The 138,079-nt window shown below is 47.9% G+C and overlaps 8 protein-coding genes and 1 pseudogene across 26 annotated transcripts; 5 read left to right on the top strand and 4 right to left on the bottom strand.

The window, feature by feature from the left end:
* Nucleotides 1-51: 51 nt before the first annotated feature.
* On the top strand, nt 52-13,003 carry SUMO2 (small ubiquitin like modifier 2). 2 transcript variants are annotated; one of them, XM_064582404.1, is made up of 4 exons: nt 52-235; nt 1,847-1,978; nt 8,546-8,617; nt 12,345-13,003. In XM_064582404.1, the coding sequence occupies exons 1-4, from the start codon at nt 215-217 to the stop codon at nt 12,405-12,407; spliced, it is 288 nt and encodes a 95-aa protein (XP_064438474.1). In that variant the 5' UTR covers nt 52-214; the 3' UTR covers nt 12,408-13,003. The 2 variants fall into 2 exon arrangements, with proteins under 2 accessions (XP_064438474.1, XP_064438475.1); XM_064582405.1 differs by lacking the exon at nt 8,546-8,617 and having other exon boundaries at nt 71-235.
* A 9,453-nt stretch (nt 13,004-22,456) lies between these two features.
* JPT1 (Jupiter microtubule associated homolog 1) lies at nt 22,457-41,912 on the top strand. Of its 2 annotated transcripts, XM_064582403.1 has the most exons (5): nt 22,457-22,650; nt 31,013-31,155; nt 31,513-31,610; nt 32,656-32,674; nt 40,884-41,912. In XM_064582403.1, the coding sequence occupies exons 1-5, from the start codon at nt 22,595-22,597 to the stop codon at nt 41,030-41,032; spliced, it is 465 nt and encodes a 154-aa protein (XP_064438473.1). In that variant the 5' UTR covers nt 22,457-22,594; the 3' UTR covers nt 41,033-41,912. The 2 variants fall into 2 exon arrangements, with proteins under 2 accessions (XP_064438473.1, XP_064438472.1); XM_064582402.1 differs by lacking the exon at nt 32,656-32,674.
* Nucleotides 41,913-43,853: 1,941 nt separating this feature from the next.
* Nucleotides 43,854-47,973, top strand: NT5C (5', 3'-nucleotidase, cytosolic). 3 transcript variants are annotated; one of them, XM_045888490.3, is made up of 5 exons: nt 43,854-44,631; nt 45,554-45,699; nt 45,774-45,834; nt 45,999-46,132; nt 46,252-47,973. In XM_045888490.3, exons 1-4 carry the CDS (start codon nt 44,320-44,322, stop codon nt 46,110-46,112), a joined length of 633 nt encoding a protein of 210 aa, XP_045744446.1. In that variant the 5' UTR covers nt 43,854-44,319; the 3' UTR covers nt 46,113-46,132; nt 46,252-47,973. The 3 variants fall into 3 exon arrangements, with proteins under 3 accessions (XP_045744446.1, XP_045744444.2, XP_045744445.2); XM_045888488.3 differs by having other exon boundaries at nt 43,859-44,631; nt 46,018-46,132; XM_045888489.3 differs by having other exon boundaries at nt 43,862-44,631; nt 45,599-45,699; nt 46,018-46,132.
* Nucleotides 46,038-66,817, bottom strand: ARMC7 (armadillo repeat containing 7). 2 transcript variants are annotated; one of them, XR_010408426.1, is made up of 4 exons: nt 64,849-66,817; nt 64,611-64,754; nt 48,534-49,034; nt 46,038-46,174 (listed from the first exon to the last, which is right to left on the bottom strand). XR_010408426.1 is itself a non-coding variant. In XM_045888497.3 (3 exons), exons 1-3 carry the CDS (start codon nt 64,937-64,939, stop codon nt 48,673-48,675), a joined length of 597 nt encoding a protein of 198 aa, XP_045744453.1. In that variant the 5' UTR covers nt 64,940-66,817; the 3' UTR covers nt 47,762-48,672. The 2 variants fall into 2 exon arrangements, 1 of the variants encoding a protein (XP_045744453.1); XM_045888497.3 differs by lacking the exon at nt 46,038-46,174 and having other exon boundaries at nt 47,762-49,034.
* Nucleotides 66,818-67,175: 358 nt separating this feature from the next.
* On the bottom strand, nt 67,176-82,418 carry SLC16A5 (solute carrier family 16 member 5). Of its 12 annotated transcripts, none has more exons than XM_054510710.2 (6): nt 81,045-81,182; nt 77,939-78,405; nt 77,451-77,686; nt 74,404-74,547; nt 69,762-70,571; nt 67,176-68,760 (listed from the first exon to the last, which is right to left on the bottom strand). In XM_054510710.2, exons 3-6 carry the CDS (start codon nt 77,647-77,649, stop codon nt 68,510-68,512), a joined length of 1,404 nt encoding a protein of 467 aa, XP_054366685.1. In that variant the 5' UTR covers nt 77,650-77,686; nt 77,939-78,405; nt 81,045-81,182; the 3' UTR covers nt 67,176-68,509. The 12 variants fall into 12 exon arrangements, with proteins under 12 accessions (XP_054366685.1, XP_064438465.1, XP_045744451.1 ...); XM_064582395.1 differs by having other exon boundaries at nt 78,154-78,405; XM_045888495.3 differs by lacking the exons at nt 77,451-77,686; nt 77,939-78,405 and adding an exon at nt 82,286-82,418 and having other exon boundaries at nt 81,045-81,229.
* Nucleotides 72,256-72,571, top strand: LOC123853787 (protein BEX2-like; annotated as a pseudogene).
* Nucleotides 82,419-102,090: 19,672 nt separating the features above from the next.
* LOC123841084 (E3 ubiquitin/ISG15 ligase TRIM25-like) lies at nt 102,091-117,245 on the bottom strand. 2 transcript variants are annotated; one of them, XM_064583177.1, is made up of 7 exons: nt 107,943-117,245; nt 106,979-107,646; nt 105,394-105,489; nt 104,950-105,183; nt 103,626-103,788; nt 103,355-103,417; nt 102,091-102,712 (listed from the first exon to the last, which is right to left on the bottom strand). In XM_064583177.1, exons 1-7 carry the CDS (start codon nt 107,956-107,958, stop codon nt 102,138-102,140), a joined length of 1,815 nt encoding a protein of 604 aa, XP_064439247.1. In that variant the 5' UTR covers nt 107,959-117,245; the 3' UTR covers nt 102,091-102,137. The 2 variants fall into 2 exon arrangements, with proteins under 2 accessions (XP_064439247.1, XP_045726723.1); XM_045870767.3 differs by lacking the exon at nt 107,943-117,245 and having other exon boundaries at nt 106,979-107,936.
* A 140-nt stretch (nt 117,246-117,385) lies between these two features.
* KCTD2 (potassium channel tetramerization domain containing 2) lies at nt 117,386-133,090 on the bottom strand. Its single transcript, XM_045888499.3, has 6 exons — nt 132,682-133,090; nt 130,999-131,107; nt 128,937-129,028; nt 123,602-123,697; nt 120,997-121,122; nt 117,386-120,234 (listed from the first exon to the last, which is right to left on the bottom strand). Exons 1-6 carry the CDS (start codon nt 133,018-133,020, stop codon nt 120,205-120,207), a joined length of 792 nt encoding a protein of 263 aa, XP_045744455.1. The 5' UTR covers nt 133,021-133,090; the 3' UTR covers nt 117,386-120,204.
* ATP5PD (ATP synthase peripheral stalk subunit d) lies at nt 132,268-137,670 on the top strand. Of its 2 annotated transcripts, none has more exons than XM_064583179.1 (6): nt 132,268-132,391; nt 135,011-135,141; nt 135,621-135,717; nt 136,622-136,693; nt 137,193-137,255; nt 137,402-137,670. In XM_064583179.1, the coding sequence occupies exons 2-6, from the start codon at nt 135,020-135,022 to the stop codon at nt 137,531-137,533; spliced, it is 486 nt and encodes a 161-aa protein (XP_064439249.1). In that variant the 5' UTR covers nt 132,268-132,391; nt 135,011-135,019; the 3' UTR covers nt 137,534-137,670. The 2 variants fall into 2 exon arrangements, with proteins under 2 accessions (XP_064439249.1, XP_064439248.1); XM_064583178.1 differs by lacking the exon at nt 132,268-132,391 and adding an exon at nt 133,186-133,342.
* Nucleotides 137,671-138,079: the final 409 nt, after the last annotated feature.

The following is a 138,079-nucleotide window of genomic DNA, read 5'->3' as shown; positions in this document are numbered from 1 at the left end:
CTCCCGCGAGGCGGCAACCAATAGGAAGCCCCGGCGACTCGTGCTCGCGCACGCAGGGTGGGGGGAGGGAGCGCACGACGTGCGCGCGCCCTCTCCCTCCTCCACCGCTGCCGCCTCCTTCTTCTGCCGCTCCTGGTGCTGCTTGTGTGCTCGTTCGGTGCGGACCTGGTACCTCTTTTGTGAAGCGGCAGCTGAGGAGACTCCGGCGCTCGCCATGGCCGACGAAAAGCCCAAGGTGAGCTCGGCGCTGGCTTCCTCGGCTCGCCGCGCGGTCGGGGTCACGGCGCGGGCCGGGGTCCGGCCCGAGCCCGCCGCGGGCTCCCCGCGCCTTCCTGGGCCCCCCACGGGGCCGGCCGCGGTTGAGGCCCGGGCGCTCCGCGCCATTTTCCTCCCTCCCCTCTTCCTCCCTCCCGCGCCGGAGGAGGCCCCGCCGCCCTCCCCCGCCCCCGACCGCCTCGGAGTGCGCGCCGGGCGCGAGTAGGGCGGGCGAATCGCGGACGCCCGCGGGCCCACCGGCCGCGAGCGGAGCTCCTCCGGCCCGGCCGGCCGGGCGCGCGTGCGGAGGGGCGTTAGGGCGCGCGGTGTCCCCACCCTCCGCGGACCCCGCGCCTGGCCGCGGCGGGTGTTGCCGCCTCCGCGGTGGCGGGGAGTTCCCTCCACCCCGGGCTTCCCCCCTCAGGGATGGGGGGCTGCGGGCATCTGGGGACCCCTGCCCCGCGCCGCGCTGGCCTGGAGAGGGCTCGAGGAGAATCAATGGGCTGCCGATGGGTTCCCCGTCGGGCCGTAGTGAGGGGCCGGGGGTTCGGGGATTCCCGGGGAGTATTTCCCACTTTCCCGGCTTCGGGGTCCCCAGGGGGCTGGGCAGGGGCTTTTGCCTGGGTGCCAGATCACCCCTAACCTGCGGAGACCGTGCGGTTTCGAGAAGTTGGAGGCAGAGGTGCGAGCAGAAAGACTTGGTAGGGCTTAACTTTTTAACGCGGGTTTTGAGGCACCGGGAGGCTCTTCCCGTGAGGACTGAGGCACACGCTTCTAATCCTGGCACACGGGACTTTCGTAGGGTTTGTTCTGTGACACCCCCTCCCCTTTCCTTTCTGAAGTGACTTGGGGGCTACAGAATTACATCAGCCTTTGATTTTGGTGAACTTCAGGTTGGGTGGAAATCTACAAGGAAGACTTGGAAGAAAACTGCATTTGACCCATGACAACAAAGGGGAGGGGAGAATAAGAGCTCTTAACTGAAAATAAACAAAAGTGAGGCTGCTAATAGAGGCGAACATGAATAGTGGTTCTAAGTTACTACCGCTGCTTCAGAGAGAATCGAGGGATATTCCCCAGTTAGGTTTTTTTTAAATGTAGTTGAGATATAAGTTATTAAATTGAGTTTAGTAACTTTTTAACAAGACGGTTGTAATGAGTTTTCGGTTGCAAGTTCTAGATTTTTATCCTTGCATTCTGTACTTAAAGCGCTTTATAAAGAGAAAGGATGGTTATTTTTAATCTTTTTAAGGGAAATGACAAATTTTGAGGGATAAAATAGGCCATTTTAGGAAATTCAGATGCAGGAGTGCCTTTCAGTGAATTGAGTGGGACCCATCGATAAAAGTCAATGGTTTTCGCTGATGGTATTGCATGTAGGCTACTTTTCCGTTTCTGCGACAGCTATTTAATATCGCTCCAGGATTTTTCATCTTTCAGATTGATTTCAGCGGCTGAAAACAGCTGTATACTCTTTTATCATACAGAATGAGAAACCTGTTGATTTCTGAAGCAAGTTGGGCTGCTGCTACTTTAAAAGGTGTTTGTTTTTCACATTTTCCAAATTATACTTTTATTTTTCTTTCAACAGGAAGGAGTCAAGACTGAGAACAACGATCATATTAATTTGAAGGTGGCGGGGCAGGATGGTTCTGTGGTGCAGTTTAAGATTAAGAGGCATACACCACTTAGTAAACTAATGAAAGCCTATTGTGAACGACAGGTGAGGAACTGACATACGCACTTAAAATAAAACTTATTAAGAAAAACCTTATTTTTTTGAGAACAGAAGCTAGGCTGGCATAATATTATAATTATCTTTTGGTTGAATGAATGCACTTATATACTTGACATATCAGTTATATCCTACACTTGGTATGTTGATGCTTCATGAAAGTCCTTAGGATGGTTTGGTTAATATTCTATATGATTCTAGTCCTATGCCAGAATTCATCAAATTATAGCCACAACACAGAATTTGTTCCTCAGGGGATGAGATTTTACTTTTATAAAAGAATAAGAATGATCTTGATAAAATTTCTTGTTAGGCTCTTTTTTTTTTTAAATCCATTTAAAATTTGTGTCACATCAAAACATTTTGAGCATTTAAACAAATTTGGAAATTAAATTGTGAGTTTAACAACTGCAATTTTCCTGAAGCATGTAAAATTGTAATATTTTCTTAAATAATGGTAGATGTCAAGAAATTTAACCTCCTGAGTCAGGCAGAAACATTCCTATGTTATAGGGACATTTGCATTTTACTCAGAAATTAGTAAATGGACAGCAAGAAGAGGAAGTAGAGATGAATAGATGCTGGGAGGTGAGTGCAGAGTTTAAGACAAAGAAGCTTCCTTTTGTGAGGTTGAATCTGTAACAATACAGAGGCAACTTTAAAGATGACTTTTGCAAGTATATCAAAAACTCTGATACCTTTATTAGTTAATTCAATAATAACCTGGCAGAAGTATTTTTTTTATTCAACTTTGAATGTATAACATATAAAAGTTGGGGAAGTCATTCTTTTAGACAAAAACAAGTTGTCTGCATTGCAAATTGTCCTAAAAATAGGCTCCAAATAGAGTAAGACTTAAACCTATAGAAGTTGGGAGATTGAGTTTGAGCTGATATTTGGACTTCCTGCATGAGCTCTAAGGGCATTTGGAAGAAACTGAGGATAAACTTCATTTTGAGATTGAAACTTTGTTTTATGCCTAATTTATTTATAATAGAATACTGTGCTTATATGATTTTTATCTTCATACGTAAACTAATCTTAAAGTTCTTTTTTTTTTTTTTTAAAGATTTCATTTATTTATTTGACAGACAGATAGAGCAGGAACACAAGCAGGGGGAGAGGGAGAAGCAGGCTTCCCGCAGAGGAGGGAGCCCGATGTGGGGCTCCATCCCAGGGCCCTGGGACCATGACCTGAGCCAAAGGCAGATGCTTAATGACTGAGCCACCCAGGCGCCCCTATAGTTCTTTAAAAGATAATGAATTTCAGTGTACTCTTATTTGAAGAATTTTGGTGAAATCCCTCTACACACTAATAAATATGTACTTCCTACTTGTGCTAAAGAATTTTTACTCTAGCGTCTTCCATATTTGAACACTAGTGCCCCTTCAGGTTACAGGGGAATTTTAAAAGGTAATCTTGTAGAACTTTTACATAGCATACCTTACAAAGTAGAAACTCATGCTTAGATTTAGTGGTTTTTTTTTTTTTTTTTTAATATTTATTTATTTGACAGAGAGACATAGCGAGAGCAGGAACACAAGCAGGGGGAATGGGAGAGGGAGAAGCAGGCTTCCCGAGGAGCAGGGAGCCCGATGTGGGGCTCGATCCCAGGACCCCGGGATCATGACCTGAGCCGAAGCCACCCAGGCGCCCTAGATTTAGTGGTTTTCAACAAAATTCTCTGCCTATCTTTTCTCGTTACTAAGTTTTAGATTTTAGATGGTCATACATTTTTTAAATGGTCCTATTTTTCAAAACTTAATATGGAAACTCAACTGTAATTCAAAGTTGAAAAACTTCATTGAATACCCACGTGCTTACTACCTAGTTTAACCATTAAGATTTTATTATACATATCTATTGATAACTTCTATTAATCCTAGACTGTTCATATTTAAGACTTCTGTATTTCTTGTAGGGGACCCAAAGGAACTTTTTACTTATCTGATATTTATCAGATGCCTACCATGTGCTGGGGCTTTATACCGTATGCCAGAAAAACAAAGACACATAGCACATCCCATATTGCAGATTGTCTTTATGAGATTGTTCTGTAAGATTGAGTTAGTAGGTCAATCAAGAATTCGGTGATTTTCCTGGTATGTTAAAATTTAGTGTATTGGGGCGCCTGGGTGGCTCAGTCGTTGAACATCTGCCTTCAGCTCAGGTCATGATCCCAGGGTCCTGGGATGGAGCCCTGCATCGGGCTCCCTGCTTGGCAGGTGGCCTGCTTCTCCCTCTCCCACTCCCCCTGCTTGTGTTCCTGCTCTCACTGTCTCTCTCTCTGTCAAAAAAAAATTTTTTTTAGTGCATTACTCATGTAAATAAAGTTTTTCTTAAATTTTTTCAGTTAGGTTTAAGTTGACTAAACTTGGGGCCATCTTAATTTGCACTAGGGGAAAAAGTATTGGTAATCCATAAAAAATATAATTCCACTGCATATCACTTGGAATGCAAATAGAATTTGAAGATAAGATTCAGGAAAATTTGGAAAGATTAGTTCCCATTTTCTTTTTAAATTGGGAATAACCTCAGAGTTTTGATTGAAACAAGATCCCTGTTTACTTTTCAAATGTTTACTTCTCTCATTCTAAGGAAGAGGGAGTTGAAGTGTCACCTAATTGGGCTGATCCCTGCTTTTTAAGTGTAGGTATAACGCCTTTAAAAATTCTAAAAAATTTTTTCTCTTTTTAAGATTTTATTTATTTATTTGACAGAGACACAGTGAGAGAGGGAACACAAGCAGGGGGAGTGGGAGAGGGAGAAGCAGGCCTCCCACCAAGCAGGGAGCCCGATGCGGGGCTCGATCCCAGGACCCTGGGATCATGACCTGAGCCGAAGGCAGACGCTTAACAACTAAGCCACCCAGGCGCCCCAAAAGTCTAAAATATTTATCCAATCTAATTTGCATAGTTAAAGGTGGTTTTTTGTGTTTTTTTTGACAGTTCAGGATTCTTGACTAAGGATTTCTTATCAAGATTAATTGAATGCTCATATTTACTTTCTAATGAACTCAGTTGGCATTGGATCTTTGGAGGGGTTCCAGTAGATGTCTAATAGGCATCTCAAATTGAATGTGCAAAAGACTCTTGATTGTACTCCTAGAAATCTTTTTCTCTGGTGTCCCCTCTCAATAAATAGCACTAGGTTACATTTAGTTGGGAGGTCAGAATCTTGGGATCATCTTTGATGCTTTAGAACTCCTATAAAATCCATCAACAAATTCTGTTCTCTACTTAAACCTGTACTGTTCAAAACAGTAGCCACAAGCCACGTGTGACTGTTTATCTCCTGAAACATGGCTAGTCCAAATTAATATGTGCTGGAAAGTGTACAATATATGCCAGATTTTGAAAACTCATAGTGGGAAAAGTAAAATATCTTAATTTTTCAAATGTTAATTATATGTTAAAACAAAAAGATTTTTAATATATTGATTTACAACATTTAAAATTTTACCTGCTTTTAACGTGGCAATTAGAAAAATTAAAATTATATATGTAGCTCACATATTTCTCTTGGATAGTGCTGAACCCTCAACCATTTTATTCCACTCTTGGTTGATTACTAACTTCAGAGACTTTCCTGATTAATTCAGAGTGCTTCTGCTCCCATCACTCGGTCCTCTCACTGTTTTTTGTATTGATCACTGTATTTGTCTCTCCATTAAAATGTAAGCTACATGAGCATAGGGCCTTTTTGTTCACTATTTCTCTAGAACTTAAACCACTACCTGACATATAGAGTGTGTTCAATAAATGCTTATAAAGTGATAGAGAACGTTCAAACTGCCTCCAGAGGTTGGTTTGTAAATAAATTTTCTATTCACATGTAGAATTGAGTTTGCCCACTTTGTCAGCTGTATAGCTTTTGGCTGAGGGCATACTATTCCACTCTAGTGTGCATTTACTATAACAGATTCTTTCATGGAATGTTAAGTGCCTTCAGAGAGCCCAGGCTGATTCATTGGTTTAGTCCCGTTCATTTTTGTGAAATGAAGAAATAGGGATCCAAAGAGATAACCTCACAGAGCTCTTCTGTGGTACAACTCTGAAGGTAAAGCTCAGGGATAAAATTTACTCAGAAGTGGAACCCAAATACTGGTTTAATGTAAATTCATTGTTTGAATTTACAGGATTCATGGAATCTGAAAGGCAAGTCTCCTGAATTTGGGACTTTTGATCTGTAGCAAAATAAAACATTTTATTGTTAAGGAAAAGCATGCAAACAGGTAGTAATAAAGGAATATGATGCGTGTTCTGGTCTTGTGTTTTTTTCCCCTCTTGTTTTGAATGGCCATGCCATTGACCTTAGGACCTTTCTAGTGGATATAGTAGAGGAAGAACCCAGCATTTGGCTTAGTATTTTGTTACAGCAATGGGTCTTCGATGGAGTGTTTGCAAATGTATAGTTAGTAGTTAATGGCTTGGCATTTAATTCATGGTTGCTTTGCATAATCACAAATTAAATTTGGATGTCATGAGGAATGAATTAAGGTTGTGGATGTCTCCTATCTGGTCTGGGAATTGCTTGTATTCCTCAAGACAAAGGCTAGTCTGAAAGTGTTACGTGTCAGACTAGAGTTTTAAAGGAAGGTAATAGGATCTTCATGTTAAAGGTAGTTTTAAAGACAGACTTAATGAATCCATGTTAAATAAAGGAATACAGGTGTCATATAAGTATTGAACACTTTGTTTCAATATTCTAGTCCTAGGAACTCAGTTAAGTTGACACAGGGATTTGTGTAACAGTAATTATAGCTGGTGATTTGAGTATGATACAGGAGTGATTTTTTTGTAGGATGCTTCCTTAAAAGCTCTTTTTCCAGTTAATATATTCACAGCATGTCTCCAAAGATACTTTATTTTCCTCTCTTGTCTTCATTTGGCTGCAGTTACCAGCTTTGCTACTTTGTTCCTTTCCCCTTTTCCCCACCCAGGTAGGTAATGATTAGTAAAACTTCCGAATCTGTTTTGCAGAAGGGGCATACTTAGGCTCATTTATCTCCTTAAATATAAAAATTTCTTGAAGCTAAACTCTAGTAATGTAATTTTAAAATTTCCTTTTTGTAATAAAGTTGCTCCTCAACTTAGTAGCTTTAGATTTATTTTTAAATAAAATGAAGCATGGTAAGGTAGATACTGCATTTCATCCATTTTATTCCATCAGTAACATACCCATGAGCACCTGCTGTGTGCAAGGAATGCAGTATAACCACGACAGTCTTAGGTTCTTGTCCCTCCTGGAGCGTGCTTTTTAGTGAGAGGTTGACAAATAATCATTGCTGGTCTAGGTAAGTACTGAGAAGGAATTTTAAAAGCAGGTGGTTCTTTTGAGGTATTCCACAGTTTTAAGCTTGTGTGCTTATGGATGGTTTTAGGACAGTTATGGTGGAAATGTTGATTACCGAAGGGTAAGAACTTGTTGAATTCTTGTGGTGTGCCTAACATTGTGCTGGGTTTTGACATAGGTTTCTCTTGCTTGGTGAAAGGAATTGTTTGGATAGAAATGAAGGTTAAGTAGCTTTAAGGCAAAATTTTAATTATTACATTTATTTAGGTGACTTACAGTTTTCATTATTAAGGGTGGGTTTTTCCCCCCTTTTTGGAGAGCTCTTTAAACACAGAAGAATGTTGCTGTGCAAATATGTTACTTTAAATTTCAGTATCTTTCTAACTCATTTAAATGCAGTTTGACTGGGGCACCTGGGTGGCTCAGTTGTTAAGCGTCTGCCTTTGGCTCAGGTCATGATCCCAGGGTCCTGGGATCAAGTCCCACATCGGGCTTTCTACTTCACGGAAAGCCTGCTTCTCCCTCTGCCTCTGCCTGTCTCTCATGAATAAATAAAATCTTAAAAAAAAAAAATAGTTTGAAGCTATAATCTATTCAAGCTTGGAGTAGCTGTGGTCTCAAAGTAATACAGCTTTTTTAAACGACCTTTTTTTTTTTCAAGATTTTTTTATTTGAGAGAGTGGGAGTGTGAGTTGAGGGAGGGGCACCGGGAGAGGGAGAGAGAATCTCAAGTAGACTCTGCTGAGCACAGAGCCTGACTTGGGGCTCCATCTCACGACCCTGAGATCGTGATCTGAGCCAAAATCAAGAGTTGGCTGCTTAACCAACTGAGCCACCCAGGTGCCCCTAAAAAGACCTTTTTTAAAAAAATCATTTTGGGGGCACCCGGGTGGTCGGTGGTCAGTTGTTTAAGCGTCTGCCTTTGGCTTAGGTCATGATCCTGGAATTCTGGGATCAAGCCCCAAGTCAGCCTGCTCAGTGGGGAGTCTGCTTTTCTCTCTCCCTCTGTTCCTCCCCCAGCTTGTTCTCTCTCTCTCTCTGAAATAAATAAAATCTTTTTAAAAAATCATTTTTCCAAAGAAGTTCAAACATAGTTCAAAGAAAGTGTGAAAGTCATGCCAAATCTTTTTATCCACACAGAAATGTTAACATGTTGATGATTGTTTATTTAGGTTTCTTTTAATATATTTATGGCTAAGTATGCATATAATTTTAGTTCTGTTTCTTTGCATTCTTACTGCTTTTAAACTCTCTTGTAGGGTTTGTCAATGAGGCAGATCAGATTCCGATTTGATGGGCAGCCAATCAATGAAACAGACACACCTGCACAGGTAAAAATCTCTTTGTGCTAACTAGAAAAGTCAGTGTTTTGTAATTTTCTCAACAGCCTTGTTTTTATTTGTAAACTTTTAGACATTGGAATACAGTTTTTCACCCAAGTGCAAAACTCTAAAATATGAATATTAGTATTTCTTCAGGATATGTCAGTGGTTTTTAAATATCCAGTTATCGTTTTGTAAAGCTGACAGGTCATTTAATTTAATCCATTCTTTCCTATTGCCAGCATTATTTGGAGAAAATAATTCAGAATGCTGTTTTTGTTGCTATAGCTCTTGATCATACTCCGGGTTCCCCCACAAGTGATTGGTTGGCTGTTGATCCTGAGTCTTTTTACTTCTCATGCTGAAATCGCTTTTAGTTGTCCTTGTGAACTAAAGGGATCTTGGGGCTCTAACTGGAAGTATCTTGATGGTTTTGCTCGATCAGTAGGGTTCTTGATACTATGTGGCTTTCCAAAGCCTCTGCAAAAGGTGATGCTGTGTCTGATCCCTTTCTCTCTTCACATGTCACTTTGTAAGATATCAGCTGGGCGGTCTTCTATGGCAGAAGCTCTTTGTCTTTGTTTCTTTTTACCCTCTCGGGTTCCACTCAAGACTTCTAGTTTAGGGAAAAAATATTTTGATAGAAGTTTAAGTTGGAGCCTTTCTACTTTTAAATTTATCAGTCCATAAAAACTAGAAAGTGGTAAATATGGTAGGAGTGAAGCAGCCTACCCTGGTTGTGGTTTTGTTGATAACCTTCAAAAATTTGAAATATTGGGGCGCCTGGGTGGCTCAGCCGTTAAGCGTCTGCTTTCGGCTCAGGTCATGATCCCGGGGTCCTGGGTTCCAGCCCCGTATTGGGCTCCCTGCTTGGCGGGAGGCCTGCTTCTCCCTCTCTCACTCCCCCTGCTTGTGTTCCCTCTCTCGCTGTGTCTCTCTCTGTCAAATAAATAAAATCTTTAAAAAAAAAAATTTTTTTTTTGAAATGTCTGGTTTGTAATTGAGGGAAGAATATTTTGAAGTAATTTCCTGTGATGAGTCTCTAAGAAGCAGTTATAGTAGGTAGCCACAAGGAGGAGCTGAATTCCCTTGGTGAATGAGAGACAGGAAAAACTCTTCTATCCTTTGAAGGCATTGCAAGTTTCACTATAAATGTAACATGCTGGGGGTTTTATTTTAGTAGATAGGCTGAAGACATGTTTTGATGGTTTAAGAAGAATAAAAACCTATTCTGCTAAGCTTGGATGTTTAGGATGTATTTGCTGTCTTTTGATGCTCTCACCCACCACCAAAAAGAAGTTCGTGTCTCTACGTTGCTGGCTGCAGATATTAAACTGTGACGAGGATTTGTTCAGAACTGCATTATAAAATCTTTACATTGAATGTGGAATCAAATTCCTTTGAGAATTTGAAATTGAATTTAACTGTAGAATGAAATTGATTCATTTTAGAATTATTCTCCCAATGTTTATTAAATAGAAGTAAAAATTAGAACATCTTAATGACCAGTTTTAATAGTAATATAATTAAGTGCCCACCGTTCTTTAAATATTCTCTTCGACTCATTTAATTCTTACAACTGAATGCTATTTCAATTTACAAAAGAGGGAATTGAGACTTAGTCATTAACATTTTAATGCCACAGTCCTACTTTTAGTGTATTTTAACTTCGTTAGAAATGATTCCCTTTCTTGTCTTTAGGTATCCAGGGTTCTTGATTTTTGTTTTTGTTTTTCTCCCCCCAAATTACCAGTTTTTAGAATGTGTTTTTTGAGGGTAATTATCAGCATAATAAACTGTGGGGTTTTGTTTGTTTTGTTGTTTTTTAAGATTTTATTTTTTATTTGACAGAGACACAGCGAGAGAGGGAACACAAGCAGGGGGAGTGGGAGAGGGAGAAGCAGGCTTCCCGCGGAGCAGGGAGCCCGATGTGGGGCTCGATCCCAGGACTCTGGGATCGACCTGAGCCGAAGGCAGACACTTAACAACTGAGCCACCCAGGCGCCCTCAGCATAATAAACTGTTACAAAGGTTATTTATTTCATAGGATTGCCATATGTACCAAGATTTTTCTACTGTGGTAGAAAGGATGGTTCTTTTATGTATAATGTGTGGGTAGTGAGCCTTGCAAACTTAGTTTGTGAGTTACAGTTTAAAATTTAAAGTAGTTTTTTAATAAATCTGTCCTTACACATATTCCTTCCCTTACTGCACAGAGCTAACTGCAATGCTTCCTGCACGTGCCAGGATGCATTCATGTTATGCCTGCGTGCGCATACACAAACACACTTTTAGAAATATAAATATAGTCATATTGTAAGCACTTTCACCATCTCGTTAGTTTTTTTGGTTTTGGTTTTTTTTTTTTTAAGATTTTATGTATGTATTTATTTTATTTATTTTTTTTTAAGATTTTTTTAATTTATTTATTTGAGAGAGAGAGAATGAGAGAGAACACATAAGAGGGGGGAGGGTCAGAGGGAGAAGCAGACTCCCCGCTGAGCAGGGAGCCCGATGCGGGACTCGATCCAGGGACTCCAGGATCATGACCTGAGCCGAAGGCAGTCGCTTAACCAACTGAGCCACCCAGGCGCCCTGTATTTATTTATTGAGCATGAGCAGAGGGAAGGGGAGAGGGAAAAGGGGGAAGAGAGGATCCCAGGCAGACTGCTGAGCCTGGAGACCAACTCAGGGCTGGACTCACCACCTTGAGGTCATGACTCAAGCTGAAATCAAGAGTCGGACGCCCAACTGACTGAGCCACCCAGGTACTCTGCTACCTAGTTTTTAAGTTTGTTTTTAGCCTAATATTATATCTTAGGGATAGTTCCATTTCTAAACATGTAAATCTGTGTGGTATTTCATGTTAAGAGTGTACCACATTTCTTTGAGTTTTTATTGATATTTAGGTTATTTCCAGTCTTTTGCTCATTTAAACAACATTGCAGTGAGACCCTTTACACATATTCTTATTTCCATTTATTTTGTTTTTTATGTCTTTTTTTTTTAAGATTTTATTTATTTATTTGACAGAGACAGACAGCGAGAGCAGGAACACAAGCGGCGGGGGCAGTAGGAGAGGGAGAAGCAGGCTTCCCACTGAGCAGGGAGCCTAATTCAGGGCTCGATCCCAGGACCCTGCTATCATGACCCGAGCCAAAGGCAGACGCTTAATGACTGAGCCACCCAGGCGCCCTTTTATATAATTCTTTATTTTTATCATTATGATAAGTGATAAATTTATCATTTTTATAACATTTTTATTTTCAATAATTAAAAGGGAGGCAGTTTAACTCGTGCACATATTCAGCTTTTTCACTTAAAATTCTTATTTTTTAAGATTTTATTTATTTGAGAGGGGGGTGGCACAAGCAGGGAAGAGGGACAAAAGGAGAGGGAGAAGCAGATTCCCTGCTGAGCAGAGAGCCCAATGTGGACCTTGATCCCAGGATACTGGGATCATGATCCAAGCCGAAGGCAGATGCTTAACCAACTGAGCCACCCAGGTGCTCCCCAGCTTTTTCACTTAAAAACTAAGTTTTCTATAATCTTCATATAAGGAAGACCAAGTGAAAAGTTAATTTAAGACTGGTGCTACATTAAGCTATGGGATGTCCACAATATGAACACTGAAATTGGGTGGAACTTGTGCAGTTTTCGGGGTACTTGAGAGTTACAGATCTTAAGAGCTGATAATCAGTGGCCTTCCATTTGTTTTTCTTCTCTCGTATGCCAGTTGGAAATGGAGGATGAAGATACAATTGATGTGTTCCAGCAGCAGACAGGAGGTGTCTACTAAAAAGGGAACCTGCTACTTTACTCCAGAACTCTGTTCCTCCAGACCAAGAAGACATTCTCAATTAGAAAGCCGCAATTTGGTTCCACCACATCCTGACTACTACAGTATAGTTTTCTCTATTCTTTCATTTTCCCCTTCCCCATTCCTTTATTGTACATAAAGTAACTGTGTATGTGCACAAGCATATTGCATTTTTTTTTTTAACTAAATGGCCAATGGTATGTTTTGATCGACATCAAATGGAGATGGGATGGGGGAAAATACTGCTTCTGTGAAAATACCCCCTCTCTCCATTAGTGGCATGCTCAGTCAGCTCTTATCTTTATATTCCAGTAAGTTATTTTGCTCTCACTGTTTAACAAAAAAAGAACAACATAAAAATCCTTGCATACCTTGTTCGATTGGAGAATTTTAATGTTTTTCATTTATCATTGTAAAACCAAGGACAATTTTATAACTTTTTTGTACGTAGCTGTTACATGTAGGGCAATCTGTCTTTAAGTAGGGATAAATTACTCTAAAAGAAATGAATCCTAGATAGTTTTCCCTTCAAGTCAAGCGTCTTGTTGTTTAAATAAACTTCTTGTTTAAAATGAGCTGTTTTCTTTATTCTGAAGAATATTGAGAAGCTTAGAAAAAACCATGAAATGAGTAGGCTGCTAGAAGTAACATTTCAAGGAAGAAATAAAGCTACACTGCATTCCTGACAGACTGATACAAAACAAAGAATAACAAAGTTTATAAATGACTAGTAACTGATGTTTCAGCCTCTTTGTTTAAAAAGCTTAGGCAGTTCCAAATACGCAACTTTACTAGCAAAAATTGGGTCATAATGTTGTGGATTTACTCCCAAGTATTCTCTGTAACCACTACCTGGCAGAATGGGTTAGTACATGCAGCTAAGAGAAAGTTGAGTTTGCTAACTCTGCTGATAAATCACTCAACCATTCTAGCCTCCTTTGATGAATAAATATTCCCTAACCCAAAATAGAGTCTTCGTTCCTTGAGGATGTTGAAGGACAGAAAATACTTATCCACATATCTCCACTCTAACAGCCTTAAATATGCAGGGCACCACAGTTTTTAAATTCAAATGTGTGGGGAAGGGTAACAGCTCTAAAACTAGTAAACAGAATATTAGAGCTGGAGAGATTTAGATTACCTAATTCTAACCCGTTTTAGAGACTAACCCGTTTTAGAGATGAGGAAGCTGAGTTCCGGAGGGTTGTTACTTGTCACACAGAGGATTATGAAGCTAGGACTAGAGAATAGGTATGATCCCTGTTAATGCAGTTCTTCCATATTGGTTCTCAAGAAACTGAATTTCCACTCCTCTTAACTCACCAATGTGGCCTTTTGGGATTAAGTCCCCATGTACTATCATGCCTTGTCATTCACTTAGTTCATTCTGTTGCAATATGGTCTTTTTTTTTTTTTACATCCCCTATTTTTATGGTGAACGAGCTTCCCCAGACAGGTTTTCTGTAGGTTTTTTTAAGTTTTATTTATTTAATCTCTACACCCAATGTGGGGCTCGAACTCATGACCTAAGATCAAGAGTTGCATGCTCTTCTGACAGCTAACCAGGCATGCCTGTTCCATAGTTTTTCCACGCTATATAAGAGTTAATATTGAACCAACGACTTTTATTCCTGTATGTAACCAATCTCCGTTTACAATTTATATTGTGAAACTGTGGGAAGCCTGCCCCCAAAAAATCTTAGGTAAGTGTGTATCTTGAGTTGTTGCACTAGGTACTGTTGAATGGTGGAATTTGGTGGTGCCCTAAAAATTAGGATTGAAATTCAAGCCAGAGAACTTTATTATATAAAGGATCTTGAATTGGGTTCTTGTTTAATTAGGAATTACTAATGTCTGAGCTTTTGCCATGTTGGGGGGAATATAAACTTGGTAGTAGAAAAACTGGATGGAATTTTAAAAGCCTGAGGGAAAAGCGTGGAAAGGGCACTGTTTGGTAATATGGTGGTGTAGCTTATTGATAGTTGGGTCAGTGTATAACTACCACTGTTAAATAAACTTCTTCATTGTTCTCCCCCTATTTCACATACGTTGCTATCATAAAGACCTTTTCTATGCAAAATTTATGGAGTTTTTTTTTTTTTTTTTTTAAGTAATCTCTATACCCAGTGTGGGGCTTGAACTCATGACTCCAAGATCAAGAATTGCCCCCTCTCCCAACTAAGCCAGCCAGGCATCCCTAAGGAGCACTTTATTATTTATTTAAAAATTTTTTTAAAGATTATATTTATTTGACAGCACGAACAGGGGGAGCGGGAGCAGGAGAGGGAGAAGCAGGCTCCCCGCTGAGCAGTAAGCCCAATGCGGGGGCTCGATCCCAGGACCCTGGGATCATGACCTGAGCCGGAGGCAGAGGCTTAACCAGCTGAGCCACCCAGGTGCCCCTAAGGTGCACTTTTAAAAGAACACTTTGAAAATAAGTGAATTGTTGAAAATACTGAAAGTAATATTTGCATTTTAATTTTTTGCCTTTGGAGGGGAGGTTCAAATGATGGGAGTTACACTGCCATTTTGAGTAATTATTGGAACAATTTAGCTAATCTCTTTCTGGCTGCTCTCACATTAATACCCCACATATTTATATCCTGAAAGCAGCAAATAGTATCTAAGTGAACATTGTTTTGTACAAGGAAATGAGAGAATTTTTACTCCAAAGCACCCCTCCTATTCATCCACACTGCTTGAGGCCAAAACAAAAGGTATTAGCAACTTTTCAGAAATAGGAGTGTCAAGTCGTTTGGTTCATTTTTTTGCTTGTTCGTGTTTTTGTGGAAATTATTTTAACCTGATGATCAGTTTATTTTTTTATTTTGTATTTATTTAAATTCGATTAGCCAACATATAGTACATCATTAGTTTTTGAGGTAGCTAGCGTTCAATGATTCATTAGTTGCGCTGTAACACCCAGTTTATATTCTCCCAAAAGGGGATGATGTGGAGTGGAAGATGGTGAGGAGTAGCATAGTTTGAGGAGAAATGGGAGACTATGGTCATAGCATGTAGTTCTGGAGGAGATTGTGCCAGCAGGAGGTCAATAGAAGGTGGAATCCCTGGATATGAGGGAAGTCTGTTGGGAGTCTTCCCAAAGTCCTTGTGGGGGTTATGGTGTATTGGAGAGGGCCAGCTGTGCTGCTGAGGCTTATTTTTGAATTAAGATACTGCTGCTTTTAAATCCGACTAACAGTGATTCTGGATTGTGGTTTTGCATTAGAATCCCCTGGTGAGTTTTAAAAACATACCAATGCCTGAGTCCTATCCCTAGAAATGTATTTTGAAAGCAATGGAATGAGAAGCAATTCTGGGATGCATCATCACTACTCTTAAGAGTTAATAAGCACCTTATGGATGGTGAAGATTACATGAGATAATAAATGTTTCAGCCACCTAGCACAATGCCTCCCACGGATGGAACTCTTTAAATAAAAGTTATTATTTTCAGCATGCAGTAAAGGCTCTGCCATAGGATGCTGAGACTTCAACAGAATTCCATAATCTGTGACGATGCCTCGTACTTAACATATATGAAAAAGGCCAAGAATTTTCTATTCATTTCTAAAACAATTCAATCTTTGTCTTGTTAGGCTTTTTAATAAACGTTTAATGCTAAATTGTGCCCTAATGAGTCTTTAAGGAAAAACAGTCCTCAGGATTTTAATGATTCTCCAATATTCTAAAAACCAGAAGACCCATCCACAACATGCTTCAACATTCTGATTATGTAGGTGGTAATCTGAGGGGTGATCCTCCATGTAGTAGGACACATATGATGTGCTTTATAGTGAGACTTTAGTCTGTAAGGTGGTTAGCTAAAGAAAAGAGTTCCTCAGAGTGGAACATAATTAGAATAGAGCATATAAACAGGTTAGGAATTTAATCTATTTGGAATGTGGAGTGTTATTTCCCTGTAAGCAGTGACATGTGACTATGTATGAGATCATTTTAAGATTTCCTATACCCCTGGGGCCTTTATGAAACCTTTTAAAGTCTCAGAATTGTCATGTAGTGTTTGCTTTCTTGCAATTCATTTTTTTTTTTTTTAAAGATTTTATTTATTTATTCGACAGAGAGAGACACAGCGAGAGAGGAAATACAAGCAGGGGGAGTGGGAGAGGGAGGAGCAGGCTTCCCGAGGAGCAGGGAGCCCGATGCGGGGCTCGATCCCAGGACCCTGGGACCATGACCTGAGCCGAAGGCAGACGCTTAACGACCGAGCCACCCAGGCGCCCCGCAATTCGTATTTTTAAGGCATATAATGTGTAACTTCGCCACAAGTTACAGAATTTGGAATATTAAGGGAAGAATTTTCTCACATTTTTCAGGGCATGCTGTTTAAAATTATTTGATGTTTGTAATTTTAGCAATTTTTGCAAAGGAGGCCAAATTCATTTCTAGGAGAGCAGGACAGGTGGGTTAGGGGCGTTTTTTGCTTGTTTATTAAATATAGAAATAGCATGGGATTGGGGAAAGCAAACAAACTTAATCCACGTCATTTTATTCAGCTCAGTCTGAGAGAAGGGGAAAAGAATGGAGAGATAGGAATCATGCTCTCCCTCCACAATCCAGTGATTAAAAAGGATGTGAGAGTGGCATGTCAGACCTAGTAGGGAGTATGTGCCATTTTGTTTACCTTTGGCAAAGAGAAGGCAAAACATGACCACCATTTTCCTTATCTCAGGTGGTTGGTTGGTTTTACGGCAAATGAGTTTCAAGAAAAAATAAATGCCTTCAGTTGTCTCTCTGTGCCATTGATTTGCCTTTCTTTGTGTGAGGATACAGCTAAGAAAAGAATGGACAGATGCATACTAAATTTGGCTTAGGAGTGATGGATACAGAATGTATGTGTAAATATGTATGGTTAAGTCACACAGAAGTGACATGGGGCACCCTGCAATCCTGGGGTTGAAAAGCTTGTTAGAAATACTTGTCAGTAAGTCATTTATTAATTCAGTTACTTAGTGAAGTTCAAAAGCACAAGAGCAGCATTTTAACAGTAGAAGGAATAGAAAATATTAAAATGTATTGGGCCGCCTGGCTGGCTCAGTCTGTGGAACACGCAACTCTTGATCTCAGGGTCATGATTTCGAGCCTCACGTTGGGCATAGAGATTATGTAAGAAAACAAAAAAGAAAGAAAATGCATTAAACTATGGTTGAACATAAACAGTTACTGTCCTTGTAGGTCAGAAATAGTCAAATGTCTGCAATTTCATGTGGGTTCAACCTAGTATGTGTGTTCTGGATCAGAATGAGAGACACTAAGAAATTGGTTCAAACCCGATTGCATAATCCAGGTAGAGTAAATCCCAATAATAAGGCCCTGGAGATTGCCCATAACCTCTGGCATTCTGGAATAAATTGGGGCAGGTTGAAATTATGGGAGATTCAGAAAAAAGTTGGTAACATTCAAGGCAAAAAACAGATGCTTGAGAGCTAAGAGACGCTATGTCAGTGCATATTTTTGTGTTTCGTTTAAATTTAGTTATTACCTTAGTAGGCTTCAAGAGATGAACAACTTCCAGATTATTCTGAGTAAGTTGTACATTGCATTCTTGAATGAAACTCTCCACATACCCAGCAACAAATTTAAAAACCAACAGGATTTCTGTCCGTGTTAAAGGAAAATTATTAAGGCTTTAAACATTTTTTGACCTTTTTTATTTTTTATTTTATTTTTTTTAAAGATTTTATTTATTTATCTGAGAGAGGGAATGGGAGACAGAGAGCATGAGAGGGGAAGGGTCAGAGGGAGAAGCAGACTCCCCGCCGAGCAGGGAGCCCGATGCGGGACTCGATCCCGGGACTCCAGGATCATGACCTGAGCCGAAGGCAGTCGCTCAACCAACTGAGCCACCCAGGCGCCCCGACCTTTTTTAAATAGTAATTTCTTGCCACCTGCTTCAGAAAATACATTGTGTTCTGAGGAAATTCTGAGAATACTGGGTTTACAAAAACCTGTTGGGAATGCTGATTACTAGGCTTTCTGAATTGAATTACAAATAGAAGACTAGTACTTGGAATATAGTAGGGAAGCATGGGACTAAGTGAAATCAGGGGGCACTTACTGCTTAAAGACATGAGAAGTTATGCGGAGTATGGATAACTGCTCATGCTCCCCTTCACTGTATTTAAAAAGCAGGTGAAAAATGGAACATACATATAGGGCAGTGGTTTTGAAATTGCCCGGAACCATGGGGTTGTGCAAAAGAGGACAGTAGAGAGACGGCCAGCCAGGGACGGGGAAGCGGAAAGGGCCAGGATTCCGGACCCTCCGCTTGGTTTCAATCACAGCTGCTCTGTTCATCTAGTTTATATATTTGGATCCTGCTTCCTAAACGTTTGAAAAACATTGCTATAGGGGTGCCTGGGGGGCTCAGTCGTTAAGTGTCTGCCTTCGGCTCAGGTCATGGTCCCAGGGTCCTGGGATCGAGCCCTGCATTGGGCTCCCTGCTCTGCGGGAAGCCTGCTTCTCCCTCTCCCACTAACCCTGCTTGTGTTCCCGCTCTCGCTGTGTCTATCTCTGTCAAATGAATAAATAAAATCTTTAAAAAAAAAACAAAAAACATTGCTATAGTCATGAAATAGCTGTTGGACCATTCTTTCTCATAAGATTTCATCTGTCTAATATTTCATTAGGTTTTTAGGTCAACCTAAGTGTTCAGAACAAATTTTGTATTGATTTAGAGTCCTCAATATGTATTTTACAAATCAATGATGGGCCTTCATCATTTTGAGAGCAGGCATCCTTTTGAATCTTTTGATCCTGATCTGATCTGTGTTGATCTTTTGAACAGACTCTAATTTTATTAATGTCCCATTTTCAGTTGAGTTGGTCGTCTGGAGCAAAGGTCATTATCATATCTGTTTTACCCCAAATCTCTAACTTGTAGCAAAAAGTGGAGTATAGTGATTTTAGTCAAAACTGTTGTAGGACATGAACAAGTAAACAGGAAGGCTTGTTATTCTGGAAATTTCTGGCAATTTTACTTTAAGGCAGGATTCTTTTTTTTTTTTTTTTTAAGATTTTATTTGAGAAAGAGCGAGTGAGCATGAGTTGGGGGGAGGGGCAGAGGAGACTCCCCACTGAGCAGGGAGCCCGATGTAGGGCTTCCATCCCAGGACCCTGGGATCGTGACCTGAGCCGCAAAGGCAGACGCCCAAGCGACTGAGCCACCCAGGCACCCCTATTTTATTTTTGAGTTAGCTCTATTGGGGCTTGAACTCATGACTCTGAGATCCAGAATACTTGCCATACCGACTGAGTTGGCCAGATACCCCTGGCAATTTTACATTAAAATACAATGCTCGGAAACAGGCCTGCCTAAAATGGCTTTAATTAGGTATCTGTTTTACATAATTTATTCTTCTTTATAAATCATTAGATTAAAAGGATTCCCTGGGACTGATCCTTTACCTTTGAAGCAAAGGTTCTCAGCCCAAGCCACATGTGACCTGTTTAGCTTCTTAAAGATATCCCTGGTTAGACTCTACCCGCCCTGACCCCTCAACCGAAATTCCAATTCAGTATATCTCAGATAGGGCTGGCATTCATTTGTATTCCTTATAAGCTCATAGCTTATTCTGATGTGCAGCCAGGATGGGGCAGCTCTAATAAGAAGCTTTAGTTTACCAAGTACAACTTTTTTTTTTTCTTCTTAAGATTTTATTTCTTTAAGTAATCACACCCAATGTGGGACTGGAACTCAAACCTGAGATCAAGGGTCACATGCTGTACTGACTGAGCCAGCCAGGCGCCCCTACCAAGTACAACATTCTTAAAATTATCTCATTTCAACCAATTTAAAATAGGTGTTATTAACCCCATTTACAGATAAGGAAACTGGGCTCAAGAGCATAAATGGAAAAAAAAAAAAAAGCATAAATGACCCAAACGTGTCTTTCATGGAAGAAATGTTTTTTTGTTGTTGTTGTTTTGTTTTTTTTAATTTTTTATTTATTTGCGAGAGAGAGAGAGAATGAGAGACAGAGAGCATGAGAGGGAGGAGGGTCAGAAGCAGACTCCCTACTGAGCAGGGAGCCTGATGTGGGACTCGATCCCGGGACTCCAGGATCATGACCTGAGCCGAAGGCAGTCGCTTAACCAACTGAGCCACCCAGGCGCCCGGGAGAAGTGTTTTTTATGGGAGCAGAACCAGAACCTAGGCTTTTCGATTTCCAGTTTAGTGCTGTATTGCCATACCAACCTGTCTTTTATAATACAGGGGAGGGAGGAAATCGGGCAAGTCAAGTATGAACTCAAAGGTTTAGGCCAAAAGGGACCCACCTTGGGGTGCCTGGTTGGCTCAGTCCATAGAGCAAGGGACTCTTGATCTCAGGGTTGTAAGTTCAAGCCCCATGTTGGGTGTGGAGCCTACTTAGGGACCCACCGGGAGATTTGTCCAAACCCCTCATTTAACACATAAAAGACAATTTCAGATTATTAAAAAAATTTTTTTTTAAATTTATTTGACAGAGAGAGAGCGCGCGCACAGCAGGGGGAGTGACAGGCAGAAGGAGAGGGAGAAGCAGGCTTCCCGCGGAGCAGGGAGCCCGACGCGGGGCTTGATTCCAGGAGCTGGGATCATGACCTGAGCTGAAGGCAGACGCTTAACCGACTGAACCACCCAGGCGCCCCCATATTATTAAAACGTTTGTGATAGGGGCGCCTGGGTGGCTCAGTCGTTGGGCGTCTGCCTTCAGCTCAGGTCATGATCCCAGGTTCCTGGGATTGAGCCCCGCATCGGGCTCCCTGCTCCGCGGGAGGCCTGCTTCTCCCTCTCCCACTCCCCCTGCTTGTGTTCCCTCTTTCGCTGTGTCTCTCTCTGTCAAATAAATAAATAAAATCTTTAAAAAAAAAAAAAAGTTTTGGGAAAAAATAAATGATTAAAAATAAAAGTTTTGGAAATTTAGGCCCAGCCTGTAAGAATGGGAAGATTTTAATCCAAACAAGTGGTCAGCACATAAAGACATCATCCATGCCTTTTAGAAGAGAACTTCTCTCTGGCTTTTCATGAAAACCCAGGAGAGTGGTTAACCAAGGATACAAGCTTCCAACTGCCAGGAAAGAGGAGGCTACACAAGGAGGAATGTTGATTAATTTTTATGGAAATATTGAAAAAGGTCTGCCTTGAGGAAACATGCACGACATGGGAAGGCCTCCATCCTTGTTTGCTCAAGGCTTTCCTATTAGGATCTTGTAAACAGCCATTCTTGAGCCCTCCAAGTGTTGTCTGCATTTGTTGCAGGGATAGATTTACCCAGACAGGTGGAAGAGTCATGACTTAAGGGTTATAAACAGCTGCAGAGGCCAGGGCTGCTCCACAGTCTTGGTAGCAAGGGATGTGACTGTTCCCCACCACCGAGCATTAACCAGCCTTAGAACAGGCCCTCAAATCGGAACGACTGTAATTTTGGTCTAGTACATGCACCACCCCTGACAGCTAAATAATAACACTAAAATGTGAAGAATTTCGACTCGTTTTAAAAGGGATCATCTTGGCTTGCTTTCTGTTGCTGACTCATAGTGCTGCTGTTTCGAGACGGTCATGTTTCCGAATGGGACACACAGTAGGTATTCAATGAATGTCAATTTGTGGCAGTAATTTTCATCCCTTGAGGAGCATGCCTTACTATATCTCTCCATGAGTAAGGCAACGGTAAGTGAATGGTAAAGACAAATCTGTCCTCGGCTTGTGGGTTCCAACTCGCCCAGGGCGAGCTTCTCCCTCGGTCAGGTAACTTTCTTAAGTGACAGCGAGCACAACTTGTGCCCAGTGCGGGGCCGGTTTGTCCTTTGTCCAATCATCACCGAGATTTGGGGGTGGGGGAGGGGGAACTTCCAAAGACCTACCCTGACCAGGAAGGGGGCGGGTTTAGGCTGAGCTGGGGCCACCGCAGCCCATCAAGGTGCCCGCACGATGCTTGGCACTCCAGGGAGCCAATAGGAACAAAAAAGCTGTTTGAATTGGCCAATACCGGCAGGGTGGGGGCGGGTGTCTTCGAGCTTTATAAAGGCTGCGGCCGGTGAAGCAGGCGGTGGCGGAGGCTCCTGCAGCGGTCGCTGGTGGTCGGGTGGGGAGCTCTTCTGCGCCCCTCGGACCTGACCCTTTCAGCGCTCGGCTCCCGCTCCAGCCTACCTCGCTCTTCGGCACCATGACCACCACCACCACCTTCAAGGGAGTCGATCCCAACAGCAGGAATAGCTCCCGGTGAGGCTGCGGGGCCGCACCCGCCCCGTGCGGAGCTCGGGAGGGTGGGGGCGGGAGGGCCGCTGCCCGGCGGGGCCGCGGGGGCCGGGCGGCCGGTCGTTGGCGGTGACGTGCCCGGGGCGCCGCGCTCGTGCCCGGCCGGGCGGCGGGGCTCGGCCGTCGGCTCCGTCTTTGTGCGGTCCCGCAAGCCCCGCGCGCCGGCCCCGCCCGATTCCCGCTCCTCTCCCATTCATTCCTCCCCCGGAACGAGGGGTCGGCCGGGGAGGGCCGGGGCCGCTCGCCCTCGCAGTGCGGCGGGCTTTCGGTAGTCGGGCCATGCGGAGAGGGTTCGCTTCCCTCCCTTTGCGGCGCGGCTGGCCCGGCCGCAGGGCGGTGGTCTTGGCCCCCAGGTGCCCGGGCAGCCCCCGGGGCGCCCTGGTCAGGCCCCATTGTCCCACCCCCGGCCACGCGCTTCTGCCTCTGGCCCGGGGCAGGTGGCGGCCCCGCGCCCGGCGCGGCAGTCACCTCTTGCGGCCGCAGCGATCGAGTCTTGCGGGCTCCTACGCACTGGGGCCCGCCCGGCAGGTGTTATCGGTGGTCGGTCGGGGCTGGTCATCGCGACCCCCACGCCCGTCGGGACGCAGCCGTCAGCCCTCTGCGAAGTGCTTCCCCTCTGCTAACAAAGGAAAGACCCCTGCTCCTTCCCCTCCCGCGCCCACCCCCGAACACGAAAGGGGGGTGAGCCAGTCCGAGTGGGTTTTCTGCGCTCAAACCTTCGGACCTTGGTCTTTGCTTCCCACCTCTTCCCCTTCCCCCTTTGACGTTTGCCAAACGAGTTCTTCGCTGGCCCGGGTTCCCGAGCTGGAGGAGGGTTCCTGTTCTTGGGCGGGGCCGGAGACATCCATTGTCTCTTCCGTACTATCTCCACCTGGGAAGCCGGGGCCTTTCTGGCCAGTCTGGCTACCGCATTTGGGGACGGGGGCACTGGGTGTTTGGACTGGAACCGTTTTCCAAGCCCTTGCCTGACTTGGTGAAAGGGTTTGTAACCGGTGGAAGGTGTCCACATTGTCTCGGCTAATTGCACACTGTTCTTTTAAGGTGGATACAGGCATTTCTGGGATCCTGCTCAAGGCTTGTAGGAAGCTTAGGTCCACTTTTTCTGGGCATCTATTCTTCACTGATCAAGACCGGCTGTCGTGTGCGGCCAGCCTTGGGGTCCTGGGCAAGTGGCACAAAGGGAGCCATTTTGTGGGGCTAAGAAGACGGCTGTGAAATAGTGCCTCACGGGGGTTGGAGAACTTGGGGACAAAAAGCTGGCCTCAGCAGTGAGTCTTAGGCGGGAGGTTGGACATGACATCCCTTTTCAACTCATTCCTTTCCCTTACACAATGTAGAAAAGAGTGGGAAAGATTTATAAAACTAAATTGGTGGGTCCTGGCAGGTTGGGGACCTTGAGTAGGACAGACCTATGAAAATACTGGTCACTCCCTCTTCTGTTGTCATCCTTGCAATGAGATCATTTTTTTCAGAGGACACTGGAACACACTGAACCTTGGTTTTTCTTTTTGTGCCATGCGGTCAACTTTCTGCTGGTTAGACTGTAGTGACTGGAATGTGAAAATTGACACATTATGTAAAAAACCAGGTTTTATCTTTTGGGGTTAAGTGTTGTTTAGTGCTTCATAAAGAATTTCAGTAACCGGGTCAAATTAATTCCTCATGCTAGTTTTTTGATATGTGTATTGGCAATGTGAGACTGGAATGGTTTTTGGTTCTGCAGAATAAATGTTTTCATTCACCTTTTGTCATCAATTTCCCTCCAATATTGTGATCTCAGGACTGGAGCTTTGTCCTTGTATTTACTTCTTACCTCTCCTTCCTCTGTAAGCTCACCCGAATTCTTCACTTGTTTCTGCAGTAACATTCTTCTGGCTCCATAAGCACATTATACATTTAGTCTGGTAGGGGATGATCTGCAAAGATCACATGCGAACTCTGGGGTTTAAAGAAAGAAGAAAAAAAAAAGTAATTTAAAAAAAAATTGCTATCCGTAGTACTCGCGCACATTTTTGTTGAGTCTCAAATATGTAATCCTGGTTTAGTTCAGAAAGAATAGGAGGATCTTAAAAAATAAAACTGAAATAATTTGTCTTATGATCCAAATCCTTTGTTTGGGGATGTCTCACTGTTACAAATGGGCTTTACAACACTGACGTCATCGGAGTAGGTATTCCCTGCTATTGCGGGAGGAACACAGACCTTTAAAAAGTTGGGTGGTCAGAGCTTTGACTTTCTTTTTAAGCTGGTGTTTGGGTACTAGTATCTCCCCCCCCCCCCTTTTTTAACGCCAAAAAATACTTCCCAGCCTGCTAGGGTTCTGGAGATTTTCATCTTGCTAAAATAATTCATGAGAGTTTAATTATGATGGAAAGGAAAATCATTCTAATCTCCAAGGAGTGAAGGGGATGACAATGAAGCAAGTTAATTTTGATTTTATTTCAGGTGTCTTTGTTGATTTGGGGAACGAGGGATAAAAACCTGGTTGCTTCAAACTTTAACATAAAAGAAAGCCTATTAAGAATTTATAACTCACCTTTAATTATGATTTAAACAGTTTAATTAAGCAAACCTACAATTAATCATCTTTTTTTTTTTTAAAGATTTTATTTATTTATTTGACAGAGACAGAGATAGCGAGAGCAGGAACACAAGCAGCGGGAGTGGGAGAGGGAGAGCAGGCTTCCCACCGAGGAGGGAACCCGATGTGGGACTCGATCCCAGGACCCTGGGATCATGGCCTGAGCCGAAGGCAGACGCTTAACGACTGAGCCACCCAGGCGCCCTACAATTAATCATCTTTATAAAATGCCTGGACACACTTTTTTTTCCTTAAGATTTATTTATTTGAGCGAGAGCGAGAGAGCAAGTGAGTGGGAGGAGGGGCAGACAGAGAGGGAGAGAGAATCTCAAGCCGGCTCCCTGCTGAGCGTGGAGCCAGATATGGGGCTCTCAGTCCCACAACCCATGAGATCATGATCTGAGCTGAAACAAAGAGTCAGACGCTTAACCAACTGAGCCATTAAAAGTGAGGCTGTTGAACCAGATAGAACAGAGCCCAGCAAACTATCACCCAAGGGCCAAATGCAGTGGATGCCTGATTTTTATATTCATAAATGGTTGTAAAAAAAAGATTCATTTCTTGACTTGTGGAAACTACATGAAAATCAAATGCAGTGTCTGTAAATAAAGTTTTATTTGAACAGAGCTGCGCTCGTTTGTTTTCATGTTGTCTGGGGCTGCCTTTGTTACGCGGCAGAGCCAAATAACTGCAAGAGACCGCATGACCCACAGGCCAAAAGCATTTGCTCTCGGGCACTTTACACCAGAAGGAGAGGATCCGCCACCCTTTCCTCCGTGTACTGCCTGATATTCTTTGAGCCTCTGGAGAGTTCTGTACTTACTGATCGACTTTATGGAGGATGTGGAGGTTTAAGAGATGGGCTAGGTTTTGAAGAGCCCTTGAGGAAAGGGTAGAGGGTGCTCTAGGCCTGAGTAAGAATGGGAGTAAAGACCCCAAAGTGGAGATGAACCAACTATTCAGGGAAAGGTGAAGAAAGTGGCTGGACTGGATTGATGAAGAAGGTAAGAACTAGATAAGGTGGAGAGGCCCGTTGATAGTCAGTCATGTTTCCTTCAGTCCTGCCTGGGCTTAACCAAGGCTTCTGCTGGCTTGTGGGTAGCAGGGACAAGGTAGGTGGTAGGGAGGCCAGGCCAGGGTGTCAGCTGTACCCGAGGGAGCAGAGGACCAGGATTTCTGTTGCAAGATGCAAGGGGACATGGGTACCCACGAATGATCACATGCCGTGGCCAGTGGGAAAACTAGTATTGTCAAAAGAAACATTGTCAGGGAATTCTGGGACCCAGAAGCTGCCTTTAAAAGAATTTTAGATTGGGGCTCCTGGCTGGCTCAGTTGGTGAAGCATGCAACTCCTGATCTCGGAGTTGTGAGTTCAAGCCCCACGTTGGGTGTAGAGATTACTTTTTAAAAAAATCTTAAAAAAAAAAAAAAGAATTTTAGATTAATGGCAATATAGAAAAATACGAAGTATGAAAAAGGACATTGAAATTCACCTGAAACCCCTTCTGAGAGCACAAACCCTGGATAACATTGTGTGTATATATTCTCAGGCATTTATGTCTAGTTCCGATGATAGCAGCTAGTAGCCATGATGGCTATGTTCTAGGTTCTGTTCTGAGCACAGTCTATAGGATATCCTTAGAATAGTCTTACAAGACAACTGCCATGAACCTCTTCTAAAAGAGAATACCAAAGCATAGAGAGAGGTTAAGCAGTTTTCCCAAGGTCACACAGCTAGGTAAGTGTATCTCTTTAAAGGTTTTTTTTCTTTTTTTTTAAGATTTTATTTATTTATTTGAGAGAGAGAGAATGAGAGACAGAGAGCACGAGAGGGAAGAGGGTCAGAGGGAGAAGCAGGCCTCCCGCGGAGCAGGGAGCCCGATGCGGGGCTCGATCCTGGGACTCCAGGATCATGAGCTGAGCCGAAGGCAGTCGCTTAACCAACTGAGCCACCCACGCGCCCAGTGTATCTCTTTATATACACAGCATTTTATGTAAAACATAATTGGCCTTATGTTTGTTTTCCAACGTTTTTCATTTATTGTGTTTTGAATAACTTCTCACATCTACTAATGAAGGTAAATCTGACCCTAATATATACAGCTTTCTGTTGTATGGACATGCTTTGATAACTAAGCCCCTATTAAGGGCCAGTTAGGGTAGTCCCAATTTTATTTACAGATTAACATTTTTATAGGAGTACCCTTGTACATATATATCTGGTTATCTGATTAGGATAATTTTTGGAAGTAGAAATGCTGGTTCATATAAAAAGCAAACAGTTGACACATACTATCAAAATATCCTTTAGAAAGTCTGTACAAGGGGCGCCTGGGTGGCTCAGTGGTTAAGCGTCTGCCTTCGGCTCAGGCCATGATTCCAGGGTCCTGGGATCGAGCCCCACATCGGGCTCCCTGCTCCGCGGGAAGCCTGCTTCTCTCTCTCCCACTCCTCCTGCTTGTGTTCCTGCTCTTGCTGTGTCTCTCTCTGTCAAATAAGTAAATAAAATCTTTAAAAAAAAAAAAAAGTCTGTACAAATTTGGGGTGCCAGAGTGGCTCAGATGGTTAAGCGTCTGCCTTCGGCTCAGGTCATGATCTCCAGGTCCTGGGATCGAGCCCTGCGTTGGGTTCCCAGCTCAGCGGAGTCTGCTTTTCCCTCTCCCTCTGCCATTCCCCCTGCTTGTGCTCTCTCTGTCTCTATTTCTCTCTCTCAAATAAATAAAAATCTTTTCTAAAAATTCATTTTAATTTATTTTTTAAAGATTTTATTTATTTATTTGACAGAGAGACACAGTGAGAGAGGGAACACAAGCAGAGGGAGTGGGAGACAGAGAAGCAGGCTTCCCACCGAGCAGGGAGCCTGATGCTGGGCTCAATCCCAGGACCCTGGGATCATGACCTGAGTGGAAGGCAGACGCCCAACGACTGAGCCACCCAGGTGTCCCGCTATCCATATTTTTAAATTGCCTGTTAGTACCTTTTGTCCATTTTTGTTTCGTGATTCTTATACTTTTTTAAAGTAATCTCTACACCCAACGTGGGGCTCGAACTCATGACCCCGAGATTGACAGTCGCAAGATCTACTGACTGAGCCAAACAGGCACCCCTCTTCTCCTTTTTTTTTGTTTAAAGATTTATTTTAGAAAGAGAAAGTGCACGTGTGATTGGGGGGAGGGGCAGAGGGAGAGGGTTGGAATCCTCCAGCAGACTCCTTGCTGAGCGGATCCCAGGACCCTGAGATCACGGCCTGAGCTGAAATCAGGAGTCAGACACTTAACCATTGGAGCTGCCCAAGTGTGCCCAGTGGCAGTCTTTTTGAGAGAAAACTCAGAATTCTGAGGAGAAACTGACAAACTCTTCATTGTAGTAGGAATTGTCAATAGATTCTCTCATTAAGTGGAAAAACATACTTAAAAATCAGTAGATTTGAACAACTCACAGCTAGCAGGCTTGATCCTAGTAGACCAATAGAACATTGGCAAATACACATTCTTTTCAAACATATATAAAGTTGACCACATATTAGGCCTTAAAAGCACCTTTCCTCAAATTTCAAAGGATTCATGTCATACAGGCAGTTGTCTGTGTTATAATTAAAAGCTAGAAATTAATAAACCAAAAAGACCCCTATGTTTGGAAACTTATAAATGTACTTTTAAATAATGTATGGGCCAAAGAAGAAAATAATGGAAGTGAGAAAACATTTAAAATGCAACAATAGATTTAAAAAAAAATCAAGACTTGGAATGCCCTTAGAGGGGCACTTAGAAGGGAATTTACACCATAAATGTTTAATTTTTCCTTTCTAATGTAAGGAGCATCATTTGCAAATGACATTTGTTATTTATTTGGGAACTTGGATGAGATGGACATCCTCCTAGAAAAATATTTCTCAAACTGATTCAAGAAGAAGTAGAAGACCAGACTACTCCTGTCCCCAATAACAGAATAGAATTAGTAGTTAGAAAATCTTCCCGTAAAACCATGTCCATTTTCTCTTTCCGAGCAGTGACAGGACAAGTTAGATTGAGTTTTTCCAGGGAGGGAACACACTGATCAACCCGAGGCAGGACGCTCTGGAAATGCACCAGTGCTGGGTTTCCTTGCCGAACCGAAAGCTATAGAGGGTGTCCAGTGGTGCCTGGTTATCGAACACGCTGGGAGACTTCCTCCTTGTGGTTAGTCCCTCATGTTTGCTGGTGAGAATGCAGTGTGCCTTAGAGGTGTATAAACAGGGCTTGCTGGTGACGCCCAGACAGGAGGAGACTATCATAAGCTTTCCTTGGGTTTCCAAATTGATCAACTTAACTTTTACATGTTTATTCTCCCACTTTTAGTTTTGTTGGAAATAAAAATGGAAATGCGTTCTGAATACATAAATAACAAGATGCACTTCTAAACTTATTTGTAAATATATCCAGCTAAGCCCATTAGGCAAGGTCTGTTAGGTCTTTTGCTGTCTTCTTTTTTTTTTTTAAGATTTTATTTATTTATTTGCGAGAGAGAGAATGAGAGACAGAGAGCACAAGAGGGAGGAGGGTCAGAGGGAGAAGCAGACTCCCCGCCGAGCAGGGAGCCCGATGTGGGATTCGATCCTGGGACTCCAGGATCATGACCTGAGCCGAAGGCAGTCGCTTAACTGACTGAGCCACCCAGGCACCCCCTTTTGCTGTCTTCTCAAAGGGGACATCAACCCGGTTGTTTCAGCTGCCTTGTGCGTCAGACAACCTTACTACAAATATTCAGTTTTTTTTATTGAGAATAGTTGACATACAATATTATATTAGTCTCAGGTGTACAACATATAGTATTGGACAATTCTATACATTATGAGATGCCCACCACGATAAGTGTTGTCCACCATGTGTCACCATACAAATTTATTCAATATTATTATTTTCCCTTTGCTGTACTTTTCAGTCCTGTGACTTATTTATTTTATAACTGGAAATTGGTACCTCTTAATCCCCGTCACCTGGTTCACCCATCCCCCTGCCCCCCCCCCTCCCCCCGGCCACCACCAGTTTGTTCTCTGTGTTTGTGAGTCTATTTCTGGGTTTTTTGTTTGTTCATTTGGTTTGTTTTTTGGGTTCCATGTAGAAGTGAAATCATGTAGTATTTGTTTCTGTCTGACTTATTTCATTTGGCTTCATACTCTCTACATCCATCCATGTTGTCTCAAATGGCAAGGTTTCATTCTTGTTTATGGCTGAGTAATATCCCATTGTATCTATACACCACATCTTCTTTATCTGTTCCTTTATCAGTGGACACTTGGGCTGCTTCCATATCTTGCCTGTTGTAAATAATGCTGCAGTAAACTTAGGGGTGCATATATCTTTCCAAATTAGTGTTTTTGTTTTCTTCGGGTAGATGTCCAGAGTGGAATTACTGGGTCATATGATATTTCTATTATTAATTTTTTCAGGACCCTCCATACCGTTTTCCACAGTGGCTGCACCAATTTACATTCCCACCAACAATGTACAAGGGTTCCTTTCTCCACATCCTTGTCAACAGTTGTTTCTTGTCTCTCTGCTACTAGCCATTCTGACTGGTGTGATCCAGTGCTGAATTTATACCACGGTGAATCAATTCCTTTTTCCCATTAGCAGCTCTCACTTGTGGGGGGTGGGGTAGGAGGAATGAATGGGTGAGGGAAATGAAATGAAAGTTATTTGAAAACATTTATGCCTGGAAATGTTTTGGTATGATCTGAAATGGATGTTTTGCCATTATGCCAAGGGTTTTGCGGCCTCCAGGCGGTGGATCCAATTTTTCATTAGGCTTTGATGAACCAGCAGAACAGCCTGTGAGGAGGAACAAAATGGCATCTAGCATCTTTGGGACACCTGAGGAAAATCCTCCTTCATGGGCCAAGTCGGCAGGTACTGCTTATATCTGTGATCACTGGTAAAAGGTCCAGACCCAGCATGAATAACTAAAGTTGGTTTTGTGTGATGAGCAAAATCCAGCTCAACCTTAGTGAGATCAACAACAGTTAAAGCTTGTCAGTGGAGGAAAGACTGGGACCAAGAAGTGGGAACTCCTGAGTCTTGAGGGGTCAGAATAAGGACTGAGGTCAAATTGGGTTATTTGGTAGAATTTTTAAGCTCTCAGTTAACCCTCCTAACCCTGTTTGCTCATTTTGTAATATGAGACTAACATGAACATCACTCACGAAATTAGTGTTTTTGCTTTAGTTCTTTCTGTCATGTTCCTCACGAAAGTATGTTTTAATTCAGGTGCCAAGTCTAGTGGTGGCAGAGAGGATTCTGAGTCATCTGGACCCCAGAGAAGGAACTCTTCTGAAGCAAATGCTGGAGACTTCTTAGATCTGAAGGTGAGTGTGACAACATGGGGGGAAAAAGGGCTTTGAGGTTAATACAGTTTAGAAATTCACTTCTCTCCTATTGTATGAAGAGCTTCAGTTCCACCACTGGAGTCTTACATAGAGATAATTAGGAAAGGGACTGAGGCCATATTGGGAATGGAAGATCAATAAAGAATAAAGTCAGAAAAGTGAGGTGACATATCTAGGTTTGTTCAGATGTCTCTTCTACCAGTAGGATTAGTCTCTCTCCTTCACTGTTGATTTTGGGAACTTCTGGATCACACTTATTTCCTGTGTAACTCATATGTAGTAGCATTTGTGAGTTCAGACTGTTTTCATTGTTGGCAAACATTGCCCAGTTGTTTTGAGCCAAACTCCAGGAGACTGCAGCCTAGGCATTACCCTCAGGTGTCTGCAGAGGAGCATGGTCCCAATGCCCCCAGGGATGTGTCTAGAAGCCTGTGAGCAGGGACCTCAGAGCACACAGAGGCATCAGCCGTGCAAATGTGGAGAGACCTGTATGGGGCTTTGGAATTTACAGAGGCCCTTCAGCAACTGGATAAGGAGAGGGAGAATGGAAGGATAAATTTACCAGTTTCCCATTCTGATAAAAGATCCTCTGAAATGCTCATTGAATTAGGCCATTGGCGGAAATGTTCAAGTTTTTTTGGTGTGTTGGATATTGTTGGCACTGGGACAACTTGTCCTGCAGCATTTTTGTTCAGCCTTGTCCCAAAGTAAGTAAAGGTCGTAATGTAATTGCATTGCGTCCTGACCCTGGACTTGACTGCATCAAAATGAAATTTCACATTTGGTTTCAAACAGACAGTAGCCCATCAGAACTGTGACGGCTTTATTTGTTTGTTATAAAATTAAAATCTGGCGTAAGTTTTGAGGGGCAACTGGCTGGCTCAGTCTGAGGAGCATGTGACTCTTGATCTCAGGGTTGTGAGTTTGAGCCCCATGTTGGGTGTAGAGATTACTAAAAAAAAATTAACTTTAAAAAAAGAAAAAGAAAAACTGAAGTAAATTTTAAATTTCTTTTCTTTTCTAGGGAGAAGGCGACATTCATGGTGAGTCCTTCTGAAGCCCAGATTTCTGGTTCTGTAAATGGTTTTAGCATCGATTGGAATTTTTATTGAAATCATGTCTTGAGGAAAAAAGGGAGTGAAACCTGGCTTTGCCCCAAGTGCCGGCACACTGAGTTGGGAGGAAAGAAAAGTGAAACTGGGAAGTTAGCAAACATGGCCACATTTGTTTTTTTTTTTTTTACATGGCCACATTTGTATCTGCCACAGTGAGAGCAACGTCAGAAATGCACCAGAAAGGAAAAACGGAGAGTCTTTCACAAATAGGTGTACAGTAGTCAGGCTGGTATCTGTTATTCTTAATGAGAGCTTTTTAGTAATAAGGTGCTGGCATTTCAAGCTTGGCCCACAGCATTTAATTTACCAAGTTTGTTTGATTTCATGCTGAGGTGCTTATTCAGCAAGACATCGGTCGGTACCTCTGTGATCTTGTAGATGATGATTTAGGGGGCAGATGTAAATTCTCAGCATCCATGTTGCCAATTAGATATGGAAATGAGCTATAATCATTTATTTAATGATATTCCATCTTTGAAGTATTTATTGGAACTTCCTTAACAAGTGCCAGAGAATTACTTCTGCATGTAATGAAAGGCTTGTGCATGTCGGGCAGTAGGAATCAGGTGAAAGTTGACTCGGTGAAATGCAGCTGTCGGAATGCCGTCTGGTTCAGAAGGAAGAGGCTGCTTCCTCAGGGCCTCTGGCTACTATTACATTTTGTGAGGCAGTCGTCCTGTGAAATAGGTTTAAGAACCAGATTCCTCTTCTGCCCTCTCAGACGGTGTTTGTTTTCTTTTTTTTTTTTAAAGATTTTATTTTATTTATTTGACAGAGAGAGAGACAGCTAGAGAGGGAACACAAGCAGGGAGTGGGAGAGGGAGAAGCAGGCTCCCGGCCGAGCAGGGAGCCCGATGCGGGGCTCGACCCCAGGACCCTGGGATCATGACCTGAGCCGAAGGCAGACGCTTAACGACTGAGCCACCCAGGCGCCCCTGTTTTCTTTTTTAAAGATTTTTTTTGAGAGAGAGTGAGCAAGAGAGCACGAGCAGGGGGAGGGGCAAAGGGAGAGGGAGAAGCAGACACCCTGCCGAGCAGGGAGCCTGACCCAGGGCTCCATCCCAGGACCCTGAGATCATGACCTGAGCCGAAGGAAGAGGCTTCACCGACTGAGCCACCCAGGCGCCCCTCAGACAGTGTTTCTTGCTGGCCATGGTGGGAGGAGAATCTCCTGAACCTTTGTGAGCATTACCTGGGTTCCTCCTCGGTGCCTAAGTCACTGTCTCACTGGACTGAAGATGAATTCGTTATTGTTCGTGTCCAGTGTGTTCCATTTGCAAAGACTCTTCTGGAGGTAAAGAAATCTTCGGGGCTTTTCAGTTTTGCTGCTTTTCATATTCTGAAATACTTCCACATCAGACCTTACTTTTAGCAAGAATCAGCTAATCCTTAGTCACTACTTTGGGACAGTGGATATAGTTAGAAGTCTGGGGAGTCTGGAGAAATATGTGAGAGCCCCTGATGAAGTGAGGAAAAAATGTGTCATTATTCCTGCTAATAATTCTCCCCCAGTTCAGTTTGTTACAAATTCTTCAGGTGAACAGCAAGCACCCTGGGTTGAATAGTATGACAAACCTTTACTTCTAGTTCATTTGTCATGAAGTGACAAGGGGCATAAGAATTCAAGATCTATCTGGTGGCCTAGAGGTCAACCCCAGTCCTGTTGCCAAGTTTACTTCGAAGTCAAGCTACTCAGTTTATTTTTTATTTTTCTTCTTTCTACTCAGTTTAAGTAAGACAGATTTTGTTTGGATATAAGGAAAATTGCCTTCCTCTTTTGGGGAATGAAATATAGGAATGGCTAAAGGGAGCACGTGGGAGATCTGTAGCGGAGGGAGAAGGTCCACGGGATTTAGGTCGAAGTCTTTCCTGCCTTCAGGCAAGTTGGACAGTCTGCTGCACTTCTTGATGTTCTAATTCTTTCATCCTCATAATAAACCACTATATCATTTGTTCTGATGTAAGTGTCTGTTCAGTGATCTCATTGATGTGCCGAGGAAGAAAGACAAGTCAGGAGTATGTAAGACAGGTATTATAGTAGAAGTGTTTATTTATTATTATTATTTATTTTTTATTTTTTAAATTTTTTTTAAAGATTTTATTTTTTTGAGAGAGAGAGCATGAGAACAGCGTGAGGGGCAGAGGGAGAAGCAGACTCCCTGCTGAGCAGGGAGCCTGATGTGGGACTCGATCCCAGGACCCTGGAATCATGACCTGAGCTGAAGGCAGTCGCTTAACCGACTGAGCCACACAGGCGCCCTATTATTACTATTTTTTTTAAAGATTTTATTTATTTATTTGAGAGAGAGAGCATGGGAAGGAGAGCCAGAAGGAGAAGCAGACTCCCTGCTGAGCAGGGAGCACGATGTGGGGCTCGATCCCAGAACCCTGGGATCATGACCTGAGCCAAAGGCAGACGCTTAACCGACAGCCACCCAGGCGCCCCAGTGTTTGTGTTTAAAGTCCCATTTTTCAGTTATTAGATTCAACAGACAAAAGCTTTCTCTGTCAGGTCCTGTGTAAGTGTCTAAAGCCTTACTCTCAGTTCCTGTACTTGCCTCATTATAGACTAAAGGGATGGAGTAACAGACTAGCTTCCATTCTTTCTGGCTGGAGTATTTCTGACTAGACAAAGGAGCATTTAAATTAAGGCCTGCTCTTGTTTATTCTCCATATGTGCCTTTTTTTTTTTTTTTCTTTCTTGGCATGTTATCTAGTCGTGAAAGACAAAACTGTTCCCTTTTTTTTTTTTTTAAGATTTTATTTATTTGACAGAGAGATGGAGAACACAAGTAGGCAGAACGGCAGGGGCAGAGGGAGAGGGAGAAGCAGGCTCTCTGCCGAGCAGGGAGCCAGACGGGGCTCTATCCCAGGACCCTGGGATTATGACCCAAGCCGAAGGCAGCCGCTCAACCAACTGAGCCATCCAGGCGCCCCCAAAACTGTTCCCTTAATAATGAAAGGCAAATATAAGATTGGCGGGTGTGAGCTTGATTTATCTAAAAATCATTTTATGGAGGGGCGCCTGGCTGGCTCAGTCAGTAGAGCATGCGACTCCTGATTTCGAGGTCATGAGTTTGAGCTCCACGTTGGGCATGGAACCTACTTAAAATTAAAAAAAAAAAATGATAGGGGCACCTGGGTGGCTCAGTCATTAAGCGTCTGCCTTCGGCTCAGGTCATGATCCCAGGGTCCTGGGATCGAGTCCCGTATCGGGCTCCTTGCTCCGAGGGAAGCCTGCTTCTCCCTCTCCCACTCCCTCTGCTTGTGTTCCCTCTCTTGCTGTCTCTCTCTCTGTCAAATAAATAAATAAAAATCTTTTTTTTTTTTTAAGATTTTATTTATTTGAGAGAGAGAGAATGAGAGAGCACATGAGAGGAGGAAGGGTCAGAGGGAGAAGCAGACTCCCCGCCGAGCAGGGAGCCCGTTGCGGGACTCGATCCCGGGACTCCAGGATCATGACCTGAGCCGAAGGCAGTTGATTAACCAACTGATCCACCCAGGCGCCCTAAATAAATAAAAATCTTAAAAAAAATAAAAATAAAAAAGTAAATGATAATAAAATAAAAATCATTGGGGCGCCTGGGTGGCTCAGTCGTTAAGCATCTGCCTTCGGCTCAGGTCGTGATCCCAGGGTCCTGGGATCAAGCCCTGCATCGAGCTCCCTGCTCGGTGGGGAGCCTGCTTCTTCCTCTCCCACTCACCCTGCTTCTTGTGTTCCTTCTCTCGCTTTGTCTCTGTCAAATAAAGAAATAAAATCTTTAAAAATAAATAAATAAAAATCACTTTATTGGAGGGGCACCTGGCTGGCTCAGTCCATGAATCAGACAATTCTTGATCTCGGGGTTGTGAGTTCAAGCACCACGTTGGGTGTGGAGATTACTTAAAAAAAAAAAAAAAAAGTCTTAAAAAAATAAAAATAAAAATCATTTTATGGAAATAAATGACCACAGTAGAGCTGCAAGGTAATGTTGTGTCCTTTAGTAGTACTCCTGTAACTGCCTGATCCCGACAGACAATGGGGAACTGTTAGAGTACGTGTAGTGGTGAGGCCAAGTCCTAGCAGCAGAAACAAAATTGCTTAAATCAATAGGCTGGCTCAGGTGGAGTTCATGCTCTGTGCTCGACCATCTTGGATGTTTCAGGATGTCGGTTTTTGGGTTTTGTTTGTATTTACAGTAAATGGGACATATTTAAGTCCTTATCAGAGGACTTGGGTAGTTAATTTTGACGCATTTGATCCTGCTTCTTGTGCAACAAGAGTGTGGCAATGGGAAACTGGGTGGGGGGAGGGGTGACCTTTTCTTGCTACACTGTTGTTTATAACTAGAGGGCTGTCATTTTGGAAAGCTTCATACTGATTTTTACTTGTAGTTGATAATAGTATAGAACATTGTATGTGTTGTTACCTCTAAAGAATGTTCCAAATTTTCATAAAAGGTAATGTCAAAAGCAGAAGTAGCATATTTCTTTTCTTTTCTTTTTTTTTTAAGATTTTTATTTATTTATTTATTTGAGAGAGAGCACATGAGGGGGGGGAGGGGCAGAGGGAGAAGCAGGCTCCCCGCCGAGCAGGGAGCCCGATGCGGGACTCGATCCCGGGACTCCAGGATCATGACCCGAGCCGAAGGCAGTTGCCCAACCGACTGAGCCACCCAGGCGCCCAGAAGTAGCATATTTCTGAGTTGGTTTTTTTTTTTTTTTTAATTTGAGAGAGAATGAGATAGAGCATGAGAGGGGGGAGGGTCAGAGGGAGAAGCAGACTCCCTGCCGAGCAAGGAGCCGGATGCGGGACTCGATCCTGGGACTCCAGGATCATGACCTGAGCCGAAGGCAGTCGCTTAACCAACTGAGCCACCCAGGCACCCTGGGTTTTTTTTTTTTTAAGATTTTATTTATTTATTTGAGAGAGAGAGAAAGCACGAGCAGGGGGGAGGGGGAGAGGAAGGAGCAGGCTCCCCGCTGAGCAGACCTGAGCCGAAGGTCCACGCTTAACGCTTAACCTGTTGAGCCACCCAGGAGCCCCTATTTTGAGTTTTTTGTTGAGTTTCCGATCTTAAACCTCTTCCCCCTTGGACTTCTCAGTATCAAAGTCGGCTAAATCAAAACTTGGTACAAGTGGTTTTAGGAACATGAACTTCTAATGGTTAGTCTTTGAGGGACTTAAAGTACATTTTTTCTTTTTTTTTTAATTTTACACTTTTTTTTTTTTAAAGATTTTATTTATTTATTTGCGAGAGAGAGAATGAGAGACAGAGAGCACGAGAGGGAGGAGGGTCAGAGGGAGAAGCAGACTCCCCGCCGAGCAGGGAGCCCGATGTGGGACTCGATCCCGGGACTCCAGGATCATGACCTGAGCCGAAGGCAGTCGCTTAACCGACTGAGCCACCCAGGCGCCCAAAGTACATTTTTTCAACATCAGAATTTTTCACTGGTGTCCAGTATGAGTCCATGTGAAGTTCTTAAATTATAACTAGTATTTCTCTTCTATTGCTTCCAGGGTTTTGGAACTCCTTAATTTAGGGGAGGGAATAAATGTCTTTAAACCTTAAGGTAGTTTTCTTTCAGGTTTTATGAATTAGTGTTTGGTTTCTTACACTAAAGGTGCCTTTGTGTGTATGTGTAAGAAAGATTGAGAGAGAGAGAGATTTTATTCTAGAGCAGGTGTTAGAATATGCAACTGAATTGAATTTGATAGTTTAACATTGAAATGAGACCTGGCATTTTGCAGGCACTTTTGACTTGGAACAAAGACTTTTCCATGTTTGGAAACTGCCTCATTAAGAATATATGTTTGGGGGCGCCTGGGTGGCTCAGTCATTAAGTGTCTGCCTTCGGCTCAGGTCATGATCCCAGGGTCCTGGGATCGAGTCCCACATCGGGCTCCCTGCTCGGTGGGAAGCCTGCTTCTCCCTCTCCCACTCCCCCTGCTTGTGTTCCTGCTCTCGCTCTCTCTCTGTCAAATAAATAAATAAAATCTTAAAAAAAATATATATATATATGTTTGTTGGGAATTTCACAGATTAGTGGATCATCAAGCAATGTCTAGGATGTTGGTAATAATGCACTAATTCTCAAGACTTTGACATGGAAAGTACCCAGTTAATATAAATGGGAATGACCTGATTAATGGAGATATTATAAGTTAGTAGGGGAAAGGTAGATCTTTAATAAATGATGTCAGTACAATGGATTTTCTTTGTGGTTAGAAAAAGAAATCAGGGGCGCCTGGGTGGCTCAGTCAGTTAAATGTCCAACTCTTTCTTTTTTTTGTTAGAGCACACGTGGGTGGGTCCAGATCTCAGCTCAGGTCTTGATCTCAGAGTCATGAGTTCCAGCTCCGCATTGGGCTCTGCCCTGGGCGTGGAGCCTACTTGAAAAGAAAAATCAAGCTCACCTAGTAATAATGGAAATGTAACACCAAACAGGAATGAAATAACATCACCCATCAGTTCGGCAAATTTTATTTTATTTTTTTATTTTTTATAATTTCTTTTTTTTTTTTTTTTTAAGATTTTATTTATATATTTATTTGAGAGAGAGAATGAGAGAGAGAGAGCATGAGAGGGGGGAGGGTCAGAGGGAGAAGCAGACTCCCCGCCGAGCAGGGAGCCCGATGCGGGACTCGATCCCGGGACTCCAGGATCATGACCTGAGCCGAAGGCAGTCGCCTAACCAACTGAGCCACCCAGGCGCCCTATTTTTTTATTTTTTAAATGGTATTTTTTTTTTTTAAAGATTTTATTTATTTATTTGACACAGAAAGAGAAAGCACAAGTAGGCAGAGCAGCAAGCAGAGAGAGAGGGAGAAACAGGCTCTCGACTGAGCAGGGAGCCAGACGTGGGGCTCGATCCCAGGACCCCGGGATCATGACCTGAGCCGAAGGCAGCTTCTTAACCGACTGAGCCACCCAGGCACCCCAGTTTGGCAAATTTTAAAGTGAGGTGGTTATCGAATGGTGGGTGTGCAAAGCTGTATGGACAGTGTACTCGGACGCAGGTGGGGGTAGAGCACAGCACAGCCTCTTGGGAGATGATGTGCAGTGTCTATTCATATTGAAGATGGGAGCCCTTGAATCCCCATGGGTATCTGTTCTAGTCTATCTATGTTACAGCTTTGTTTGGAATGATTGGGTTGGTTCCAATTTTTTGCTATCAATAGAGCAAATACAGTACTATATTATATCAAATATATGGATAGACTCTGATAAAATACTATAAGGCAATTAAGGTGAATTATGACTATAAATATGGGTAAATTTCTAAGTGTAAAAAAAGGAAGTTTGTATCATTTTTGTCAAATACAACAAAAATAAACAGTAGTATGTATTATCTGTTGGGAATAAAATATAAATATTCATTAAACAAAGGGACTAGACACAACTCTGTAGTAGGCACTCTGGGAGTTGGGAGAAGAGACCCATGTGGAGCTAGATTGGGAGTCAGGGGCCTATAGCTTATCTGTAATGTTTTTATTTTAGAGAAAGAGAGTGCAGTGGGGAGAGGCAGAGGGAGGGAGAATCTCAAGCAGACTCCCTGCTGAGCACGGAGCCCCATGTGAGGCTTGATCTCAAGACCCTGAGATCACAACCTGAGCCAAAATCAAGAGTCAGACGCTTAACTGACTGAGCCACCCAGGTGCCCCACTTAACTGTAATGTTCTAATTTAAAATACATTTTCAGGACGCCTGGGTGGCTCAGTCGGTTAAACAGCCGACTCTTGATTTTGGCTCAGGTCATGATATTGGGGTCCTGGGATTGAGCCCCATGTCAGGCTCTGCACCTAGCGGGTAGCCTGCTTGAGGATTCTCTCTCTTCCTCTCCCTCTGCCCCTCCCCCTGCACTCTCTCTCTCTCTCTCTCTAATAAATAAACCTATTAAAAAAATAAAATACATCTTCATATATGTATATAATTTAGAAAAGAACACACACAGAAAAAGGCCTGGGGACAAATATGACAAAAGACCTAACAGTGGTTAGTTTTGGTTTGTGGGAACATGGTTGAATGACTGTTGCCTTCTTTGGGTATGATTTGGTATCTCCAGGTATGATTTGAACCATCATCCAAGAAAATCTTAAGACTCTTTGTCTTACCTGGGAATAGTTGTTAGCCTTAACTTCCTTCTGTTTTCCTAGAAAACGTGGACACAGACTTGCAGGCCAGCCTGGGGCAGAGTGAGGAGAAGCCCGTGCCCGCTGCCCCTGTGCCCAGCCCAGTGGCTCCGGCCCCAGTGCCATCCCGAAGAAACCCCCCTGGTGGCAAGTCCAGCCTCGTCCTGGGTTAGCTCCGATTCTCTTGAACTCTGTCGTTTTGTTTGTTTGTTTTCTCCATGCTTGTGAACTGCACAACTTGAGCCTGACTGTACATCTTTTGGATTTGTTTCATTAAAAAAGAAGCACTTTATGTACTGCTGTCTTTTTTTTTTTTTTTTTTCAAAGAACAGGTTTCTCTTTATCTGTCCTGATTCCTCTGGGTCTGTAGGCCATGGCATGAGTGTTTTCTAGTAGTAGATTGGAGGGAAAGTTTTGTGACACTTAGTACAGTGTTTTTAAGAACAATTTGGTTCCAAATGTGTTAGAGGATCTTTTGTACTGAGGTTTTTAAAACCCTTTTCTTGTCAGCTTTACTTGGGTTTACCAAGCCTTGACTGGACAGACCAGTAAACAGTCCACAGGCACCGATCCTTCTGGCCCCCAAACACAGGGTTGTCTTTATGCCAAACCTACTTGTTGTTGGCCTACCTTGCCAGTGCCCTTTGCTAAAAGCATCTTCCTGTGCCATATGGAACAGTAGAGGCTGGTGCCTCATGCCTTGCTGCCTGCAAAGCAAAAAACTGCCTTTTTAATTTTTGAACCTTAAGAGATAATCCAGATACTAACTCGACTAGCTGATGAGCTAAGCCCGCTGCTCTCATGCAGAGGAAGGCTTCGATGTACGCTCAAACTGACAAATTCCAAGTGGTGAGCAAGCAAGGGCAGTGGCCACATGGAAGTGGGTCTTCGTGGTGAACAGACCCCAAGGGGGCAGTGCTCTTCTTAGGTAACTTGAAGCTGTGTGCATGATGCTGGTGCTTGACCATGAACTGAAGTCTCATCCTTAAAATGTGTGTTATACTTCACAATCCTGGACTGTTGCTTTAAGTAAATGATGTACAAATTTTGAAACATTGTGTCCTGTGTCATCTTTTTGAGATTGTTTCAGTGTTCTACCTGTTCAGTTGCTTTTTTTTCTGTGACCCTAAATCCTGTTGCCCAAGGACTGATGAATCATTCAAGTGCAACAAACTAATGAAGGCCCAGATATGTGGGCTTCTTTCTAAAGAAAACAGGTTTAAAGTTACAGCAGGTGTTCAAAACACCAAAATGATATCTGTGGTAATAAAATACGTGAGTAGTATGGATAAATGATAAGCAAAATAATTATTAGCCAATATATTTTAGATTCTCCACCTACCCTTTGTGCTGGGCAGTAACATGTAAGATTTTAAGTCCTCTCGTCTTGTAAGGTGCCTCTCAATGGTGAGAGGTTACAGAAGAGGACTCCAGAGGAAGGGAGATGAGGACCTGAGGAGATAGAAGATAAGGAAAAAGCTCTTTAGGTTCTAGGCAGAAAGTTGTTTTTTTTTTTTTTTAAAGATTTTATTTATTTATTTGACAGAGAGAGACACAGCGAGAGAGGGAACACAAGCAGGGGGAGTGGGAGAGGGAGAAGCAGGCTTCCCGCGGAGCAGGGAGCCCGATGTGGGGCTCGATACCAGGACCCTGGGATCATGACCTGAGCTGAAGGCAGACACTTAATGACTAAGCCACCCAGGCGCCCCTAGGCAGAAAGTTCTAGATCAACATGCTATATTAACTGTCCAAACTGGGCATTAAGACCTGGCTCTTAGGTCTAGCTACACTACTAAAGTGTGTTCTTTTGGCTTGTCTTTTAGGGACCAATTTCCTATCTTAAAAAGTGAGACCTTTGAGATGATGAGCATAACCACTGGTTCGTTTGAACTATTGGACATTTCTTTGGGAAGAATAAAGGTGTTTATAGGTTCTGGGGGGTGTAAAGTCTTTCTTCCTTATGGTGCAAAGCATTTGCAAAATGAAGTCAGTAGTTTTATTACAGGATCTGTCCAATTTCACTAAAACAGGTTAGCCCTACAAATACTAGCCTGAGTTATGGTTTCTATTAGGACTTTCAGGGGTAGGAACCCTGTCTGTGCCCTTCTCTCTAATGGTCGGGATCCTGGAAAAGAGATGTCCCTGATTTGTTTTTTTTTTTTAAGATTTTATTTATTTATTTATAGGACAGAGAGAGACACAGCAAGAGAGGGAACACAAGTAGGGGGAGTGAGAGAGGGAGAAGCAGGTTTCCCGCCAAGCAGGGAGCCCGATGTGGGGCTCGATCCAGGACCCTGGGATCATGACCTGAGCTGAAGGCAGACGCTTAATGCCTGAGCCACCCAGGCACCCCGAGATGTCCCTGATTTGTGTCACTACTTGTAACTTCAGTGTTTTTTTTAAAATGAATTTTATGAAGATAAGTGCCTAATCAAACTTAAAGTATTGTGAAGGAGGGACAGTGCTGCCAGTCATTCTGATATTATCAGAACAGATTTTAAGAAATTCTATGAAAACATATTTGCTAAGGGTGTTACATTTTCTACTTAGAAAGCTTAGGATCTAGAAAGTGGAGTTGAATATTAAGATGATGATGGCAGAACAACCAGTATTTCATTGACAGTTTGGGCTGTACACTCAGGTTGTGTGATGTGAGTGGGAACGGGGGGGAACCGTGGAGAACTATTGCTTAATGCCGATTACACCTCTTGAAGGCTTTTTAATTAGATCACTTTAGAACCAAGACACTAGTCTCCCCTTTGTAATGCTCCTGTTAACATTGGTTTGGAAGTACTGGGGTGTTCAAATGGGGAACTACAGGAAGATGGATCACTTAACCAAATCTGAGTTTACAGTTTGTAGGTCAATCTATTTGGATGTGGTCAAAAAATGCCGTAAAGTCTACAAAGGAGCATCAACGAAACTTAGCAGTGTTCCGCGTTTTCTAGACGGGGCTGTAACTGCCAATTCTAGAGCAGAGGTCAGTTCCACAGAAAGGACATTGCCGATTTACCTGCGCTGGGTGGACATCGTCTCCTCGGGGTGGAACTAAATGTTCAAAGCGGACGCTCCCAACCCCAACTCTGGTTTAGGAGTTCGTCTCCTCGGAGCTCGACTCACGCGAGCCAGGGGTCTTCAACAGTCTCACTTCAAAGTTACTGGGCGCCTCCGTGAGTCGGGCCGTGGGGGTCTCTGGTCCGGGGTCCGGCGTCCGGAGTGTTCCTGCGTCCCGCCCCACAAGCAGGGAGGGCGGTGGCCCCGGGCCTCGAGGTCGGGATTCTAAGGGTCGCGCCAGCCCCACAAGTTTAAGGAGCCCTGAGGCCTTCGCAGGATTTGGGGTCGTCCCCTGCGGAGTGGGGGAGGGGGAGCGGACGTGCACGCGGGCGCGCTCTCAGGCCGCCTCGCGCCGCCGCCTTGGGAAGGCCGCGCGCTCCCGCAGGGCCGGGTTCCCGGGCGCCCCATGCAAATGAGCCCCGGTGCGCCCTCCCACCCCGCGCCTCCGGAAGTTGCGGGCCTGGCGCCCGCTCCCCGCCCCCCGGCGACCTCGTCCTTCCCCCGCCCGCCGCCCGCAGCGATGGCGGCGGCGATGGCGGCGCGGCGTGCGCGGCCCGTGCGGGTGCTGGTGGACATGGACGGCGTGCTGGCCGACTTCGAGGCGGGCCTCCTGCGGGGCTTCCGCCGCCGCTTCCCTGGGGAACCACACGTGGCGCTGGAAGAGCGCCGCGGCTTCCTCGCCCGCGAGCAGTACCGAGCCTTGCGGCCGGACCTGGCGGTAGGTAGGGAGAGAGCGGGAGCGCAGCAAGGGGCGTGCGCTGGAGGGGAGCTCCGACCCCACAGTGACCCCGGGAGCAGGAGCCCCGACCCCACAGGGCGCCCAGAAGCCGGGCGTCCCCACCTACAGAGAGCCGGGGAGCCAGGTGCCCCGACCACACAACGTCCCCGGGAGCGGGAGCCTGGACCCCACATTGTCGCCGGGACCAAGTGCCCCGACCATACAATGTCCCCGGGAGCGGGAGCCCCGACCCCACAGAGAGCCGGGGAGCCAGGTGCCCCGACCACACAACGTCCCCGGGAGCGGGAGCCTGGACCCCACATTGTCGCCGGGACCAAGTGCCCCGACCATACAATGTCCCCGGGAGCGGGAGCCCCGACCCCACAGAGAGCCGGGGAGCCAGGTGCCCCGACCACACAACGTCCCCGGGAGCGGGAGCCTGGACCCCACATCGTCGCCAGGACCAAGTGCCCCGACCATACAATGTCCCCGGGAGCGGGAGCCCCGACCCCACAGAGAGCCGGGGAGCCAGGTGCCCCTACCACACAGTGTCTCCAGGAGCAGGAGCCTGGACCCCACATTGTCGCCAGGAGCGGGAGCCCAGACCCCACAGTTTCCCCGGGAGCCAGGTGCCCCGACCCCCCAGTGTCTCCGGAAGCAGGGCACCTTGGCCCCACAGTGTCCCCGGAAGCAGGTAGCCCGGCCGCACAGGGCTCCTAGGAATGGGAGCCCTCTCCTTGGGCAAGACTGCCTCTGCTCCATTTCCAGAGACACCCCCTTTCTGTTTAACAGAATCCATTGTTCACTCTGGACAAGAAAGTCTGGAAGAATGCTTCCCCCTATGTAAAATCCCCTCCCTGTGGCTCTGATTTGGGGATGGGTCCCCCAGGAATCTTACTTTGAGAGTCCTCCCTGGGGCTAGATCTGCTGGAGGAAGAAGCTGGGACAAGAACACGGTATCTTTCAGGACAAAGTGGCCAGTGTGTATGAAGCCCCAGGCTTTTTCCTAGACTTGGAGCCTATCCCTGGAGCCTTGGAAGCCATGCAGGAGATGAACAACATGCAGGAGTGAGGAAGGGCAGAGAGGGAGGGGCGGTGGAGTAAGGGCGGGTACCACCCTAACCCATGCCCCTTCCACGCAGCACGGAGGTCTTCATCTGCTCCAGCCCTCTGCTGAAGTATGAACACTGTGTGGGTGAGAAGGTACGGTTACCCCAGCCCTTCATAGCAAACGGCTTCCTAAGTTCTGATGTTTAAAATAAACCAGCAGAACTTAAACACAGGAAGTGGGGGGGGGGAGGGGAGCAGCATCTCACAAAGGCTGGAGACCCCATTCCCACCTATTTACTCACTGGCCCTACTGACAGACCTGTGTCCTCACCTCAGTACCGCTGGGTGGAGAATCACCTGGGGCCCCAGTTTGTGGAGCGCATTATCCTGACGAGGGACAAGACGGTGGTCTTGGGGGACCTGCTCATTGATGACAAGGACACCATTCGAGGTTAGACCTGTTTTTCTGGCAACCTTCCAGGCATCTGGCCTGCTGGGATTAGGGAGAGGGAGTAAAATAACTAGATTACTGACTGCATCTCACTGCCTTTCTCCCACATCCTGTCCCAGGCCAAGAGGAGACCCCAAGCTGGGAGCACATCTTGTTCACCTGCTGCCACAACCAGCACCTAGCCCTACCCCCGACGAGGAGACGGCTGCTCTCCTGGAGTGACAACTGGAGGGAGATCATAGAAAGCAAGCAGGGGGACAGAACAGTGGATAGTAGCTGAAGGAAGGGAAGGCAGGCCAGCAGGGAACCCCAGCAGAGCTGAATGGCGGGGCAGTGTCGTGGTGGTGGCCCCCAGCCCCGCGGAGCAGGGAGACACCGTAACCTCCATTCTCAAAAGTCAGCCACCTGGAACCCAGCAAGATGGCTGGCCAGGAAACATGGTGGGAAAATCACTCAGGAACCTTTTTAATAAAACATTTTGGCTCACCACTCTTTAAAGGCCCTTTATTCAGGAAAGGAAAGGGCCAGGAGCCCTAGGAGGGGCAGTCGGAATACAGGCGGATAGGCTTTCTCCTCCTCGTGTCCTTAGTCCAGTGGCTCCAGAACCTGCCCCACCTCCACAACCACAGACACCATCTCTCTTGCATCTGCTTTTCCTTGGCCATGTTAGAGGTCAACCCTGAGGGAGTGCAGAAGGGAGGCCAGGAAGCTCCCCGTTGCTCCTGAACCCCAACTTTCCGTGGGGGTCCCATACTGTTTCCCCTGTGCTGACCAGTGCACACTGTGGACTCCAAGCCACACACTTCTGTCAGTCTCTGGTCCTCTGTCTCCCTTGAGCACCACGCCTGCATTCCTGAAGCCCTTTTGTCTGAGACTCACTTCTAGGGGCAGGGACACCCCCCTCACTAACCCAACCCTGATGGGAGAGGAGGACCAGGACTTTCAGGCTGGGGCCATGGGGTGGTGAGGGAAGAGTACACAGCTTCAAGGGTTTATGCCTGTATTCTGACGTGTCCTCACCCTCATGTCTTAATGCCTGACGGCTACCTTAACAGTCCGTGGGCTGTATCACTGAAGAGTAGGGGCACCTGGGTGGCTCAGTTGGTTGGGTGTCTGGCTCTTGGTTTTGGCTCTGGTCGTGATCTTGGGGTCGTGGGATAAGGCCCTGTGTTGGGCTCTCCGCTGGGTGCGGATTCTGACTGTCCCTCTCGCTCTGCTCCTCCCCACACTCTCACTCACTCTATCACTAAATTTAAGGGGCACCGGGCGCCGCAGTTGGTTAAGCGACTGCCTTCGGCTAAGGTCATGATCCTGGAGTCCCGGGATCAAGTCCCACATCGGGCTCCCTGCTCAGCGGGGAGTCTGCTTCTCCCTCTGACCCTCCCCCCTCTCATGTGCTCTCTCTCATTCTCTCTCAAATAAATAAATAAAATCTTAAAAAAATAAAATAAATTTAAGGGGCGCCTGGGTGGCTCAGTCGTTAAGCATCTGCTTTTGGCTCAGGTCATGATCTCAGGGTCCTGGGATCAAGCCCCGCATCGGGCTCCCTGCTCTGCGGGAAGCCTGCTTCTCCCTCTCCCGCTCCCGCTCCCCCTGCTTGTGTTCCTGCTCTCGCTGTGTCTCTCTCTGTCAAATCAAACCTTTAAAAAAATTTTTAATTAAAAACAAAAACAAAAAACGGGATGCCTGGGTGGCTCAGTCGGTTAAGCGTCTGCCTTCTGCTCAAGTCATGATTCCAGGGTCCTGGGATCGAGCCCCACATCGGGCTCCCTGCTCAGCGGGGAGCCTGCTTCTGCTGCCGCTCCATCCGCTTGTGCATTCTCTCTGACAAATAAATAAAATCTTAAAAAAAAAAAGAGACCACATCTTTGTCTTTGAAACGCCATGGTGTCTGGCAGATAGGCCCGTGTGGATAAACTGTTTGTGGGCCACAGAGTTCTCCAGGCCGGCATCAAGCACGCCCAGCGCCCAGCCTGGGGAGCTGGCAGTGCAGGTACCCAGGCTCCGTAGCCCTGGAGTGGGCATGACACCTTCCCAGGGCCCTGAGCTGGCTTCTCATTTGTTCCTCAAGATTATTTTAGGTACTTCTGTTAAAGGAGAATTCCTGTTTCCTCAAGCACAAGCAAGTCTAATCCCAGGCCCAGCTGTTCCTCATGAAAAGCCCCTTCTGTAAAGCCTCTGAATCTAGGATCCCAGCTGCTTCTCACAGGAGGTTGACAGCCTGGCAGTGGGGCACTGGGGGTGGGGGCAGGAGGCAGGAGCTTGACCTTCAGCTGGTTGAGAGTGCCAAACTATGGAAATGGCATTGCCTTTGCTCTCCTCCATGTGTCTCAAAGTCTGGCCTCTTCTCTCAATGCCCCTCACCACAGTGTAAATAACCTGTCACGCTGAGAAGACTCACCTTTAAAATAGCTGAAAGGACACCTTTTGGGGAGAACATGCTCAGTGGGAGCCAGGCTGCTCCTGCTCCCTGAGCCCCAACTAGGATTGTGGCCTCCTCTCTAGTAGTCAGGGTATCATGGCTATGAGGTCTCCCTGGATCAGGGCTGCTGTGGGGCCTCAGTCCTTGGCAGTGGGATACCCAGGGCAGAGTGAGCCCTCCAGGTGCGGGCTTCTGCCACCTGGCTTGGGGAACAGAAGTCTTCCAGGAAGATCTGGGCCAGGTTCCGGAGCCTCGTGTTGGCCGAGAGAGAGAAGCGCAGCATGCACTGGACCACGGGCATGGCGGTTAGCTCAGGGTGGGAGCCAGACCCTGGTGAGCTCAGGTACATGATCGTGGTGACAGCAGATAGCACGGTCTCCTCGTTGGGACTGGACAGGCAGTTGATGATGAGCGGGATGCCCCCTGTCTGCAGGATGTGCTCCTTGTTGGCCCTGTCTGGGCACAGGTTGCAGAGGCCTCCTGGGGAAGAACAAGGGGAGACTGGGTGCCTCAGGCCTGCGTATCCTCCCACCTCCCCTCCCAGCTCCTCTCTGCCCACTTTGTCCCAGGAACAAGGGATCCAAAGTCCATTCTGGTATCCATCCCTTCAAGGGTCCTGAAGGCCTGCCTGCCACAGCCTAGCCTTCAGGAAGTGGGTACCAATCCCTTTCCTCCTTGGGTCAGCCAGTTCAATGGTTGATATGCTTTCCTTTTTTTTTTTTTTTTTTAAAGCAAAACCAAAAAACTAAAAAAACCCCCAACCAAACAAAAAATAAAACCCATGATATATCACTTTACAGAATTAAAAAACAGGCACCTGGGTGGCTCAGTCGTTAAGCGTCTGCCTTCGGCTCAGGTCATGATCCCAGGGTCCTGGGATCGAGCCCCTGCATCGGGCTCCCTGCTCGGTGGGAAGCCCGCTTCTCCCTCTCCCACTCCCCCTGCTTGTGTTCCCTCTCTCACTGTCTCTATCAAATGAATATATAAAATCTTTAAAAAAAAAATTAAAAAACATAGGTAAGGTGATGATTTCACAGATGTATACATGCCAAAACTTGTCAAACTGTATCCTTTAAAGATGTACAACTTATTATATATCAATTATCTCAATAAAGCTGTTAAAAATACTAGAAGCCAAATTATAAACCATATTAATCCTACCATCCAACATTTGCTTTTCCTTCCTCAACTTCAAAATATATGAATATATATAAACATTTAATAAAAATGTGATCCTTTCCTGTTTTGTAAGCCAGCTTTTTTCATTCAGCAATGGATTGTGAACATCTTTCCAGGCCAACATACCTACAACTGTGGCATCATTTATTTTTTTTTTAACCATGGCATCATTTAATGGCTGTGCAGCGCACTACCTTATGGATGCAGTGTAATTTATTAAAACGCTAGAGCAAGGGGGAACAGGTGGGCCGGCAGGGACATGTCTCTTCCAGGGGCAGGAGTCTGCCCGGGGCTGGCACTACCACCCCCTCCCTCACAGTACCTGGGTCAGTTTGAGTCCTGCTATAGGGAAATATTTTTAAAAGTTTTATCCCTTCAGCCTCTACGGACTTCTCCCTGCGTTCAGAAGAAAATCCAAATTCCCCTTTGAGGTCTTCACGGCCCTGCGCCATCTGGTCTGGTCCTTCTCTATCACTCCCAGCCTCAGCCCTTGGACCTTTTGGCCCCAGATTTTCACATGCTGCCTCCCTTTTGCTGGTAACCAAACCTCACTGCTCCCTCACCAGTAAGGTTCTCCTGGAACACCCCACTCCCCACCACGTAAAGGGCACTCCCCTCATCCCTGCATGCCATTTTCTTCATATGCTTAGAACCCCAAGAAACCACCCTGGCAGATTTGTCTTCTTGCTCACTAGCTGCCAAGCCCCACTAGAAGGCAGATGCCTTGAGGTCAAGACCGTGGCCGTCTTATTCCCACCCGGTCCTTGGTGCCTGGTGCAAGAAGAGCTCCACAAATACTTGTTGAAAGGGCTGTAGAGCGGTGAGCTGGGGAAAAGGGTTGAACTGCAGAGAGCTGGGGTCTGGATGGTCGGCTCCCTGAGATGTCGCCTACCATGGACTTCTGCAGTTCTGGGATCCAAGTTGTGGCTCAGAGCACCTCTGAGGGAAGGAAGGAGCTGAGGGGCACTGCTGGAATCACGAGGCAAGGGAGATAAGGCACTCTGACAGAGAGGTCCCTCCCTATGGGACACGCAGAGGCCTGACCTGCTCATACCACCTCAGCACCCATTCACCCCCGTGGAGTCCTCAGCACATCCTGGGGCATCCTGTTGACTGCCTTCCCTACTTGCTCTGTCCCTGTCACTGGACATCATAAGGCAAGGCCCTGCTCTCTGGTTTACCTCTGTATCCCAGGCACCTGCAACTGTGGACACTCACTGGACATGTGCTGGGAACATGACTGAACTCCATGAAGTGTTACTAGCGCCCCGATTTTAGTGGAAGCTGAGGCGGTTGAGTAAGTTGCCCGAAGTCCCAGAAGATGGGAAGCCCTATGCCACAGTCATGGGACAAGTGGCAATGCTCTGGCAGGCCTCTGGCTTCCCGGACACATCTACACCATCTCTTCTGAACTACCAGCAGTGAACCAGCCTCCTACCCACACTGTAGGTTAATTGACTGGGGGCAAGGGATGGGATTTATCTCTGCTGTAAAGTATGATAAGATGAAGTCTGAGTCACCCTTGGCCAGTGAGTCATCATCACACAGGGATGTGCCCGGGCGGGACATTGCCACCCAGGCCAGGGGATAATCAGATGGCATCTGTTGGAGGGTGAAGGCAGGAGGAGGCCTCTGGACAGCTGGCCCCATCTGCTCCCTATTTGTAGACCTAGGAAGTCTCCAAGGATGGATTCTGTGCCTGCCAGAGCTTGCCACTGCCTGGGACCCAACCACAGGGCATTCTTGAAGGCCCTCTGCCTTGCTGGCAGCGATCCTCAGAGTGGGAGACAAGAGTGAGTGCTTGGAAAGAGAAGGGCTTCAGGGGGCAAGGAGTCTGAATGGAAGCACCCAAAATGGATCCAGGGGACCCATGAGAAGCCAAGGCCACAGCTAATTGAGCTCTCCCTCCCGAGTCTACCTCTGTGAGCCTGTCCTGAAGAAGGAAGGAGAGGTGTAGGAAAAGACAAAACTGGAACACAAAAACTGGAAGCTTCCTAAATAATGCCCAGCAAGAACAAGGTGGTTGGATCCAGTTCCGTATGTCTGCATGATGGGAAAGTCTATAATTCTTAAAAATCATGTTTTCAAAGAGTATTTAATATGGGAAAATGCCTAAATGCTTGCAACATAAGGTTAAGGAGGAAAAAAGTCATCAAATTGTATATACAATAAAACTGCAATGAACTTACAAGTAAGCCCGGCAAGATGTCACCTCTTCAGAGAGCCTTCCGCAACTGCCCTCAGCCCCTTTCCCCAGCGCCCTCTCCTCACCTCCATTGTGTCTCCTCTTCACACCTAAGTTATTTGTCAGGTTAACTGAAGGTCCCCCACTAAACCACAACTCCCACCAGAGGGGGAATTTGTCTTATCTCAATTGGTCACCTCAGCCTGGCATACAGCAGATGCTCAATAAATGGACAGACAAGTTAACAAAAGACAAGCTGGAAACACAGCAAAAGGTTAATAATGCTTATCTCTGTGCAGCAGGGTTAGGAGTCATTTTTATTTCTTTTATTTTCTAAGTTTACCTCCACAAAAATGTTGTTTGTTTGTTTTCTGTGGAGAGGAAACAGGGTAGAAAATGTTATTTTTAGGGACACCTGGGTGGCTCAGTTGGTTGGGCAGCTGCCTTTGGCCCAGGTCATGATTAAAAAAAAAAAAAAAAAGTGTTATTTTTATAAGCAGGAAAGGGATTTTTTTAATTTTAATTTTTTAAAGATTTTATTTATTTATTTGACAGAGAGAGACACAGCGAGAGAGGGAACACAAGCAGGGGGTAGTGGGAGAGGGAGAAGCAGGCTTCCCGCTGAGCAGGGAGCCCAACGCGGGGCTCGATCCCAGGACCCTGGGATCATGACTTGAGCCAAAGGCAGATGCTTAACGACTGAGCCACCCAGGCGCCCCAGGAAAAGGATTTTTTTAAAGACTCCCTCATTTGAGAGCGAGTGAGAGAGTGCATGCGCATGAGCAGAAGAAGGGGCAAAGGGAGAGGAAGAGAGAGAACCTCAAGCCGACTCCACTGAGCACGGAGCCGGACCTGGGCTCGATCCCAGAACCCTGAGATCATGACCTGAGCCAAAATCAAGAGCCGGCCACTTAACTGACTGAGCCACCTGGCTGCCCCGGAAAAGGATTTTCTTTTTTAAAGCTAAATTTCATTTAAGATTGATTGATTGATTGATTTGACACAGAGAGAGAGTACAAGCAGGGGGAGCGGCAGGCAGAGGGAGAGGGAGAAGCAGGCTCCCCGCTGAGCAGGGAGCCCAAGATCCTGAGATCATGACCGGCGCCAAAGGCACCTGTCGCTTAACCAACTGAGCCACCCAAGCACCCCTAAAGCTAAATTTCATTTAGAAAATGGAACTCACCAAATGACACCATTAAAAAAAGTAAAAAGACAAAAAGAGAAAATATTAATAAACTATCTGAAAGAGGATTCTTCCAGAATACATAAAGAATATATATTAATGCCTATCAAGAAAAAATGAACACGATGTAAAAATGAGCGAGACTTAAACTATGCACAATAAGAGCAATGCATACAGTGTGCTCATCACTACTTCTCAGAGAAATGAAAATTCAAACCACGATCCGATGTCTCCACACACCTACTGTAATGGCTAAAACAAACAGACTGACAAGACTAAGCGCTGGTGGGCGGTGGGGCTGCTGGAATTCTCATGTGCCAGTGGCCAGGAGTCTCACACGTTATCATTGGGCTGGAAAAGTACATGGCTGCTTCTACCAAAGTCAAACATACACCTACGCTCTGAGCAATTCTACTTCTACCTGAACCTGGGAGAAAGGAGTACCTATGTACGCGAGAACACTTGTGTACAAACATTCGTAACAGCTCTATTCATACAGGCTCTACGCTAGAAATGAATCTCCATTACCACGTGAACTGGATGAAAAAATTGTGGCACATTCATACAAAGACGTGAGCTAATGACGATGTAACAATCTGGATGAATCTCAGAAACACCCAGTGAAAGAAACCAGACACAGGAGTATATCCTGTGTGATCCCACTTAGATGAAGCACAAGAACAGACAAAACAGGGGCACCTGGCTGGCTCAGTTGGTGGAGAGAGCAAATCTTGATTGGGGTCGTGTCGTGAGTTCAAGCCCCACATTGGGTGTGGAGATTACTTAAAAATAAAAACTTTTTTTTTTTGAGAGACATAGAGAGGGCGTGCACTTTCATGTGCAAGAGCATGAGGGGGAGGGGGAAGAGGGAGAGAGAATCTTAAGCAGGCTCCATGCTCCATCATCCACCAAAATAAAATCTTAAAACAACAACAAAACAGGTAAAACCCATGGGTTAGAATAGTAGTTACCTGGGGGTAGAAGACACTAACTGGGAGAGGGTCCATGGAGGGACCTTTCTGGGGGAGATGGAAACATTCTGTATCTTGATTTTAGTGCTGATTACATAGATGTACATATACCTTAATGAATTTAAAAATCCATCAAACAGCACTGGGTGTTGTATCGAAGTGCTGAATCACTGTATCATACAACTGAAACTAATATTACACTGTATGTTAACTACTGGAATTTAAATAAAAACTTAAAAAGAAAAAAAAAGGTCAAGAAAAAGAATTGTCAAACTGACAGAAGATATGTGCACTTCACCATATGCTGATCGCATGGCATCTTAAACCATGGTTACCAAACAGAAAGAACAAGTTCTGACTGGCTGATGCACATGTTTTGGACAAACCAGACAAGACACAAAGAGAACAAGGGGCAAAACCTGGGTCCTTCTAGGCACAGGGAACCACTGAAATTCCCAGGAGAGGCAAAAGAGAAAACCTCAAGTACAACCGAGGATGAGAAAGCTGGAGGCTCAGAGAGGTCAGGTACCTCAGAGAGGTCAGGACCTCAGATCACACAGCAAGTAGGGCACTGCTGCTGAGACAGGAGGGTCTAAGGATTGTTCTGGGGATTAAATGAGGTCATGCCCATAAGTGCTTAGCCAGTGGCTGGGGGCTGGGCAAGCCCTAGGAGAGAGCGGCCCAAGACTTTATTCCATCTGATGACTCAGCCACCCCAGGGCGCTGAGCTGGCTGCAGCCCATCCCAGACAAAAGTCTTCATTTGAGACTATTTGTTCTTGGGTTTTACTTTAGCATCTATAAAAAGGAGGGGAACAGGGTGAAAGGGATAGGGATAGAAGTGAGACTTCTCTCAAAATACCCTGTATACAAGTTTTGACTTAAGCTCATGAATGTCTCCCATCATAACAAACATCAAATTAAATCAAAAGAAGAGAAAACATGGCTTTTCATACTTCTGACCTGTATTTCACTTCTGGGAATTTATGCTACCGGTATACCCTTACAGGGGAGAAATGGTATACAAATAAGGTTATCCACAGCAGCACTGCTCGGGAGAGCAAAGGGAAACAACCTGAATGTCCATCCCTAAGCGGGTGGCTGAACACCAGTCCCCGGGTGCCAGGGAATGGCACGCAGCATTTACAAAGAATGAGGCAACTCTTTGTGGGCTGATACTGCAGGTGCACCAAGACATGATGCTAAGTTAAAAAAAATTAAAAGCAGAATATACATATAATACCACACATGTGGAACCTGCAAAAAGGTATACACGTAAATATATACAGATTTGTCTGTAAATCCTGAAAATATCTCTGGGAGGATGGAAAAGAAACTAGTAACAATGGTTGCTTCCAGAAAGGCTACATACCCTTCTGAATTCTGTACCAGGTGACTCAATCATGTATTCACATAAATGAACACATACACACACAGACAAGGTGTGCTCGTGCCTGTAACTCAGAGGAAGGGGAACTGGTCTCTGCAAGTCTGGGAGGAATGGCAGAGGCTGGCTGCCCTGCTCCAGCTAGTGTGGAAGGGAGCAGTGGGGTGAGAACACTGACATCACCTCCTTTCTATAAGGGGAATCCTGCCACAGATGGATAGCTGAGGAATTCTTTCTTTTTTTTAAAGTTAACTGTATGCTCAACGTGGGGCTCGAACTCACGACCCTGAGATTAAGAGTCGCATGCTCTACCGGCTGAGCCACCCAGGCACCCCAGAAATTATTAAATTGTTGTAAGTCACGAAGGTGTTCATCTCTGATAGGAAAGAGAATTGGATAGGAAGGGACATAGATAGGCTTTTGGATTGCTGACATTATTTTTGTTCTTGACCTTGGTGCCGCTTACGTAGGCATTTGCATTCTCATTGCTACTCTAGCTGTATGTGTCAGTCCTCTTCTGTACCTGTGGGTTGCAGGTATGGGCCCTGGGCCAGCCTCTGGGGCTATAAACAGGTGTATATATGGTTGGTCCACATCTACTGTGTGCTGGGAAGGGGACGATGCTTAATCACATTATTTAATTCTCTCCCCCATTTTACTGATGACGAAACCAAGGCTTAGAGAAACTGAATCGCTTGCTCCAGTCACCTGGTTCCTCAGTGGCAGTACTGGGATTCTAACTAGATCTGCCCACCATAGAGCTCTTGCTCCATCCTCCATACTCTGGGGCTTCCCTATACCTCCTTCTCTGATGAGTTAGGCTCCTGGGGTCAGACATCATTCTGCTTAAAAAGGAATTCCTCGGGGTGGGAAGTGGCTCAGTCAGTTAAGCATTTGCCTTCGACTCAGGTCATGATCCCAGGATCCTGGGATCGAGTCCCGCATCTGGCTCCTTGCTCAGCGGGGAGTCTGCTTCTCTTCTCCCTCTGCCCCTGACTCATGCTTGTTCTCTTTCTCTAGTGCTCTCTCTCTCAAATAAAATCTTTTAAAAACATTTAATAGTTTCTAATTAACAAGCAGAAACTTTTTTTTTAAGGTTTTATTTATTTATTTGAGAGAGAGAGAGAGATAGCGACAGCAGGAACACAAGCAGGGGGAGTGGGAGAGGGAGAAGCAGGCTTCCTGCCGAGCAGGGAGCCTGATGCGAGACTCGATCCCAGGACCCTGGGATCATGACCTGAGCCAAAGGCAGATGCTTAAAGACTGAGCCACCCAGGCGCCCAACAAGCAGAAACTTAAAAAAATTTTTTTAAACAAAGTCCTCTATTCTTTTTTTTTTTTCTTTAAAGATTTTATTTATGGGTGCCTGGGTGGCTCAGTTGGTTAAACAACTGCCTTCGGCTCAGGTCATGATCCTGGAGTCCTGGGATCGAGTCCCGCATCGGGCTCCCTGCTCGGCAGGGAGTCTGCTTCTCCCTCTGACCTTCCCCCTTCTCATGTGCTCTCTCTCACTCTCTCAAATAAATGAATAAATAAAAAAAATCTTAAAAAAAAAAAGATTTTATTTATTTGACAGAGAGAGACACAGTGAGAGAGGGAACACAAGCAGGGGGAGTGGAAGAGGGAGAAGCAGGCTTCCCGAGGAGCAGCGAGCCCGATGCAGGGCTCGATCCCAGGACCCTGGGATCATGACCTGAGCAGAAGGCAGATGCTTAACGACTGAGCCACCCAGGTGCCCCAAACCTTTAAATTTTTAATAAAAAATAATTTTAGGGGCACCTGGGTGGCTCATTTGGTTAGGCATCCGACTCCTGATTTCGGCTCAGGTCATGATCTTGGGGTCCTGGGACTGAGCCCTGTGTCGGGCTCCGTGCTCAGCAGAGTCTGCTTATCCCTCTCCTCTGCTTCTCCCCCTGTTCACACTCTCTAATAAATAAATAAAATCTTTAAAAAAATTTTTTTTTACAACATATATATCCGTATGCTAATACTATAATTCACTTCTGCCTATTTTTGGATTTTTATGTAAACAGAGTTACACAGTATATATCATGTGTCTAACATCATTTGCTTAAGGTTATGTTAGTAAGATTACTGCATGTAGCTACAGATTGTTTATTTACCTTGCTAAGTAAGGAGTATGAACATCCCACAATGTCAGTATCCATTCTATTATTGACTGTTTTAAGTTTGGGACTGCTACAAATAATGCTGGTAGTGACATTTTTGCACATGTGTCTGGATGTGCATGTGCCCTAACCCTATGAATGTAACTGCTGGCTCATGGGGTGTGCCTATCTTCAATTATATTAAATAATGTTTTCCAGAGACCGCTGAGGATTTATCTACCAGCCTTTTTCTAAGCACCACCACCATCTAGTGGCAACTACATGTATTGCAGGAAATAGAACACAGGAAAACAATTTAACGTGGATTCTGGGAGGCCACCTACTTGAACCCTGTTTTAGTAACAAAACTGCCAAGTATCCTGTGATATCCTAGGGTTCAACCAGTTTTCATGGAGGCAGAGAGTTCTCTCCTGGTTCCATTCTATCTCCATACAGCATCTAGGATAGACACATAGGCTGCATACAGAACACCTGAGAGTCAACCAATAGTGCTTTGGGCAAACATTCCCAAATTAATGCCAAAGGCTGTCTGAGTTTTTATTTGGAGCAAGAGCCCCAAATTCTTTCACTCATTTGGGTATTTACTGAGATCCTGTCTTTTTATCTGGTCCTCCATAATTCTGCCACTCCTGTCCCCCACCCCAAACAAGGGCCAACCAGTACGGCCTCCCAGTGGCAGGTACCCTTAGTCGCCAATCAAACGTGGCCTGGACTGTGAGCACCACCAGTAGGAGCAGGGATGACTTCCCACCAGAAGCACCTCAAGGATAGTGTGGAAGTGTAAGGTGTGGTGGAAAGAAAGAACAAGGAAAGATGACACTCTGGAGTTTGAGCCTTGGCTCTGCCAGCTGGGGCCCCTGGGCACGGAATTTGGATCCAGGCAGAATGGGTAAATTCCTGGCTCCAGTCATCACTAACAGTGGGAGCCTCAGGCAACAGACCTAACCTCACTGTGGAGCTGTTTCCTCACAAGTAAAGAGGGCTTTAGAACTACTGGCCTTGTGGTTGGTAACACATTCAGAGCCCTTGCAGGGCGACAATCAAAGGGTAAGTAAAACAGCTCTACAATTGTTCTAAATGGGCAAATCCACAAAAGAAAAGGCTGAGAAAGGGAAAGATACAGAAACTCCAAAAGCCCTGCATGTTATCAGCAATCGCTGTAACCAGATTCTTCTTGAAGGCTGCAGTTATCCCGCCCAGGGTGTCTGAGGGGTCACAGGAAGATGGCCCCCACAGAAAGTCAACAGTCAGGCACACCAGCTCACCAGTGGGGAGCGACTGCAGCAGCTTTCAGCCCTCAGGGCACACGGAGCGGCCTGACAGGAGAGGTCTTATCTCAGAGCTAAACGCATCAGCACCACCTGGAGGAAGGATGCCTGGATCGTGCTGGGCGGCGAGGACGGACAGACGGAAGGAAGCCTGCATTCTGACCCTCACCTGCCACTAACCAGCTGAGGGGGGGTGGCCTACGCCTCAGTTTCCTCAGCAGTGAAACGAAGGGTTTGCAGTGCCTTTCGAGCTTTCACAGTCCACCATCCTAGGAATGGGGAATTCCTCTGTTCTCTTCTAAAATCTGACAGCCTTGGGTTTCTGTCCCAGGCTGGCACTCTTCAAACCTCTGCCCAACCCGCTGATCCTTCCTAAGCCTCAGACTCCTTATGGAAAATAGAGGTTCTGAGCACACCTACTTTTAGTGTGTCTCAGGGTCAAAGGTGACAAGGCAAAGAAGCCAGTACCTAGCACGCTGGCTGTGTGTGCCGGGAGAGGGTGCTCCGTAAGTGCTAGCTATTACTACAAGTCCTTCGAAGCCCCAGAGCACCAGCTCTGTAACCAGGGGCCTAGCTGCAGTGGTTCCTTTGAAGGACAGCATGCCATCCCACCTCACCTCTTTGGGAGATGAGGGAACTGTTTATCCTCAAAAGGGCCCGGACACCAGGCCCTTGGGTGGAGGCCTAGGGGATCCTGCAGCTGCAGACACTTTGCATTTAATTCTCTCAACAATTCTGTGAGGCAGATGCCCCACCTGACAGATGATGGGAGAAAGGAAATCACATGCCCAGAGTTAGGTGGGAGAGCGAGGACTTGAACCCAGACCTGCCTGGCCCTAAAGCCCAGCTCTTATCAAACTCACTATGCTCCTTGCCAACCAACAGACACTGGTTTTAGTTCTGTGAGCCTGAGGCAATCTAAACCAGCTCTCCTCTCTGCCGTTCCTCCAGAACCAATCCCACTCAGGGCTACAGCGCTAAGCCATGGCCCGTACTCTGCACCTTCTGGGCCCTTCCCTCCTCTTCCCCAGAGATAAGCAAAGCTGAGCTCTGCCCTCATGGAGATACAATTTCAGGCCTGTGACCAGAGATGAAAGAGTCAAAGCTACAAAGCACAGCACATAGCCTGTTAGCCGAAAAAGCACCTGACAGTGTTTCCCATTCAGGGCCGGCAACATGAGAAGGAAATGACAGCAGTAACAAGATATGCATCTAAGTACGACTGGGACTCTCCTGTCTGCAGACAATCCCATGGAGGAGTCAAAGCTGAGAAAGCGACTACTGTGGGGATTAGGAGCCTTGTGCTGGTGGAAGGAGAGGAAGAGAAAATGAGGAAAAGTGGCAGGGAAAAGGAAAACTGGTGATAAGGATACTAAGAAAGTGACCAGCCAGACAAAGTACCTTCACGGAGACACAGACACGGAGACACACCCACTTTTGCTCCCCACAAAAGTCCTGCACCGTAGGGCAAGCACAGGTGAGAAGGTGAGTCTCAGAGAAGGGACAGATGGATCTCGTCCACAAGAATCAGCTAGGAAGAGGAGAAGCTGTGACTGTGGGCTCCAGGTCCAGGGCCGGGTCACCTACTCTGGGAAACCGCCCAGGAGAGCAAGAACTCAGGCCAAGCCCAAGTCTCCCACTCAGCAGACCAGGGTCTCTTAGAGTGCTCTTGCCCTGGGCAAGTTCCTTCCTGATCCTGCAAAAACTTTTTGTGGGGGACTGCTCCTTTTATACAAGTTTTCTCCAGTCCAAAGCTTGAGTTGCAGGAGCTCTCTCACTCCTAGGTGGAGGTTATGCTTCGCAGGGGAGACTGTCACCATTCAGATGGCAGAAGCTGTGGAGCAGAGGACTTACACAGAAGAAAATCTTAAAGTGACTGATGGTTTAGAATATTTATTTAGCATCATGATCTTCCAGGGGGCCTCAGTCTGGCCCTCTCCACAGGTTGAAGAGTCCAGGAAGCCCACCCAGAGCCCATCCTCCTTTCCCCCATACCTGGAGCTCTAGGCCCTGAACCTGCTCCCACAGCTGCTGGGCCTCTTTCTTGGATCCTGACTCCCAAGGTGGATTCTAAGTCCAAGGAGTGGCCACAGGGCAGGTATGAATACAGCCAAGATGTCCACACACATGGGTGAGACCTACTGGGGTGAAAAGGGATGACCCCCATTTGTACTGTAGCCCCAGGCACCCCAAACAGTGGGGGCCAGCCTGGATAGTCTTGCAAAATTTTACAACACACCTACCTGAATTATTCAGCGCAAAAAAAAAGAAAGAAAGAAAGAAAAAGTGTTAGTTGATCGTATCAAGCCCTCCAATCTAACTTCTGGGTTCCAGGAATAAAGGGGAAAGAGGAACAAGCTAAATGACACCAGAAAGAGGCAACCAGACAATTAGGAAACAATTAGGAAGGTGCAGAACTGGTCTGGATCCTTCAAGAATTAGTGTCATGAAAAGAGTCTACTAATGATTAAAAGAAATAATTTATGTAGTGCCTTCCTTCCAAAGAGTACAATATGGAAAGAGGAGGAAGAGAATAACTTTACAGTGGAGAAATCTGACCAGTATCACCTCAGCTAGGTGATCAAGGCCATGATCAACAGGAAGCAGTCATGCTGACAGCACGCTCTGTGACATGATGTGGTGAAAATGGCACTTACTTCTGTGGCTGTCCTCCCCTAAAACCCACAACCCAGTCTAATCAAGAGAAAAGCATCAGACAAATCCCAGTTACGGGACAGTCTACAAAATACCTGACCAGCATTCCTCGAAACCATCAATGTCATCCAAAAAAGGGTAAGTCTAAGAAACCAGCACAGTCCAGAGGAGCCCAAGATGTGACAACTAAAAGTAATATAGTATCCTGGATGGGATCCTGCAATAGTAAAAGGGCATTAGGGAAAAACTAAGGAAATGAATCAAGTATGGACTTTAGTTAATAATAATGTATCAAAGGGTGCCTGGCTGGCTCAGGTTGTGATCCTAGGGTCCTATGATCAAGCCCCACGCTGGGCTCCCTGCTCAGTGGGGAGCCTGCTTCTCCCTCTCCCTCTGCCACTCCCCGCTTATGCTCTTGCTCTGTCGAATAAATAAATAAAATCTTTAAAAAAATTGGGCTTATTAATTCTAACAAATGTATCATACTCATGTAAGTGGTTAATAATAGAGAAACTGGGTATGGCATATATGGGGACTCTCTGTATTATCCTTGCAATTTTTTTTTTTTTAAAGATTTATTTATTTGCCAGAGAGAGAGAGAGAGAGCACACACAAGCAGGGGGAGCAGCAGGCAGAGGGAGAAGCAGAATCCCTGCTGAGCAGGGAGCCTGATGTGGGACTCTATCCCAGGACCCCAGGATCACAACCTGGGCCGAAGGCAGATGCTTAACCGACTGAGCCACCCAGGCGTCCCTCCTTGCAATTTTTCTAAAACTGTTCTAAAATACAAAGTTCAAAAAATAAATAAATTACAAAGTTCATGGGAGTGCCTGGCTGGCTCAGTCAATAGAGCATGTGACTTTTTATTATTTTTTAAAGAGAGAGAGAGAACGTGTGTGCGTGTGCACAAGAGAGAGTGTGAAGGGGGTGTCAAGAATCTCAAGCAGGGAAAAAAAAAAAGAATCTCAAGTAGGCTCCACGCCCAGCACAGAGCCTGACACGGGGCTCCATCTTACAACCCTCAGATCATGACCTGAGATGAAATCAACAGTCGGTTGTTCAGCTGACTGAGCCACCCAGGTGCCCAGAGCACGCGACTCTTGATCTCAGGGTTGTGAGTTCCAGCCCCACACTGGGTACAGAGCTTACTTTAAAAAAAAAAAAAATATATATATATATATATATATATGTATGTGTGTGTGTGTGTGTATAAAATACAAAGTTCACTTAAAAAGAGAGAGAAAGAGAGATGGAGATCTAAGGAACATAAAAACCAGATTAGATGCCCTTTTGGGAACTATTAGAAAAATTTGCTTGACTAGGTGTTAAGTGATAATGGAATAATTATAAAAGGTTTCTTTCTCTATGTAAATAAGATTCCTTTCACTATGTAGAAAATATTTTTTTTGAAGATTTTATTTATTTATTTGACAGAGAGAGCACAAGCAGAGGGAGCGGCAGGCAGAGGGAGAAGGAGAAGCAGACTCCCCACTGAGCAGAGAGCCCGACACGGAGCTCGATCCCAGGACCCTGAGATCATGACCTGAGCCACCCAGGTGCCCCGAAATTATTTATTTATTTATTTACTTATTTGGGGGGGAAAAAAAGATTTATTTAGAGAGCGAGCATGTGCTCAAGTAGGGGAAAGAGCAGAGGGAAAGGTAGAGGAGAGAGAGCATCTCAAGCCGACTCCGCATTGAGCTCGGGAACCTGACATGGGGCGATCCCATGATCCCAAGATCATGACCTGAGCTGAAATCAAGAGTCAAATGCTTAACCCACTGAGCCACCCAGAAAAATGTTATTTTTTAAGATGCATGCTGAAAGAAGAATTTTTGTTTGTCCTCAGAATAAATTCCAAACTCTTTTCCATGGCCTAGAACTAAGTCATGTAAACTCTGGTACTGCCCACCTCTCTAGCCTCATTTTGTACCACTCTGCTTCACTCCCCACAGCCTGCCACATCCGCCTTCTTTCTGGCTCCTTCTGCTTTAGGGTCTCTGCCCATGCTGTGCCACTTCCTAGAATGCCTTCACATGCTGGAGGAAATGAAGTAGCCCCCACCTCTGCTCTATCTCATCACCCTGTTTACTTCCTTCAGAGCCTCAGCTTTTTTTTTTTTTTTTTTAAGATTTTATTTATTCATTTGACAGAGAGAGACACAGCGAGAGAGGGAACACAAGCAGGGGGAGTGGGAGAGGGAGAAGCAGGCTTCCCGCGGAGCAGGGAGTCCGATGCGGGGCTCGATCCCAGGACCCTGGGATCATGACCTGAGCCGAAGGCAGACGCTTAACGACTGAGCCACCCAGGTGCCCCAAGAGCCTCAGCTTTTTGTTTGTTTGCTCACCATGTGTCTCCCCCTCCTAGAATGTAAGTTCCTTGAGGGCAAAGACCTTTCCTCCACTTGTTCACCATCTCTCCAGCATTTAGAACAGTACCTTACTCACAGTATATGCCAAATAGGTTATCTGTCCACTGAATAATTCAACAGGTCTTAGACCATAACAACTACAGGAGTTATAAGCCATTCCAAGTCACCTCTACTTCTCTTGGTGTTACCATAATAAAATAAAGATGTTTAAAAACAGCATTCTAGGGGCGCCTGCGTGGCTCAGTTGGTTAAGGGTCTGACTTCGGCTCAGGTCATGATCCCAGGATCCTGGGATCCAGCCTTGAGATGGGATCCGCACTCAGTCTGTTTCTCCCTCTCCCTCTGCCCCTCCCCCTGCTCGTGCTCTCTAGCTCTCTCAAATAAATAAAATCTTTAAAAGATTAAAAAAACAGACAGCATTCTATAAACTTTTTCCTCTTCAAGTGGCTTCAATCCATTCCCTCATTTATGATCTCATCTCTCAGTAGGAGGAAAGGCAGACATGCAGAGGGAGTCCTGGGCATTGGTTCCAGACCGGATTCAAGCTAGCTGTGACCTGGGACCAAGTGTGAACCGAGGAGGTAGCACAGACATCGCTGGCGCAGACATGGAGATCTGCCTTCTCAGGAGAGGGACTGCCTAAAAGATTCCTTTCCCAGTGACTGACTTTTAACTCACTCACTTCACCAAGTCAAATCAGGTTATCTGGGAGACCGGCCCCATCCTTACCAATTGCAAACTCCACCAGGGTTTCATTCGCCTCCGACAGGGAATCGAGGAATAAATCAAGGACCTGCAACTGCCGCAGATACTGGTAGTTATTGGGATCATAGGCGAAGTTGGCGAGGTTGGCCAGTACTTGCTCCTTGGCGTCTGCAGCAAAACAGTGGCGCTGGAGCCAGGTCCGGGACGGCTGTCACGGCCGGACCCCTGCCCCGTCTCTTGCCCCCCACCCTGCCGCTCTCACCTTGGCTCTCCGTCTCCTGGAATTCCGTGACCAGTGCCTGCAGGTATCCCAGGCGCCCGACGTGGGGGTCTACCTTCGGCTTCTGGGCCATGGTCAGGGCGGCAGAGGGGGCAGGTGGAAGGGCAGGAGAGTGTGGGAGGTGAGGCCGGAAACAGGTTCCTTCCCTGGCTTCAGGTTCTGCAGTAATTTGCTGCCGAACTTGGAATGTGGGGGGTGGCGTGGAGTCTCAGGACCTTGCTAGAGTTCCGCGCGAAAACCTAAATTTGGAAACGGGAAGCGAGAGGAGGGAGCAGCAGCACCCACACAACAACTTCCGAGCTAGATTTCCGGCTCGATTCCAGGTTTCCGGCGGAAGCCGCGCTGAGCCCCCACCGGAGGGCGGAAGGGGTGGGTCGAGGCAAGCAAGAGGTGGGGCTGTCGCTGAGCTCGGTGCGCGTGCGCGGCGCGCTTAGTGCCTTAAGGCTGTGGCTGGAGGGGATCCGCCTGCGGAAGGGTGCGGTAGCGTTTAGGTTGCTTTAAGGAGTACCCCTAGGGCGCTCGGGAACCCAGAGGAGTCGGAGGGCGTCCATGTGGGGAAGTGTCGAGGCGGAAGAACCTCCAGACACCCTTGCACTTGACGAGGGTGCGCAGCCCGGCCTCCTCGACCAAGGGACTCCCCCTCTGGAACTCGGGCGTCAGTTCCCTGCAACCCGACATGGGTCCTTTGACACTATCTTCTGGTCTTTTCCAGAAAGCCGGGTGAGCCTGGCACCTTCTGCTCCCCAGCCCTGAGCTAGCCACCTCTGGCTAGAAATTACAGGGTAATAATGTCCTAAGGCTTTTTGCCAGCCAGGTGGATGGGGAGCGCTAGGGGCATCGATGAGCCCCAGGACCCTCCGTTCACCTAAATGTACTGCTTTGGCCGCTCTGGGTTGTGGAGTCCTGGATGCTGAAGCCGTTTGGCCCAATTCCTTTTCTCAGGGCTTCTCAGGAAGGTGATGTGTGACCTAGGCCTCGTAGGCACAGAGACTAGAGCACCAGGCAGGGAAGTGGCCCTACTGCACTCCCACTGTGCTTGAAAATGTTGGGGTAAGGGGGGTTTGGTCTGTGCCTTCTTGAGGTTAAGGACCACGTATCTTTGGCCCTGGGCCTGGCATGAGGTCAAAATGGCTGCCATACTCCAGCCTGCCACAGCCCCATTGACAGCAGGCCCCATCTCCATGGGCTCAGGTCCCTGCGGTAAGACCCTGACCTATGCGCACACCTTGGGGCAGGAGTTATGACTATAAACCGGGTGCTTGGGTACCCTGATAGCTCCACATAGGGCAGTGGTCCCAGACCTGTCATCAGGCCCTTCGGCTTCTGTAAAGAGCTGATAGAACTTGGGGAAGTACATCTCATCCCAAGGTGGCCAGGGGCTTGTCTGCCTCTGGCTGGACAGAGCAGCAAAGTCCTGGGGACCAGGGGCTCAGAGTTCAGGGACACGATGTAGGTGAGCTCTACCCTGCACTGGTCAAGAACTGCTCCAGATCCTCTCTAGAGGATTCCCAGGAAAGCAGCTAAGTGGGGATTCTGGAATCAGATGGGCCATCCCATCTGTCCCCTCTGAAAGGCTCAGGGGCTTTCCTCCTTGGGGAAAAATTCTCAGTCCTTGGTTTTGTGCTGAGGGCATCACCAGGTCTTACTCCTCTCTGCCCAGTCCCTGGCACATAGTAAATGCTCAGTAATTTTGTTGAAGGGAATCTGCCCAGCGATTATTGCCACTCTTGGCTGGGGGCAGATGAGATCAAAGTTCCCTATGCTGAATGTTCACTGATATCTGTTTTCCCTAAAAGGAATGTTTTCAGGAAGTGGGCCCAATAGGGGTTGCATATTTCAAAGCCTGGTGGCTATTAGTGCCGAAAGTATCCACCTACCCACCAGTCCCACTCTCTCCTTTTCCACTCAGTTGAGATGTAGGGGATAGGACCGGGTAAAATGTGTCCAAGCATTACCCCTTCAGTGCACAGGATGTGGATGGTGGCTAAGCATGGGACTGGGTGAGGAGCAAGAAGGCAATGGGGGTCTTCAGGATCAGACTTTTCAAACAAGAAGAGACTCTGACTTATTCAGGCCAGCATCCTCCTTTTTTAAGGCCCAGAGATGGTGAACAATTGCCCAAAGTCACACATCAAACTGTGGCAGAGCCAAACATGAACTCAGATCTATCCCAGCTCAGAGCCCTTTGCTTCACCTCTGCACTACTTTATTTGACCATAAGGGGGCACTCATGGCAGGATCCTGGAGAAGACAGTACTTCCCAAGGATGCTTACTCACACCAGCTGGGCCCGAGAAGGCTAGAGTCAGGTCATGAAAATAAAATTTATTTTCCTGATAAGGCTTTCTTGTCAGAGCCTGGTTGAGCCTGAATCAACAAACAAGGCCTTGGGTCACAGCAGCCCCTGCTGAGCAGGGAGAACTGAAGGGGGAGGGGAGGGACTTACTCAAGGCCTGTTTTCCAGCTTCATTAGTTCACAGGGTTTATAACCTGCTACATACGGGAAGGTTTTTTGTGTGTAATTCAAACAAACTCTGTTTTTCCACTGCCTCAGGTGGTACCCTGCTGGGACAAGCTTGGAGTGATGACCTCAGGGACCAGTACCAGCAAAAAGAGGATGTGTGTGGGGAGCACTGATCTCCATGCCACAGGAACAGGCCCCCTGGGAGTGGAGGTGGGCTGGCAGCTGGCCCAGCCGGCTACTTACCCCAGGGTGGACACCTCTGACACAGTAGGGAGAGGGAGTGAAAGGCTTCTGCTGCAAAAGCAGCTCCATTTTCCCAGAGGTCTCACGCCCTGCCTAGCAATCCTTCCGTTCCGCTGCTCACGCAAATGTCAGGCTTCCCCCTACCCCAGCACTCAGCTTCATGACCAAGATACAAGGTGGGGGCACTGGAGGGAGGGACACTGTAGAGCAGGCCCTGCTGAGTGCAGGGGACCCCTCAGACTTCATTGATTCTAGGACCCAAGCCAAGGGCTCCCCTCCAGTTCTTTGCTCAGACACCAGGATGGGTCCTCTACCCAACCGTTAATCTGTCCGTGTCCTGGGTCCACGCCAACCCCTCAGCCCGGCCCTCCCCCACTGCCGGTCACAGCTCATTCTTTCAGGAGGTTCTTCTTCTCAAGCTTCCAGTCAGCGTGAGGCCCGGCAACCTGTGCTGGGGGCCGCCCTGAGGGCAAGGGCTGGGGCCCTTGGGAAGAAAGGGGGTGGAGGGCCTTCCAGGAGGGGTGAACTCTTTGGAACTGTCTGGAGGCCGGAGAAGGACAAAGAGTCACATCAGAGACATCCACACTAGACTGGAGGGTCCAGTGTGTTGAGTGGCAGCAGAAGTACTGGGCAGCCAGCTGAGCCAAGCCGGCTGTGACAGACCCAAGCAGGGCTTAGACTCACTTTCCTGGGCTCCAGGTATGCTGGTACCCCAAAGAAAAGGTCAGGAGGACCCGCTCCTGGATTCTGCCGGTTGGAAGGAGCCCTGAGTCTTTGGAGGCCAGCCTCCAAGGTCCCAGCTCCTGGCTGACTCCCGGTGTGCAGAGCCTGGATGGCTTTTTGCTTCGGGCTTCCTGGGCAGCCCCTCACCCCAGCCCCTAGCAGCTGGACATCACATTCCTGGGCTGCGGAGGTGGTCACTCACTGACCTCAGGGCTCAGACGCTGGTCACATACATGACCTCGGTGTATAGCTGCTTCTTGGAATCACATGAGTCCTCCGCCATGAGGCCCTGCTCTGAGGCAGCCTCCGTGATGGCTCCTTCTGCCTTAGCCTGCTTGTCTGGCCTCTCTTTCTTCTGAAGGGCACAGAAGCTGCCACCCATAAAGAGGGCAGCTGATATGAGGAAGAAGCTGGACATGTAGAAAACGTAGCTAAAGTTGTTGTCGGTGGTGTCCAGGAGGAGCCCTGGGGGACAGAGAGCAAGTTAGGCCACTGTCTGGGGCTACCAAGCCTCCCTCCCAGTAACTTGTGTGCTCTCTGAGAGCAGGGATTTTATTTCAGGCTCTGCTGTATCCCCAGTAGGAGCCACTGTGGCTGGCCCCTAGGAGACACTCAGCAGAGATCTGTTGAATCAAAGAAGAGGAAACACTAAGCCTGCTCTCCAGGGGGCAGGAAGAGCCCTTGGGCCAGAAGGGCACCTCAGGGCATGTCTCCCTTACCCTTGGTGGCAGGAAGCCCAGCACACAAGGGCCAGGAGTCTGGGATAGCTGCTCAGCTACACCTGGGCCCTCCCATACGTCTCTGCTCCCACATCTGTTTGTTTCCCTCCTGGCACAAGTCACCACGCTGAGCACAAACGTGTCTCTGCTTTAATTCCTGACTCTCCCACCAGAAGAAGGTCAGCCCTGAGAGGTGGGGACTGGGCCTCTGTGTTCAGCCATGCCCACCAGGGACAGGCACAGGAGAACCAGTGGTTAAGGCAGGTGTTCTTGTCTGCATTTTGCAGATGACACTGTGGCTCAGAGAAGGAAAGTGACTTGCCTGGTTCCCACAGGCAGGAAGTGGGACAGCCAGGATGTTCATCACGGCAAACGTGCACAGTTTTCTGCTCTGTGCCGGGCTCTCTGCTGAGCTCTTTGCTATATAACTGTGATCCTCACAACAAGCCTACAGGGTAGATTCTATTATCATCCCCACTTTGCTGATAAGAAAACAGAGGTACAGAGAGGAAGACGAAGGACTCAGGCAAGTCTGGTATAAAAATCCTTACTTTAACTGTTCATACCCTGGGCGCCAGCTGGGGAACAGCCTGCATCTTGGAAAATCACAGATTCCAAGTCCCCACCCCTGGAGATGCTGATGGCACCCAAATCTGCTCAGACCGTTCCCCTTTGCCCTGTCTCCATATCCTGCCCACCCAGGCCACACCCGTGTACACCTGGCCGCCCTCCCTCCTGGGGCCTCACCAGCCAGTGGCGGGGAGATGAGAATGGAGATGCTCTCCAGGATGGTGAAGAGGCCCAGGGCGCTGGAGAACCGATCCATGGGGACAATATCCATGAGGACCTGGAAGAGGAGGGCCCCAATGCCACTCATGGACACGCTGTACACCAAGCAGTAGCCCACCAACACCCGGAAGTCGGCCGACGCGGCGCACACCAGGTTGGTGAGGCCATTGAGCAGGGCTGCCAGGCTGAACAGGTACTTCCGGTGGCCAGCAAAGTCCCGCCGGCCTGCCACCAGCCCGGCCATGGGCCGCAGGAAGATGTTGCTAAAGCCAATGATGGAGATGAGCAGGGCTGCCCTGTGTTCATCCACCCCATGCCACATGGCATATGGCACCAGGAAGACGTGCGGCAGCGGAAAACCCAGGATCATCCACATAACACCCAGCGTGTACACTCGGTAGCCCGCATTGTGCCGCAGGATATCAAAGGCCAGGTGGCGCTGGATGGCCCGACCACACGCTGCCAGGCAACTGGTAGCAGGTGTCTTGGAAGGTGGAGGGGGGCCTTCTGTGGTCTCAGGGGCTGCGCTGGTGGCCACGGGCCTCAGAACGGCTCCACAGACACAGCAGTGGAGAAAAACGCCGCCGAAGACAAGGAAGGTGCCCCTCCAGCCCAGATCTTCCAGGAGGTAGCGGGAGAGCAGTGGCCAGAGCGTGATGCCCAGGGAGACGCCCACCGAAGCCAGTGCGTTGGCCAGCGCCCGATGGCGGGAGAAGTAGAAGCCCAGCACGGTGATGCTCGACTGGAAGCTGAAGCACATGCCCAGGCCTGTGGTGGGAGGGAAGAGACCGGCTCAAGGGCGTTCTGGGGCCTTCCACCCGTACCCAGAGAGGGGTCATGGGGTCATGCTCCATGTCTGCCCTCCTTCTGTTCGAGCCCAGACCCACTTCCAGGTCCCCAGGGGCTGAAGAAGGGAATAGCCTGCCTTGCCACCCCCTTAGAAACATCCACTCTGCCCTCCCAAGGCTGCCAGGGGCACACCTGTCCCCTTTGCACAGCACTAGGGTGATCTTTAAAAAACCTAAACTGGGGGGCGCCTGGCTGGCTCAGTCGGTGAAGCATCTGCCTTCAGCTCAGGTCAGGATCTCAGGGTCCTGGGATTGAGCCCCGTGTTGGGCTCCCTGCTCAGTGGGGAGTCTGCTTCTCCCTCTCCTTGTCCCTCTGCCCCTCCCCTAGTGCTTGTGCTCGCTCTCTCTCAAATAAATAAATAAAATCTTAAAAAAATAAATAAACAAAATAAAAACCTAAATTGGGGTAAGTTTCTTCCCTAACACTCTTCAAGGACTTCCCATTATGCCTAGAAAAAAATGCCACCGTATTTACTATGCCCTGGAAGGCTCTGTACGGTCTGGCCCCTGGTCATCTCTTGGGTGCCATCTCAGGCCATTCTCTGTCACTCACCATGATTGAGCCACATCAGCTTCTCTCTCTTCCTCTGGACACCAAGCTGCCCCCCACAGCTGAACATTTTGGGAGAGAAAGCTCACGGCCACACCATGACCACAAGCCTCAGGCGGGCTCTCGGGCCCCTACGATGCCACTGTCCGTTTTCCCTCCCACCCTCCTAGATGACCACCAGTCCTTCTCTATGCACCCTCCCCTCCCCCCGCCTCACCCCCAGCTGACCACCTGCCTTCCATCTGTAAAACTGGACTGTCTGTCCCTACTGCCAGCCAAGGCCAACCCTCCACTTACGCCCTTCCTCTTGTCTACTCAAAGGCGTCTACTCAAAGGCGTATCCCTTCAGCAATTTCCCTCTCCTGCACCACCCACTTTCTCCTCTTTGCCAGATCATTCTCGACTTCATTGTTATTTCTCCCATTAAAAACAAAACAAAGGGCACCTGGATGGCTCAGTCAGTGAAGCATCTGGCTTTGGCTCAGGTCATGATTTCGGGGTCCTGGGATCGAGCCCGGAGGTTGGGCTCCCTGCTCAGTGGGGAGTCTGCTTGTCTCTTTCCATTTCCCTCTGCCTCTCCCCCTGCCCCCCACTCGTGCTCTCTCTGTCTCAAATAAATAAAATCTTTTTTAAAAAGCAAAACAAAAGCAAACAAAAAAACAAAACAGAGATCTGGCCATGGCTTGCTCCCGCTCCCTTCTCGGTACCTGCTCCTGGTGGCCCCGAGGGTCTGTGGGTCAGGGGTGACCCCAAAAAGTAGGAGACGGAGGGGGAGCAGGCGTGCAGATGGAAGTGTCTCTGGGGCTCATTCTTTTTTTTTTTTTTTTTTAAAGATTTTATTTATTTGACAGAGAGAAGAGCAGGGGGAGAGGGAGAAACAGGCTCTCCGCAGAGCAGAGAGCCCGATGCGGGACTCGATCCCAGGACCCCGAGATCATGACCCGAGCCGAAAGCAGACGCCCAACTGACTGAGCCACCCAGGCGCCCCTGGGGGTCATTCTTGCTGCTGTGTTCTTGGGAGGAGCAGGAGACCACAAGGAGGGGCCCAGGAGCAATGGCGTCCAAAGAGGAACAGGCGGTACAAAACGTCAACCAGGAAAATTCAGGAAAGGATGAAAAGGAGCAAGGTGCTAATGAAGAAGCCTTGGTCCTCCCTTTGGAAGCTGGTGAATGTCGTGTGCCTCCGTACGTGGTTCCATCCTGCAGTACAGGTGGGACCTGCGTCAGAGGCTTGGAGAGCCACAGAGCCACAGGCAAGGGTGAGAGGAGGCGAGGCAGCAGAGGGAAAAGCAATCTGGTCGTGGTCTGCAGGCAGTTAACACTGACCCTCTTCACCACGACTGGATGAGGAGTTCGGCCTGATGCCTTGAGTCCTGATGTTCTCCCTCAAGTTCATAGGAAGACAGACCTGCTTTCTAAAATTACATGTTCATGATGGACCTTTCCCATCAACCCTTTGGTCTTACATGTTTCTTGTGGGTCTCCTGTTACCAGCTCCTTCCTGAATGTGGGTGGGGGTTTTTGTGTGTTTGTTTTTATTTTAAGTAGGCTCTTTGCCTAATGTGGGGCTTGAACTCATGACCCTGAGATCAAGAGTCACATGCTCTACCGACTGAGCCAGCCAGGTGTCCTTGAATGTTGTATTTTGACTCAGTCTGTAAGATTCTATCAGCCGGGGAGTTTTACCCTATTGCATGGAACGATGCTCATTATATTTTGTGAAGCTAATAAAGCAGTTTAAAACAAACAAACAAAAAACCCAAAACAAAACAAAACAACCCCCTCTTGACTCCACAGCCTCTTCTGGGTACTGGCCCATTTCTCTGTCCCCTTCACCGAAATTTCCTGGAAATACTATTTATCTCCGCTGTCTCCAACTCCTTTGCTCTTTGCTCTTGAACCTGTTGCAATCAGACTTTCGCCCTCACCTTTGGTCCAGACTTGCTCTTATCAAGGTCAGAAACCTCCACATTGCCAAATCCAAAGATCAAGGCTGGTCTCCTTCCATATGATCCACCAGCAACCTGACACAGCCCTCACTCTCTCCTCACTTTCTCCAGAAACATCACTCTCCTGCATCTCCTCCTGCCTGTGTCCCTTCTTCCCACCCAGACTGCTGGATACCGCAGGGCCCAGTCCTCAGGCCTCCTTAGCCACCCACCCATGTTCCCTCGGTGACAGCAGTATGATACCTCCTGTCAACATTAGAATGCCAGCCCTGTCATGATCCCCAACTGCTCGCTGCAGCCCAGGGCCTGTCCCTTAACGGCAGACTGGATGTTTCCACACCTGAGCTTCCCAACTGCCCACCAACCTGCTCCTCCCCTAGGTTCCCCATGGTAGTTAAAGGCTACTCCATCCTTCCAGTGGTTTGGGGCAAAAACCTTGGCGTCACCCTTCTTGGCTCCTGGAACCTTGGGTCATCCTTGACTCTTCTTCTCTGGACCTCCCTCGCAGTCCTGAACCTGACTGCTCCTCACCACCTCCATCATACCACCATGGTCAAAGGTACCGCCACCTCCTATCTGGGTTATGACCATGCTCTTACCTGTTCTCCTGCTCTTAGCGCCCCCGCCCCCCCGTGCACCTATGTTCAACACAGCAGAATGGTGCTTTACAAACGGCAGTTGGATGACGTCACTCACCCCACTGCCCGAATCTCTCAGATGGTTCCCATCTCACTACTCAGCCTTTCAGGCACTACTCCCCATCCAGCCTCCACCCTACCTTTGCTCATGTCCTTCACTGCCCCTTGGGCCCTTCCGGGCCTTAGCACTTGCTGTCCCTGCTGCCTGGAATGCTCTTTCCCTGAGAGCCTGGCAGCAGACTCCCTCACCTCCATTAGCTTTCTGCCCAAATGTCACCTTCTCTGCAAGGCCTTCCCTGACCCTTACTGCCCCGTTGAAAGTAGCAACCTCCCCCACCCTTGCTTTATCTTCTGCATGGGATGCTCTAGAGATTTTACCTCTTTGCTTGTTTAATCTCTGCCCACCCCCACCCCAGCCAGGACACCATCGCATCAGCTGTCCTGTCTTCTAGTGTGCTTGTCACCAACAGAACCAATCTTTCTCATTTATGTATTCATTGTCCTTCTCCCTCACGTGACTACAAGCAGCCCCGGAAGATTAGGCACGCTGCCTGCCCTTATGGCTGGCACTTTTTGGTAGGCACCCAGAAGTTCTCGAAATGGGCATACAGTCACCTGTGATGAATCCTGCTGTGAGGTAGAGCTGGCTAAGGGTGCGGCAGAAGGAACTGGTCACCATGCCCAGGCTGGCCAGTGCGCCCCCCAGCATCACCGTCACTCGGCAGCCAAAGCGTCCCACCAGGATGCTGCACAGGGGTCCTGTGGGGAGGATGCAGGGAGGGGCAGGGGTGAGGAGGCAGCCAGCAGGTGGTGGTTGAATGAGGAGGATGGGAGGGAGGGAGAGTGGGCTTGGGAGGGGGTTCAGCAAGAATTAGCCACGTGGCTTGAAGAGCACAGCCCTGGGGCCTTGTAGGCCTAGATTTTGATTGCTACCCGGCCACAGGCTGGCAAACTCAGTCCATCTCTGCGCCTCCCCTACAGGAGGTCGCACTGGATGACATCTGACCGGCTGCAAGGGGAGGTCCTGCACGTGTGCAGTTTGACCCCCAACAAGGATCCGCAGAGCAACAGACTGAGGCCCTTCACTATGCCAACCTGAGGCTGATTCCATCTAGGTAAAATAGGGTTGGCTCATGACCTGGGTGGGATGCCCCTTGCTGGGGGGTCTGTCTCGGCGGGTGAGGGTCCCAGGGCATCAAAACTAGTGAGCACCTACAGCCCCTGCCTGCTTCCCATTCTCAAGAAGACTGGCCACAGCCTTCCACTAGCCTCCAACCTGTCTAAGGCAGGCAGCCTGGGGCCCTGGGCCACCCCACACCCCCTTGCACTGGCCTCTGGAGTGCTCTGGAGAAAATTGGGTGTGGTGCTTTCTCCCCTCTCCCATCACTTCCAGCCAACACAAAGTCTTGCACCCAGACGTTTGCCTTCTGGTGGAGAAGGGCCTGTTCTCCTCCACCCCACCCCCACCTTAAGCTGCTTTCTCACCGGCCCAGACCCAGAGCAGAAACAAACCAGTCCTGGCTGGCTGCTTCTCCATGCCTTGCAGGGCCCCATTCACTCGGTGCCCCGCCCCCAAGTACACATAATGGAATTTCTACAGTTACCCTCCCAGAGCACAGCCAAAGGAACAGGGAAAGAGAGAGAGAGAGTGTGTGTGTGTGTACGCAGTGTCTATGTATGTTTGGGGAGGAGAAGGCATGTGTGGGTGTGAGCCAGGATGAGTATGGGAGGGACAGAGGAAGTAGGCAGCCCACACTCAGAGATAATCAAGCAGAGGTGGCTAGAGAGGAAGAGGCAAGGCAAGACTCTGCAGGGAACATGACCACTGCCCCACACATCTTCCATCTTCCCCACCCCAAACTTTGGCCTGACTTCCGAGAGGTGACCTTGGGGAAAGCCCCAAGTCATGGCCCTGGGGGTGGGGGCTGAGACCTGCAGCTGCTTACCTTAGCTAGCCGAGGGCACTGGGAGGCAGGGTGTTTTCTTGGCCCATCACTGCTTCTGCCCTGAACTCACTCTGCCACCCCTAACATGCCTTGTACTTTGTGCTTACTTGCTTTCTTCATCTCTAAGATGCGTGGGGGCCGGAGGTGCTTGGGATCGAGGATAATTTCAAGTTTAAAATTTCTCTGGGGACGCCTGGGTGGCTCAGTCAGTTAAGCATCTGCCTTTGGCCCAGGTCATGATCCCAGCATCCTGGGATAGAGTCCCGCATCGGGCTCCCAGCTCAGTGGGGAGGCTGCTTCTCCCTCTGCCTGCCACTCCCCCTGCTTATGTGCTCTCTCTCTCTCTCTGACAAATAAATAAATAAAATCTTAAAAATAAAATAAAATAAAATTCCTCTGATACTCTGAATGAGCATGGGCTAAAGGTGTGTGTGTACGTGAGACAGACAGACAATCCTAGGCCAACTGAGGTGTTGGCATGCCCGCTAGGGGGTGGCGAGTCTAAAGCTGGTTGGGGAGTGGAGGTCCCCATGGATGCCTGTTTCCCAGGCCCTGGCGCGGACCCCTTTCTGGCTGCGTGGAAGGAACCGCCTGAGATTCCCACTTCTGCCCCAACCTTGCAGGTGAAAAGGTCACGCAGTCTGGCCTGGTCCAGGCCTCTCCCAGGGCCCTGAGTCCAGGCCTCTCCCAGGGCCCTGAGTCCAGGCCCCGGGGTGGCAGGTTCAGGGGTAATCTCATGAGGCCATCTCTCCCCGTCTGACTTCTCTCCCAGTTGGAGGGAAGGACCTGGAATAACAAGCAGGCTGCTTGTGCTGGGTGGGGAGTGGCAGGAGGTATGTAGGGAGGTGGAGTCCACGGAGACAGCAAACACACGCATGAGGAGAGCCCGGTGGGCCGTGAGATCTGGCTCCCGTTGACCAGAGCCTCCTCGGCCCACCCCCCCTCGCAGGTCACTCTCTATGGAATCTCCCTCAAGAACTCTCAGGAGCCTGGGGCAGGCCCCTGAGCCCAAGTCTATTGCAGGGAGTCTCCCAGGCAGCCCTGGCCATCCCCCTTCACTGGGGTCAGGGTGAGAGGGTCACATTCTTGGCAGAGCCAAGTAGGAAATGGGGGGGCTGCCTTCACTCGAACCTCCCCAGCCCTTGCAACATCCCTTCTGCTTCCTGCCCTGCCCCCATCTTGCCCCTCGTGTCTTCCTCAAGCCCCCTTTCCCATGCTGAAGCCCCCTTTCCCATGCTGAAGCCCCTGACGAGGTTCTCCAAATACTACTCGCTGGTGACTCATGGGATCCTCCCTATGATCCCACGTAGGAAGTGGGTAGGGTGTTGGGTGTTACCTCCATATCGCAGAAGAAGAAACTGAGGTTCAGAGAGATCACACAAGCAGCTCTTCCTCAAGTCTGTGCTGAGTGCTTGGCACTCCCACAGTCTGCATCGATCCTCCCACGGCGACCAGCCACTGAGAGGACTGGCTTTGCACCTTAGGTACCTCTGTACCCTCTCCCGATCCCCAGCCCAATGCAGCACAGCCCAGCCCTGCAGGATTCCTGCCAGGGGCTGGCCCTGCTGAAATCAGGTGATATCTTAGGAATTCACCCCATGAGACAAAGCCTGTGGCCTCAGAGAGAGAGCTCCGGGAGGCCAAGGAGATGGTGGCTTCCTCCCTCACCCCATGCTCTTTCTCAACCCTCCCTCGGCCCCTCCCCAGGCTGCTCACCCCCAGCGTGGAGCATGGCTGTCAGGATGGAGGGGAACCATGAGGTCTCACTATTGCTGGCTTGGAACTCATGCTGTAGTTCAGTGAAGAAGATGCCAGTGCACGTGGGGAAGCCCAGAGTGAGGCCCTGGGTCACCAGGGAGGCCAGCAGCACCACCCAGGCCCAGCAGCCCTCTGCACGCTCCAGGACCCGGGGCATCCTTTGCCACGAATGCTGCTACCACTGCCTGGGCCACCTGCAGAGGGGACAGAACGGAGCTGCCATCCCCAGTTCACCAGCCACTTTCCCTGGGTGGCTGAAACCATCCCGCCCTCTTGCCCCAGCACTAGGCAACAGAGTGTACCGCCCCCTGGGAGGTGGCCAGAGGCAAAGGCGGTGGCCTTGGCATTTCCTTTCACCCACTTCCCAGAGCCAGCCTGGCAGGAGGGGCAGGCAGGTGAGCCTTCAGTGGGGCAAGGCAGGTGGGTGGAATTCTTTCTAGACTTACATTTGGTAGTCAGTCAGCAGGTGGCACTTCCTGGCCCAGCCTCGGGGGCCCCCTCCCGCACACAGCAAGCACTCAATAGCTGCTTGTAGAACTTGTAAAACGGAACAGATCTCTAGAGCCAGCGTGGTCCCAATGCCCCCACAGACATGCACAGATGCATTTTCCAACATTCATAGGCAGGCTTCCTGCACACAAACAGACTTTCACCACACAACCTGAACAGCAGCGTCCACCGTCAGTGCTGTCGAGACGGCCTAGGTGAGTAAGTCGGTGCTGGGTGTTGTCAGGGAGTGTACGCAGAACAGGGGCGCCCGGGTGGCTCAGTCGTTAGGCGTCTGCCTTCGGCTCAGATCATGATCCCGGGGTCCTGGGATCGAGCCCCGCGTCGGGCTCCCTGCTCTGCGGGGAGCCTGCTTCTCCCTCTCCCGCTCCCCCCGCTTGTGTTCCCTCTCTCGCTGTGTATCTCTCTGTCAAATAAATAAATAAAATCTTAAAAAAAAAAAAAAAAAAGGAGTGTACACAGAAGAGCTGTCCAAGGGCGCCAAACAAGCAGCTTTCAGGAAAAGGCACGGGTCTCATCCAAAGGCCCTGTGAAATCACATCTTTCGCAGGGAGCTCATGGCGGAGGCCAGTTCTACAGCGATGCTCAATAATGATCCACCACCTGTCAGGGCTTCTCTGAGCAACAGCCCCCAACACACACACACACACACACACACACACACACACAGTCACACATGGGCATATACCAAGATACACGCTCACAAAGACACACACACAAACACATACTGCATAGACAGAGACACACAGAACCACACAGGTACACAGACCTATATGCAGACACACACTTACATAGACACACACACACACAGAAAAGTCTAGAGACACACAGACATACAAAGTCACACATGCAGACGTGCCCAGACATATACAAAGAGACACACACGTACACTGATACACACCTACGTGGACACATGCAGACAAGCCCAGAGACAGACAAACGGACACAGACACATGCTACACAGACATACAGACCCACACACGGTCACACACAATGCAGACACACACATGCACAAAGGGTCACACACCATGCAGATGCACGTGCACACCCCCCATCTTTGGCTCAGTCCTATCTCAGTTTTCCACCCCATCCAGGTTGCTCCCTCATCAAAGAAGCTGCCATAACCAGGCCACAAAGCCCCAAGGCCCCTCCCCAAATGTGGAGCCCTTACCCAGTCCCCTCTGTCCCGGCTCTCCACCTGCTCCGTGGTCCCCTGTGGCCCTCAGACCGTACTCAGGGCTCAGGGCTCCGGCAGCCTTTGCCTCAGTGGAGGCAATGGATCCCTTGAGCTACAGTTCCCACAGCCTCCCTCCTTTTAGCCCCAGGTTCTGGGAAGATCCATGGAAACTCAGTAAACTATCAGAAACATGCAACCCCATCTTCCTGTCACGCCCTGCACTCCACACCTTCCCCGCCAGGCCCAGGAGCTTTAAAACAGCACCTAAATGGGATCCACCCTAAACTGCCTCCTTCTGACGCTCCAATCTCTTCTCTGGGCACCAAGCCTCCTCCCTCCCCAGAGGACCCCCAGGAGCTCTGCCAAGATGAGTGGCCCATTCAGCCCAGCCGCAGAGTGCGTGTGTGTATATGTGTGTGTGTACGTGTGTGGGGGGGGGGTTGCTGCAAGCACATCCTGCCATCCTGGCTCCTGCTTGTGGTACTGGCCCCAGAGATCCCTCAGCCCCAGTCCTCCTGGCCCGGTTCCAGGCTCAGGCAAACTTCAGATACAGTTCCCTTCCAGGATTTCTGTTCCTGCAGCAAATGGAAAGGCCACGGTGCAACCTGATCCTGTGTTGGCCTGAATGTCCCCTCCACACCTCAATGTCTCCAGCGCTGGGCCCTTAGTCTGCCCTGAACTGCCGCTTTCCCCTCTTCCTCCCAGAAGGGCCACCAGCCTTCCTCCACCGCCTTCACTCCCTCCTGCCCTACCCCTGTCACTTCCAAGTCCTGGGACCCTGCTGGTTTCCTTTCAACGGAGCACACTGTCACTTGACTCAGAGGTAGCAGGGCATCTGATGCCACCCAGAGAAGGTGGATGACAGAGGAGACACAGGCCCAGCTCTGGTCCTTTCTCATTCATGCTTGTTCTGCCCCTTTATAGAGAGGCCTCTTCCCCCAACCTCCCCCACCCCACACCTGAGTGGCCTCTTTAGTGCCCGTATTAGCAGCCGCTTCTCCAGGTAGCCCTCTGGGGACTTTGTCCAGGATTCTGACCTTCACTCTGCACCCACCCTCTGTCTATATCTTTCAGTGGAGCTGACTTTTCCAAGCCTCTCCTTCCTCCAGGCCTCTGGGGACAGTCAGAGCCCAGGAAATCCTAAGCACCTCTGCTCTCTCTTTGCATGCTGGGAGCCCTGCCTCCCGGGTCTGAGGACCCCTGGCCTCCCTCTGGGAGTTCCCCCTGCAGACTCTGCCTTCCACAAGGGGGCATCCCCTCCCAGACCCCCAGTGACTCCTAGGTCATAAACAGCTTTTTTGTCTGGTTGGTCCTCTAGCTCCCTCTCCTAGCAAGCTGGTCCCTCTTCAAAAACTAGGCTGCCGAGGGCACCTGGGTGGCTCGGTCGTTAAGCGTCTGCCTTCGGCTCAGGTCATGATCCCAGGGTCCTGGGATCGAGTCCCACATCGGGCTCCCTGCTCGGCGGGAAGCCTGCTTCTCCCTCTCCCATTCCCCCTGCTTGTGTTCCTGCTTTCGCTATGTCTCTCTCTGTCAAATAAATAAATAAAATCTTAAAAAAAAAAAAAAAAAAAACTAGGCTGCCGAGGTTCCAAAATCCTAGCCAGAGAGAATCCTGTTGGTCCTTCAAGATTCAGCCCTGACAGCACTCCTGGGAAGCTCCCGTGACCTCCACCACAGGCTGGACTAGGCCCCCTTCCTCTATTTCTCTCTTTCATTGTACTTTTCACACCACATTGGAGTGGATCATTCTCTTGTTTATCATTGTTGCCCCTCCTCCCCCGCCACCCCCTACACTATGAGCAGGGACCTCTTCACACACCCCTACCAGGCCTTGGGTGAGCACAAAAGATAACATTAATGTGACCCACCTGTGTTCCCCAGGGGGCAGGCAAGACCAGGACCAAGGGTGACCTGGCTTCCTGGCAGGCAGGTCCATTCCAGAAGACTCAAGCAGAGTGGAGAAGAGATGGGGCTGGGGGCTCTGGCTCCAACTTTGCCCCAGAAGGCAAGTGGTCTTTCCTTTGTACTGGGCACCATGAATCATGATCACTGCCTGGTACGTGGTTGTGACAAGGAAGGAAATGCAGCTGAAGACATTTCAATTTCACTTCCGGGGACTGGAAGCTCTCCACAGGAGCTGCCCACCTCAGCCCTCAGGGACCCCAGCCCAGAGTCAGAGTGACTACCTTCGTGCCCAAGTGGCAGGAAGCTGGGTTTGTGGACAGGGCACAAGATCAAATGGCATTTCTTGTCCTTCAAACATTGCATGCATCCTTTGGTTTGTTTTTAGGGCTTCCCATCTGAGGCCAGAGCCTTCACTAGGCCCTCAGAATCCCTTCTCTGCCCCTCTAAGCTTGCAGGCATGGCCATAGGAGGGAGCACTGGGTTTTGGTGTGCTAAGTGGAGTGGATGCAAAGGAGCCCTCACCAGCTCCAGAGCAAGCCCTGGAGACCCCCTCCCTTCCCAGACCCCATATCAGGCAGGGCCCAGGACACAGGGTGGCAGTGTAGGAGAGCTGCCAGAACCAGCTTGAGCTTGGGACTGACAAGCCCTCAAACCCCTACACTTGGCAGGGGCTGAGGAAGGAACTAGGTGTTCGAGAACTTCGTGAGCGGGGACAAGTCACCCTCTTCCTTTCTCTGTCTCCAAACTTGCCCCCACATTCCCGCAGGGGCCGGCTGACCTTAGCCTGGAAGGGGGATGGGATAGGCAACAGGAACGTCATGACCCTGCCATCCGGGGTCATTCCGCTTTCCCACCCTCCCCAGGACGGATCTTCCCTGGGTGGGGCTTCTGGGACGCCCAGGCGGCGCCCGCGTGGAGATTTCAGGCCAGGCCTGGCGTAGTGCCCGTGCCTCCCCCACACCCCAGGCCGTGGAGGGTGGGAGTGGCTCGGGAGAGCCCCCTCAGGCGTGGGGGTCCCCAGCCATCTCAGGCTGGGGCAGCTCAAGAACGAGACAAGACTTTCCTGGATCCTCAACCCGGAGCCCGTCACAGGCGGCGAGGGGCCCGGGAGGTCCACGGAGAGGCGCGTCCGCGACGGCGCAAACGCGGACGCCGGCGGCAGGGCATCTTACGGACAGTGCGGAGGCCCGGGGAGCCCGCTCACCGGCTCGCGCGGCCCGGCGGTGGCGCAGCTCCACTCCCGCCGAGCGCGGCGTCCTGCGGCCCGGCCCGCGAGCGATGGAGGAGGCGGGACGCCGCCGGCCCGCGGAGAGCCGCGCCCTCGGGGGGCGGGCCGCAGGGCGCCCGGGGGGCGGGCCCACCTCCGCGTCGCCGGCCGGCGGGGAAGGAGGCCTGGCCTCCGGGGGGGGGGGGGGCGTGGCGGGGCGGGGCCAGGGCTTGCACCCCTAATCTCAGCCTGGTCCGGGGCTCAGAGTGGCCTGGCCCGTCCTGCAGCCCGCCGGGCTCGAGACACCGGCTCCGCGGAAACATTTGCATGTGATTAGCATGCAGATGTTTCCTGCTCCCTCCGAGGGCTGGGGCTCCCAGGAGTGGGAAGGAGAAAGCGTGTGATTAAGGGGCTCTGCCTCCCAGCGGGAGTCGGGTGGGAGGCCAGAGCGGAGGACCCGTTCTTTGTAGGCTTTAGTCGCCCCCCCCCCACCCCCAGTGGTCCTTCTACTGAAAGCCTGGAGCTTGAGGGCCGCACCCAGAGGAACTCAGGTATCTGCGGGCGAGCCAAGAGGGCTACCCCTCAGACCTGCAGGCCCTTTTCCAACTTCTTCCCACCCAGCCAGCCCTTAATATGTACTATTTAAAGCTTTTTCAGAGGGATCTGGGTGGTTCACTTGGTTAAGCGACTGCCTTCGGCTCAGGTCATGATCCTGGAGTCCCGGGATGGAGTCCCACATGGGGCTCCCTGCTTAGCAGGGAGTCTGCTTCTCCCTCTGACCCTCCCCCATCTTGTGCTCTCTCTCTCTCAAATAAATAAATAAAATATTAAAAAAAAAATAAAGCTTTTTCAGTTACTACAAAGTTATGGTCATCAAGATAGTGTGCTACTGGGGTGCCTGGCTGGCTTGGTCAGAAGAGCATGCGACTTGATCTGGGGGTCCACAGTTCAGTTGGGTGTGGATATTACTAAAAATAAATAAACTTAAAAAAAAAAGGACAGTGTGGTACTGACATAAGGATAAACTTATAGATCAAATGGAATAGAGTTGAGAATAAACCCTTATATTTCTGATCAGTTGATTTTCTATAAGGGTCTTGAGACAACCCAGTATGGAAAGAATGATCTTTTCAGCAAATGGTGCTGAGACAACTGAAAATCCACACGCAAAAGGATGAGCCTGGACTCTACCACACAGGATTAAAAAAAAGGGTCATAACTAAAAGTATAAAACTTTTAGAAGAAAACACAGGAGTAAATGTTGATGACCTCGAACTAGGCATGGATTCTGAGATATGACACCAAAAGCATCAGTGACAAAGGTCACTGGCAATGCTAGGCATGGATTCTGAGATATGACACCAAAAGCATCAGTGACAAAGGAAAAAGCCACATAAATTAAAACTTTTATGTGCCAAAACACCACCAGGAAAGTGAAAAGATAGCCCTCAGAAAGGAAGAAAATTTGCAAATCATATATCTGATAAAGAACTTGTATTGAGAATATACAAAGAATTCTTATAATTCAACAACCAAAAGACAACCCTTTTAGAAAATGGGCAAAGGATCTGAGTAGACATTTCTCCAAAGAAGACATACAAATGGCCAATAAGCACATGAAAAGATGCTTGGGGCCCCTGGGTGGCTCCGTCAGTTAAGCGTCACACTCTTGATTTCAGCTGGGGTCTTGATCTCAGGGTTGTGAGTTCAAGCCTCACATTGTGTTTCATGCTGGGTGCGGAGCCTGCTTTAAAAAAAAAGAAAAAAAAAAAAGATGCTCAACATCATTAGTCACCAAGGAAATGCAAATCAAAACCACAATGAGATACCACTTCACACCCACTAGGATGGCTTAACTTCTGGGTGAATTATGTAGGAGATACTTGCATTAGTTAAAAGTTACGCCTTAGACATAAGTCATCTCCGTGATTATGTTTCATTTCTTGCCAGTGGTCTCCATGCTGGGTTTGGCTCTTATGTGAAGGGACATTCATTTTAGCCTGAGTTTCCTTGGATACAAACATTGAGAGGAGGGGGTGGGGTCCATTAAAGTGCATCCATGGTCCTCTAGGGATGGTCTCAGGCCTGTATGGGGGACAGAAGGGATCATACTCAGGGATCTGCACCATCTCAGCACCTCGCACTTCAGCCTGGCTCAGTCCTGTGAGTGGCAGTCCCTGCCCCTGGGTACTCAGAACAGACTGGATGCAGCCCTCCACCCCATCCCTGGGTACTCTGGCGGGATCCAGGACTCGATACCCAGGGACTACCTGGAAGCTTCTACCTCTCTTTTTCCCAGGATCTCACCGTTCTCTCGGGAGCTCCACTTTTAACTATGACCTCTGCTTCATCAAGATAAAATTGATAGAGCTGTGGGGACACTCCCTCCACCTTCCCGGACTCTGAGTCCTTCTCGAGGGTGAGGTTCCCAGCAGGCTGGAGCATGGTCACTGTGGCCGCAGAGCTCCAAGCCGGGGTCTGGCAGACATTCCCTACAGCCTTCCCCAGCCTTCCTCTGTGCCTCTGTCCCCTAAGTGCTGGTCGAAGTGCACAGCCTAGCATCAGGTCCCCTTTTGTGAGAGCCTAGAGACAGCTGTCAATACAGGTGAGTGACTAGAGACACAGAGTTGGAAGGGTCATCCTCCTACAGATAAGAGAACTGAGGCATCTGCTCAAAGAGAGGGAGGCACTTGCTCAAAATCACAAATTTTCAGGAATTAATAGTAAGTAATTAGTACTTAATAGCACAATCACCATACATCAGTACAGATTATCAACCACCACCACACTCTGTTGCTGAGATCTTTGCACGTGGGTGGTGGAACACTGTCTCGAGGAGCCTTGTCTTTATCTGATTGGCCCCTGGTTGGTCTTCAGGTGTCCACTTAGAAGCCCCTTCCTCCAAGAAGGCCTCTCAGACCTTATAGGTGGAGGCATTAATCCCGCTGAGTGCTGTGTGTCTCCCACTAAGCTCCTTGCTTTCTTGCTGGAGGATCCGTGCTTCCCCAGAACTTAGCACAGTGTGTAATGCAGGATTATAATAGCTAAGAGAAGGGTCGACATGTATGGTATGGAGTGCTGTCCAGGTACTAGCTCATTGGCTGAAATGAAGGAATGAATTATTGCCCATCCAAGTAACTCCCCCATTCCTGGGTCTTAACACCCTAAGCCCACAGTTTGGGATTCTTTAAAAAATATTTTAGGGGCACCTGGGTGGCTCAGTCGTTGAGCGTCTGCCTTTGGCTCAGGTCATGATCCCAGGGTCCTGGGATCGAGTCCCACGTCGGGCTCCCTGCTCCGCGGGAGGCCTGCTTCTCCCTCTCCCACTCCCCCTGCTTGTGTTCCCTCTCTCGCTATCTCTCTCTCTGTCAAATAAATAAATAAAATCTTAAAAAAAAAATTTTAAGTGCTTAGAAGTTCCAGGATGGGGTCCTGGTCTCTCTGTCCCTCTCCCCAGTTCTTGGCCTCTATGACCCTGTGATATCTCTGGCTTTGTCCCTGCTGGGACAACAGGGGTGACCTGTCTGGGCTGTCCTGAATGCTGTTGGTGGCTGGACCCCTCAGGGCCTTACCTTCTCCACCAGCACTGGGGCAGCTTCTCTATTCGTTCTCTTTCACTCCTCTGCCTGTTTGCCCTACTCTGCCCAGGGTGTGTGGCAGCTTGTCGGCTGGCCCCAGAGGTCTAGCTGGCTATTTGCCCAAAGACCCCGTGAATTCATATCTGATGGGCACGGTCTGTCCTGGAGCTGGTCATAGATGCTGGCGGTGATGTTGGGCACCCAGAGCTTCCACCGCCCCCCCCCCCCGGCTCCAGCCCCCACCTTCGGGGGTAGGCAGAGATGTCCTGCTCTCTCCCACTTAGGAGCAGCATGTTGCCTTATGCTGGGGCCGGGCTGGGAAACAGGACAAGAGAAAACACAGGGTGACCTCATACCCCCTGATTTGGGATTGTGCCTGTGCTGAGCTCTGCCCTGAGTTCAGGTGTGTGGGAAGGGGCGATGGTCATAAATCAGGCAGGCACTTCTGAAACTACGGCCTGGACACAGCACTCTCTCCAAATACCCACTTTGCTCTCTCTTAGCCTAGGAGGAGGCTGTTGGAGGGGGGCTCCCTTGGCTTTGGGGCCACTCCCTCATCTTGTGTCCCCTCTTCCTTCTCCTGATTCCTCCTTCTAGCCTCTTACCCAGATTCTCTCCTCCAGCCTAGCCCCCCTCTCTCCAGAGCTCCAGGCCCATCTCCTTGTGATTTTCTGTCACCCCAACTCAGCCTGTCCTCACACCATCATTGCCATTTTCCTTTTCAGACCGGGCCCCACCTCAAGTTCTCTGACTTGGTCCCAGGCCTCCCTCCGTGCCCTTCGCCTCCAGCGTCATATCCAGCTACTCGTTAATTCCACTGACTCCTCTTGCCCATCTTGCTCTATGTCTTATCTCTTCCTGATGCTGGGGCCACGTCAGACCCACACAGCGCAGACACTGAGCCTTGATAGGATCTCTCTACTCAGCCCCTCCCTGCCTGGACTGACAGGTTCATCTTCCAAAAGCACCCACCTTTTCAGGGGCTGTACCTGAAAGCCTTCCCTGGCTTTGAGTTCCCGGACCACTCTGCCCACACCTGGGCAGGGCTCTGGACGCACACCCATTTCCCAATACTCCAAGCCCACACGCTGACAGCCCACGCATTGAACTCACCTCTTTATCTACCCTACCTCGTGTGCATTGCTGCCCTTCCTTACCGCTCCTGCTCATGTCCTCGCTTCACCTCCAGAACCTTCTCTCTCACTCCCATTCAGCCTCGATCAGGCAAACTGGATCATGCCACTCCCTGAAGGGCCTTCCTCCATGGTGCCCAGAGCACCGAAGAATCAAGTTCAGATTTCTGCCGGCCCCTCGTCCCCTGCTGGTCCCTTCCCCTCCTTAGCTCCGGTCCTGACAGCTATTTGGTCATGTCCCTGTTTTCACACAGGCGCTACCCCACTGCCCTGGAAAGCCCCCACTGTTTATAATGACAGAGACTAAGTGCCACCTCTTCTAGAGAGTCATCCCTGGTGGCCCCTCATGTCACAGCTTCCAGAGAGCCAGGACCACCTCGGGGATGATCAGCTTTGGTATCTCCAGTGTCCGGCAGAGCACCCAACACAGAGCTTTCAACAGGTGCTGTGTTGGTTTCCTGGGGCTTCCATGACAAAGGACAACAAACTGGGGGACTTAAGACAACAGAAATGTATTCTCTCACTGTTCTAAAGGCCGGAAGTCCGAGATCAAGGTATTGGCAGGGTTGGTTCTCTCTGGAGCTCTGAGGGAGAATCCATTCCACGCCTGTCTGCCCAGCTTCTGGGGGCTGCTGGTGATCCTTGGCTTGTGGTGGCATCATCCCAATCTCTGCCTCCATCTTCTCTCTGTGTCTGGATATCTCTGTGTCTCTGTTTTCTTATAAAGACACTGGTCATTGGATTAGGGCCCACCCTACTCCAATATAACCTCATCTTAACTAATTACGTCTACAAAGACCCTATTTTCTTTTCTTTTTTTTTTTTTTTTATCAATCGGTTAAAGACTTTAATAGAAAAAGAATGACCTCTCCAAGGAAAGGGGCATTTCTGCTAACAGACTGTCTTTGGACTTGAACTGCAACTCTTCTCCGAGTCTCCAGTCTGCTAGCCTACCCTGCTGATTTTGGACTTTGTCAAGCCTTTCCAATTGTGTGAACCAAATCCTTAAAGTAAACCTTTTTCTCTTCTGTATATTTACATCCTGTTGGTTCTGTTTTTTTTTTTTATAGCTGCTTTTTTTAAAATTTTATTCTTATGTTAATCCCCCCTTTTTTTAAATTTTTTTTAAAGATTTTATTTATTTATTTGAGAGAGAGAGAATGAGAGAGAGCAAGCACTGAGAGGGGGGAGGGTCAGAGGGAGAAGCAGACTCCCTGCCGAGCAGGGAGCCCGATGCGGGACTCGATCCAGGGACTCGATCCAGGGACTCCAGGATCATGACCTGAGCCGAAGGCAGTCACTTAACCAACCGAGCCACCCAGGCGCCCCTACAAAGACCCTATTTTCAAATCAAGGCACATTCTGAGGTTCTAGGTGGACATGAGTTGGGGGGGCACTATTTAACCTAGTACAGTTGCCCAGGATGCATTTGCGGCCTGATGGAGTCACCCATCCTCAGGGTGCAGCTCCAGGACCCCCTCCTCTGAGACATCTTCCCTGGTTCTCCTGGCCTGCCCCTTCTGCCCTGAGTCTCCTTCCCTTGGGAACCTTGGGGGTTTTAGCATTTCCTGCTAAGTCTAAAATTTCTGCTGGGTGCAAATCTACCCCGGAGGAATTCTCAATCATCATGCAGATAGACTGTTGGGCAAGATTAGCATTTAAATGAGCTCCGGGGGGCACCTGGGTGGCTCAGATGGTTAAGCGTCTGCCTTCGGCTCAGGTCATGATCCCAGGGTCCTGGGATCGAGTCCCGCATTGGGCTCTCTGCTCCTTGGGAGCCTGCTTCTCCCTCGGCCTCTCTCTCTCTGTCTCTCATGAATAAATAAATAAAAATCTTAAAAAAAAATAAATAAATAAATAAAAAATAAATGAGCTCCGGTCTCTCCTAAAATAAAACAAAACCAAAGGTCTCTCCTCCTTCCACTCATACTCCCCTCCAGCTCCTGCCCCAGCCCCCTCCACGGCCCAGCTGGATATGAGAGGTGTCTCCTCTCCCTGCGTGTGTTTCCACAACTCTCCTCCTCCCTCTGACCTCAAAAGCTGAACGTCTGCCCCTTCTGGTCATTCCTGGGTCACCACAGCCAAAGGACATGTTTTGTCCTCACCTAAAGCGTCTGACCCCGCTGACCCCTCCCTCCTTGAACTTTCCTTGGCGTGCAGGACGTCGTTCTCTCCTGGGTTTCCTGCCACTTCTCCTGCCACTCTGGCTGTTTACCCTTGACCTTTGGCAGAGTTCCGCGGACTCTGACCTTCACCCCGTCTCCTCTTTCATTCCACACCTGTGGCTCCAACCACCACCTGTATACTGAGGAGCCCTCATTCCAGATCCAGCTTGGCACCTTCACTGGTGTGCCTAAAAGGCACCCAAACCCAACATCAACCAGTACTCGCCATGGATGCTGTCCTCCCCCGCCCCTCCCCCACGCCCCAGCCAAACCGGGTCTTTTTCCTGGAATCCGTTTCAGTAAATGGCAGTACCAGCATCCCATGAGTTTCTCTGACCTTCTGTCTCTCTCACGCCCCGTATCTAATCCATAACCAAGTCCTGCTCACTTTACCTCCCAGTATTTCTCCACTCTGGTCACTTCCCCTCATCTCCACCACCACCCCCAGACCAGTCTCAGCCGTTGTGCATCTGAGACCTCACATCCCCGTTCAACGCTGTAGCTGCGCTGATCTTTCTGCAAAGTAAGTCTGATCTTGACCCATTGCTCACCCTGCTTAGGGTGAGCCACTCTACGGTGGCTTTCTAGGAGTTGCAGGATGAAGATGAGCCCCTGGTGGGGCCACAAGACCCTCAAAGCCTGGCCTTTGCCCGCCCTTTCAGCCCCAAATCGATCATCCTCACTCACTGCCCTCCAGCCGTACTGGCCTTCTCCGCTTGCCATGTTCTTCCAGCTGTGGGGGCTTTGCCTCTGCTGTCCCCCTTGCATGGAGGACTGTCCTGATCCCCTTTGCCTGGAAACTCTTATCATTTCAGATCATGGCTCAAACATCACTTTCTCCAGAAAGACTTCCCTTTTTCCCTGGCGAGGCCGGTTCTCCTAGTTATTCCTCCTAGCACATCTACCTCTCCTCTTTGACCTTTTCATTATTGTGCATTTATGTTGATTTAAATCAGGAGTTGACACACTTTTTCTGTCAAGGGCCAAATGGTAGATATTTGGGGTTTTGCAAGCCAGTCTCCGTGGCAGCTCTGCCATCGTGGGCAAAAGCAGCCCCAGACACTATGTAAACAAATGAGCATGGCTGCGTTCCGATAAAGCTTTATTTATGGACACTGAAATCTGAACATCATGTAATTTTCATGTGTTACGAAATATTCTTCTTTTGATTTTTTTTCCCCATTAATAAATGTAAGAACCAGGGTGCCTGGGTGGCTCAGTCGTTGAGCATCTGCCTTCGGCCCAGGTCATGATCCCAGGGTCCTGGGATCGAGCCCCGCATCAGGCTCCCTGCTCAGCAGAGAGCCTGCTTCTCCTTTTCCCACTCCCCCTGCTTGTGTTCCCTCTCTCGCTGTGTCTCTCTCTGTCAAATAAATAAAATCTTAAAAAAAAAATGTAAGAACCACTTTTAGCTTGCAAGCTATACAAGAACGGGCAATGGGCACAGTTTGCTGAGGCTTGGCGTGGGATGGCTCCTTGGTCATCTCTTCCCCTGAAGAGCTTTTACCTCAGTGTGTGGCTAGATACATGCACCACTGTGACTGATCTTAGGGCTTCTCTTCCTCCACTCCCTGAGCTGCACCGGGGTCATCTTGATTGACTCAGTCTATCTTGATTTCCACGGCAGCCCCCATGGGGATCCCTGTGCCTAGCCCACAGGGCCACTCAGAGGACTTTTGTGGAACATTGGAGCAAACTGGGCAAAAATATAAACACCGGTGTCATCTCCCGACTGCGTGTGAAATGCAAAAGCAATAAGGCACATGTCCTCCAGGCAGGAAGAATCTAGCCGAAAATGAGGAAGAGTCAGCTTCCAGAAACACTTGGCAGGGAACCAAAAGCCTCTTAATGGGTGCCCCTGAGCTTCTGACCGTTTGATTATTATTTGTTTTGGCAAGGGTGAGCAGCTAAATGAATGTTGTTTAACTTTTCATTTGAAGTATCTGTGCACATATATATCCTACTAACAACAGGGGTATTTGGCAATGGCTACGCTGAGCTTTGCAGGACATCTGACATCCCTGACGCCTACCCCTGGTCCAGCTACTCAATTCCATATACGCAACATGTCCATCTAGGGTGAGGGGAGTGAAGCACTTGCCTGGGGCCCAAAGTTTACGGGACACCAAGAAAATTCAGTAATCAAGGCAAATAATTTAATGCAATAATTATAGAAAATCAGATCAACAAACTATGGCCAATGGAGTCACCTGGTTTCATGAATAGAATTTTATTGGAATCAGGGCCAGGCTTAGTCTGAGGAGTTACAAAACAAGTGGTCCCAGTACTGGGTTAGATCTGGCCTTTTTTACTATTTTGATATTCTGCCCATCATAGATTTTTGCATTAACTTTGATTTTGTAAAATATTGCATTAAAACATTTATCTTGATTACTGAGATTTTTGGAACGCCCCTTTTTTTCTTAATATTGCAATCTTTTTTTTTTAACATATAATGTATTATTTGTTTCATGGGTACAAGTCTGTGATTCATCAGTCTTACACAATACACAGTGCTCACTGCAACACATACCCTCCCCAGTGTCCATCACCCAGCCACCACATCCCTCCTACCCCCGTCCACTCCAACAACCCTCAGTTTGTTTCCTGAGATTAAGAGTCTCTTATGGTTTGCCTCCGTCTCTGGTTTTGTCTTGTTTCATATTTTCCTCTCTTCCCCTATGATCCTCTGTCTTGTTTCTCAAATTCCACATATCAGTGAGATCATATGATAATTGTCTTTCTCTGATTGACTTACTTTGCTTAGCATAATACCCTCTAGTTCCATCCACATCGTTGCAAATGGCAAGATTTCAATTTTTTGATGGCTGCATAATATTCCATTGTATATATATACCACATCTTCTTTGTCCATTCATCTGTCGATGGACATCTTGGCTCTTTCCATACTGTGGCTGTTGTGGACATTGCTGCTATAAACATTGGGGTGCAGGTGCCCCTTCAAACTACTACATTTGTATCTTTGGGGTAAATACCTAGTAGTGCAATTGCTGGGTTGTAGGGTAGCTCTATTTTCAACTTTTTGAGGAACCTCCATACTGTTTTCCAGAGTGGCTGCACCAGCTTCCATTCCCACCAACAGTGTAGGAGGGTTCCCCTTTCTCCACATCCTCGCCAACACCTGTCCTTTCCTGACTTGTTAATTTTAGCCATTCTGACTGGTGTGAGGTGTTATCTCATTGAGGTTTTGATTTTGATTTCCCTGATGCCGAGTGATGTTGAGCACTTTTTCATGTGTCTGTTGGCCATTTGCAGAAATGTCTGTTCATGTCTTCTGCCCATTTCTTGATTGGATTATTTGTTCCTTGGGTGTTGAGTTTGATAAGTTCTTTATAGATTTTGGATACTAGCCCTTTATCTGATATGTCGTTTGCGAATATCTTCTCCCATTCTGTCGGTTGTCTTTTGTTTTTGTTGACTGTTTCCTTTGTTGTGCAAAAGCTTTTTATCTTGATGAAGTCCCAACAGTTCATTTTTGCCCTTGCATTCCCTTGCCTTTGGCTACGTGTCTAGGAAGAAGTTGCTGTGCTGAGGTGGAAGAGGTTGCTGCCTGCCTTCTCCTCCAGGATTTTGATGGATTTCTGTCTCACATTCAAGTCTTTCATTCATTTTGAGTCTGTTTTTGTATATGTTGTAAGGAAATGGTCCAGTTTCATTCTTCTGCATGTGGCTGTCTAATTTTCCCAACACCATTTGTTGAAGAGACTCTTTTTTCCATTGGATATTCTTTCCTGCTTTGTCGAAGATTAGTTGACCATAGAGTTGAGGGTCCATTTCTGGGCTCTCTATTCTGTTCCATTGATCTATGTGTCTGTTTTTGTGCCAGTACCATACTGTCTTGATGATTATAGCTTTGTAATAGAGCTTGAAGTCCGGAATTATGATGCCACAGCTTTGGTTTTCTTTTTCAACATTCCTCTGGCTCTCAGGGTCTTTTCTGGTTCCATACAAATTTTAGGATTATTTGTTCCATTTCTGTGAAGAAAGTTGGTGATATTTTGGTAGGGATTGCATTAAATGTGTAGATTGCTCTAGGTAGCACAGACATTTTATTTATTTATTTATTTATTATTTTTATTTTTTTTAAAGATTTTATTTATTTATTCATGAGAGACAGAGAGAGAGAGAGAGGCAGAGGGAGAAGCAGGCTCCCAAGGAGCAGGGAGACCTATATGGGACTCGATCCCAGGACCCTGGGATCATGACCTGAGCCAAAGGCAGACGCTTAACCATCTGAGCCACCCAGGCGCCCCGGTAGCACAGACATTTTAATAATATTTGTTCTTGCAATCCATGAGCATGGAACGTTTTTCCATTTCTTTGTGTCTTCCTCAACTTCTTTCATAAGTGTTCTATAGTTTTCTGAGTACAGATTCTTTGCCTCTTTGGTTAGATTTATTCCTAGGTATCTTACGGTTTTGGGTGCAATTGTAAATGGGATGGACTCCTTAATTTCTCTTTCTTCTGTCTCATTGTTGGTGTATAGAAATGCAACTGATTTCTGTGCATTGATTTTATTTTATTTTTTTAAAAGATTTTATTTATTTATTTGATAGAAAGAGATAGCGAGAGCAGGAACACAAGCAGGGGGAGTGGGAGAGGGAAAAGCAGGCCTCCCGTGGAGCAGGGAGCCCGATGTGGGGCTCGATCCCAGGACCTGGGATCATGACCCGAGCTGAAGGCAGATGCTTAATGACTGAGCCACTTAGGCGCCACTGTGCATTGATTTTATATCCTGCCACTTTACTGAATTCCTGTACGAGTTCTAGCAGTTTTGAGGTGAAGTCTTTTGGGTTTTCTACATAAAGTATCATATCATCTGCAAAGAGTGAGAGTTTGGCTTCTCTGTTGATTCCAATGTCTTTTGTTTTTTGTTGTTGTCTGATTGCTGAGGCTAGGACTTCTAGTACTATGTTGAATAGCAGTGGTGATAGTGGACATCCCTGTCGTGTTCCTGACCTTAGGGAAAAAGCTCTTAAGTTTTTCCCATTGAGAATGATGTTTGCTGTGGGTTTTTCATAGATGGCTTTTATGATATTGAGGTATGTACCCTCTATCCCTGCACTGTGAAGAGTTTTAATCAAGAAAGGATGCTGTACATTGTCAAATGTTTTTTCTGCATCTATTGAGAGTATCATATGGTTCTTGCCCTTTTATTAATGTAGTGTATCACATTGATTGATTTGCAGATGTTGAGCCACGCTTGCAGCCCAGGAATAAATCCCACTTGGCTGTGGTGAATAATCCTTTTAATGTACTGTTGGATCCTATTGGCTAGTATCTTGGTGAGAATTTTTGCATCCATGTTCATCAGGGATATTGGTCTGTAATTCTCCTTTTTGGTGGGATCTTTGTCTGGTTTCGGGATGAAGGTAATGCTGGCCTCATAAAATGAGTTTGGAAGTTTTCCTTCCATTTCTATTTTTTGGAACAGTTTCAGAAGAATAGGTATTAACTCTTCTTTAAATGTTTGGTAGAATTCCCCTGGGAAACCATCTAGCCCTGGGTTCTTGTTTGTTGGGAGATTTTTGATTACTGCTTCAATTTCCTTGCTGGTTATGGGTCTGTTCAGGTTTTCTATTTCTTCCTGGTTCAGTTTTGGCAGTTGATACATCTCTAGGAATGCATCCATCTCTTCCAGATTGTCTAATTTGTTGGCATATAGTTGCTCATAATATGTTCTTATAATTGTTTGTATTTCTTTAGTGTTGTTTGTGATCTCTCCTCTTTCATTCATGATTTTATTTATTTGGGTCCTTTCTCTTTTCTTTTTGATAAGTCTGGCCAAGCATTTATCAATCTTATTAATTTTTTCAAAGGACCAGCTCCTAGTTTTGTTGATCTGTTCTACTGTTCTTTTGACTTCTATTTCATTGATTTCTGCTCTGATCTTTATTATTTCTCTTCTCCTGCTGGGTTTAGCCTTTATTTGCTGTTCTTTCTCCAGCTCCTTTAGGTGTAGGATTAGGTTGTGTATTTGAGACCTTTCTTATTTCTTGAGAAAGGCTTGTATTGCTCTATACTTCCCTCTTAGGACTGCCTTTGCTGCATCCCAAAGATTTTGAACAGTTGTGGTTTCATTTTCATTTGTTTCCATGATTTTTAAAATTCTTCTTTAATTTCCTGGTTGAACCATTCATTTTTTAATAGGATGCTCTTTAGCCTCCATGTATTTGAGTTCTTTCCAACTTTCCTCTTGTGATTGAATTCAAATTTCAAAGCATCGTGGTCTGAAAATATGCAGGGAATGATCCCAATCTTTTGGTACTGGTTGAGACCTGATTTGTGACCTAGTATGTGATCTATTCTGGAGAATGTTCATGTGCACTGGAGAAGAATGTGTGTTCTGTTGCTTTGGGATGGAATGTTCTGAATATATCTGTGAAGTCCATCTGGTCCAGTGTGTCATTTAAAGCCCTTATTTCCTTGCTGATCTTTTGCTTAGATGATCTGTCCATTTCAGCGAGGAGAGTGTTGAAGTTTCCTACTATTATTGTATTATTGTCGATGTGTTCCTTTGATTTTGTTATTAGTTGGCTTATATAATTGGCTGCTGCCAATTATAGATATTTACAATTGTTAGATCTTCTTGTTGGATAAATCCTTTAAGTATGCTATAGTGTCCTTCCTCATCTCTTAGTACAGTCTTTGGCTTAAAATCTAATTTGTCTGATATAAGGATTGCTACCCCAGCTTTCTTTTGATGTCCATTAGCACGATAAGTGGTTTTCCACCCCATCACTTTCATTCTTTCTTTTTTTTTTTTTTTAAAGATTTTTTATTTATTTATTTGACAGAGAGAGACACGGCGAGAGCAGGAACACAAGCAGGGGGAGTGGGAGAGGGAGAAGCAGGCTTCCCGCCGAGCAGGGAGCCCGATGTGGGACTCGATCCCAGGACCCTGGGATCATGACCTGAGCCGAAGGCAGACGCTTAACGACTGAGCCACCCAGGCGCCCCACCCCATCACTTTCAATCTGGTGGTGTCTTTGGGTCTATAATGAGTCTCTTGCAGGCAACATATCAATGGATCTTGCTTTTTCATCCAATCTGATACCCTGTGTCTTTTGATTGGGGCATTTAGCCCATTTACATTCAGGGTAACTATTGAAAGATATGAATTTAGTGCCATTGTATTGCCTATAAGGTGACTGTTACTGTATATTGTCTCTGTTCCGTTCTGGTCTATGTTACTTTGGGGCTCTCTCTTTGCTTAGAGGACCCCTTTCCATATTTCTTATAGGGCTGGTTTGATGATTGCAAATTCTTTTAGTTTCTGTTTGTCCTGGAAACTTTTTATCACTCCTTCTACTTTCTTTTCTTTTTTAAAAAATTTTATTTATTTTTGAGAGAGAAAGAATGAGAGGGGTGAGGGTCAGAGGGAGAAGTAGACTCCCCGCTGAGCAGGGAGCCTGATGCGGGACTCAATCCCGGGACTCCAGGATCATGACCTGAGCAGAAGGCAGTTGCTTAACCAACTGAGCCACCTAGGCGCCATTTTTTTTTTTTTAATTTTACTTATTTTTGACTCCTTCTATTTTCAATGACAGCCTAGCTGGATAAAGTATTCTTGGCTGCATATTTTTCTCATTTAGTACCCTTTTTAAAAATAATATTTTATTTATTTATTTATTTGAGAGAGAGAGGGTGAGAGAGAGAGAGCATGAACAGGGGAAGGAGCAGAGGGAGAGGGAGAAGTAGACTCCCCGCTGAGCAGGGAGCAGGGGACTCGATCCTAGGACTACAGGATCATGACCTGAGCTAAAGGCAGACACTTAACTGACTGAGCCACTCAGGTGCCCCTTGGAGCCCTTTCTTAAGGCTCGCCTGAGGTGAATGCCTCACTTGCTTCACCCTAGTCCTGGCCCTGCCCCAAATGCATGTTTCCCAGCTGCCTGGTTTGAGAAGCATTGGGAGTCATAGACTCTTTCACAAATATGAACGGTATCCCTATCCATGCAATTTTACAGATCAGGAAACAGAGGCTGAGAGAGGTATGTGTTTCTCACTTCACACACCTACTGGACGATCCTCAGCCTCAAAGAATCTTCACGCTAAAGGGGAGGTTGAAAGTGGAAGCAGGGCGCCTGGGTGGCTCAGTTGGTTAAACGACTGCCTTCGGCTCGGGTCATGATCCTGGAGTCCCGGGATCGAGTCCCGCATCGGGCTCCCTGCTCAGCGGGGAGCCTGCTTCTCCCTCTCCCACTCCCCCTGCTTGTGTTCCCTCTCTCGCTGTGTCTTTCTCTGTCAAATAAATAAATAAAATCTTTAAAAAAAAAAAGAAAGAAAGAAAGTGGAAGCAAATGGAGGAATAGGAAGGTCCTTTGCTCCCACCTGGATGCAGGGCATGTTCAGACTTAACTTAGCAAAAGGATGGCAAAGGGAGGAGAAGGAAGTCGTTGGGCAGCTGTGCCAGGCCACTCACACCCAGCCTGACCTGACCCAACCTCTGCAAAGGTTTCTTCAGTCCTTGGGTCAACGTTTATTAGGGACCTGCTCTCTGGCAGGCATGCATTAAGCACTGGAGACATGAAATATCCAGCCTGGCCCTACATCCGATGCAGAATTCTCACATGAAACAAGTGCTTGCTAGGCGGGATGCATGCAGAGAGTGTTATGGGAGCAGAGAGGAGGGGACCCCCCTTGGCTTAGGGAGAGGGGGGTTCAAGACTGGCTTCTTGGAACACAGCATCTTAGTTGTCTTAAGGACTGCACGGGAGTACATGACAATTGATGAGTAGGACTTAAGGGGGCGAGAGTGGAAGAGTGCTCCAGGCAGCGGGGACAGCATGAGCAAAGCCCAGGAGGGAAGACCCTTTGGAGGGTAGGATGGTATAAAGTCTGGTAATGAAACCCATGAGAGCTACAAGAGACTGGTATTTGTGGCAAGGAGCTGGGGGGTGGAGTTGGGTGGGACTGAGCCAGCAGGCTGGAGACAGCCCACCTCTCCTTAGCTGGTGGGACTTGGTCCACATACCACCAGGGGCCTTCCTCACAGGAAAAGTGCAGAGTTGAGCTTATGCTCTCTTGAGTGGGATGTTCCTGAAAGCCATCAGGTACCCACCATATGCCAGGCATACTCTGCCCGAGGCTCCCACAGACATCCTCTCCCTTCTATCCCCAGCCTGAGCACACCAACCCCTGCGAGAGGGCAGGGTTCAGGCTTCTTCCCTAGGTTCTTGCCACCTGGTCCTGCTTCTGTTCTCCCCCCACTGTGGGATGGCATGATGAGATGGGTGGAAATCATGGCTGTTGCCAGCATCCTTTGGCCCCTACCTTGACCCTTCTGAGTTTGGGTCAAACTTGGGAGTAACATGGAGGAAGCAATATCTGGCTTTGGCTGGGTTGCCACTTGCCACCCACCTCCAGTGGGAATCAAGGAAGGAATTAAAGACAAAACAAAGCCATAGGAGGGGTTCTTGGCTGGCTCAGTCAGAAGAGCATGCTGACTCTTGATCCCAGGGTCATGAGTTTGAGCCCCACGTTGGGTGTAGAGATTAAACAAACAAACAAAACATACACCAAAGCTATAGGACTTGTAGAATTTGTAGAATGTAGATTTGTAGAATGTAATGTTATGCAGCCAGTGAACAAGTCATTTTTGCATTTTGAATAACTTTTCTTTTTGCATTTTGAAAGTATATAGTATTGTAAGTTTTCTTTTCTTTTTTTTTAATATTTTATTTGACAGAGAAAGACACAGCGAGAGAGGGAACACAAGCAGGGGGAGTAGGAGAGGGAGAAGCAGGCTTCCTGCTGAGCAGGGAGCCCGATGTGGGGCTTGATCCCAGGACCCCGGGACCGCGAGGAGAGCCGAAGGCAGACGCCTAACGACTGAGCCAGCCAGGCGCCCCCACATGGACATTTTTTTTTTAAAAAGATTTATTTATTTATTTATTTGAGAGAGAGAGAATGAGAGAGAACACATGAGAGGGGGGAGGGTCAGAGGGAGAAGCAGACTCCCTGCCGAGCAGGGAGCCCGATGTGGGACTCAATCCCGGGACTCCAGGATCATGACTTGAGCCGAAGGCAGTCGCTTAACCAACTGAGCCACCCAGGCGCCCCTAAATTTTTTTATTCTTATGTTAATCCCCATACATTACATCATTAATTTTAGATGAAGTGTTCCATGATTCATTGTTTGTGCATAACACCCAGTGCTCCATGCAGAATGTGCCCTCCTCAATACCCATCACCAGGCTAACCCATCCTCCCACCCCCCTCCCCTCTAGAACCCTGTTTGTTTTTCAGAGTCCATCGTCTCTCATGGTTCGTCTACCCCTCCGATTTCCCCCCGCTTCATTCTTCCCCTCCCGCTACCTTCTTCTTCTTTTTTTTTTTCTTAACATATATTGCATTATTTGTTTCAGAGGTACAGATCTGAGATTCAACAGTCTTGCACAATTCACAGCGCTTACCAGAGCACATACCCTCCCCAGTGTCTATCACCCAGTCACCCCATCCCTCCCACCCCACCCCCCACTCCAGCAACCCTGTTTGTTTCCTGCAATTAAGAATTCCTCATATCAGTGAAATCATATGATACATGTCTTTCTCTGTTTGACTTATCCCACACGGACATTTTTAAAGCGAAATAATCCTTGGTGACAGACTAGTTTACAGCCTATTCAGATTCACAATAAAAAAATATTTGAGTGCTAAGGCAGGAGAAGGCAGGCATGAGAAGTGTGTGGGTGGCGTTCTAGGGACAGTCCCTTCCCTGGTGTCTCCACAGTGGGGGAAAGGGAAAGGGTAGGGTTCACAGACATGGATTATCCAAGAGCACTGGCTGATCTGGCACTGGGGAGGACCCCTCTAGCATATTTCTGCCATGAGGCACATGCTGAGCCATGAGCAGAAAATATTGACATTTTGGTCTGCTGGCTAGCCTCCCTGATGTGCAGGCCTGCTTGCCATTTGGCTTTGTGAAATAAAAAGCATTTGAGGACCCCCAGGACTATCATTGTGAATTCCTAGTGGCCTAGGAACTGCAAAGAAAGAGCTGTTTAGGAAAGCAAATGCCCCTATTAGTTCAGATGTGGATTTCACACCAACATGTGCCCGAAGGTGTCAGGATGGTTTCCAGCATCACACAGCACCCCATGAAGAGCTGGCAAGGGTAGCTGTCTCCTTGCAAGGAGATGGGGAAAGACTTGGAGATCCATTCGGCTAGTCAGAGCAGACCCCTGCTGTCTCCTTGTACCTTACCTTCGCCTCCTCAGCACTTCTTGACCTCATCCGAGGAAGAATGAAGATTGCAGGGGCTGGGGGTGGGGAGCCAAGATGTAGGCATTTGGGTGTGAAAGACCTCTCCTGAACACGGGGAAAAGTTTACATTTCATTCCTACCTATCAGCATGGGGAACAGCTCATGGGGAACAAGAGTGAAGACTCCAGAAAGGAAGGTCAGCAAGAAATCCCAGCCACAGTTTGCTTGAGGGTGCCCCACCCTCAGAGACCTTGAGAGTACCCCCTACACCTGATTCCGGTCTGGCCCCATCCTGGCCCTAAAATGACCTCTCCTGATGGGAAACTAGGGTCACTAATTTCTCTTCCAACAGGCCAGGCGGGGATGGAATTCAGGCACACCCGTGGGGCCGGGCGCTGTTTGGCCTGGTTCTGGACCACGTTGCCCGAGGGCTTTTCTCCCAGGACTTGTAGCAGTTCCTCTTCAGAGTCAATCATTAACCTGAGAGCTCCCGCAGAGAAACCGTAGGAACAAGTGGCTGGTTGAGGCTGGAAATGCTGAGGTGGCTTCCCCGGATGGGCTGAGTCCCCAGGCACGCTCCTGCGGTGGCGAGGCAGGAACCTGGCCGGGATCCAGCCTCGCGGGCCGACTTCCGCACACGCTGACCGGGCAGGTGGGATGGCAGAGGCCTGGGTGGGGAAGCAGCCCCTTTGCTTTTGGGCAGTGCGACATGTTAGGAGAGTGGAGGGGGGTGGGCCGAAGGCTGGGGCAAACAGCTTCCAGCCACACAGAGGAGGGTGGAGTGGACAGCTTCAGTTTCACATCTGCTCCAGATGTTGGAACAGCAGGTGTATGCGACGCTCTGCTCTGGTCAGTAAGCCCTCAGCCTTTCTTTGGGCCTGAGATCAGCCTGGGTTCCTCGCCTTTAACCTCCCAGCCCCCAATTAAGCAACTGGGACAGACCCCCCCGCCCCCCAAACCATCGGTTAGGTGCCACTCTCAGCCAGGTCACCTGCGGGGGAGGAGCGCAGAGAAGCCGTCGGCTCCAAGCCCCGCCCGCTCAGGCCACAGGGCCTTCGGGAACACGTCCCTGGGCCCCTGATGCTGCGGTGCCGGGACCAGCCTGGAGAACCAAGACCAGGGGCCTCTATGGGGCTTAGGAGGGCGGTCGCCACGGTGGGGGAGACTGTGCACCCGGGTCAAGAATCTGCCCTCCGGGGCGCCTGGGTGGCTCAGTTGGTTAAGCGACTGCCTTCGGCTCAGGTCATGATCCTGGAGTCCCAGGATCGAGTCCCGCATCGGGCTCCCTGCTCGGCGGGGAGTCTGCTTCTCCCTCTGACCCTCCTCCCTCTCATGCTCTCTGTCTCTCATTCTCTCTCTCGCAAATAAATAAATAAAATCTTAAAAAAAAAAAAAAAAAGAATCTGCCCTCCGGAGGCCATCGGACTGTCCCCAGTCCCGGGGGAGCTCCAGCCTGTCTCAGAGCCCTTCTCCTGGGGCTGCGGGAACGGAGGGGTCTGCCTGTTTCCTGGGATTCCCGGGACGTCCGGGGCCGCGGGTCGGGAGGCCGGTGGGCCGCCCTCCGCCTCCAACCCGGGGCCGGGACCTCCGGCGGCACCCGCTCCCGGCGCCCCTCGCCGCCCCCGGCGCCCCTCGCCGCCCCCGGCGCCCCTCGCCGCCCCCGGCGCCCCTCGCCGCCCCCCGGCGCCCCTCCCCGCCCCCCGGCGCCCCTCCCCGCGGGCCCAGCCAGCGCTCGAGTCCAGCTTTATTGACCGCGGCCTACGCCCCCCTCCGGGTGCTGCTTGAGCGTGACCGAGGCGCCGCTGCTGACCATGACCGCGGGGTAGAGCGGCTCCAGGAAGGGGCCGAGGAAGCGGTAGAGCAGGCTCACGCCGCCCGCCACGCGGTAGAAGGAGAGGCAGCCGGCGCCGCAGTCGAGCGCCACGCCGAGCGTGCGCTGGTAGCCGCCGTGCAGCACCGTCTGCGTGTTGTTGTGCCACACGGAGAACCTGAGCGAGTCCCACTCCAGGCACCACGAGTAGGGGTTGCGGCCCAGCAGGTGGACGACGTTGCGGCGCGGGCGGCCGCCGAGCGGGGGGCTGCGGCGGTAGGTGAGGCCCAGGCACACCCACGAGTTGGACACGTCGGCCTCCCAGTAGTGGCGGCCCTCGGACAGGCCGCGCGAGCACAGCACCTGCGGCCACTGCGTGAAGCCGGGGAAGGGGCCGCCCGCGGCGAGGGGCTCCAGCAGGATGCCCAGGTTCAGCACCGAGTGCGTCTCCTTGAACAGGAACAGCTCCTCGCTGGCCGTGGTGGGGTCAAAGTTCAGGTTGCAGTAACCTGGGGGGAGGGGACGTGCACCGGAGCCAGGGTGAGCGCCCCCGGGGCTGAGGACGGGAGACTGAACGGGATTGAGGGAAGGTCCAGGGCTCCTGGAGGAGGTGACTCAGGGATTCACCAGAGAGACCCCCCATATCTCAGAGAAGTCACTGAGATGTGCCTCCCAGCCCTGCCCCGGAGAGGGGCTGCGGAAGCATCAAAGGAAAAGGGAGACTGTCTGAGGAAGAAATGGACAGTGTCATCCCAGCTGGCTTGGTTAAAGCCCGGGGTGTGTGGGGGGGGGGGTGGGGGGGTGGGGGGGATACTGGCAGGCACCGAACTGAGGGCAGAGGTTGTGCCCCACCAGAGCCAGGGAGGATGGCAGAACCAGCAGCTGGGCCATAGGCAGGTCCTTGCCCCACCCATGGGGAGGACAGCATAGTCCTCCCCTCCCTATCAGGGCCATGGAGTCACAGGCTGAGTCCTTCTGAGATCAGTCGCCAGTGGGAGGTCAGAGAGCTGGCATCTCTCTGGAGCCCTGGTCTGAATGCAGGCGGGGCTGGGGAAGACAATGCGCGCCCCCCCCCCCCCCCCCCCCCCCGTGGGGGAGGCTGCTCCTTTCTTTCCCACCCATTGTTCTGGACCCCAGCACGGAGGACTCACACTTGAGAAGTGTTTTTCTGTCCACAGCTGGCGGCAGCACCTCATAGGAGTTCATCTTAATGCCTGGGGGAGATGGAGGGGCTTTGCTGAGGACACTCTTAGAGCCCAGGGTCCTTCCGGAGAGAGGCATGGGCTTCCAGGAGGCTGCGCCACCGGGGGAAGGTGCACAGGGGCAGGCAGGGCTCTCTGCCGAGCCCTACAGGGCAGTGGGGCAGTCCCACCCCCCGAATGCAGGTGAGTCTCCCGTGGCCCCGGGCTGCCCGGTACTGACCCTTCAGGAGGAGCTGATTGATGAAGCTGAGACCCACATCCATCAGCCGGCTGCGGAGCTCCGCCAGGGTCTCTGGCAACTGGAGGAAGGTCTGCTTCTCCTCACAGTTGGTTCCCATCAGGGGTTCCACGTAGGCAGGGAAGTGCTTCAGCCTGGGGAACTCCTGAAGGCAGGGAGCGGCCCGCGGTACCACCTGTGAGCCAGGGCCCAGGCGGATGCCAGGAGCTCCCGCTTATGCTAGGGGCTCCGGGGTCCCCAGAATCACGGGCAGGTGGAGAAATGGCTCGTTTTCAAACCTGGACATCTCTCTCCCTTCCTGCTGGTTGTGAGGTCTTAGATGAGGGCTTTGCCAAAAGCGTGGCCGCTCTGGCCTAGTGCATCAAGCAAAGTGTATGAGAAAACAATGGGAAGAGGATTTCTTTTGAGCTTTTAATCGCTTAGTGAAAAACCTTGGGGCGCCTGGGTGGCTCAGTCGTTAAGCATCTGCCTTCGGCTCAGGTCATGGTTCCAGGGTCCTGGGATGGAGCCCCGCATCGGGCTCCCTGCTCGGCAGGAGGCCTACTTCTCCCTCTCCCTCTCCCCCTGCTTGTGTTCCCTCTCTCGCTGTGTCTCTGTCAAATAAATAAATAAAATCTTAAAAAAAAAAAAGAAAAGAAAAACCTTGCCAAATATTTCCTGGTGTGTGTGTCAGGGCCAGGGGTGGGGGGGGGGGGCGGGGCGCGGCTGGACACGGTGAGCAACAGCTCTAGAAATTAGAAATCTGCTCCCGGGCACGTGATACCAGCTGAAGAAAGGAGGTCTGTGCTGAGTCCAGAGTTCCCCAGCACGGGGTTTGGGTAGCCCTGGGTCCCGCTGTCACCCAAACCTCTGCTGGCGACCCTGCCTGCTACCCTCTTGTAGCAGCAACGGGCTGGGGACCAGACCAGGGCTGGGGAAGGAAAAGGGATTTCGTTCCAGGCTATATGGATTGTTCTGGTCTCGCTTCCATCCCTGGCCTGGGCTAGTCTGGAGAAACATATAGACTGTGGCAGATACTTGGAATCCCAGGGTCCACTCCCTTCTGTTCCAGGGAAATGAAGGCAGGAAAGTTAGGGTAAGGCTGAGTGCTGAGGTGGAGGAAGAAGCCAAGTGGGTTGGTGTAAGCTCAGGACCTATGGCCTGGGATGGGGAGCCTCCCAGAGGCCGAAGAATGGACAAAGAGATGCAGCCCCAAATGCTGATCACTTAATCCTAGGTCTGGGCAGATCTGGTGCACCTGCAGGTGGAGGGGGGACAGAGGCTGGATCAGGGCCTGGGGCAGAGACAGAGGTGGGTGGGGCCTCACCTGCAGAAACTGCTGGTCACTCCTGTTGGCAAGCAGGGTGCGGAGCCAGATGCTGTCCCCCTCCAGCTTCAGGAGCCGGTTGTGGCTCTGCTGGATGGAGCTGCCTAGCTTCCCCAGAGCGGTGGCCTCCTCTTTTTCCACAAAATCCAAGACCTTCATCTGCAGCTGTCTGACCTCCTGGATGATCTCTGAGAAGCAGGTGTTCACCTCCTCACGTGTTGTCTGGATCAGTTTCTGTGGGGGGGGTGGGGCGGACGGTGTGTCGAGAGGCATCTCTGAGCCCCAGCCGGGTACCCCTAGTCTTATGGCCTGGAGCGTGCCTCGGCATCCTGTTGCTGACTGCCGGGCTACACGACATCCATGCCAAGGCCTTAGAGTGGCCCTCAGCCTGATGCAGGGCACTGTGGGGAAGCCGGGGACTGGGAGAGGGCGGGCCAGCCTTACCGAGAGAAAGGCCACCTGCCCTCGGTGCTTCTGGCTGTCAGAGTTGATGATCAGCATCTGGTTTTCCACACTGGCCTGGACCTTCCGAACCTCCACCTGGGAGCGAGAGGGAGGAGGAGAGGGCCCTGATTTGGAGAGGTGGCCTCCGAGAAGCCCTTCTACAAGCCCAGAGGAGACATACCTCTTAACATTCCTAAGATGCCTACATGAGAGAGACCAGAGCTGAAGGGCAGATGGCCCTGGGGTCTACCCTCTGCTTGTGGTCTCTTACTCCCTGAGACTCTCTCCCCATTCTTAGGACTCAGGTTCTCTGCTCCTGACAGTGACGACCACCGGGTCTCAGGTTACAGAAAGGGGCTGTGGAGGGTTCAGGGGCTTGAGAGGCAGCAGTGGGTCGAGGAGGGACTTATCAGATATGGAGCCCCGGAGATACCTTGCTGGGGGTGGCCCTGCCTGGCCCAGGCAGCCCTGTGTCCCAAGTCCCTCTACAGAGAAGCCTTCGGTCTCCACCCGTTCCAGCAACGGGCACGTTCTTGTTTATAACAGATGACAGAACTGTGCAGTTCCAAGTGCCTGTCCAGGAACTGTTGCTGATGCACTGTCAAGTTAAGAAGCTCAAGGGGCGCCTGGGTGGCTCAGTCGTTAAGCGCCTGCCTTCGGCTCAGGTCATGATCCCAGGGTCCTGGGATCGAGCCCCGCATCGGGCTCCCTGCTCAGCGGGAAGCCTGCTTCTCCCTCTCCCGCTCCCCCTGCTTGTGTTCCCTCTCTCGCTGTGTCTCTCTCTGTCAAATAAATAAAATCTTTAAAAAAAAAAAAAAAGTTAAGAAGCTCAAGCCAGACTATAAATCAACACACTGCTTGCTTTGTTGACCAAGTCTTGCTATGGAAAAAGTGTCAGCTGAGCTCAACAGGGTGGTGAATGGGTTTACATTCCAGCCGGGCCTCCTGGCCGTGGACCATTCCTGGGTGGCTGTGTGGGAAGAGCACTTGTACTGAATACATGTGAGGGAATGTCTGAAATCTAAGTGTTCCCCTCGAAAAAGCAGTACAACTATATTAAACAAAAGTTGAAAGTAGAGAAAAGGAGGGCGCCTGGGTGGCTCAGTTGGTTAAGCGACTGTCTTCGGCTCAGGTCATGATCCTGGAGTCCCTGGATCGAGTCCCGCATCGAGTCCCGCATCGGGCTCCCTGCTCGGCAGGGAGTCTGCTTCTCCCTCTGACCTTCCTCACTCTCATGTGCGCTCTCTCTCTCTCTCAAATAAATAAATAAAATCTTTAAAAAAAAAAAAAAGTAGAGAAAAGGAGGGGATATGCCCCACCTGACACGACAGGTTTTCTCTCAGACTTTCCTTTTGCTGTGCAAAAACAACAACAACCAAAGAACCTACAACTTGTACATACAACTCGGGGCCCTCGCTCATCGAACGCGCCAACCCTTTCTCATGTCGTGGCGCGTCCGCCCCCATGACCATCACTTGGATGGTTGTGTAACTGCCCCCCAAGGACCGGTGTGCCCTGGCTTGTGAAGACAGTTACCCTCCGTGAGAGCCTCAGAGCCGTGAGGTCCGGGGTCCCCCCGCCTCACCTCCTTGCGGGCCCGCTCCTCCTCCAGGGGGAGCGTGTCGTGGTTCTTGTGCTCCTCCAGCAGGCAGGCCCCGCACACACAGCAGCCTTCCGTGCGGCAGTACAGGGCCCGCAGCTTGCGGTGCTTCCGGCACACGCGGCTCTGGAGGTCCCACACGGGCTCCAGCAGCTGGTGGTCCCAGAACGCCTGGTCCTCAAAGTGGCTGAGCAGGTGCTTCTCGCACAGGGAGGCCATGCACTGCAGACAGGACTTGACTGACTTGAGCTTCTGCGGAGAACAGAAGTCGCAGGGCACGTCCCCGGGCCCCGCCAGGATCCGGGAGGATCCCAAGGTCTGGCCCTTGGCCTGGGTGAAGCAGGTCACCATCTCCTCCAGGATGCCATTCTTGCAGAGGCGCGGTCTGGAGGGGAAGCTCTCTCGGCACTGGGGGCAGTAGAGGGTCTTGCCCACGGAGGCCTGGTGGTCCCAGAAACCTTGGAGGCAGGTCATGCAGAAGTTGTGCCCGCAGGCGGTGGTGACCGGGTTGCGGAACACCTCCAGGCAAATGGGACAGAGGACTTGGTCCTCGAATGTGCGGAGACTGCTGTTACTCATCAGGAGCTGGGTTTGGGGAGGTCTCGAGGGCTGGGCAGGGGGCTGCAGGGCTGGGTTGTGGTTCTGGGATAGCCCTGAGAAGATAGAGCAGAGCCATGAAGAAGCCACAGCAGGAGCCGAGGGGCCTTTCAGGGGTACACCAGTCCTTCCCATACAAGCAGCTGTCTGCCCATGGGGTACAGAGACTGTGTCATCCATCAGCCCACACGGGGGGCATGACATGGGGATTGTGTTCTCCGTGTCCCAACCCTAACTCCTGCAACACATCTTGGACAAGCCAGCGGATGGCAGAAAGAAGTCACATCAATGTCAGGGAAAGGAGCCACTTCTCTGGCCCTTCAGAAGAAAGGTAGGAAGCACAAGTACTTACGTGAAACCTTCTGCATGTCAGGGAGGGCTAGAGGCTCGGCTGCCCTGGGATGGGAGAGAATAGAACCCCCAGGCACTCAGGTGCAGGTGTCTTGCCCTGGTCCCACTTCACCAGCTGTTGGGAGGGTCCTGTGTGCCCCCACCCCAGCCCTCTCCATCTCTTGGGATCCGATGGCCGCCTTCGTACCTTTCCCTTTGGCGGCTGTTTTCGTGATCTCCCTATCAAGTTGGCCCCCCTCCTCAAAGATTTCCCCCAGCTTTGTTCCCTGACATCACAGTTCAAGTATGACCAGCCCCAGCATTCTGCTTGTGATGTCAGCAGGGCAAAAGGTGCGCCACTGGACACGCTCGGACTCTCCATGGGTGATGCTTTACTCCAGTCTTCACCCCAGGGGGTGAAGTCGCTGTTGCACCTGGGGCTTCATGCATTGGACCTAAGGGACTCACATTACCAACCAGAGAGGAAAATGGCATCTAAGTGGCAGTCAGATCTTGGACAACTCTCTGGATCATGGTTCTTTTCTTGTGAATCGACAGGGTTGTTATAGGAGATGATATTTCAAGGCCCCTTCTTGGTCTAAAGTTGAATGATCAACATTATCTGACTGGTGATCCTAAAAACTGTTGCTTCCACTCTGGTTCTGATCCTCAGAAGAAAAAAAGGGATGAGCGAAGCAGAAGAGAGATTCTCATTGCTCTATAATTGCTTCTTTGTTAAAGGTTTCTGTTTCCCATTCTCCCCCACCCAACAGGATAAATGCCCTGAAAAGCTTGCAGTATATCACTGTCTTGCTCCAATAGGTTAGCGCGGCCCTGTTTGTTGTATAGAAAAGGTAAATAGAAGGCATCCCTTTCTCATTTCCCCATCTCAGAGGAAAAATTTTCTTTCTTTTTTTTTTTTTTTTTAAGATTTTTTATTTATTTATTTGACAGAGAGAGACACAGCGAGAGAGGGAACACAAGCAGGGGGAGTGGGAGAGGGAGAAGCAGACTCCCCGCCGAACAGGGAGCCCGATGTGGGGCTCGATCCCAGGACCCTGGGATCATGACCTGAGCCGAAGGCAGATGCTTAACGACTGAGCCACCCAGGCGCCCCTTGAGGAAAAATTTTCAACATTTCTTCATTAAATATGATGTTTGCTATAGGTTTATTGTAGATAACTGTATCAGATTATGTAGACTCCTTTTCCTTCCTGGTTTGCTAAGAGTTTTTATCTGGAATGGATGTTGACTTTTATCTAATTCTTCTTCTGCATCTTTTGAAATGATCGTAAGCATTGCCTCTTTTATTCTGTGAATGTGGCAATTCTGTATTTACTTATTTTCATTCTTAACCAACCTTGTGTTCTGGAATGAACTCTACTTGGTCATGATGTGTTATGCTTTTTATATATGCTGGATTCAACTTGTTAATATTGTCATAGGATTTTTGCATCTATGTTCATGAATGAAATTGGCCTGGAATTTTCCTTTTATGTAATGTCCTTGTCAAGTTTTGGTATTAAGGTATGGTAGCTTCATAAAATGAGTTCAGGAGTGCTCTTTATCGCTTATTTGGAAGAGTAAGATTGATATTATTTCTTCCTTAAATGTTTGGCAGTATTCAGTGGTAAAGCCGCCTAGGCCCCGAGTGTTTTTTGTGGAAGGGTTGTTTTTTTTTTAAGCCTTCTGATTTTTTTTATTACTCAAAAAAACTTCATTGTTTATTTAGCTTTCTGACTCTGCTTGTGCCTTCGACACTTTCACAATGATTTTCTGCTCCTTGATAAGGAAAGCACACTTGGTCCTGTCATGAACACACTTAGCACACATGGAACCACCATGTGTTTTTTCATTTAATTTAATTCAATTAATTAATTAATTAATTAATTAATTTGACAGAGAGACACAGAGAGAGAGGGAACACAAGCAGGGGGAGTGGGAGAGGGAGAAGCAGGCTTCCCACTGAGCAGAGAGCCCGACGTGGGGCCTCGATCCCAGGACCCTTGGGATCATGACCTGAGCCGAAGGCAGACACTTAATGATGGAGCCACCCAGGCGCCCCTGTTTTTTCATTTTAGACAACCTCGTAAGGACTTTAGGTCTCATAGCACGAACTCCTTGAAGTCGCCCTGGGCCCACACCACATGCAGATTTGGGTGATTTCCCAACCTTCTTGGTATAAAGGTAAACGATTCTATTATCAGGGGTTTCGGACAGCCTAGTTTTGTTAGAGGCTGTATCGTAGGACAACCTATGACAGCAGGTCAAATGCTGGACCATTCTGAATGCCTATGGATGCTGTCCCCGGATGTGGAAGGGTTATTAATTACATACTCAACTTCTTTCAGAGATTTAGAATTATTCATATTGTCTGTTTGTTCTTGTATCAATTTTGGTAAATGGTGTTTTCCTGGGAATTTGTCCATTTTATCTAAATTTTCAAATTCTTTTGGTATAAAGTTGTTTATAACATCCACTTATAATTATTAACCTAATATAAAATTTGCATTTTAATCATTTTTATATACAATTCAGTGGTATTAAGTATATTCACAATGTTAAACAATCATTATGTAGTGATCTATAAATAGTGATATAATCATAGTGATTTATATCCAAAACTTTTTCATCACCTTTAACAGAAACTTTGTAACCCTTAAGCAATAATTCCACTGTCCCCTCCCCTTCCTGCCCTTAATAACTTCTAATCTTTCTATCTCTATGAATTTGCCTATTTTATATGAGTGAAATCATATGATAGTTGTCCTTTTGAGTCTTATTTCACTTAATGTTTTCAAGGTTCATGTTATAGCATGTATCAGAATTCCTGTTTATGGCTGGATAATATTCCACTATACCACATTCTGTTTGCTCATTTGTTGATGGACACTTGGGTTGCTTCTCCCTTTTGGCTATCATGAATAATGCTAGAACATGGGTTAATAGATATCTTGAGTCCCTGCTTTCAATTCCTTTGGGTATATACCTTATATAAGGTACTTATAATCCTTATAAAGACTGTAGGATCTGTATTTGTGTCCCCTTTTTATATTCCAGATATCATTTGTATTTTTTCTTCTTGATAAGTCTCAACACTAGGAGTTTATCCATTCTTTAATCTTTTCAAAGAATCAGCTCTTCGTTTTGAGATTTGTATTATGTGTTTGTTTTCCATTTCATTGATTTCTGCTCTTCTCTATATTATTTCCTTTCTGTTGCTTTCTTGGGTTGAATTTGCTGTTCTAAGTTCCTGAGATGTTTATATAACAATTTTTAGCCTTTGTTAATACATTTTCCCCTTTTTAATTACTATTTTTAGATTTATTTATATTAGAGAGAGAGAACGGGGGTGGGGGCAGGGAGGAGCAGGGAGAGGAGGGAGAAGCAGACTGGGCCGAGTGCAGGGCTCGATCCCAGGACCTGGGAATCATGACCTGAGCTGAAACCGAGTCAGACACTCAATTGACTGAACCACCCGGGTGCCCTGCTTATTTCTCCTTTTACTTCCATTAGTTTTGAGGCTAGATCATTAGATGTACACAAATTTATAATCATTGTTTTCCTGGTGAATTGTAGTTTTACCACTACTGATTTTTTATTATTCAATTTCCTCCTCCTTCTCTATTATCTTGGTGGCTATACTTTTTTTAAAATCTATCCCCCCCCCCCTTTTTTTGTAAGCTCTATATCCAGTGTGGGCTCGAACTCACTACCCCAATATCTAGAGCCACATGCTCTAACCGACTAAGCCAGCCAGGCGCCCTGGTGGTTATACTTATTTATTTATTTATTTGTTATTTTTAAAAAAGATTTTATTTATTTATTTGTATGAGAGAGAGCACACACACAAGCAGGGGGGAAGAGGTAGAGGGAGAGGGAGAAGCAGACTCCCTGCTGAGCAGAGAGCCTAATGCAGGGCTCAATCCCAGGACCCTGAGATCATGACCTGAGCTGAAGGCAGATGCTTAACTGACTAAGCCACGCAGGCACCCCTATACTTCTTTAATTATTATTTTTTGAGTAGTTACCTGAGAAATTATAACATGCATCATGGCTTATCAAAGTCTAATATAAAGCATTACTTTTTAAAAAATATTTTATTTCTTATTCGAGAGAGAGAGTGAGCACAAGCAGGAGGCAGGGGTAGAGGGAGAGGGAGAAGCAGACTTTCCACCAAGCAGGGAGCCACCCAGGCGCCCCCCCTTTTTAATTGCGTTTTGGGAATGATAAAGTCCCATACTTTATTTTTTATTTAAAAAAATTTTTAAAGTAATCTCTATACCTGACGTGGGGCTCAAACTCACAATTCTTTTTTTTTTTTTAATTAATATAATGTATTATTTGTTTCAGGGGTAGAGGTCTGTGATTCATCAGTCTTACACAATACACAGCGCTCACCATAGTACATACCTTCCCCAATGTCCACCACCCAGCCACCCCATCCCTCCCACCCCCCTCCACTACAGCAACCTTCAGTTTGTTTCTCCCTCTCTGGTTTTGTCTTGTTTCATTTTTCCCTCCCTTCCCCTCTGATCCTCTGTCTTGTTTCTCAAATTCCTCATATCAGTGAGATCATATGATACTTGTGTCTTTCTCTGATTGACTTATTTTGCTTAGCATAATACCCTCTAGTTCTATCCACATTGTTGCAAATGGCAAGATATCATTTTTGATGGCTGCATAATATTCCATCATATACATATACCACATCTTCTTTATCCATTCATCTGTCGATGGACATCTAGGCTCTTTCCATACCGTGGCTGTTGTGGACATTGCTGCTATAAACATTGGGGTGCAGGTGCCCCTTCGAACTACTACATTTGTATCTTTGGGGTAAATACCCAGTAGTGCAATTGCATTGGGCTGGGTCGTAGGGTAGCTCTATTTTCAACTTTTTGAGGAACCTCCATACTGTTTTCCAGAGTGGCTGCACCAGCTTCCATTCCCACCAACAGTGTGGGAGGGTTCCCCTTTCTCCGCATCCTCGCCAACATCTGTCGTTCCCTGACTTGTTAATTTTAGCCACTCTGACTGGTGTGAGGTGTTATCTCATTGAGGTTTTGATTTTGATTTCCCTGATGCCGAGTGATGTTGAGCACTTTTTCATGTGTCTGTTGGCCATTTGCAGAAATGTCTGTTCATGTCTTCTGCCCATTTCTTGATTGGATTATTTGTTCCTTGGGTGTTGAGTTTGATAAGTTCTTTATAGATTTTGGATACTAGCCCTTTATCTGATATGTCTTTTGCGAATATCTTCTCCCATTCTGTCGGTTGTCTTTTGTTTTTGTTGACTGTTTCCTTTGTTGTGCAAAAGCTTTTTATCTTGATGAAGTCCCAACAGTTCATTTTTGCCCTTGCATTCCCTTGCCTTTGGCTACGTGTCTAGGAAGAAGTTGCTGCGCTGAGGTGGAAGAGGTTGCTGCCTGCCTTCTCCTCCAGGATTTTGATGGATTTCTGTCTCACATTCACGTCTTTCATTCATTTTGAGTCTGTTTTTGTGTACGGTGTAAGGAAATGGTCCAGTTTCATTCTTCTGGCTGTCCAATTTTCCCAACACCATTTGTTGAAGAGACTGTCTTTTTTTCCATTGGATATTCTTTCCTGCTTTGTCGAAGATTAGTTGACCATAGAGTTGAGGGTCCATTTCTGGGCTCTCTATTCTGTTCCATTGAACTATGTGTCTGTTTTTGTGCCATTGAACTCACAATTCTGAGATCAAGAGTCACATGCTCTTCTGACTGAGCCAGCCAGGTACCCCCTGAAGAACACCTTTTAATATTTCCTTTAATACAAGGTCTGCAGGTGACAAATACTCTCATGTTTTGGTTGTCAAAGATGCCTTTATATCATCTTCAATATTGAAGTGTATTTTCGCTGGGTATAGAATTCTAGGTTGGCAGCTATTGTCTTTCAGCACTTAGGAGATTTAATTCCACTGTGTTCTGGTTTATATTTTTCTTTTTAAAGGTTTTTATTTATTTATTGAGAAAGAGAGAATGATAGAGAGCATGAGAGGGGTGAGAGTCAGGGAGTCTGATGCGGGGCTCGATCCCAGGACTCCAGAATCAGGACCTGAGCCAAAGGCGTCACTTAACCAACTGAGCCACCCAGGCTCCCTGTTTTATATTTTTCTGTTGAGAGTTGGCTATAAGTCTTATTGTCCCTCCTTTGCAAGTAACTTTCCTCTCTGCTTTTGGTGGCTTTTAAGATTTTCTCCATATTTGTTTTCATCAGTTTCATTATGTGTGTTTTTATTTCTCCTGCTTAGGATTTGTAGTGATTTTTTTTTTTTTTAAGATTTTATTTATTTGAGAGAGTGAACACAAGCAGGGGGAGCAGGAGAGGGAGAAGCAGACTCCCCACTGAGCAGAGAGCCCAATGTGGGGCTCAATCCCAGGACCCTGGCTGGACTCATGACCTGAGCCAGAGACAGACACTTAACTGACTGAGCCACCCAGCGCCACCCCTCCCTCACTGTTTAAAAGTAGGCTCCACGCCCAGTGTGGAGCCCAGTGCCAGGCTTGAACTTATGATCCTGAGATCAAGACCTGAGCTGAGATCAAGAGTCGGACACTTAACCAACTGAGCCACCCAGGCACCCCAGGATTTGGTAGTGATTCTTGAATGCAAGGATGCTTTCTAAGTATCTCAATGGAGCTTGATTCCAGCTCGGGATTTTCATCCATCTGCCTCTGCCCAGGTTCTGAAGACTGTCCCCAGCCATTAGAGCAGTGGCTTGGTTATTTCCTCCCTGCCTCCAGCAGTTTTTGCTCTCACTCCGTGTTCTGCAGGCCTCCATGACTCAGCTTTGGTCATCAGTGCCTACTGCAGTTCTGGGCATGCAGTGGCTGTGCAGAAAATGGCAGCAAATAAGTGGATGTCTACTCTAGACCTGTGATAGAGGTGACAGAACTAATACTAGCCGCAGGGTATAAACTATCCTTCTGCCAACGAACTTCCTGCACCTTCTCCAACCTCAGGGTCTAGTTCAAGAAGCCTTCCAATCCTCCTTTTTCAAATATGTACTTATTGGCTATCCATCACAATTTAACAAAGCAGGACATATTTTGAGGATGTTGTACTCTTTGATTTGCCAACTGTGTAGAGGGCGCATGTGCAAAGTTATCAGAATGAAATGTGAGTAGAAGCAATGGCATAGCCTTGCACATAAAGAATGATCGAGGATAATCTAAGGGATATTGCTCACTATTTCCTTAGAGGAAAGCTAAGACATACACACAGCCTGGGGCACCTGGCTGGCTCAGTTAGTAGAGCATGCAACTGTTGATCTCAGGGTCCATGAGTTCAAGTCCCACATTGGGCATAAAGCTTGCTTTAAAAAAAAAAAAAAAGCCGTTTAGATAAATTTTCCCTTAAAAAGGGGGGTGTGTGTGCCTGGGTGGCTCAGTTGGCTAAGCATCTGACTACGGCTCAGGTCATGATCTCGGGGTCCTGGGATTGAGCCCTGTGTTGGGCTCCTTGCTCAGTGGAGAGTCTGCTTATCTCTCTGCTTCCCCTCCCACCGGCTCGTGCTCTCGCTTTCTCTCTCGCTCTCAAATAAAATCTTAAAATATAAAATACAATATTCTCTCCATGTTGTTTTGTTAGAAATCATTAACAGAAAAATGACATCAGCTAAAAACACATACATTTAGATATGAGACATAGATTTTGAGCTGTCAAGCTTGACTTGGGGAAAGTAAACACGGAGGAGGTAATAGCCACAAAAGAAAGCCCACAAGGGCAAAAGCTACAGCTTGCAAGGGCAAGAACTAGAATTAGTTAGATTGAGTTAAATTTCCATCGTAACATTTCATGGAAAACAATGATCTTAATAAAAATATTTTAAAGTAAAAATGAAAACAAAAATAGAAAACAGAGACAATTTAATTGTACTGTATAGAAAACCCATCAAGGAATTAAACTGGCTTAATGGAGTTATAGTTCACTCTAAGGGAAAGCTTTGATGGAAATCTGTGTGGTGTGATTCTTATTAAAAATTTAGCTCTGGGCCATCACCTCGGCTTTATGACTGAGCAGATTCAGCAACAGTCAAATGATCTATTGCAAATGCTGATGCTGTATGGAGACTTCAGTGGTCCCTGACTGGAGAATTACCATGAAGAACTCCAGGGTTTTGGAAAATATCCATGCCTTCTTTTGCAGATAACTCTTCTCCTTTTGAGAATCAGGTACCTAACCATGGGACATCAAGTGACCATGTGGCCTGGACTGCCGGTCACAAACTAGGGGTTGTCTAACCCACCATGCCAATTTGAGTATTTAACCTAGCCCAGAAATAGATGTCACGGTCTCTCAGACCTGGGAACAGTGAGTGTTGGCACTGTTTCATTGTTGGGGAGAGGGCAAGGTCACCTTGTGTAGAGTACCTGTATCGTGTTATGTAGAGGCATAAAATTGTTTTTACTGTTTTAGATTCAAATACACATCGAAGCACGTATAGGATGCTAAGCGGCCAGAGGTGGCAGAACTGGCTGTTCTTACCTCCCAGCGCCAACCCCCCCCCAAGACTCTGCCCTGTGCCCCTGGGGCTGGGAAGCTGCCAAGCACAATTCCCCTTTACCAGCTCGTTCCAGGACAGGTTCACCCATGGGGAACGTGAGAGGGAGACTGCAAGGCTAGAGGCAAAAAAGGGACATGCTCTTTCCTGTTGCCAGAGAAACCACAACAAACATGGCTTCGCTCCGGCGGCCACAGCAGGTCGCAGGAGTAGTGTGGTCCTAGAACCAGCCTCACTGAGCCCCCTGAGATGGCAGCATCTCCTCTGCGGGGCCCTCCTGCAAGCCTCTACCTTTTAACAGTCCCAACCTCTTCCCTTTGTTCCCCCGCCCTGGGAGCAATAACTGTGTCCGGCAGTCACTACATCTGTGACACCTCAGTGTCCCTCGGGGCCCTTTCCTCTTCTTACCACCTGTTAACTGCTGTGGTCTCTCTTCCACTGGACCCTGGCTGATACAAACACATACCTTGTTTCTACGTTTGTATGTACACGATGTATCCCCAACTGTAAGCACCCTATGGGAGGGGGCGATCTAATGCCTTCTGAGGGTCCCACACCCTGCCTGGTGCCTTCAGTGACCGATACTTAGCTTGCTGGTTACTTGTCTCACCTCACATTCATTCCTTATTCTCTACCATGCAGAGAAAATGGGCACCTAGCCACTTAATCTTCCAGGAAGACTTCTTTTCCCTTAAAAATGGTCTCATACTCTTCCCCTTCCCAACTCTCTGGTGGGTAGCCCATCTGTCCCCACCTGTTTCTCACCTCTCTCCTGGTCCTGAGGAGGAAGAAGGCCCAACACCCCCTCAGGCAGCTTCAGCAGCAGGAGAAATGAGGACTTTATAAGAGGCCCTGGCAGGAAAGGTACAGTGAAGTTCATCTCCTGAGAACAGTTTGAGAATCATCAGGAGTGATGGGAAACCAAGGTGAGTCAGAGGTTTGTTTCATGTCTTTATTGACAAAAGAAGGTCACAGCATTTCAGACTTTATTCAAATACACAAACAGTAACAAACGGCCCCTACAAGTGACAGGCATGGTCCCTAACCTCTGGGTCAAAGGCCATGCTGGAGGGTGTGGGTGTCCTCTGGGCCTCCCCTCCCCCCCAGCATCTCTGTCCCTTCCTCCCCTACACCTCGCCGACACCCCTGAGATCAGTTAAGACTGCAGAAACGAAGTCGCTCTAGAGGAGGTTGGGCCATGCCTCACTGCCAAGGAGAAAGCAGGTTCTGAGGGAAAGACAGAAGCGCCCTATTGTGGCGTTTCCTAGAAGAGGCCAGGCTGCTTCGTGAGCTGGGCCTGCATGGCCCGTGGCCTCGGGCCTGAGCACAGAATGAAGGAAGGAAGACCCTTCCCACCTGGCAGCACTGGGCAGCTGGAGAGAATGTGGGTCACTGGCCATGTGACACCCCCAAACCGATGGCAAGACCTCTCTCCGAAGTCATCAGCCAGACTCTTTCAGGGGGAGAAGGCTTTCAGGAAAAAATACTGACTCGGTTCATAAAGGGCTGGGGTGAGTACTTTTCCAGAAACCTTAGGAAATGAATCATCTTCAGATTCAGGAGCACTGAACTGGCACTGGGCTGCCATGAGGAAGGAATCCTCACGAAAGCCAGCCCTCTAGGAGAGCAGAAATGTCACCTCTGTTTGTTCCTCTGCTGAGTAAGGGGCTCAGCAGCCTTTCTACGGGATCCTCTGTGGGACTCTGAAAAGAGAAATGAGTAACCATGTGTTTCTGAGGGGCTCGCTCTCCTCTGCCCTCTGGTCCACCTTGCTTGACACTCCTTTGTGCAGGCTGGGGGGCACGGCCGTCACCAGGCATGCCCTGGGAAGCAAATCTGATTGGGCTTCAGGCTCCAAATGAGGCTGCTTTCCCTCTTTTGAGTCAAACGTTACTTGTTTGAATTGGCCAAAGAGCACCTCTTCCAAAGTCCTCTGTCTTACTCTCGTCAGAGCAGCTTTTCCTTGACACTCTCAAATCTTTTTATTTTTTCTGAAAGATGATAGGATGATATCTGTGGCTTTTTTGAAAGGTGACTGCTTTTCCGTAGGGAGAAGTTCCTGTAACATTTTACAGCTGTAGAAATCGTGGGCACAGGCCAGAGTTCTGAGGTGCCGACGCCCACATGCACGCTCACATATCAGCAGACACCCCTGCGCACACATTTCTATCCTGCTCTACACACAGGTAAGGTCAAAGCGAGAATCCTGAAGAAGAGTTACGCCATCTGCACATGGGCAGGTCACAAGCGCAAAAGACACTTAGCACAGCCTGTAAGTCATTTCCAAAAATTATAGCCCCAGACCCACGTAGGAAGCAGTTGAGCTGTGGAGCAGATAGACACTCCGCTGCGGAGGAAGCCAGGAGTGACTGGCACGAGGTGGCTGTACAGACGGAGGGTCCCATGGCACCTTCCCCTTCTCTGGGCCATCTGCCACACTAGGAAAGTCATCTAGGGAAAAATAAGGATTCTCTGGCCCTTTGCATTCGATGACTGCTCACCAAGACTCAAAAGCTCAGAGAGAAGATCCAGCTACAAACTCCGTGATCCCAGCCCAAAGGAGGGCTTTACTCCCCTCCTTGGTCAAACAAGTATTTGATTCTCCATGACACGGCACTCTGAAGAAGGAAGTGATGCTAAGGGGTGGCATCCTTGGACTGCCCGGCAAACACATACACTCTACTGGGGATGGTGTGGGGTCACTGACACACCTGTCAGGCAAGTTTGTTAAGGTTAGAAACCGAGAAGAGACACAAATAAATACTGAATGTTCAGTCAAGGCATTTCCAAGAGACAGTCACAAAAATAACACTTTTGGATACTACAACATAACACATCTGGCAACTTTCAAAGAAATGCTGTCCCCACCCCAAGCCATCAGAGGTTCCTAAGTCCCTTTTATCTTCGGTCCAGTTTAAAAAGTCAGAGAAGGAAGATGGACCAACGGAGGGTGAGTGAAGGCTACAGACCAACTACCTGAAGCTCCCATCTGTCTGTGTGACAGAGTGCAGGATGCCACCTGCCCCAGACCTCCTCTTGGGGAGAAAGTAAGCTACTGGAGGTAAGTAAATGAGGCAAGGATGAACATGGTAGCAGCTGAGTGCCCCAAACCCAGAGCGGCGATCCCCAACCCCCCCCCACAACCAAGGACACCCCATCATCCCCTTCCTCAAAGAGGTTTTGTTCACGGGAATGTGGAGGTACTCTGGCAACTCTATCCTTTATCCAAAACCTCAATTCAATTTGACAAACTGAAGCCACGATCCTTGGCATCTGCTGCATTAGTTTGGGGTGCAGAGAAGGGGAAAGATAGTGTTACAAAGCAGCTGCCAACGTCCAAAGTGGCACTCAGGTGAAAATATGGCACAGCTCAGGGACGATCCTCTTTCATTTGCTCCAGCTTCCCTGAAGTATGGGCATGTACAAGGAGCTAAGCCTTCCTCTTCCCTTCCCCCAGATGTCCATAAGGGCTCCAACTGGGAACCCAGCCCAGCTGCGGTTATAAAGATTTGTCACAACACTGGCTAAGAGAACAAAAGCAGGTTTCTGAAAAGGTATTCTGCAGCCGGGAGCCGTATCTGTCTTCAGGTTCCTGTGGGTGGGGGCAGGGGTTCCTTTGGTTTTGACCAGAACACTTCTCCACTGGGGGGCCAGGCTCAGCTTTGCTTTGCAGTAGCTCGGTTACTGTACAGGAGCAAGATTTAACTTCACGAGGTGCTCTGCCGGGTTGCTCTCCTGTTGGTTAAGGATCTGGAATTTACATCCGAGATCCTCTCTCCTGAAGAATCTGCAAGTGAAAGATCGGGGAGAGGGCTGAGGCTCAGACTTTGCAGCAGACTTCCTTTTAGGCTGAGGCTGCTAAGCAGACTGCTGAGGGAAAAGAGACCCACGGCTGCTTTCCGCTGGACCCTCGTGAGTAGCACAACAATCCTTGTTAAACCAAGAGGCAAGGCAGGGCTGCAGCCCCGACCTCCCCTGAAGAACTTCAGTTGTAAAAGACTCTTGCTGAACACCGTGGGGCCCCAAGATTACATGCTGTTGACGCTAAAGGAAATGGTTCAGACACACCATGTGCTGCTGACTTAGGAGTGCAGGTGTGAGCGTATGAGCCTGTGAGAGAACAGCGTATAGTTTTCCAGTTACATAAGGTGAGGAGGTCACAAAGGTAACCAAATACCTTTTCTCTTGAGGCAGGGGAAAAAAAAAAGAGAACAGTTTCAAGGAATGAACACAAAATATTTTCCAGTTTTGAGTTTCAGAATTCTCACGTTGTAGAAATTAGAGGCAATAAGATTTTTTCATTGATTTGACAAGGGTATGTAAGTCTACCCTATTTCAGTACCCGTTTCCTAACTAAGAACCCTCAGTCTCTGCTCCATAAATCCTGATTCAAATTGTAACAGTCAAAGACCAAAATGAAGGCAAAATGCAAAGCTTGCTTCAGAAGGAAAGGGAAGAAACCTCAAGCAACGAACGGTTCAGACAAAGCCCCTTGAGGGGCCGGAAACAAACGAGTCAGAGACAAAGTTCTGGTGACGCAATTTCTTACCTTTGCCTTTTCACTGGGCTCTATGACGATGCCATTGGTAGAATTATTTAGTTCTCTGGAGACAACACAGAGGAATTCTGCCTGATCCTCATTTCCATAGTTATAGGAAGATCCAATGCTGATTAGCTGACAGAACAAGAATATGGTGAACATTCACCTTAAGGTACCAAAGTGCTACACAAATCCAACCCTCCTCCTGACTGAACTGTGTAGTTTTGCTTCTCATGGATGATGACTGTCCAGGACTATCAAGGCCCCGGGGGACATCTGGATCTCAGTTACTCACCAGGGCATCCTCAACAAACTTTCTCCAGAGAAGGAAAGTATGGGCTCTGCCACTGTCTCCCCACCCAACCACTTGAAACAATCTCAAAGGCAGCAACCAGGACTAACATGATCATACTTCTTCTAGCAAACACCGAGGTGAATGAGAATGTTTCTGTGAATGAGAATGGACACTTGTTTCAGCCAAACACCTACACAGAGCTGGCTCATCTTTAGGCAGAAGTCCTAGACCGGGGACTGGTACTCAGAAGGCTCTGGAAAGCACTGAATCACTGAAGAGTTACCATAAGCCATATGCTGCTGGAACTTTTAACCTTTTTAGCGAATTGAATTCAGGATTCAATTCTAAATAGGAAATACACATGCACAGGGAAAAATGGAGCCAAAGAGTAAGTCATCTGGGCAAGCATGTAGGGCCTCAAGTCAGAAGAACATGACTAGGGGTGCCCAGGTGGCTCAGTCATTAAGCATCTGCCTTCGGCTCAGGTCATGATCCCAGGGTCCTGGGATTGAGCCCAGCATTGGGCTTCCCGCTCCGCGGGAAGCCTGTTCTCCCTCTCCCACTCCCCCTGCTTGTGTTCCCTCTCGCTGTGTCTCTGTCAAAAAAAAAAAAAAAAAAAAATTCAAAAAAAAAAAAAAAGGAAAAGAAAAAGAAGAACATGACTGACTTGCTCTATGAATGGGCTTTGGGCCCCTCTGCCTCCCTGTGCCTTAACTTCCTCATCCATATAACAGAGTTAGTACAAACATGCCTCACCTGCCCCTAGAACATTAACAAGATGAGAAAAAGATTCAAAATTATTCACTGGTTTCATAAAGAATACTTAAAAGGGCCCCTGGGTGGCTCAGTCGGTTAAGTGTCTGCCTTTGGCTCAGGTCATGATCCCAAAGTCCCTGGATTGAGTCCTGCATTGGGCTCCCTGCTCAGTGGGGAGTCCGCTTCTCTCTCTGCCCCTCACCCCACTCTCATGCTCAATCTCTCTCAAAAAAAAAAAAAAAAAAATCTTAAAAAAAAATACTTAAAAATTTTTTTTATAGTATTCTTTGCTTAAGACTTATACCAGGGAGAGGTGTCTGGCTGGCTCAGTAGGAGAAGCATGTGACTCTTGATTTCAGGGTCATAAGTTCAAGCCCCATGTTGGGCATAGAGATTACTTAAAAATAAAATCTTTGAAAAAGAAAAAAGGACATATCAGGGGAAATACTTGTGGAGTGGAAGTATGGCAACATGTTGCAGCCCCCACCTGACTAGGAGCTAGGCTGACATATATAGGCAGAATGGATTCAGCAGTGCAGGAAAATGTGAGGAATGATCCTGTGTTGGCTCTGAAGGCCGAGACACCTGTATATTCGATCTATAACACAATGCCCTTAACAGGAAGCACAGCCGCTATTTGAGAAGGCGAGTTTATGGTGACCATTCAACTGACTCTTCAATTCTGCACAAAAATTGGCATGATCCACACAAAACTGTAACAATTCATTCTGTGCGTGCCCAGCCTCCCTGTGGCGAACACAATAGATGAGCTGAACAATTCTGCCATCTAATGGAAGAAAACAGTACAATTCTGACTGTGTGGCTTTGTTTAGATACTTCCGCCACGGCACAAAGCTGAAGGAACAGAAATGCACAGACTGATGGGAAACACACTTCTCACCATGCCTGACTCCTTTCACATTACACCTGTTCATGCTTTTCTGGATGGATTACATATATATTCGGAATGATAGCATTCTCACTCTGGGGGAAGGAAAGGAAGGGCTGTTGCTGAATCCTAGCCCCCTTCAGGTACTTATTCTAGAATGTGTCAACTGAGCACTTTTGATTTTTTTTTTTTTTTGAGAGAGAGAGAATGAGAGACAGCATGAGAGGGAGGAGGGTCAGAGGGAGAAGCAGACTCCCCGCCGAGCAGGGAGCCCGATGCGGGACTCGATCCCGGGACTCCAGGATCATGACCTGAGCCGAAGGCAGTCACTTAACCGACTGAGCCACCCAGGTGCCCAACTGAGCACTTTTGAAAGGAATCCCTCTGAGGGAGGGAAAAACCCCAGAGAGGCACTTTCAAGCCTAAGCAAGCTGGCTGGCTCCCTCTGGGCACAATCAAATTGAAACTTGGATGTGAGGTCGGGAGACATGATACTATTTGGAATTCTCCCCAACTCAACCTGTATGACCGAGCAAATAATCCACACCAAGTGGCTCTTTCCCACGTTTCTGAACAGGTTCCCACCTGGCCCACCTGGCCCTACGAACCCCCTGGGTTATGAGCTGCCTATGGGTGGCGATGGTTTGAGGTGCGTGGCCTCCTGGGAAACATACCTGTTCGAATTTCCAACCATCAGACATAGTGGAGACCATCTGCGTAAGCTCCTCCTCCTGACACTGCAGGACTCTGTACACGTGCTTCACAGGGCCCTGTGACAACCAACAGACTTTGAAGAACAATCTCAAGGACACACAGTTTGCAGCTGCCCTGGTGCGGCTCTTCCCAAAAACAAACACCGAAAAGGAGTTTGCTTGGACATTTTTTCTGGACAGCCACACACTAGCCCCTCTGACAAGGAGCAATGCCATTTTTCAATAAAAACTCATCCAAGGAAAGGAAGAAAAAAAAAGGCCCAAGGCTATGAATTCGTGGGTAAAATAATTCTCAAGTTCAGAGAAATGAATTATGTGCTTAGATTTCGTCTATTTCCCAAAGTAGAAAACAGAATAAAATCACTTCGGACAAGAAAGTCACATCATCTTCTTAAGTGGTTCATATCTGACATACATGCTGAAAATGTGGACCATATTTTGGCTTATTCAGAGTGAAACCTTATTATGGGAATAATATATTAAATAGGAATCCCACAATATACCAATGTTCAAACCACTTTTACCCTCTGCTGATGGTAGCTGAGAGTGAAAGTGTTTGAGTGTTAAATGGTAGCACTCGCATTACAAAAGTGTATACTAAAAAATAAGTATTTGGTCTTTGTTCCTGGTTCCTAGCACAGAGCTCCTAAAACCCCTGCAATTTCTTGAGGGATAAAAATGTCTTTTTTGTGCTAATGACTGGTCCCCAGAAAGACCAAGCACCGTTAGAAGGTTAGAACATCCAGTCCTACTTGCTAACCCTGGACATCAGTGGGAGGGAGAGGGGCTGAAGACTGAATTTGATCACCAACGGCCAATGATTTAATTAGTTGTACCTACATAATGAAACATCCTTAAAAACCCCTCAACACTGGGGTTCAGGGAGCTTCCAAATTGGCAAACATAACCAGGAGCCGGGCAAGCGGTACATCCCGACTGCACAGGCACGAAGGCTCCTGTACTCAGACCCCACCCCATGTCTCTCTCCATCTGGCTGTTGCTTGTCTCCTAGAGATAAACTTTAATAGTAAGTAGAGCATTTTCCTGGGTTCTAGGAGTTGTTATAGTAAATTACTGAACCCAAAGGGGGATGTCATGGGACCCTTCAATTTGTAGCCACGATGGACAGAAGTGCAAGTTGCCTGGGGACCTGGGACGTGGCACTGGCATCTGAAGTGTGGGATTGAGCCCTGAAACCTGTAGAAATAGTTACTATGTATTAGTTAGTGTCAGGATAGGATAAGCTGTTGGACACCCAGTTGGTGTCGGAGATTCAGACAGAAGTAATTTTTTTAAAACATTTTTTATTTTTTATTGTTTTTTAAATTATTTAAAAAAATTTTTAAATTTATTTGACAGAGAGACAGCGAGAGAGGGAACACAAGCAGAGGGGGAGTGGGAGAGGGAGAAGCACGCTTCCCGCCAAGCAGGGAGCCTGATGCGGGGCTCGATCGTAGGATCCTGGGATCATGACCCGAGCCAAAGGCAGATAATTAATGACTTAGCCACCCAGGCGCCCCCAGACAGAAGTCATCTGCTAGCCCACTCAACTCTGGAAAAGAAGTTAGAACCAGAAGCAAAAAGGCTGAATGCCCCAAAGTTGCAGCACTAAGGCCCCTACACTTTATCCACAGGAGAACCCCTCACATTTAGGACTTGGCCCGTGAGACTTAGAAGCCAAAGTCAGGGGGCACCTGGGTGGCTCACTCGGTTAAGCATCTGCCTTTGGCTCAGGTCATGATCTCAGGGTTCTGGAATCGAGCCCTGTGTCAGGTTCTCTGCTCAGTGGGGAGTCGGCTTCTCCCTCTCACTCTCCCTCTGTTCTGTCTCTCTCTCTCTCTCTCAAATCAATCAATCTTTATTTTTTTAAAAGATTTTATTTATTTATTTGGCAGAGAGAGAGAGACAGCAAGAGAGGGAACACAAGCAGAGGGAGTGAGAGAGGGAGAAGCAGGCTTCCCACCGAGCAGGGAGCCCGATGCGGGGCTCGATCACAGGACCTTGGGATCATGACCTAAGCCGAAGGCAGATGCTCAAGGACTGAGCCACCCAGGCGCCCCAATCGATCAATCTTTAAAAAAAAAACAACCCAAAGTCAGGTGAGGGCAAGGGTTGCTGCAGGGAGGCAGGCTCACCAGATGAAAGCTCTTGTTCACAGAAGGACAATTAGAGGCCCACAGGAAGACGCAGTGTTTGTCAGTCTTGGACCATTCGGTGTTGGGTCCGACAGCTGCACATCCACTGCCCGTCCCAAAGGACATGAGGCATTTGTTAGAGCCCAAACAGCACAAACAGCAACGGAAGCTCAGAACAATGATGTTCCATCATGCAGAGATTGGTTATATTCACATGATTTTTAAAAAATATGGACTGTTTCCTTAAGAAAAATGGAAATTTGGCTTCCGTACTTTTTCAAAAGGATGACTGGGCTTCAGTTAACTGGAAAACTCGTTTTGGAAGAACTCACTACTGGGGAAATACTGGCTCAACAAAAGCAGCTCTGGATTACGGAGTGCTACAAGCCCAGAGCGTTATCGCCTTCTGCTCCTGTCTCCTGTGGGACGCTGGTGTCAGCTCAGTGCCTTGCCCGAGTCAGGCGGCGCTTGTCGGGATGGAGGCCGCGCCAGGGCTCGGGCCGGGCTGCCAACAACGCTGTGCTCTTTCTCCCACGTTCTCCCCTTCCAGACCGAATGCAACTATTGTTACACGAGTACCAAGAGAAACATTCCCTCCACATAAAATACAGAACAAATCTCGGGAAGACTTCAGTGATCTCTAATCACGTATTTTGGAAATAAAACTCAGAGTATCATGAAAGATCTATGGTACTGGTGACAACTGTCAAAGCCCCAGGTATTTAAGATGCAGGTATTACTTCTTTTTAATTTTTCTCTTCAAAAGTAAACCACAGGTGTTCTCTAATGCACTAAGATTAATGACCTAACAAAAAATATTATCAGAGACAGCAAAGTAGTAGAGTGGTGGCAGCCACCAGGAGAGTTGAGAAGTCACTAAAAAGTAGGGTGGGACACCCACACCTTGGGCTTTGCCTGAATCCCTGTCATGTGTGTCTCCTTGAAATATAGAACAGTTACGGGCGCCTGGTTAGTCAGGGCATGTGGCTCTTAATCTTGGGGTTGTAAGTTCCCGCCCCATGTTGAGTATAGAAATTATTTATTTATTTATTTATTTGACAGAGAGAGAGAGAGAGATAGTGAGAGCAGGAACACAAGCAGGGAGAGTGGGAGAGGGAGAAGCAGGCTTCCTGCAGAGCAGGGAGCCCGATGTGGGGCTCGATCCCAGGACCCCGGGATCATGATCTGAGCTGAAGGCAGACGCTTAACAACTGAGCCACCCAGGCGCCCCTGGGATTATTTAAAATCTTAAAGAAAAAAAAATAGGCAAGTTAAAGGAGATAACGTGTTTGAAGGGACAGCCACAAAAATACAAATGGCCAGTTTCGCCTTAGAGCGGTCTGTGACACATATAAAAGAGGGTGTTTTTGAACAACCTCAAAACCACTGCCCAGAGTTTCACTAATGGAAAGATCAGTTAGCATCAAAAAGGCCTCGACATCCCCAGACAAAAAAGCTTCCAACTGGGTCTACATCCACAAGCCTTCAGAACCTAGAGGACTAATTAACTCAATCGCTGCTTAATCGCTGTCATCAAGCAGATCTTACAATGCCCTCAAGGACTGAGCTAATGGCCAAGAACTGAGAACATTCAGGGTTGAATGGCTTCAGATTACATAATTCATGGTACCATCACAACCGACACTAAGCAATCAAAAGTTTTTTTGGAATGTAGATAATTGAGGCTAAAGCTAGGTTTCCAGAACGTCCAGCTACTAAGCATCTACAACAGAGAAAGATGCCACGTACCTAGAATCCGAGATGGCAACAAGACTGTTGCCACCAGATTGTAGTTCGTACGGTAAATGGCAAACCTGGCCAACCAACTATAAATTCATTTTTGAACATTAAAAAGGAGGCTTTCAGCCATCGGCCAGAAGGAAGAAAAGTAAATAAGCTCTTCTTTCCACCTTCGCAAACTACTACAGATAAAGTGAATAAGAAAAGTCATTTCTTATCATAGGTGTCAGTTATCCAACCAGATAAACTCCATTTGGAGCCAGAAACTTGGATATATGAAGTCTAACACAGAAAGGAACTATTTTTTACTTTTTGTTTTGTTTTGACTTTTGGAAAGAAACATACTGCCTTCTGAATCACAGAAAAATTCGACATTGCAATAGACTGGATCTCAGGAAAGCATCCATCACCAGGAGCTGATGGGATAAGAGGCAAGTCAGGCTACAAGACAGATGGTCACAGTGGAGTCCGATGCTGCCCTCTGTCACTGCAGCTGCACCTTCTTAAAATAGAGCCTATACAGGAAAGGGACCGTCTGTTTCCCTGCTAGACTTCAGGCTTCTAGAGGGCACAGACCCTCTCCTAGGAGGCAGAGAATCTCAAGGGCCTAAAGGATGCCACTGTGGCCACTTATGACATGTGATGGGTGATGTCATGTGAAATAAGCTGTGTGTGCCCTATTGTCTTCTCAAACTAGGTGGCAAATTATGTGTTTTGTTGTTGTTGTTACTCTATCTACTGAGTTAATATAAAAACCCAGACTTCATAATAAACAGAGAAGCTTGAGATTGTTTCCTCAGAAGCATGATTCCCAAGCAGCTCCTAAAGTCTAGGCCATGAGACTGGTTTCACATGGCTATCAGGAGCTGAATGGGACGTGATCACACTTTAAAAAAGGCTGGTCCTAACAGTGGCCAACAGGTGTAAGCAAGAGCTCGCTGGGCCTTTACGTGGAGGGGGACAGATACTCTGCAAGAATAAGGTTCCAGACCTAAAGTGTGGTGGGCTCCTCCTGCTACCAAATGGTGAGCAGCCACAACCTCTCCTTCTTTTAAAGGGACAGGAGGGCTGTTTTGTTTTGTTACGTGTTCTTCTGTTTCCTTGTTCTGCACAAGTCCGGCGGCGAATGTGCTGTCTGCCTGGTGGATGGACCGTGTTCCACATAGACCTCCAGCTTTAAGGGGAGAGGTAGCTCTTGCCTGACAGCACATCATCCCTTTCAAATCCCACCCAGATACAGCGACAAAGAGCCACTGAGACCTTTTCCCTTTAAGAGTTCAAAACCCGTGGGGTGCCTGGCTGGCTCAGTCGGTGGACCCTGTGACTCTTGATCTTAGGGTCGTGAGTTCCAGCCCCATGCTGGGTGAAGAGATTAAAAATAAAATCTTATTAAAAAAAAAAAAGAGTTCAAAGCCCGTTACCTGAGAAGTTCTGTTCTCATTGTCCCGTATCCGTTCCTTTACCAGCCGCACAAGAGATGCAATGTTGTAAAACTCCGCTTCTTCCAGAACACCTAGGACAAGGATCAAACTGTAGTTAGAGATGTGTGTATGTTCCCCAGAAAACAGCAATAGGCTGAAGTTTCCATGCTTGCTAAGAACTGAATTTTTCAAATGGAAGCCTAGTCTCTCTCCTTCAGCCTGGTAAACATTTCTTTGCTGTTTAAGGTGTACCCATTTCCTTCTCTCCAAAGTGAGTGAGTCAAGCTCTGGGTCTGCTCTGTTCACTCTGTTTCACCCCTGCAGTTTCCCACTTGGCACCTTCCCCGACTCTCCCTGCCCTGCCCATTAGCTGTAGGACACCTTTTCCCATGTCACTTACTTCCTGGAACTGGTCATATTGGAGAACTCCTGAGCTTGCAATGCTTACCCAGTTTGTCCTAAAAATGACCAGGGGTGGGTGTGTATAAATTTATGTGGACCAGATTTAATAGGATGCTTATTATTTGAACGACATGAAAGGCAATTACTGAAAGAATGCTGTGCTAAATAAAATCAAAGGCCTTGGACAGGACAATTAAGTGGGATGTGTGATCTGGTATCAGACAAAAACACTTGCTATAAAAAAAAGTTATTGGAACAGCTGATAAAATTGGAATATAAGCTGCAGATAGAAATATTTATCAAGGGCGCCTGGGTGGCTCAGTTGGTTAGGCGACTGCCTTCGGCTCAGGTCATGATCCTGGAGTCCCAGGATCGAGTCCCACATCAGGCTCCCTGCTCAGCAGGGAGTCTGCTTCTCCCTCTGACCCTCCTCCCTCTCATGCTCTCTGTCTCTCGTTCTCTCTCTCTCGCAAAAAAAAAAAAAAAAAATTTATCAATACTAAATTTCCTGAACTCGATAATTATACTGAACCCTTGTTCTTGGGAAATACACTGAAGTATTAAGGGGTGAATCTGTAATTTAGTCTCAAATAGTTCAGAAGTAAAAACTGGTGGGGAAGGAAGGACAGGAGGGGGGAGAGAGAACGGATGATAACACAAGTATGACAAAAATGTTAAAAATTGGTGAATCCGGGAGTTCTCTGTGCTATTCTTGCCCTTTTCTCTGAGTTTGAAAATAGTTTCAAAATAGAAAACAATTTTTTAAAGACTTCAGAAAAGATGCTGAAGCTTTCTCTTTTCAAGAAACAAGATTATCCGTGAGGTAGTAATTATTGAAGCTGGATGGTGGGTGCATGGAATTTATTGTACTATTCCCCTTATTTTTGTATGCATTTGAAATGTTAAAAAAAGAAAGAGAGCGAGCATGCGATGTGTTTTGTGGCCACTTCATTAACTAGCACAGCCATTACAGCTTTCTTACTCAGAGCTAAAGCTTCCAGGTCAGGGTGCCCTGGATTTAGGGACAGGCCCCAATCTTCAACTGAATGCCTTTGGTGAGACCACACCAAGCCTTTTAGAAGATGTCTAGACCCACTTATAGTCCAGATGCCCTACAAACCAAAAACATGAGGCAACCGATGATAACACCTAACAATGGACTGGAGAATGAATTAGGTCAGCTGCAAAAATTTACAAGGAAGCATGAGACCAGTCTTAAAAGAAATGAGGCCAAGCCTTTATTATTTTTTATAGCTGCAAGTTCAAACTAAAATTGAAAATATAAATAATTAATGTCAGAGATGTGATGCTTTGGGCTACGGACATTCACTGCTCGCAAGCACATAAGTAAAAGTAAAAAGGGATCCTGACGATTCTGCAGGTTTGGAGAATGCTCCTGAAGCTATCTGCAAACTGCAAAACTGAGCTACCTATTTTCCTTCTCATTCAGGAGGCTGAACAGAGCCCAGTGGGGATCCCTTAAGCAAGACTTCCTCAGATAAGACTAGGTAACAAGAGACTCCCTGCTCACTTTCATAAACCTTTTACTACACCTGCACATGAACTTGATGAAAATCTCAAAAAAATTCTCAAATCTGTGAAACAGCTTTAAAGATATGGCCCGAATTTTGAAAATGCCCAGTTCAAACATTGTTCTTACCTTCTTCTGCCAACTCCTTTGTAATGATGAGTTTCCCATGGCGGAGGTAGTTTAGGATAGGACCAAAGTAGGTGGGGTCTCTGTCAATCAGATAGGCCCCTGTCTCGTCCTGCCAACCAAACACAAAGGTATCACTCTGGAGCTTTCAGACTAAGTCCAGGCAGGGTTTCAGTCTCTCTGTCACAATTCATTAGTGAGAGGGCAAGTTTTGCTAGCCGTTGCTTATCATAAACTACAGGCAAGAAGGCTAGCTTTATGTATCTTGTACTCTGAGATTGTTTCAGGTGGGGTGTTACAATGTCTAGTCACGTCATCCAGGCATTTACTTGAACTTTAAAATCTTTACCTGGACACAATTACCACCATTCTTCTAAGGGATATCTGTTATAAAGAAAAGGGAAGAAAATGCCACAGTTTGATTATTTAAATCTCTGCTTGAGATGGACATTCTGACTTCTCTACTGCCCCCAAATCACATTCCTGATTCTAAGAAAACCTCTGTATAGTTGGCAATACTCCTGAGCTCAAGGCCAACATCGGCAGAAGTCTGCATTCCCAGCTGTAACTCACACACCCCAGTTCTGTGCCCAGAGGAAGCTTGGCACTGCCAGGCCTTGGCGCTGAGCAGCTTTAATCCTACTCATCTTTACAGTAAAGGGAACAAGAAGAAACTGGCTTCTATTGCAATAGGAGAGATTTAGGGTAGATAAAAATAATTCCTTTATAAGGAAAGGTTTTGGAATTTCTTTAAAGTTACGGCAGGACAGGTTTCCATCGATCTGAGATTAGAGGAGAGGTAGATGGTGAATAACTAAAATCAGCCTATCTTTACCCAAACCCAACTCTGTTTCTATTTCAATATAACTGGCTGAGTGCTATATAGAATAGAAGGTAGTGTAAGCTATGGTCAACGCCTTTAAGCTGGCAACTAAATGATGAATGTGTGAAGTTAATAAACAACACTTCAAACTGGAAATGGGTTAGAAGTGTCTCGTCACCTCTCAACTTCTGGTTAGCAGCCTTGCCCCTTGCTCAACAGCATTCTTGTTTTCATTTTCCGATGGCCTTAACCAGTCGGCTTAGGTTTGCACTGGCAACTGGTAATCTCTTTCCAAGGTATGTATCTGAGCTCCAATACGGTAACACAGCGACTGTTACGAGATACGAGCTCAGGGCCCAGGACCACAGGAAAGAAGTGTGGTATCATGAGAAGCACTTCCTGCAGCTGTCAGACCCAGGCTTTCACCCAACTTGGCAGAGGGGTCCGAGAGGAAGTCTGAGAAAGCTACAAAGATGCCTTCGCTCACCCTGACCCAGTTCTGGACGCATCTGGCACAGGCAGTGAGGGGCTGACGAGGAGCCAGGGGGAAACTCATGCACAGCTGAGGGGCGGGTATGCGAGGTGTAGAGAGGAATACGGAGAAGGGGTGTGGAGTGGGTTTTGTGGGTGCGGGCGGGCACTGTGTGGGGAACGAGTCGCTGAGAGCGAAGGGCGGGGTCAGAGAGAAAGCGACTGAGGATGGGGGAGAACAGCCCCCAGGGCCAGCCTGGCGGGGGAGGGGTGGGAGGGGGCTCCAGCCCGAAAAGCCCGCCTGTGAGGAGCGTGTCGCAGGAATCTGGGGACGAGCTAGGAGGCACGAAGGGGGTCCGATGGCCGGGAGCGCGCCCGAGGGCGGGGCGCACCTTGTCCGAGTCCAGCTCCGGGTCCTCCTGGCAGCAGAGGCGACATAGGAAAGACTTGGGCTCCCGGCCTAGGGTCTGCCTGGTGGTCACGAAGTAGGTGCCGCCCACGTTCAGCCGGACCCAGCGGGCCGCACCGCCGCCCCCTGCCCGCTCGGGCGGCCCGGGACCCGGTTCCAGCGGCGGCGCAATAGCGGCGGGCGGGCGGCCGTGCCCGCGGGGCGTGGGCCCGGCGGGGCGAGGGCTGGGGGGCCCGCGGCCCGGGCCGCCCCCGTCGCTCAGCCCGCTCCCGCCACCCCCTCCCAGCCCCGCCATCGCCGGGTCCAGCTTCAGCTCCGCCATCTTGGGCCGCCACCGCCGCCGCTGCCCGCGCGCCGCCGGGCCGGCCCATCTCTCGGCAGGGAGAGCCGGGCCGGCCCATCGGCGGGGGTGGGGCTGGGGGAGAGGGACGGGAGCGCCCCCAACCAGCGCCCGGGGACCCGGGAGGGGGAGGTGCTGCGCCCGCCCTCGGGGGCGGGACTTCCGGAACCAGCCTCCATCTCTACGGGCTGACCTGCAAAGCAAGGCCCGCCCCTTCAGCTTTGGGGTTGGCTCAGGGAGGCTTTCCGGTGACCCAGTTCCGTTCCTTGCTGCTGTGGTCTCTGGGCCGCCGGGGTCGGTGAAGGTGAGTGGGGTTTGGGGGCGTTGGGCCCGACAGCGGCGGGCTGCCCAGTTTTGCCCCCTCCAGGCCTTGTGTCGACCCTGTCGCACTCCTGGCGAGGACGCCGGGCCCTGCGACTGGCCCGCTGGCAGGGCGCCAGGGCGTAGCTGCTGCCGCCGCCGCTCTGCTCGGCGCTCCCTCCTTTTCCCCTCCCCCGCGCGAGGTCGCCGGGCCGGGCTGTGACCCTGCCGCCTCGGACCGAGGTGCTTCCACACAGCTCGCCTCGTTCGGTCCGCCCCCATCGCGGCCGACTTGGGCAGTCCGGTGTGGGGGCTGCGGAAACGTTACCCCGAGGTAGTGTTAAGTTGTTGAGCGAGGGACACTCCGTCTCATCCTGAGGGTTCCAACATTGGAGAGTGTGGGGCGCTCAGAGCTTCTCAAGTGCAGGGTTCGCGTCCCCTTTCAACAGATACTCACCGAGCACCTCCTGTGCGCCTGACCTGTTGTTCTGGGCGCTGGGGATTCAGCAATATATAAGGCACAAAAGTCCCGTTTATGAAGCCGACCTGCGCTGGTGCTTGGAAAAGTCTCTGTAAGGGCGCTTATTTCTTTGGCGTCTTTAAAAGTCACCTGCGGTGGTACTGGATGGCTCAGTCCGTGGAGCACGCGACTCTTGATCTCTGGGTTATAAGTTTGAAACCCACATTGGGTGTAGAGATTACTTAAAATAAAAGTCACCTGCCCATCACCTCCACTCCTGGAAACAAGCTATTGCTGAGAGGGAAGGAAAGCAAGAGGCAGGAGTTGGACCAGTTCCTTTTTAAGATCCCGAGAATTTCTTCCGCCTCCCTTGTGATCCACCCCATAGTTTGCAAAGGCCTTTGACATTTCAGTCTTTCTCCTAATGTCTGGCACTGATCTTAAATTTAGTTTGACTATTTTCCCATTTTCTTAGTTAAAAAAAAATGGCTGTAACCACTCTGCACCTTCTCTCACATTCACGTATGTATTGAATACCTCTGTTAAGGGTATTGACTAGAATACACAGGGTATGTGCTAGTGCTGCAGAGGATAATCAGACATGAATAGGAAGGTGCAGGTATTACCAATCAGGTAGGGAGTGAGTAGAGAGCCCCTTAAACTTGGTAAGACTGTAGGGCAGATTGTTGTGCACAATTTCACTTGGTACTTTTAACAGCCTTCTGAGGTAAACAGGGCTGGTATTATCCCCTAGGAAATTCTGGCCTAGGGTCTGCTCTATTTAAGCTTTGTTGAAACTTGTGTATGTGTTAGGTTCTGTGCACTGGAGAATCTGAGTAAAACACATGCAGTTGGAGTGGAAATGTATTAAAATGGTTCACTTTTATGCAGTGTGTATTACTTTAGCAATATTTCCAAAGGTACGTGAAGAGCAAACACTAGAGACCTGGGCTTTTAAGGATGAGTAAGAATTGGGGAATAAGAGGGGGACAGTCTTGGGGGAAATGATGTAGTTATATGCCAGGTTGCATCCCTTGAATTTGAGAAGCTAAACTATCCTTATTTAGTTATCCTGATTCCTTTAGTTGATAAATGTACTCCTCAAGCTGTCAGGATGCTGATCTATTTCTTAAAAGATGCATGTTTCTAAGGTGCCCTTTAAAGGATTCTCAGTAAGAGCCCTGTTTTGATCTGACCTGTTTTATTTTCCAGGATCTCAAGATGGCTGCGCGAAAACTTGCTCTAAAATCCATTGACTGGGTAGCTTTTGGGGAGATCATACCCCGAAACCAGAAGACCATTGCTAACTCCCTGAAATCCTGGAATGAGACCCTTACCTCCAGGTCAGTACCATTCTGAGAGGGATCTTCTTAACTTGCTACTGAATATGGAAGCAAAACAGTGATTTGGAATTACATATGAATTTCTGATGTTCTTCTGATATAAGGAAATCCACACATAGGGGTGCCTGGGTGACTCAGTCAGTTAAGCTTCTGACTGTTGGTTTCGGCTCAGGTCATGATTTCACGGGTTGTGAGATTGTGTCCCAGGTCAGGCTCCATGCTCAGCGGGGAGTCTGCTTGAGATTCTCTCCCTCTGCCCCTCCCCCCCCACTTGAGGACGCTCTCTCTAAAATAAATAAATCTTTTTTTAAAAGAAAGCATACATTTTTCCAAATGAAACTAGTTTTTTGGCATTCCTATGATCTCCCTCCTAGAGAAAAATGTGATGATAGCTCTAGGCCATAGGAATAAGGAACGTACTGTGTGAATTTTCTGTTGCTCATAGACCAATTTTAACTTTTGCTTTTCTGTGTGAGCAGGTTGGCTACTCTCCCTGAGAAACCACCTGCTATCGACTGGGCTTACTACAAGGCCAATGTGGCGAAGGCTGGTTTGGTAGATGACTTTGAGAAGAAGGTGAGACTTCAGGCACCCAAAACACTGGTCTTGTAGTGTGGCTTGCGAGTGCGGAGCAGAACAGTAGGTAACTAGATATTCAGGATGACAGCATGGAAACAAGGGTGCTGTTAACAGATCCCAGAGGAAGTTCAGGAAAGATGGGTGTAGATTTATATGGTGAATATGTGCACAGAATTCAGGGTCTTCATTCAGCAAGTTTCTTATCCAGAGAAACAGTCCAGTACATTATTAACTAGGGAGGCAGAGGGCTGTGGAGTTAAATGTTTCCATTCCAACTCTTCCTCAATTATTTTTTAGCCCCTCACCTGTCTCCCTAACATCTTTTCTACCCTTTCACTGTTTTCTTCCTTTTTCTGCTCCTTTTTACTGTGCCTTTTGGCTTAATTTCTCGTCCACCTAGCCTCTTCTGACATTTACATGTTAAACCTCAGTATCCATAATTTATTTATTCATTTGACAAATGCTTTTCGAAGGCCTCCTCTGTGCCAGGTATAGTGCTCCGTGCTGGGCCCATAAGGCTAGGCAGTCTTCTAAGGAGACCATCTTCATCGCCATTATGTAAACATGACTTCTGCCAGTCAGTCCATTAGAGATTTGTTTGAAAGAGAAATCAGAGTTTAGAACTACAAGGTTCTAGGAGGCCATTTTTTAGGTCATCAAATCCAGCTGTTGTTCTTAGATGAAGAAACTGAAGCTCATTGTAATAAAGAATTGTCCAGTTAGTGACAGGACTGAGAACCTTGAGCTCCTGTTTTCAGGCTAATATTCTTTCCACTACAACACTCTAGATGCATACTGGTTTCCTCTTTGAGAATGTGTTTTTATCTGTAAGGATTGGGGTCTTTGAGCCCTTTCTTTGGACTCCCAGGTATATTAATAACAACTGTCCCTGTGTTTGTAGTTTAATGCCCTGAAGGTTCCTGTGCCAGAGGATAAATATACTGTTCAGGTGGATGCTGAAGAAAAAGAAGACGTAAGTAGTTGAGACTCTTACTTATTTTAAAATTCTCTTAATTCCTGATGGCTCTATATTTCTTAGAAGTTAGGTTAAGGTAGAAGGAATTAAAAGGAGCACCTAACTATTTGCTTGAAAGTATGAAAGCCAAATGTGGGAAGCCAGGTGGCTCCACCAAAGAGAAGTGTGGCTAGGTGGTCAGGCGGCTTGTCCTGACATTCAGTAACCGGCCCCTGTGAAACGTAGGCATTTTGTAGGTTGTCTAGATGAGTAATTTGCCGATGAACCTTGGTACTGCTATTGTAAGCTGGTTCTCTCGTGTGGGCATCTTTGTGAATTTAGGAAAAGCTGTAGTTTGCTTCCCAAAGCAAGCACACCCAGGAGTCAGGGCAGCCATGTGTTCTCCATACAGAGTGGGAAAGCAAGAGTGGTGGGCTCTGGGACTTCGGTTTTTTGAGCCTTAGGGTCAGGACAGTACAACTTGGTTTCAAAACAGAGTATCTCCCTTCTCTTTAAGGTGAAAAGTTGTGCCGAGTTTTTGTCTCTCTCAAAGGCCAGGATTGAGGAATATGAAAAAGAGGTAAGGATCAGCCTTGGCCTTCGGATGTAATATGTTTTCTCTCTCTCATGGCCACACATCTTTCACCTAGTGGCAGTAACTTACCTTGGGTTCTTTTTTGCATCTCTGTGGCCCTGTTTACCTTAACACAATTCCCCTCTTTCCAGCTGGAGAAGATGCGGAACATAATTCCATTTGATCAGATGACCATTGAGGACCTGAATGAAGTCTTTCCAGAAACCAAATTAGACAAGAAGAAGTATCCCTATTGGCCTCACAAGCCAATTGAGAATTTATAAACTTGAGTTGGGGAGAAAGCTCTGGCCCTCGTATTGTAAATGCTGGACATTAAAAATAATGATACGGTGCTGTGTGTCTGCCCTTACAACTCTGAGATGCCATCAGTAGAGGTGGACTTTTTGTTAAAATGGAAAGGTGAGCCTACAGGTGTGTGCTGGTCTAGCTATCTAATGGTTAGGATTTGTAGGAGCCAGTTGGTCCCCAGGGCTGCTGAAATCTGAACAAATCACAGTAGGGCTGATGACAGTGCATTGCACTGGACAGTGCATTGCATACATTCCCTTGACCTTCCTCTTTGCTTTCAAACCATTGGTTCCTAAGCAGTGCTCCCTTGTACTTGTCCGTAAGTAAGTCACAAGGACAGGTGGTCCAAATTGCAGATGTAACAGCAGGGTGAGTAGCAAGCAGGGCTCTCCTTTTCTGTGCTTCAGTTCCTCAGCATAAATGTGGTATGAAAGAAAATTTTGTCACAGAGTTAAAACTGGTTACAGCTTTGTATTTGAACATGGAAAATTAATATTTTAATTCCATCATTTCATTTAAGA

Source organism: Mirounga angustirostris, unplaced genomic scaffold, assembly GCF_029215605.1.
Source record: "Mirounga angustirostris isolate CCGP_5_RB_7025 unplaced genomic scaffold, mMirAng1.0.hap1 SCAF_17, whole genome shotgun sequence".
Lineage (NCBI taxonomy): Eukaryota > Metazoa > Chordata > Mammalia > Carnivora > Phocidae > Mirounga > Mirounga angustirostris.
Note: the sequence above shows the minus strand (reverse complement) of the source record. Positions and strands in the feature narration are given on the sequence as shown.

Bases quoted from the DNA above. Each gene is read 5' to 3' on its own strand.
- SLC16A5 (XM_045888493.3), bottom strand. From the start codon at position 77,649: ATGCCCCGGGTCCTGGAGCGTGCAGAGGGCTGCTGGGCCTGGGTGGTG. The intron at 74,548-77,450 runs GTGAGCAGCCTG...TCCTCCCCACAG, and splicing joins AGCCATGCTCCACGCTGGGG to GACCCCTGTGCAGCATCCTG. The intron at 68,761-69,761 runs GTGAGGCCCCAG...TCTGTCCCCCAG, and splicing joins CATCTCCCCGCCACTGGCTG to GGCTCCTCCTGGACACCACC.
- NT5C (XM_045888488.3), top strand. From the start codon at position 44,320: ATGCAAATGAGCCCCGGTGCGCCCTCCCACCCCGCGCCTCCGGAAGTT. The intron at 44,632-45,553 runs GTAGGTAGGGAG...CCCTGGGGCTAG, and splicing joins CCTTGCGGCCGGACCTGGCG to ATCTGCTGGAGGAAGAAGCT. The intron at 45,835-46,017 runs GTACGGTTACCC...TCCTCACCTCAG, and splicing joins AACACTGTGTGGGTGAGAAG to TACCGCTGGGTGGAGAATCA.
- ATP5PD (XM_064583179.1), top strand. From the start codon at position 135,020: ATGGCTGCGCGAAAACTTGCTCTAAAATCCATTGACTGGGTAGCTTTT. The intron at 135,142-135,620 runs GTCAGTACCATT...CTGTGTGAGCAG, and splicing joins AATGAGACCCTTACCTCCAG to GTTGGCTACTCTCCCTGAGA. The intron at 135,718-136,621 runs GTGAGACTTCAG...CTGTGTTTGTAG, and splicing joins TAGATGACTTTGAGAAGAAG to TTTAATGCCCTGAAGGTTCC.
- KCTD2 (XM_045888499.3), bottom strand. From the start codon at position 133,020: ATGGCGGAGCTGAAGCTGGACCCGGCGATGGCGGGGCTGGGAGGGGGT. The intron at 131,108-132,681 runs GTGCGCCCCGCC...TTTGGTTGGCAG, and splicing joins CGGAGCTGGACTCGGACAAG to GACGAGACAGGGGCCTATCT. The intron at 121,123-123,601 runs GTATGTTTCCCA...TTGTTCTGTCAG, and splicing joins ATGGTTGGAAATTCGAACAG to CTAATCAGCATTGGATCTTC.
- ARMC7 (XM_045888497.3), bottom strand. From the start codon at position 64,939: ATGGCCCAGAAGCCGAAGGTAGACCCCCACGTCGGGCGCCTGGGATAC. The intron at 64,755-64,848 runs GTGAGAGCGGCA...GTTTTGCTGCAG, and splicing joins CCAGGAGACGGAGAGCCAAG to ACGCCAAGGAGCAAGTACTG. The intron at 49,035-64,610 runs GTAAGGATGGGG...GTTCTTCCCCAG, and splicing joins CCTGGTGGAGTTTGCAATTG to GAGGCCTCTGCAACCTGTGC.
- JPT1 (XM_064582402.1), top strand. From the start codon at position 22,595: ATGACCACCACCACCACCTTCAAGGGAGTCGATCCCAACAGCAGGAAT. The intron at 22,651-31,012 runs GTGAGGCTGCGG...CATTATGCCAAG, and splicing joins AACAGCAGGAATAGCTCCCG to GGTTTTGCGGCCTCCAGGCG. The intron at 31,156-31,512 runs GTACTGCTTATA...GTTTTAATTCAG, and splicing joins TTCATGGGCCAAGTCGGCAG to GTGCCAAGTCTAGTGGTGGC.
- SUMO2 (XM_064582404.1), top strand. From the start codon at position 215: ATGGCCGACGAAAAGCCCAAG. The intron at 1,979-8,545 runs GTGAGGAACTGA...ACTCTCTTGTAG, and splicing joins AAGCCTATTGTGAACGACAG to GGTTTGTCAATGAGGCAGAT. The intron at 8,618-12,344 runs GTAAAAATCTCT...CTCGTATGCCAG, and splicing joins AAACAGACACACCTGCACAG to TTGGAAATGGAGGATGAAGA.
- LOC123841084 (XM_045870767.3), bottom strand. From the start codon at position 107,794: ATGTCATGCCCCCCGTGTGGGCTGATGGATGACACAGTCTCTGTACCC. The intron at 105,490-106,978 runs GTGAGGCGGGGG...TCTCGCTCCCAG, and splicing joins AGGAGCGGGCCCGCAAGGAG to GTGGAGGTTCGGAAGGTCCA. The intron at 103,418-103,625 runs GTCAGTACCGGG...CATCTCCCCCAG, and splicing joins CAATCAGCTCCTCCTGAAGG to GCATTAAGATGAACTCCTAT.